Source organism: Chionomys nivalis, chromosome 21, assembly GCF_950005125.1.
Source record: "Chionomys nivalis chromosome 21, mChiNiv1.1, whole genome shotgun sequence".
In the NCBI taxonomy this organism is placed as follows: domain Eukaryota; kingdom Metazoa; phylum Chordata; class Mammalia; order Rodentia; family Cricetidae; genus Chionomys; species Chionomys nivalis.
In genome coordinates this window covers 4,795,379-4,937,139 of record NC_080106.1, presented here as the reverse complement: position 1 = coordinate 4,937,139, position 141,761 = coordinate 4,795,379, and the positions used below count along the sequence as shown (strand labels likewise).

Genomic DNA, 141,761 nt, shown 5'->3' with positions numbered 1-141,761 from the left:
TAAGTATATGAGGGAATATCTAAACTGGGGTAACTGAGGTGGGAAGACACTCCCTAAAATGCAGGCAGCACCATCCTATGGTCCGTGGTCTCAGACTGGATGAGGGGGGAGCGAGCTGAGCAGAGCGCTCATCTCTCTGCAACCTGACTATGGATGTCATGTGACCAGCTGCCTCATGCTCCTGAGGTCACGCCTTCCTTACCAGGATGGGTTGCACCCACAACGGGTGAGCCCAAATATGTGCTCCGCCCCTTAAGCTGCTTTTGTTAGGTATTTAGTTATAGCAGCAAGGAAAGTTACCACTACAAATACCTGTGTGGGAGAACCACAAAGATCTGATGAGCAAAACCAGAGAATTCAGCAAGTGCCAAACATCACATGTTCATGGATGGGGAGGTCTTCCTATTGAGCTGTAGCTTTGGGGAAGTCTCCATCAAAACCTCAGCAAGTAGCTCCGCCCCTCCACCCTGCCCCACTCCCACCAGTGAATCTATACAAAACTCCCTAAATCTCACCCTCTGTGGTTCAGGAATTTTATTCTTTGAATATATAAGACAAGCTCTTCGAGGTGGCTGGCTCGGTGTAGTTTTACGAGGATTTGTCATCTTAACTCCAGAGGTGAAGCCTGTCAGAGGCTCTTAGTTTGGGCTTCTATTGCTGTGAAGAGACACCATGACCACGGCAACTCTCATAAAGGAAAACATGGAACTGGCTTACAGGTCAGAGGTTTAGGCCTTGGATGGAAGCATGGTGGTGTGAGGCAGACACAGTGCTGGAGAAGAAGCTCAGAGTTCTCCACCTGAATTTGCAGGCAGCAGAAAAAGAACACCACACTAGTCCTGGTTTGAGCATCCGAGACCTCAAAGCCCACCTCCAGTGATACACTGTCCCTAACAAGGCCACATCTACTCCATACCTCCTAACAACGCCACTCCCTGTGGGCCTGTGGGGGGCCATTTTTATTCAAACTACCACAGTGACTTCCATCAAACTAAAACAACACATCTTTTCCAAATTATCCAGACTATTTGAGACACCCATCTCAAAAACATAAGAATTAAAAACTTGCTCTGCAAAGACATTTCATTGTTGTTTGAGCCAGGGTCTCTCCATAGCCCTGACTGTCCTAGAACTCACTATATAGACCATGCTGGCTTTAAACTTATGGAGCTCCACCTGCCCTCTGCTTGCCCCTTTTCTCCCCCTGCCACCCCTCTCCCAAGTCCTGGGATTAAAGGCGTGCACCACCATGCCTTGCTACAAATGACATTGTTAATCAAACTAATTTGGATGCTTTGCTCATCTCTTTAGAGGCGTTCTTTTTATAATATTAGGACTTAAGTTAATAGACATCTGCTCGAATTCTCCCACAAGTCCTGTGTATATTATTTTGATCATTTTGTATGTCTAAATATTTTCCCATTCCCGCTGTCATTTTGCGATGGGACAATGAATAGCTTAGATGTTTAATTTTTGCAACCAAACATCATGCTGTACCCCTCCTCCAAAGACCTGAGGATCATTGCGGAAGAGGGGGTGGGAAGAGGGTAAGAGCCGAAGTGGCAAGTGACGGCAAGGGAACAGTGTCTTCTGGACACATCAGAGTGCCTGCCCATACGAACCCCCAGGGATCGTGACAGCATGCACAGGCCCCAGTCATACCAAATCTCAGCATGGAGAGAGGACATGAACTCCCACCCCTAGCGGAGGAGCTATGGGCAACTGTTAACTGCTGGGAAGGGCCAGATTTCTCCAAGTCAGTTATGCTCTAGTAAAAGGCCACACAATCTAAAGTATGTAGGCAAGGAGACAGAGGCAGGCAAATCTCTCTGGTAGGAGGCCAGCCTGGTCTACACTGTCAATTCCAGGCCAGCCAGGGTTACATAGTGAGACCCTGTCTCAAAAAACAAAACCAACAAATGGAAAAATTTTTAAAAAGAATATACGGGCAGCACAAATTGACTTAGATTTGGGGGGGAAAAGATGACACAAATTTGGGGGAAAGGGAGAGGGTTAATTCTGGGAAGAGTTGGGGGAGGGGATATTTCATTGCATCAAATACTCAAAGAACTAATAAAAAAAAAATACTCTGTAGCATGAATAATATAAACCCAGAGACAGATACTGGGGTTCAAGCTGAAGATCAGAAAAGCAAGGCAGCCAAGTCACTAGAGAGTTCTCACCTCTACCAATGCTCAGACCGAAAGGATGATCCACCAAACCTCAGACAGAGACTGAGACCCTGAGCTCCTGCCTCCTCCCACGGTATATTCCTCTCTAGGGCTGGGATTAAAGGCGTGCACCACCAACGCCCAGCCTCGATGGCTGGCTAATGTGGCTAGCTTTGCACTCTGATCTTTAGGCAAGCTTTATTAAAACACAAATAAAATATCACTATAGTATTCAATATGCCATGAACAAACATTGTTTTTATTCGTTAAATTAAAATAAATCTTTTTGAAAATAAGTCAATTTTAAAACCTTTTCTATTATTGCATTGATTTCTTCCCTTCTGTAAGGGATCTGGGCAATGACGTGGGACAACTTGCAGCTGGTTCCTTCCCTCTTCCACGGGGTCTGGGAGATGGAACTCAGGTCATGAGCTGACAAGAGCCTTTACCAATGAGCTGTCTCAGCAACCCACGGAGTCTACTTGTGACACCGAGGTGTGTAATTCCCTCCAGGTTCATCTACTGCTCTCCCATCCCTCACACAGTCATGCATTGTCTCCGGAGCTGTTCTTAGCTCCCACAGGGTGAGAGGGGCTCTCTAATCTAAAGGTGGCTCATTTTCGTGGACACCAAATGCATGCTTGTACTTTCTCTGAGCCTGAGAGTACATGCCCCTCCTCCTCCTCCTTCTCCTCCATCTCTACAGCAAGGCTGTCAAGATGAGTTCACGCTTCATGCCTACTGATCTTCTGTCTACTTGGTAGCTCACAGCGTACCCACTACAGTCAACTATGGAGAGGTACTTTTAGATCTCTCACTATTAAGGTAAATTTTATGCCTCTCTTTTTAGACAAATATATTTTAGTCAAATATACGTAGAATGTTTTAAAGTTAAATATCGCATTCCTACCAGTTCATTCTCTCAAATTGGGCCTTTAATTACCTGTCCTGGAACTAGTTCTGCAGACCAGGCTGGCCTCGAACTCAGAGATCCGCCTGCCTCTGCCTTCCGAGTGCTGGGATTAAAGGCATGTGCCACCTGGCTAATTACTTTATCTCTGGTATAATTTCTAGCACATCTTTTTAAAAGCCTTTTTGTCATCTTTTGGGTGCTAATAGATGCTTTTCTTTTTTTTATTATTTTTATTCTTTTTTAATTAAAATTTCCACCTGTCCCCGTTTCCCATTTCCCTCCCCCTCCTCCCAAATATTGCCCTCTGAACATGGCGGACAATGAAGGCTGATGAGAAGCCAAGGACAATGGCACTAGGTTTCGATCCTAATACAAGAACTGGCTATGTGGGAGCTTAGCCTGTTTGGACAATCATCTTCCTGGACCTAGATAGAAGTGGGAGGACCTTGGTCTTCCCGCAGGGCAGGGAATTTGTACTGCTCTTCAGTATCGAGAGGGAGGGGGAATGGAGTGGGGGGAGGAGAAGAGGAGTGGGGATAGGGAAAGGGGAGTGGGGGGAGGGGCAATAGATGCTTTTCTAGGATCTTTATGTGTTAGGTACATCTTGTCATAAGAATATGCATAGAATTCTTTTTGCTTTTTTTTTATGTTTTTGAGACAAGATGTCACATTTTCACCCAGGTTGACCTCAAACTTATAGTAATCCACCTTCCTCAGCCTCCCAAGTGCTGAAGTCATAGCCAGGAACCACCACAGCCAACTTAGAATTCTTTTCAATTCTACGCATTCACCTGTAAGCACAGTGTGTCCACCTGGTCACTGGTGTAAGTAACCATGTCCTGGTGTCACTTGTTTTCTTGTCTCTGTCCTCGTGTTCTCTTGTGGTGTGTGTGTGTGTGTGTGTGTGTGTGTGTGTGTGTGTGTGTGTGTGTGTGTGTGTGTGTGGCCTTCCTTTGTACTGATCAAGTTCCCCCCTGCCCCCCGCCTCCACCGTTCAGTTTTTCTCTCTCTTCTCTGTTGGGAAATCACATCTCAGTTCCTTTTAAAGACCTCCATTGTGTGGATGCTTGGTTTGTTTGGCCAGCTTCCTGCCTCCTGATGAACACAAGGCTTGTTTTCAACATCTGCTGATATACACACTCTTGTGGTGAAAGGACTTTTGCTGTTTTGATCCCATTGGGGCTCTTTTCAGCCTCATGACTCATCCGAGCTCTTCCAAGTCCCACAGTAGCCTATAGGGACTGAAGCTGGCCAGCGTCCTGCTCGGCACCAAGACCTCTGGGAACCACGCTGTCCTCTGTTTATAATGGTCCTTCTATCTGCTTATTACTTTGGAATTCGCTGGGTTACACAGATCTAAATTTGGTGTCTTTCACAGTTCTGTGAAACATGTCTCCCTAAACTTTCAGCTTTTGGAGAATGGGTCTCACATTAGCCAGACTGGCCTCAACTGCTGTGTAGCAGAGGTTGACCTTGAGCCCTGATCATCTTGCTCCAGCCCCTGGGGTTTCAAATGGGCACAGCAGTACTCAGTCTGTGCAGTGTTGAAGGCTTGAACCCAGGGCTTTATGCATACAAGGCAAGCACTCTACCGAGTGAGCTACACCCCAGCTCCTCTTATCTTTTAAACTATGGCCTACTCTTCCATTCGAGGGCTTACACTTAAGACAAATGCTAACACGCTGTTTTAATCTCTATTACTATCTCCCTCTTCCTTCCTTCCTTCCTTCCTTCCTTCCTTCCTTCCTTCCTTCCTTCTTCCCTCCCTCCTTTCTTTCCTACTTCCTTTCTTTTCCTCCCTTCTTTCTCTTAACTTTTCCTGACAGAACATCACTCTGTAGCCCAAACTGCCCTTGAACTCCTGATCCTCTGCCTTAGTCTCCTAAGAATTGTGGGTATGCACCGTGTCTCACTAAAGAATATTCTTGACCTATCTTTAATTTTACTAAGTGTCTCTTTGACCATATCGAATCTTCTGTTTAGTTCACCCATTATTTTATCTCATTTATTTTGTGTTAGGTTTGTTAGTCAATCCCATTTAGTTTTTGTTTGTTCTTTGTTTTTTTTATGTGTATGAGTGTTTGCCTCTACGCTACATATATGTAACAGACACATGCCTGATACCCTTGGAGGCCAGAAGAGGGCCTCAGATCCTCTGGAACTCAAGCTAGAGACTGTTGGAAGCTGTGTGGGCTCTGGGAACCGAGCTCAGGTCTTCTGCAGGAGCAGCGAGTGCTCTTAGCTGCAGAGCGACCTCTGCAGCCCCTGGATTGTTTTTATCTTCACAGTCATACTGTCGGCAGGCCCTCCAGTTCCCTGTGATCTGCTCTGACAGCGGTTGACTCTCCTAATTCTCACATGCAGTACCCTTCCCTTTTCTGATTTTGCGACTTGTAAGTGGCTTATAGCCTTGGGCCATTTTCTAAGGAAGAGCCCTGTGGTCCAGCTGGTATTCATAGAGAGGGTTGGTTTTTCATTTTCCTAAAGATGCCAACAACCTGGGACCACTTTGAATGAAACATCACAGCAATATTTGGTGCTGCAGAGAGGTTCTGTGAATTTAGACCAAAAACTTGTATCACGTGTTATTATCGTTGTGTATTCCCAGGGAAAGGTTTTCTTTTCTCTAATACAAAACCAGATAAGTGAGCATGCTTGCTTCGTCTCCCCGACAAGGCTCACTCAGTTCACTCCGAGCCCAAAGCTGTAGTCCTTCGGTGTCTTTCTTGTGCAAGTGTTTGCCTCAGATTCCTCTCTGGAGCAACTGGAGTTCTAGTGCAGACTCCCACACCGATGTACTCAGCACAGCAGAGGCTTGGGTGAGACCTGCCCTCACATGCCTGTCTCTCATGCTCCTATATCCACTACTTTCCCTGTTACTATGACAGATGCCTGACAGAAGCAACATGGTGTGTGTATGTGGGGGCGGGAGGGTTTCGAGTCACTATACCACTCTGTCATGCTGGGGAAGGCACGAAGGCAGGAGCTTACAGCTGATGCCTCTCACACAAGAGCAGGAAGCAGAGAGATTGGGCTATAATCCCAAAGGCCTAGCCCAGCTAGTGAGGCCTCACCACCACCCTTAACAGCTGGAGACATATACCAAAGCACAGGCGCCTGTGGGAGAAATCCCACGTCTTGATAGTCCCTGGCTCTGCTTCAGTTCTGCTTTCTCTGAGAGAAAAGGAAGGCATTTAATCATTCGTGTGGTTTTTTCCATGATTATGGTTGTTCAGGGTGCTTCAGCTTCCTAACAGAGAAACAAGAGCAGCTCTGCCGTTATTGATGGTGTGTGCCTCTATGCAATCCCAGCACGAGGAAGGCTGAAGCAGGGGAACCACAGGTTCCTTGACCTTCACAGGGGGACCTTGTCGATTTGGGCAGAAGGGTTTTGGGGACTCAGTGACAAAACTCAGCCTGAGAGAACTCTGCATACCAGGACCTTCCTCTGTGATAGGCTTATGATATCAAACCAAACCAGCAAAGTGGCCAATTGTCCGAATCATGGGTGGCAGCATTTCTGGAATGGTACCTGACACAGGCATAGAGGGAATTTTTTTTTTAAGTTGCCAATATTGTGTGTGTGTGTACGCACACGTGTGCTTGTGCAAGCTGTGAATCAACATTGATGTCAAGTGTCTTCCTCAATCAATTCTCTGTCTTATTTTTTGAGACAGGGTCTGGAGTCTGGAGCTCACCTATTAGGCTAAACTGGCCAGCCAGGGAACCCCAGGCACCCCAGAGGAGGAATTTTTCTAAGTGCTTCTCTAAGGTCAGATGGGATGGCTCTCACATGGAGGTAGGAGGGCCGGATGAAACCCCTCCGGCTGCCAGAGGAGCTTTGCAGGGCCATTGTCAGATGTCCCAGAGGGAATAGCATCCAGGGTTATAATGAGCCTTCAGCAGCACGGAGACTGCCAAGAACAGCTCCAGGCATCTGAAGGGAGCATCCTCCTGCCTCCTGGGGCTCTGTGCTGCAGCTATTCATGCCTCACGGAGCATACTTCAGACTGAGAACACGCAGACTGAGCTCATGGGGAGTGCTTGTGATGATACCAAGTCACACTCGACGTGTGTGTGAATCAGGCTGTGAGGCCCCAGCAGCTCAGCAAGACCTGGGTCACAACAGTCGTGAGATATCACAGTCTTAGGCTGAGGTGAGTTTGGACACCCACATGTCTGAGAGAGAGAGATGGAAGGGGGCAGTCAGACAGACTGACAGAGACAGAGAGACACCTGGTAAATTTGCCTGACATCACATTTGCTTTCTCCTCTTTGAGATATGCCAAGGTCTGTCCATCACTCCTGCAGGTGGCGTCGGTGAGAGGAGTTGAAAGACTAAAGGAGCTTGCTGATTGTTTCCGAAGGGCGTGCAAAAGGCATTTACCCGGCGATACAGCCACACCTCGTGACTGGAAAATAGAATCTATTTATATTGGGGGCACCCAGAGTGTGATGTGGCGATATCTCGCCCCTCATTCCTCTATAAACACAGTTGGCCCTACTGCATACTTATCTGAGGTCCTTTGTCGTTCATCCCCAAAACAGCTATGGACAAGACATGGAAAGAGGACACGAGAGCCCGTTTCCCCTGGACCTCTGACGGCACAAGAGAAAGGCTCAGCCCCAAACTGTCAGGTTTAAATCCTGTTTCTTTTCTTATTGGTTTGTTCATTCTGTAATAGTATGCTACTCGTGGGAATGGTGCTGGGTGAACGCTGTTGGCCATCTATCCCCGATCTTTACATTGCCTATCTATATCTGTCATCTGTTACCTATCTGTAGCTGTTTTATGCCTACATAGCTGTCATTTATTGATCAGCTATTATTTGTCTATATTTCTCTATCATCTCTCACTTATTTATATAGCCAGTCATCTGTCTATATCAATTATTACCTATATATAATATCTATATATCATCTGTATATATTCTATTCTATTGTCTTTCTATATTTATCATCTATCTAATCAATTATCTGTCTATAGCTATCAGTCTACTATCTATATATATCTATCCAACTATTATCTATCATATACATAGTATTCTATCTATCCTTCCATCCATCCATCAGCCATCTATCATGATTAAGTGAATTTTATAAATGGAAAGTAGGATTGCAGAAATCCCACACCTGGAACGTATCAACCACATGGATAGTCTCTTTCCCCTCCTCCTCTCCCTCTTTCATTTTTTATCCTACTGGGAAGCCCCCCTGAATTATACCCATGCTCAACTATGGCAAAACAGCATGGGATGTTTGCCCTGTTGGAATTGGGAGCCCTGGAGTGGGTGATGACATTTAAGGCAGGAACAAGCTCTCAGATGGTTACATAGATTTAGAAGATCTTCAATTCTCTATTCAGTCACTAGTGTGCTGCTGTGGGATATTTATGAGTAGGGTGACGGTGGAGGAGAACCTTGCTAAAGAGAAACCCAAGCTGGCCCGTTTGGTGCCACACCCACCATGAGCCAGAGAGCACATGTACCTATTGTCTCCGCGGCCAGTTTATGGAGACCCTGGACCCTGGGTCAGCTGTGTTATTAGCTGCTTTGTGAATTCAGGGGTCTCCAACACCTCAGTCCAGCTTGGCTGATGGTGACCACCAGAGCCATCACATCCTCTCTTGAGGTTTTGAGACACAAGACAGACCTGAGAAAAGCCCAGTGATGGGCATCAGAAGGAAGCCTGAAGCACCCCCAGCCCTGCTGGCTGCTATGGAGGCCACTGCAGACACAGAGCCATAGAGCACCCTTCAGGGTGTCACATGACCTCCACTTCACTGTTGATTTAGATAGAATTCTTTCTTTTAGAGAGAACAGTTCTGTTCCTGGCTCCTTTCTTATTTCACTTCACTGTCTACCCCTTTCCACACTATGGCCATGGCAATCCAGTTTTTCTAGCAGCTTTGTTAATGTCCTGTGAAAGACTGAAGTTTGGAATACAAAAGATATGTGATATTAGTATATGAATTATTGCCACCAATGGCAAAACAGCTCGTGGATCCAGGAAGATACTGACTTGACATATTCAGGAAGATTTGCCTGAAGTTCCATGCTGGAAAGTCACAAGATTGCAGAGAAAAGAATGAGAAACTAAAAAGAATGAGAAACTATAAAGCTTTCTTGTATTCAGAACTGTAGGCAGGCTGGCAATGCAGCTCAGAGGTGCTGGGTCAGCATGTGTGGGGCCCTGACTTCAATCCCCAGCACTGGAAATAAATAGCGGTAAACACGCCCACTAATCAAAACCATTGTGCACAATGATTTTTGACATCACGCACAATGTATCTTGACATCCACATATTGATCCTCAGCACAGCTGAAAAATCTGGATACCTCATTATTGTGAGGTCCTTGAGGCTGGGCGCTTCAGCAGTTCCAAACTTGTGCAAGAATCTCAGTTTTCTGGAGCTGCCGGTCCCTAGTCTGCCCAGAAAGCTTGGAAGCACTTGCTGTGATGTCAGCAAAGGAATCAGCAATGGCAACAGGGCAAATGAACTCTTTGGCAAAGAGAAGGCCGAGGAGCAAAAGCCAGATAAATAATCTCCCTTGCCATCAGGACTGCTACCAGAAGGTATCACCCACATTCAGGGTGAGTTGTCCCACTCAGTCAAGGCAATTGGGGATCTTCTCCAGGTGATTCTTCGTGGTCAAGTGATTCTAATTTGTGGCAAGTTAACATTAAAAACAATCACAAGTGCTGGAGAGATGGCTCAGCAACTGAGAGTACTGACTGCTCTTCTAGAGAACCTGGGTTTGATTCCCAGCACCCATGAGGTGGCTCACAACAATCTGATTACAATCCCAGCTCCAAGGGATCCGATGCCTTCTTCTGGCTTCCATGGGCACTGGGCACAAACATGGTGCATAGATATACATGTAGGCAAAACACCCATATACATAAAATTAAATAAATCTCAAAATAAAATAAAACCAACCATGATACAAAGGAATATCTCATGACAGTAGAAATAAGTGACCATCAGCAACATGACAACAGGAGGCATTGTGGGGTAACGGGGGTCCCAAGACATTTAAAGGACCTTAGGAAGAAATTGAGAAAAATCAAGATAAATTATAGACTTTAGCCCATAATAATATATTGGTATTGGTTGATCCACTATAGCAAATTACTCTACTAATTTAATAAATTAGCAACCATATAGTGTGTTTTAAGATTCATTACCCCAAACATGGCACTGTAGCATCTGAGAAGACAGCAGAAGCAGGAAGGCCATGGCCACTTTGACTTTCACCCTAAACCACAGCATCAGGACCTTGAAGGGCATGGTGGTTAATCTTCATTGTCAGGTTAATCAAATCTGGAAGAAACCAAGAGACATGCTTCTGGGTGGGTCTGTTAGGAGGATTTCCAGACAGGAGAAATCCCTCCCCCAGAGTGAGCAGCTCCCTCAGTCCCGGAAAAGCTTGCCTGCTTTTTTTCTTGCTTGAATACATCCACACTGTTGAGGGCCATTGCTCCTGCATTCTTCTGCCATCAGAACCCAGTTCCCTCGACCCTCTAATGTGGACTGTAGACATTGGCTCTCCAGGAATCCTCCAGTCCTCCACGGGAAGACTGGGGCACTAAGGCACCCAGCACTAAGTAGAAAACCCACTCCTCAGCCTCTCTAGCATTCAGCCAACCATTGTTGGACTACCCCCCCCCCCAATATTGTGTAAACCAACCTGCCGCGCACCGCGCCCTAGTGCCTGCGCTCTGTGTGCTGGCACCCAGTTCGCGAGCTTCGGGCAAGGGGGGCTGGAGGTTAAAATACACAGACACACACAGACAGAGAGACAGCGACATGGGTCATCCTTGAATTCCCCAAGAATGCCCCCTTTATTGTGTTCAGGGGCAGATTATATAGAGATAGCCACGCCCCAGCCAAACCCACCAGAAACCACTCTCCTGCCATCAGGAACTCCTGAAGGTCTCGTGCTCAGAGCAGCTGTAGGCACTCAGATCAGGGGATTACAAGAAATTCAGGGTCTGGGGTCTCACTGCTCCCAACACCAACCTAAAAAAATGCCCCTTATAACATAGGTTCATCCCACCACTTCTAGAGAACCCTGAGTAATAAAGTGAGGTTCTCTGAGACTCCCCTTAAAGAGATACCTTCCCTGTACCCCAGAGAGGGACAAGCTTCATCTAAACACACACAGAGAGTCAGAAACGTCTACACCGGCCTCTTTAAGTTCCCTGGTTTATTACTGCTAGAACTAACTTCCACTTTCTAGGGGGTAGGGAGCAGGGTCTCACACTGTTTCCCCGATCTGATCTGGAACTCAGGGGAACTGTCATGTCTTGGTCTTCCTGGTGCTGGGGTCACAAGCATGAGCCCAGCTTCTCCTCCTCATCACATCTGAAACACACAGGTTTAGCTGTGACAATACGTTTTTTCCCCAGGGGAAGCATAATTGACTCCTTTGCCACCACAAAAAGAGCCAGTTTCTCATTTATTAAGCGGTTCGTGCTGACATTGCTGGTTGCCTCTCTCTGTGTCTACTCTGGGGAGTTTTCCTTTTAATTAGTTGTAACCTGTTATTGTTTCTCAGATTAAAGAGTAGCAAAATAAACCCTTCGGTATGTGTTTGTTTTTTTATGAGTAAAAGAGCTTTAATGTCACCATTTAAGGATGCAGTCTTTAACATATTAAAATAGAGAATAACATACTGAATAAGAGGCTTGCCATAACTGAAAAACAAAATTTATTTATTAAGGTCTTTTAAAAAAATATTTATTTTATTTTATGTGTATGCGTGTTTTGCCTGCCTGTATGTCTGTATACCACATGTGTTCCTGGTGCCCAAAAAGGTCAGAAGAGGGCATCAGATCCCCTGAAACAGGGGTTACAGATGGTTGTGAGTACCATGTGGGTGCTGAGAGTGGAAGCCAGGTCCTCTGCAAGAGCAGCAAGCACTCTTACCCATCAACCAGCGCCAAGCCATCTCTCTCCTTCCATAAACATCTTTGTTGTGGTTGTTGTTGTGGTTGTTACTTTTGACACTGTACCCTGGCTGGTCAGGAACTCCCCATCTTCCGCCTCAGCTTCATAGATTCTGGGATTACAGACATGCGCCACCATCCCCATCTCTTGTTTCTCACTCTTGATTTCCCCCACAAGAAGCTTGAGCTCTTTCTTCAGGTTTGAGGGTACCATGTTGAATGTATCTACCTCATGTTCTTCCATGAAAGGTGGGACATGCATGAGAGCATGTTCTAGAGAGAAGGGGGCGTGTTCTGTTTATACAGATGTCACAGCTCACTGAGCTCTTTAAAATCTTTTTGTGTTTATGTTAATCTTATTGGAAGAAAGAAAGGCAGATGGGACAGGACAGAGGGAGGGACGGGGCAGAGTGGGGAGAGGAAGAAGAGGGCAATCTCATCAGAGAATTCTGAAAGCTGTTAGTGATTAAAGATCGGTGTTCCACAGGGAAGGGCTGAGAGGGACCTGAGCGTGGCTGGCAAGAGCACTTGCTTTGCATGTGAGTGGCCATGGGTTCCATTTCCAGTTTGCACATGAATGATCCGATAAACCATGAACGTGCTGTTTGGGAAACTGAGATCTTCACCATGGATGAAAGCTTCTGATTGGAAATGGGGGAAAGGCAAGAAAGATTCCTACACACTAGATTTGAAGCCAGGGATGATATATAAACTCAAGAAGCACTCGCACATGCTCCACACACACACACACACACACACACACACACACACACACTCACACATATGCTAGCCCCTCTGCTAACCACCAAACTCCAGCCTTTTTCCTGCAGGCAGCGAGGAGGCATAAGCAAGGGAATGCAGGTGAGTTACCCCACATCCTGACAGGGCTGCCTCGGTGATATATGAAACCAGGGAGCTGGGTGTGTGCGGCAGCCAAGGGAGAGTGCAGAAGGTAATTGGAGCTGTGGGTAACTGTGGCCTGAGTGTGTGTTATTTTTAACATGCCCTCAGCAGGAACGAGCTTTGCTCCAGTTGCCAGGGAAATGGGGTTCTGAGTGGTTTGAAAGTCTTGGGAGAAACCAGGCAACATTACGAGCCAATCTGGCTTATGTGCTTGGACTATGCACCTGAGGACATGCAGTCATTCTCTCTGGACACACTTAATGCCTTTGCAGTGCCCTGGGGGATGCTGACCAGATTGGGGGGATGCTGACCGGCCTGGGGGATGCTGACCAATGCTGACCGGCAGGTGGAAGATCCTGCTGCCTTAGCAGGTGGGACTGTAGGAGAGCATTGGAACAGGTAGGACACCCTGGAGCCAATGGAAGTGCCAGGGCCCAGGGGGTGGTATGAAAAGATCTAGGACCCTGGTTTCCAAAAGCACATCAAAGTCTTCATCAAGGCCCAGCAAATCCCCGTGTCCCCGAGCTCAGGTGGCTCTGTGTACTTTTTCTGGGGCCACTAAGGAAAAAGTCCCAAATTGCCCTCAGCTTTGGACACAGGCCTGGGTACAGCCGGCCAAGCTGAGGTGTAGCTAAGGCTGTGGCTCCCCACCCCCCGACTTCCAATAGCACCTTCTCTATTCAGTGACCTTGACCTAAATCTGATGTCGAATACCAACAAATATGGTTTCACACTCTGTTTCCAGTACGGTGCAGGGATGTACCTCTGCCTTCTGATCTACTTTGTTGACTGAGGTTTCTGTCCTGCCCGGTTCCCACAGTCATTAAGTCCCAGAGAAATCACACAGAGGTCTACATTAATTATAAACTGATTGGCCCAGTATTCTCAGGGTTCTTATTAACTCATAATTTATATTAGCCCATAATTCTTATCTGTGTTAGCCACGTCACTTGGTACCTTTTTTGGCGAGTCAGTCACATCTTGCTTGCTCTGTGCCTGGCTTCCTTTGTGTCTGGGTGACGAATGCAGACAGAAACTTCCCTCTTTCCAGAATTCTCATTGCCCCGCCTCTACTTCCTGCCTGGTCACCCTGCCCATACTTCCTGCTCAACTATTGGCCAATCAGTGTTTATTTAAAATACAAATGACAGGGTACGGACCATTGTCCCACAGCACAACTTCAGTTCCAAATCCAAGACGCCACCTCACGACCAGAAAGCCACTTTTGTTTGCTTCTCAGTGATTTCTAGAAGTAATAGGCGTGGGAAAGATGAGGCCTCCCTTTCCTTCTATACTGCTCCCTTTCTCTGACTGAGATCCCACCAGAGCCCTAGAGTCGCTGGCCCTTCTAGTCTCTCATTCTGTCCCTGTGGTTCTTTAAAGCCCTTATTCTACCTCTGTGGCCTCACCCTCCATGAAACCACCATTCACTGTTCATGAAGGTGGGTACCGGCAATGCCTCTCTCCACAGCTAGCGCAAACATCTCCTACTATAGAATAGAAGGGCCAATAGGAGCTCCAGTTTCCTACTCTGACCCCTGTGTATGTCCCGGGGCCAAAGCTAGTCTAACCTAGTAAAGCTAGGAAGTCCCCTTGCGTTTTGCTTTGCTTTCCTCTTCTTTCTAGGTTGCCTTTTCCTGGGGTAAGGAGCAAGAACTGGAAAGGATGAAGCGGAGATACCTGTGGACTCAGCCTGCCTCCAAGTTCTTCCTTGCATTTGGTCTGGATGTGAGCAGAGAGGAGCCTCGTGGTGCCTGCTCAGTAGGGGAATAAACCAATGAAATGGTAAGTCAGGCAGCTATCAAACAGAATGGGCTACAAACCTGGGTATTAGTGAAGCTTTCATCCCAGAATACATTTAATCAAGATGCTGGTGGTAGAGGAATTTACTGTGACTGGGTGGAACTCCTGCCCCAAAGAGGTTTGTCTGTTATCTTGACAAATGGGAGTAGTCAGAAACCATGGAGCCCAGAGACAGCAGTGAGGGACACCACAGAGTGGCAGGTGACTGACCCAGGTCCTCCCGCTGAGTAGCAGCTCAGGACTAGGACTTTAGAAAAACCTTTGCATCTCCAGATACAGGAGAGCAGGGTGACACAGAGGGAGGGAGAGGAGAAGGAGAGCAATGAGGATGACCAGGACTCCTGTCCCACGAGGAGGGGACAACACAGAGTCACTCATCTACCCTATTCATGATCAAGATGCTGAGGGAGGGAGGGGTGGGCAATGGGGAGAGAAGGGGTGAAGTACTGTCTGCTGCTAAGCTGTATACATGTCACATGCGCGATGCCTGTGACATCTGGCAAGACCACTTCCGTGAGGAACCATTTTTGTGGAATTTCCTTCTCGAAATAAGCGTGCCAGATTGTTGTGTTCGTGCTCTGTCAATCACCAGAAGGCTATGAACTTGTGTGTTCTAGCTCACCAGCAATGGGGGAGAAACCAAGTTTCCATGTGTCTTTAACATGCACCCTGACTGCCTTCCTTCTCTCCTAGGGGTGGTACCTGACACTTGTCACCATAAAGGGCCACCAGGAGAGGAAGGCATAGGACTGCAGGGCTGAAACCTGCCATTCACTCTTCCCTGCCTCGCACCAGCTCCCAGTAGACTTCTGGAAAGCTTTTGAGGAAGTCCGTAACTCAGTGACTTTTAGAACGCTTGCAGAGTTGAGGAATTGTCAGCGAATCCGGTCCAAGAATGCTTTCATCAGCTCCGAGAAATCCTCACCTTCCAGCAATGCCCTATACCTTCTCAGCGTGGTCTCCTCCACCCTGCTCAGCCCCCAGCAGTGTTCATCTGTTTCTGTCTGTTTATTTGCCTGCTTTGGATGCCGTGCACAGATGGGATCGCATCCTGGGCTCTCTTTTCTGTCTTTCATTTTGCATTGTGTTTTTATTTGCTGTTTCTCTCCCTTCCCTCACAAGGTGCTGGAGAGGGAACTCATGTGCTAGGCCAGTGGCCTACACCCTAGCTACACCTCCAGGCTGAGCAAGGACCAAATAGTGCAAAGTGGGTGGCGTGAGGGTTGGCGTTATAGAGCAGACTCTGCCAACCATGAGCTGAAGGTCATTCTCTCCTGCGACGTGGCTTCTGAAGCAAGTCTCCTAAGGTATGTATGAATCATTTGTTTATTTGATTTCAAATTCTGGAGTCCAATTCTGCTGCCCTCTGACCTGTTCTGCAGTCCACATGGGCACCCATGTCCTTCTCTGGCTCCTGCAGCCTGCTGTGACTCTGGCCTGCTGAGCCCACGTAGACATCTCCCTTCTCTCCGGTTCTCTTCCCTCTCTCTGGTCCTCCAGGAGCTGCAGTCCCGCCTTGAGTAGCCTGGTCCAGGAGCTGCAGTCCTGCCTTGGGCGGCCTGGTCCAGGAGCTGCAGTCCCGCCTTGGGCGGCCTGGTACTCTTTCTTTCTTTCCTTGCTTCTTCCTACTTGGAGCTACCTACTCTAGCCCTCTTAGTCCTTCCTGGGCCCGTACTTTGCTAATTTCCTTGCCTCCCCCTTAGCTGTTCACCTGCTTCTCAGTTCCTGTTTGTTTCTCCTTGTCCCTTACCTATTTCTCTCCTTGTCCTATGCCATCAGTGTCTCTCTGGATACCGGGGCTAGCTTCTACAGCCTTAGGGCTTCCACCACACGGGCAACATTTTCCCTCAGCTCTGGCCTTTTACACCCATATGGGTCTCTCTGCAAAAGACCCTTTCCGGCTTCCTTTTCTCCTGCACTCTTCTGGCTGTCTCTGACCCCAGCCTGCAGGCCCGCAGCTTCAGCTCTCACCTCCCTCTTGGAGCTTCTAGGAACACATCCTCAGGGTGTTCCATTTGCAACCGTCTCTCTTCCTCCACAAGTCAAAATGACGGCTACAGCTCAGAGAGATGATCCCCAAGTATCCCCAAGTATCGTACAGCTAACGTACAGCTAAACTTGCTCCGCTCTACATGGTCTCTGCTCTCCAACCTTTTTTTTTTTTTTTTTTTTTTTTTGGTTTTTGCTTTTTTTGTTTTTTCGAGACAGAGTTTCTCTAACAGTTCTAGCTCTTGTAGACCAGGCTAGAACTAGCTCTTATAGTATTGTAGCAATTGAACTCCCAGAGATCCACCTGCCTCTGCCTCCCAAGTGTTGGGATTAATGGCGCACACCACCACCGCCTGACTTCTACTTTAAAAATCTTTATCTCTATGATTTCTCTGTGCTCTGCTCTCAAAAAAAGTCTCTTAAGATTATGCTGTAAACTCTTACCTCAGGATTTGTAAGTTGCGTATTAGGTATAGTTCTAGAAACGTGATAGTCTAGAAGCTGAGCCAAAATGTTCCCAGCAATACTTAGTACTGTCTTGTGGTGTATTGCTGTATGTAGGTGCATAGTACGCATGTGTGTTCAGAGGAGGGCTACAGTGAAGGCCTGTGTCAGGGCACAGCAAGCACCCCAGAAAAGCACTTCTCTGAAAAGGATGTGGATTGTGTTTGGTTTTGAACTAGTTTTAACTTGTCACACTTTTAGAATTTTTTTCATTGTTGCCAAAATTTCTGTGATGCCCATGTTCAGTTACATGACCCCATACAAGTATGAAGCACAGTTTTTAAGAAGTTGGAATTCAAGTCGGGTGGTGGTGGCACAGGCCTTTAATCCCAGCACTGAGGAGACAGAGGCAGGTGGATCTTTGTGAGTTCGAGGCCAGCCTGATCTACAAAGTGAGTTCCAGGACAGCCAGAGCTGTTAACCAAGAAACAAAACAGCTGGAATCCAGAAAGATTCTTCCCCAAGTACAAGGTCCAGCACCTGACGGTGTCTTAAATTTGTAAAGTCAAATGGACTTTAAAAATTGTCTCAACGGCTCGATTTACAGGAAGTGATCTTGAGCCCGGGATGGTGAGGGTGTCTGACCATATTTGTAAGAAATAGAGATCTAATGATAGATTATTCAGTTCCCAATCTATCAAAGCAAAACTCACTCATGACTTGGTGTTTTCCCTGTAGCCTCCCGAAGTGGGGGAACATCTGTATGATATGTGTAGTATTATAGGGTTAGAATTGTTTCGGGGACTAATCCTCAAACCTCCAGCTTTTAGTGACCCCCCAGCCTTCCTACCCAGGGACTCATGAGTCTTTTGAGTCTGTAGGAGGAACTTAACTGCTAAGAAATCAGAGGCCTCGGGGTTCAACCCTAACAGGCTTTGGAAAATAATTCCAGGAAGACTGTTTGCTGTGACAAGTCCTTTGTAGAACTTCTGAAAATCTGTAGCACACAGGCGTGAAATTTTGTCTCTATTTTAGGGTGCCTCTGTTCCCAAATGCTCAGCTGCTCTCCCTGAGCTGGGGTGGGGCCATCTTCCCACAGCCCTGACTGCTGCGTCCCTTCCTTTTCCTCGCCTCCCCATGACCTCTTTATGCGTGATGCAGTAACTCGGGACTGCTCCCTTAGCACGGTGCTGTCCTGCAAGCGTGAGGACTGGAGATCAATCCCTAGAGGCCATGTAAAAGTCCAGCCAAGTCATCCCAGCGCTAGGAAAGCGGAGGCAGAAAGACCCCTGGGGCCCACTGGCCAGCCAGTCTAGCCTACCTGGTGAGCTCCAGGCCCATGAGAGATGTATCAAAGGAGGTGGGTAGTGTTCTTGAGGATGACATTTGATATCCTCTGGTGCAGAGACACACACACACACACATACACACTCACATACACACACATACATATGCACACTCACATACACACATACACACTCACACACGTATTCACACATACAAACTCACACACACATAAACACATACAAACTCACACACATACATATATACACACATAAGCACACTCACATACACATACATACACACTCATATACACACATACACGCATATACACACACATACACACACACACACTTAAAAACCACTTAAAACCTCCTTCTCCCCACGGGTCTATGACACTCCCACTCCTTCTTACCCTGCTTTCTAGACTGGGGCTTAGGTTCCGAAAGCTCCCGTTTCCTGTGTGACCCTGGTACAAAGGTGATGAAGCAGTAGCCGTGCTGAGGACCTCCTCCCACCCTCTCTACCTCACAGTGAAACCACAAGAGGACATCTGTTCAAAACTCTGAGAAGGAACAGCTACCAGACTCCCGGAAGTGGCTGCACCCCTGCCCACATGTTCTCCAGATTCTGTCTGGTCACTTCCTGTCCAACTCAGACACAGTGACTTTCCTCTGCAGGCTGCACTGTGGGTGCCTGGACTCTCACTTACTAAGACCCCTGGGGAGAAGTGGTTCCCACAGCCTGAGCACAGTGTGTATCCACTGGTATCCGGTGGTGTCCACTGACTCAGTGAGAAAGGGAGTCAAGGGTGGGTCACTCTAAACCCTGACCTCCATGTCAGGTGGGCCAGTCAAAAGTTCTATCCTCCGTAAGACCGTCTCCACTTCAGGTACAGTCTCAGTACTGACCACCAGCTGTAAATCTGGGAGCTCCTAGCACCTCCTCAGATTCAAGACTTAATTTACTGGCCTGACCCACAGATTCACCAAGAGCTGTACTTATAGACCAGCGAGAGTTTGACCATCTAGTCCCACGCCAGGGAGGGACCAACTGCTGACCACGCAGTTCAGGACAGCTTCCGAGGAGGTTTAAGGTAACAATGCATGGGACACTTAGTGGAATCTCCGCCTTGGAGTCGGCGATCCGGGCAAGGGAACTGTCTCTGGTAACTGGAGGCAGATGGAAGCAGCAAGTCCTCCTGGTGGGGGGGGTAGGAGTGCTCTCCCAAAGTTGCATGTTATGTCTGCATGTTATGTCTGCATGTTATGTCTGCATGTTATGTCTGCATGTTATGTCTACATGTTATGTCTACATGTTATGTCTACATGTTATGTCTGCATGTTATGTCTACATGTTATGTCTGCATGTTATGTCTACATGTTATGTCTGCCGGCCTGGTCATGTTGGAACTTGGGCAATATTTACTAGGGTTGAGCTTGCATTTACAGGTGGGGGATCAGCAGAAACACAAACCAAGTGCACCAAGCTGTGTGTGTGTGTGTGTGTGTGTGTGTGTGAGAGAGAGAGAGAGAGAGAGAGAGAGAGAGAGAGAGAGAGCGCCTAGAGAGATGTGCCCACCGTGCCCCAGACCTGGAAGGGGGCGGGGGCGGGGAGAACAAAGCCATAGACTTCTACTGCCTGGGACTTGCCTGCACCCCCAGATCCTGAGAGGAAGGAATGCTTATATTAGTGCAGAGATTCAATTCTCACAGCAGCCCTGTAAAACAAGACAAGCCATCATGGGATTTCCTCAAATGTAAGATGTCAGTAATTAAAAACATACATTATCCCCACATGTCATGGAGAAAGCAAACAGTTGATGGGGAACTCCACTGCCACTCTGCTTATCTAACACTCTGCAGTGAGCTGCCCGACAGTGGCTCAGAGCCACCATTTCACGGCACCTCCAAGTTCCATTGTCGACTGACGCACCTGGCTCTCTCTTAGGGAGCCCCCTTCATCAGGGTCACAGTTAGGTGTCAGTGGGGACTCTCACATGCATGAGGAAAGAACTATGCCCACATAAACATGATGCTGGGTGAAGAAGCCTCACAGAAGAGTCATCTGCAAGAGAGGCAGCAAGCCCTCAGGTGAGGTACTTGCATGGTAGAGGGGACCCCAGCAGACAGAAGCTGGTCAGCAGACATTTATGCCCCATCCCTAGTCTGGGCTTCCTCATACATTGTGGGATAATGAGGCCTCTGAACATTCCAGGACAATGGTCTTCTGTTGGTCATGCCAACGTTCAAGAGCAGTTGGACTCTTCTCTTGACTCAAGGAGCCGTGTGAGCACATGAAGGAAGGGCTGGAAGCATCTGCCACCGCCATCTTTTCTATTTTGTTTTCTGCTTTTTTGAGACGCAGTCTATGGTGTCTAATCTTGGTGCTCAGTTGCACAAAGTTGCGAAGAAGGAACCTCAGTTGAGGAATTGCTTCCATCGGGTTGACCTGTGAGCACGTGTGACCATGCACTGAGGTTTACCCAGTGACATTCTCTATCTCTGAGATACCTCCCCACCCTTGGAGATATTTTTTTCTTTAGTTATTCTGGGGATAGAACCCAGGGCCTTGCACATGCCTAAATCAATAGATAGAACTGTGTCCAACAGCAAAATGGGAGTGGCCCAGCTACCAGGGCTTCTTGGCTCACTCTGCAAGCCTTGGCTTCTTGTCTCCAGGGCTTCAGGCTCTATGGGTACTCCAGTTGGATGTAGCTTGTCACAGGGGTTCAGGTGGCAGCTAGAGGGACTGGAACCTTGAGAGGCAGAGCCCGGCAGAAGGTCTTTAGATAACTGGGAGCATGCCGTTATACAGGATGAAGGAAGCTGCCTGAGACTCCTGAGCTCTGGCCAGAATGAGTTGTTCTAAGAGTAAGGCTGACCCCTGAGTCTCCCTGGCTTCCTATTTCCAAGTGTGATCTCTTCTTCCTGTACTCCCTCCCTGTGTCACCATCTGCCAAGAGATTCTTACCAGAGCCCTGCCACATCGTGTCATGGCTTTAAACCCTCAGAACCAAGAGCCCCACAAACCTCATCTTTGTATAGAACTATACAAATGCCTTAACCCTTTTATTATTATGACAAAACACAGGACTGATACGGCAGGCATAGAAAAGACTTGTGGCCTAAATGGGGACCATGGAGCCTGGCCCTCAGGACGAGATGAGGTAGAGGTTGGGTCCAACCATCATCTGGTGGGCTGCGGAGACACCTCTTGGTACTGCAGCACCCACGCTGTGCTGAATGAGCAGTCGGTAGCCATGACTGGGGAAGGGAGTAGGAGCTAGCACTGCAGACCCCTAGAGGGAAAGAGTCTCACTTCCTGTCTCTGCAGTCCTGCACACTGGACCCCGAAGTCTGCATGTGCCCACTGCACTCCTTGGCTCTGACCACATGCCCAGTGCATTCAGCGTGTTCTGCTAGAGAGTTCTGTCAGATTCCATGTCTGGATAAGGCGAGGGACGTAAGACAAGCTGTGCTGCTGCCTAGAATATCCAGGGATACTAACTACGGGTGCTTGAGTGCTCTGATTGTTTTTCATCGAGCTACCCCCCTCGGCTCTGTCTGCTTCAATCAGAAGCACAGTTTCCAGTGAATGATATTGGGGCTTTCGTGGACTGGAGAATTAGGACTGACCTTGCTGTGTCTCTGACAGTGGCATGCGGCTCTCCACTCTCTCTCTTCAGCCTGGCAGGTGGCAGATAGGCAGAGGCAGAATGGGCTTCTCAGAGGAGGTAGGAAGCTTATTTTGGGCTGACCCCTGGGAAGGAATTGACCTCATGATCCTGTGAGAGGACCTTTCTCTTTGAAAATGTTCTTTAATGTTTCTGTGTTCCACTTTCCCAGGAACGGGGTGGTGGCGGCCTTTCAGCACGACTATGAACAGCCCAAGACTGAACACTGAATGCCGCAGAGCAAGGGCAGGAAAGGCTCAGGCCGAGAGCCTGGGTGGCCGACAAAAGATGGACAAAAATGCTGGGGCCTCCACTTGCTGGTGGGGGGAAGAGAGGGCCTCAGCCCCGGCTTCTGAAAGCTAAGGGGCATGGATGAGAAAGCGGGCTCTGCTGGGATCCAAGACTCATGGACCCCAGCAGCTTCCCTGCCCCAGGAAACAGTCTCTGTTTAAAGGAGGACCAGCAGAGGCTCACAAGCTAGAGTTGGGGGGCAGAGATGAGCCATGGGCCAAGTACCCTGGATTTGACATTTTCACGGGTTTGATTCAGCAAGTCCCTTGGTTCTCAGTCAAGGGTGCAGAGTTTGTCCCTGGCTCCACATCAAGTTTTATTACAGTATTGTTCATGCTTGCCCAAAGGCTGGGGGATGGGAGAGATACAGGTGGTCACTTTACTGAAGGGACTTGAGCACCTGCGGTGGTTTGGATAAGAATGGCCCCCATAGGCACCTATATCTGAATGTTTAGTCAACAAGGAGTGGAGCTATTTAAAAGAATTTTAAATAGTTGGAGGTGGCCTTGTTGGAGGAAGTGTGTCACTAGGGGATGGACTTTGAACATTCAAAAGCCCAAGTCAGGTACCAGTGTCTCTCTTCCTGCTGCCTGTGTCTCCAGATGTAGAACTCCCAACTACTTCTCCAGCACCATGTCTGCCTGGTGCTGCCATGCTTTCTAAAACTGTAATCCAGCCCCCAATTAAATGCTTTCTTTTGTAAAGGTTGCTATGGTAGTGGCGTCTCTTTGCAGCAACAGATCACTGAGGAGCACAGCATCCCTGGGTTTGGCATCACTAGAATCTTTAGCCCCACCGCCAAAGGGACTACTGCATTTGTTGGGTCAGAAGACAGGATGAATATAGGATTTTCTTCTACCCATTCTGACATCTGCTCCTGAGCACCTACTATCAGTGTTGGGAAGAGTCCCACCAAGGATTCAGGCTCAGTCTTACCTGCTCTTCAGCTGGGGAACATGGTCCTCTCCATGTCGCAGATTAAACAGCAATGAGGGTGGGCTGTGGTAATACACAGGGGTAGGGAGCTTGCCTGCTTGCAGGATGTCCTGGATTTCATTTCTAGCACCACAGAATAAAAGGGGAAATGAGGGTTTGTGAGAGAATGGGAGGGGAGAGAGGAATGGCGGGGGGGGGGGGGGGGGTAAGAGGCCAGTCACAGATCCTGCTGGGCCTCTGCTCTCTGAGCTAGGAGCATCGGGACCCTACTATTTCCTCCATCACTCCTTGGTTCAGCAAGCATCGGCAGAATGCCTTCTTTGAATAAAACAGGCATTTCGGACCCTGCTGACAAACACAGGTTTGCTACCAGCTTTTGTGTGGTCCCATCCCAGACCCCACTGTCCCACCCCAGATGTTGTTAGAGACCAGGACCCCAGACTATGGCAATGCTTGAAGTCTGTGACTTCACTTAGAGTGAGTCACAGCACTGGACAGGGTAGCAGTATGAACTCCCACCACGTGCCACCCGGTGATGTTTCTGTGAATGATGATGGAGCTGAAAAATTCCTATAATCTAAGTTTTTACTGTCTTTTGTCTGCTTAGATCTGCAAATACCATGGTAGTAGAGTTGCTGCAGAATTCTGTACAATGTTAGGCTGTCCAGATTGTAGCCAAGGAACTCCCAGCTGCACCGTGGGGCTGAGGGACCTGATAGGCTGCAGCAAGGAGCCAAGGAGCCCGGAAGGCTGTACCATGTGTCCAAGGTGCTGCAACAGTCTGCAGGATGGAGCCAAAGGGCTACAGCAGACTGCACTGCCTAGGTTTGGGTCAGTGTTCTTCATTAAAACATACAGAAACAGCCTAAGGACACATTCCCCAGAGTATAACTCCACCATTAAGTGAGAGCTGAGTGCATTTGCTTCTGAGCCCATGGAAGGCAGTCACCACACACTGTCCTTTCTGTCTCAGTCACTGGAATTGATCAAGTAGCCATTGAGCAGCTAATCAATGCCCCTGCGCATCTGTGGTTCAAGAAGTTGTGAGTAGCCTTGAGCATGCCTTACACACACTTTATCTCCAGCATAGCAGAAGGAACAAAGACTGTGCATTTTCCAAGTTTTATAAAGACATCCCAAAGACTGCATAGTTTCAGTGACTTCCCAATAAAGAAAATGCCAAAATAAATACTTAATAAAAGCATTAAAATATTTATGAAGAAAAGGCTCCAATTTTGCTTCAAAGTTTGGAGGGGTAATACTTAACGCATCTGTTTCAGAGTAGAGTTCATAAAAGTGTGGTGGCTGTTTATGGACAAATGGATCCCAAAAACTACTTCTGGGAAAGGAACATGTTCACAGAGCTGCTCCTAATGTTGCCTCCTTCCTGCTCTTTGTGTGAGTGTGTGTGTGCATGTGCAGGTACATTTATGTGTGTGTGCATTTATGTGTGTGTGTGTGTGTGCATGTGCAGTGTGAATTTGTGTGGGGGCAGTATACCTGTGTAGTATGGATTTGCACAGGGTCTATGTGCAGTTTGCATTTGTGGGAGGGTACATGTACAGTGTGCATTTGTGCGTGTGGGAGTGCATGTGCAGTGTGCATTTGGGTGGGGGGCACATCTATACCCATGCAGAGGCAGGAAGATGTAAAGTGCCCTCCCCTGTCACTCAGCACCTTATTTCCGTGAGATAAAGTCTCTCAATGACCCAGACCTCAGTATTTTTCAGTTAGTGCCAGGCCAGTGAGTCTCTGGGATGCACGCCCCTAGGATCTGCCTGTCACTACCCTGCTCCAGTTACAGGAGAGGACAACCATACCTAGCTTCTTAATATGTGTGCTGGGGACTGAACTTAGGTCCTCGGACTTTCTAGCCATCTCCCCAGACCCTTGTTCCTGCTGTTGGGGCTCTAATGAGGAGGGATTAAGAGACTGTTTCAAGACTATTGCCTCCTGTAACATGGATGATGCTCAGAGCTTGTTAACAGCAGAAGCCAGAGCCACCATCTCAGGGGCACGAGTGCCTTGTGTGAAGTTGAGAACCCACTGGTCTGTGATGTTGACCTCCCACATGCAGAAGTCTTAGTTGGGAAGTGCAGCAGGATGGTTTCTGGGACAACAGATGTTTCCATGTCTTGATGCCTTTCTAAGATAGGTCACACCAAGGATGAAGTAGTAGATTTTATAGCATAGATCATGCATTAATAATGGCAGTGAAGGGCAGGACCAGGAGCTGGATCTCTCTCTCTCTTTCACACACACACACACACACACCCCATACACAAATATACTACATACACACTGCCTTCCTCCTGCCACATCACTCACATACCTTACATACCACACACATACTACATGCATATATCTCACGCACACACAAACACCATATACCATTCCACATATACACATACCACACAACACAGGAACTGTATTTTCAGGTCAGTTGAACTGTCCTGCATATCATTGTTCTCTGGCACAATTACAAGAAGCATTAGCTTTTCCAGGTTCTGGAAAGCCTGCCTCACGAGTTCTGTTGACCCATCACATCCAAGAGGCGTGGGTGTGGTTCTCCTATGCCCTGTGCTCCATGCTGTACAGTGTGAACTGGAAGGTTGCCATGGGGCCATTGCCCTCTCCGGAGTACAGGTCCCTCTGACTTTTGTCTTTCCAAATATAAAACCCTGGTGAGAAAAAAAATCTTAGAAGAGACTGGCAAGCTCGGCAGGCAGTGCACGACTCAATTTGCCTGCTGGCCCTACTGGGATCTAGGGTACCCTATCTTTCTGTGCAGTAAACACAGACTCAAAGAAAGCTTCTGTTGTGGAGTAGATTGCCAAGAATGAGGAACACTGCAGGAATCACTGAATATGGCCGTCTCTGGGAGTCTGAACGCACCCCAGTTAAAGCCTTCCACTCTGTTGTCTTGGAGTCTAGAATCTAGCATCAGTCCACCGAGCACAGAATGACTGAGGGCCTCCCAAGGAAGCTCTTATTACTGGGAACTCTGCGTGACTTTTAAAGCTCTTAGTGATAAGTCAGCACAGGATGTGCCGAAAAGGTGTTAAATAGTTCACTGCACCACTATGAGCCGTGGAACATGAGCACAGGACGTTGTGGCTTTGCGGAAGGCTGCAAAGGAGACGTGATCTGATAGAGACTAAAAGGCCCTCGCCAACAGAAGCTGTTTTCAGAACGCATGCTCCATCTCGCTGAATGAGGATGAAGGGAAGTGACTGTAAACGATCTCCTCCCAAAGTGGAGCCCACAATAGGAAAGGCATGGTTGGACGATTCATTACTGTGGGAATTGGAAATTGTATTTGATTCTGTCTAACTCTATTGATTGACATTGGATATGATAGCATATGCCTGTGGTCCCAGCACTTGGACAGTGGAGGCTGGAGGATCAGGAATCAAGGTCATCCTTGGCAAAATAACAAGTTCGAGCCCTTCTCTGAGTCATTTCATGTTAGACTCAAATCAGCCAAGTGGAGAGCTTTACCTGGGGAGCCCTAAGAGCCCCAGAGAGAGCCAGCTCCAGAGGCTGCTACAGTTCAAGGCCAGACTTAGGTACTTGAGGCCCAGTTGCAAACAAGGAAACAGACAGATATTTGTTTTATTCAAATGTATCTAAAACATTCACAGGGAAAGTACTCAGCCTCTCTGCCAGGTTGTCTTTTTTTTTCTTTTAAGATTTATTTTGTTCTCAATTACGTGTGTGTGTGTGTGCATGAGCCTGTCATGAGTGCTCAAGCCTGAAAACACCAGAAGTATTGAATCTCCCAGTTACTGGAACCTGATAGCCAAACTCAGGCTCTCTGCCAGAGTGGATTGAGGTGTTTAATTGCTTGGCCATAGGGAGTGGCTATTAGGAGATGTGGCCTTGTTAGAGGAAGTGTGTCACTGTGGAGGTGGGGTTTAAGGTCTGATACGTGATCAAGCCACGCCCAGTGGTACAAACTCCGGTTGTCTGCAGATCATGACGTATAATTCTCAACTTCTTTTCCAACATGTCTGCCTGCACACCTCCATACCCTGCCATAATGGACTAATCCTCTGAAACTGTAAACCAACCCCAATTAAATGTTTTCCTTTCTAAGATTTGCTGTAATATGGTATCTCATCACAGCAATAGAATCCCTGATTAAGAGAGCACTGAACCATCTCTTCAGCCCCCTGCCTGAGTGTGTTTAGGATGTTGCACAGAGAAGCGGTTGGAGCCCATAAGCTAATCAAGAAACCCTAGACATTGCTAGGATAAGCATTGTTTGATGGTGGTGGGAATTCTGGGAAGGGAGAGGAAACCATGGGACAGGGAGAGAGCAGCCTCGTTCTTCAGCAACTGCAAGGCAGGAGGGGGAAATATCTGGAGCACCATCTGTGCACTAAACAGCCAGTGCCGAGCTGAACCCCGGAGGCGGCCCACAGATCTCCATATGCGTCCTTTTGGAGCTCGCCCAGCCCCCAATAACATCACAATGCACGGGAAGGCAGAATAACGGATGGAAGAGGCTGGATTCCTGCCTTCCCTTTGACAGCAAAGGTGAGAAATTCACTCGCTGCTCCTGCCTCACCAACTGGGGTGGGGCTTCCAGAGGCTGCAAGAAGCCAGGCCTGAAGAGTTAGGCAGAGCAGAATCTTGGAAAGGATGCTAATGAAAACCCCCATTTTCCTCAAACAGCTCTGGGGAGATGGGCTCCAAAGCCTTGGAATAGCCACCCAGATGGCAGACGCTTTCTATTTTGGAGTTCAGGCCTCACCAGGGAGTTTATGATAACAATGTGTGTTTTGGTGGTACCTTTGGCCATGCCATCCAAGTGGGACCTTTGAGGGGACTGGAGACTGAAGGGCTGAGACCAGTCACATAGGCCCTTGCAAATGGCCAGTGGGTGAAGAAGCCCCGCTGGGCTGTGCTCCATAGGGTACCATTCCCACGACCCACAGGGAGACGATGCCCTGCAGCAGGACTGGTCTGCATGTCACCCGCTCCCCATACACACCCACACACCCTTTCCTGTGCTGGTTTTGACCCGTTTCCTGAGTGTAGCAGCTTTTCTGGGTCTGTGAGTCCCTCCAGTGATCACTGACTAAATGATTCTCGAAAAGGTAACCTCTAAATCGAAGGTGGTTTCAAGGCCCTCTCACCTCTTCCCTCCTGCCCGACAGCCTGGCCACAAAAAGCCCATCCTTGTTCCCTTTCCCCAACTCCACTCCAACCTGACTCCGGCCTCTGCCTCCTGGAGACTCAGGAATAAACCTCCCCAAGCCAGGGTCTGTCTTTACCAAGACTCCAGAGTGGAACACAGCCACTGCTGCCCCTGCCTGTCAGTCAAAAGGTGCAGGACCTCACCTTGCCCACGCATGCTCTCATGAGACCCAGTTGGTGTTACCCAACGGTGTCTGTCTGTGGGCACTGGCTTCCATGATTCTCTGCTAAACAGAAGTTCCTGCCCCTACCTGGAAAGCAGAGTCTTGCCTGACCACTAGCTGTTGGCTGATGCCCATGGTACCGTCTACTTGGAGCTGAACTCCCTCACATTCCCCTGTGCCCCTGGCTAGGCTCACACATCTAAGTCTGGCCTCCTGGTCCAGGTGCTCCCTGTCTACTGACCCAGCTGCAAGCTACTGACTGACTGGTTGATTCCAGCTTCAGTCCCTCCTCTGAACCATGGTTCCCTTGCCTTCTGTTTTGGTCATCTCATCAAACTTAAAGAGAAATTAGAGAAGCAATTAACTGCCAAGGCAACCATCTCTTGCGGGAAAATTAGGGACCTGGGTCTCGTGAGGTGGAGGATGAACAAAGAACAGAGGACAATGCACAGAACAATGTAAAATGTATTAAAAGCATAGACTTGCCTCGGTGGGGCCTGCTGCATGCAATATCCTCCACCCTGCTTCCTACACCAAAGAATGCATCCAATATAAGACCTTGCCAGCGGGTTTAACCCGATGCTTTTCTTAAACAGCCAGGCAGTATCGGGTTCCACTACTGATTCAGCTATTTCTCATTTCATAGAGATGTTAATTGTCTCCCATCCGACCACACCTTGTGCCACCTCTGCCAGTGAGAAGCCACCAGATGCAGCCCCTCGACCTTGAGCTCCAGACACAAGCAAGAAAATAAATATAAAGAAAACCTGTTTTCTTTATAGGTCACCCAGGCTGAACTGAATGTAACCACAGTTACATAGGCCCCTGGTCCTCCTGTTTCAAAAGATCAAAAGGTGTTCAGTATCTCCCGCCATCCCGACACCTTCAATGGCTTCCCATGGCCCTTACGACAGAATTCAGCTTCTTCCCGTCATTCCTGCAGTCCTGTAGAGCAGGCTCCATCTCGAGCCACTCCCAACCATAACCCCGATACACTCACTAATTCCTGCTATGCTGAGGTTTTCTCAATCAAGACTGTGCATCCCTTCCCCTCACACCAGCTCACACTCCTTCAGACCCTGCACAGATGCTGTGTGTTCCCGCAGACCCCACCAGTCCTCCTTGATCACTCAGCTGTGACTCGTAACTCTCCCTGCATCCCGTCAGTGGGAAAGATTTCCTGCCCTGTAGAACTTACATGGAATAAATTATTATACAAAGATCTTAATGATTTGTGCTTTATCAGCTGAATTCTCGGGCTCCGGAGAGCAGAAGGAGAAGGAAAAAGAATTTTGAATTCCAGGGTAAATCACGGGTATCCACACAGAAGTGGGAAGGAGCATGTATGTTCTGCTTTGATGCTGAATCTTAAGTAAAAGCAGCCACCCAGAGTTAGACCAGAACTCAGGTAAACCTACATGTGTTTTCTGATCTTTAAAGCCATAAAGAGAAAAGTACTTCAAACTTTGGTAATGGGAGGAGCCTGCTCACGTCAGAAGACCAAGTAGACAGTGTCTTTGGAAGTTTTCATTGCCAGCAACTGTGGACGTGACCGGCTGCTTCAAACTCCTGTATTGACTTCTCTGCAGTGATGGATGGTAACCAGGAACTATAAACTGACCTAGACCTGCAGGTTGTTCTTCATTGGTAGGGTCCTGAGGAGGATGATCGACAGGGGATAAGGAAATAAAGAAGATAAAAAAGTTAGAACCAGGAGGACTCAGATAAGCATCTTATACAGTGCGCAGGGGAGATGGGACAGAATCAGCAGGAAACTGTCACACAATGGGACACCATCAGCAGGGAGTTAATCCTGCAATGTTGCATGAAGGGAACATAGGATATCTCAGATGCATCGCAGATTGAGTGCTTAGCCTTGGGGTTGGTAACCACAGGCCTTGGAGGGGGGGAGTTAAGTCTTCAGGATCCTAAACTGCAGCTCCCCCAAGATCCTGGCCTTGCCCAGTATGTTCCAGGTAGACAAGGAACTACATTCCTTCTCCATATATCCTGGTCCCAGGGAAAAGCTCCAGGCCAGTCTGGTCCTCAACAATAAGCCAATAAACTCTTTCTCGTTTAAAGTTACATGGGTCTGGGTGTTCGATCACAGTAATAGAAACAAAACTAGACACTTGGCATGCTGGGAGCTCAGCGTAGACGCCAGTGACCACCGACAGCCCTACCAGTTGTCCGCTTTATGGTAACCAAGACCTCGGCCAGAGACATAAGAAACCCAGGACCACTCAGCTTGGACCGTGGGTGTTCTGGCTCTGACAGGCCTATTTTCAGTGCCTACACTGAGACCCTGATACGAAGACGTCACCAGGTTCCAAGTTGCCGTCAGGATTTGGCTGTGAAGTTCTTCCTGCTGTGTGGATTGGACTTGTGTTGTCCCTGTTGTCTCCACCCATTCCTTTCTAGCGCCATGTTGTCACTGAGGTCCTGGATACTGGAAGAGGACACAGGTCACCTTGAAAGGCCACCTGAAAGCCCACTCGACTCTGGCCGTTCTCTCTGCGAAGGATGCCAGCAATTCTCTTTCCCACCTAAGTTCTTTCCAAACCAGGGCTGTACGCTGAGCATGAAACAGTTGCCTACAAAGCTCTGGACACCTTCCCAGCCACTCAATCAATACCCTTTGGGCATTGATTAAACCAGTGGCCATTCCACTTAATTGTAAACAGGATCTAATACTCATTTTATTATTCAGCCTATTCAGCCTGTGCATGGGTCGTGAGGAATTGTCAGATCCCTCGTGAGTTTCCCAGACCTACTCACCCAGAAACCCTATTCCAAGTAAGAGAGAGCCAAGCCAGAGAGTTTCTGGGTCTTAGAATTGGCCAGTTCTCACTTCTGACACAACCATGGGGTCTCTGAACAACCCTCTCACTTTCTCCTTAATAGAGAGTCTTTGTAAAGATTCCCTGGAGGTCAGAAGCTCCCTCTGGATCCTCCTGTCATAGCGGGGAGATAAAAGGGATTGTCAGCTCAGGGCTCTGGCAGGCCCACTTCTGCAGCCCTACAAAGCGGCAGGCTCAGTGGAGATGTATGCTGTTCCTTGCCTGCCCCAGCCAAATCATTGTGTTGTGTTTGTTTGTTTTTAATGGTGGGTTGTGTGGCACAAATAGCAAAAGCTACAGTGACTTGGACACCTGCCACTCAAAGAGCTACAGCCCATTTCATCAGCTCTGCCAAAACTGTCAGAAATTCAGCATTTCACTCCCTTGCAGATTTACTAGGTCCAAAACCATACAATAACAAGACCCCAGATTGCTGTTAGCTTTAACTATCAGTTTGACACAGCCTAGAATTACCTAGGAAGACATACTTAACTGAGGAATTACCTAGATTGTGTTGGCCTTCAGGCATGTCTATGGGCAACTGTCTTGATTGATAATTGAGACAAGAAGACCCACCCTTGCATCATGAATGTGGAAGGCACGGTTTCTTGACTAGGCTCTAAAGCGTCTAAGAATGAAGAAAGCTAGCTGCACATAGGCAGTAAGTAAGCAAATGAGGATGGATTTGTGCACCTCTGCTCTTGACTGTGGACGTGCTGGGACTAGATGCTAGAGTTCTTGCCTTGACGTCCCCCAAAGATGGATGGTCTGCTCTTCCAAGACGCTTTTGCTCAGGGCGTCTTTACACAGCAGCGAAAATGAAGGGAGAGCATCTCTTGAGTTCCTTGGCCTCTGCTTTGAGGACTACAGAGCCACACTGTGTGAGATGGCATTTGGCACCGCCTTTCTCAGAGGCCATCTGGCAAGGCCAGTATTGCACCTAGAAGGTCGAGAAGCCAAAAGGAAAAGCAGCAAGAAGCTGAGATGTGGAAAGCGTTACATTGTTCCTCAGAGAGGGGGAGATGCTAAGACCCTCCAAGGAGAGAAGGCCCAATGGGTCCCCAGGTTTGGGACCCAAAGACTGTTTGACAGAAGGGCAGACAAACTGATCGTATAAGCCTTCCCACACAGGGCTGAAAATGCTTGGCTTCCAATCAACTCTGCCCCCACAACAGCACCATCTGCTCCAGCCACTGTGGGAAGTGAGACTTCACCCTGAGCTGGGGGTGGCTCAGTGGCAGAGCACAGTACAAGTGAGGCTGGGGGTCCAACCTTCAGTGCCCCAAACAAATATATAAATAAAGAATAAATGTTGGTTGTTTTTGGAAGGCCACTAACAATATTCAGAACCTTGAATTGTCTTTTCTACAAAAGATATTTGAAGTTGCTTTATTTTATGGGTGTGGGTTTCTGCCTGCATGCATGTCTGTGCTCCATGTGCATGTCTAGTGCCCACAGAGGCCAGAAGATGTTGAATACCCAGAACTGGGTATTCCACCATGTGGGAGCTGGAAATAGAGCTTGGGTTTTCTGGAAGAGCAGCCAGTGCTCTTAATGGATGAACCATTTCTCCAGCCCTGTCTCTCAGATGTGTGTGTGTGTGTGTGTGTGTGTGTGTGTGTAGCACAGCTTCTTTGTAGCCAGCAATTTTTTTGTTTGTTTTTTCGGATGGACTCTGCTGGCAGCTAGTTTAAGAGAGGTCTTCCTGACTCAGCGTTGGCAGCAAAAACTGCATGGCTCCTTTAAGAAGACCCCTGGTTTGTGTTAACTACACAAACATCTCTGGCTCTTTCAGGAGGTCTAGTACTTAAATGGGGCTTGTGAACAGCGTGCTACAAACTGCTTAATGGTGTGACATAGACCTGCTGCATACCTGGAACTGGGGTGGTGTGCACAGCTCGCAGAGGCGGTGAACATGCCTCTGCCATGTTGGACTGGGTGGAGCCAATAGGTAAAGCAGCCTTAGACCTAGCTTAGCATTTTAAGAAGCAGTCCTGGTCAAAAAAGGATTACAGATAAGCAATAAAGACAGCAAACAGTCTTGACACTGACCCATCTCTCCAGCACGCCTCCCCCACCCGTTTTGGCAGTGCTGTGGGTGGGACATGGGGTCTTACAAATACTACCCACCTGCTCTACTATTGTTCCACACCCCAGTCTCTCGCTGGCGGATTCTAGGCCTGTACTATGCCATGTCCCCTGCCCCCAGCATCCTTGCCCGCTTCTTTATAATACAACTCCTGTACTCCTGTAGATTCAATTACTAATAAAATTGTCGGCTAAGATCATTTTGTTTCAACATTTTTAGACCTCATTACAATTCCTGAGTCTGAAATTGGCACAGGGCAATAAAAGTATTGTCCTAGAGAGGCTTTCAGTTCCTGGACAGACGGATAAACAGGTTCATGGCCCAGGTACCTCCCTTCTAGGCAGACCTCGAGACCTCACTGGCCCCCAGGCACAGGGTTGTGTAACAGTACTCCTCATTCTGAAACCGCCCACTAGTCATTTACATATTGTGCCAATTACACAATTTGCCTATGTAATGAAGCTATTTATAACTCGCCTTTCACCCAAGGGCAAGCAGATGACTTAAAAACTTCACTTCCAGAGCCGCAGGAGTTTTGGCTTGACCCATGAAGGCTGCCTGGAGTCTGCCGGGGAAGAGACGAGGGAGCAGTTCCCTCTCACTACCCTTCACGGTCATAAGCAACTCTCGAGACACACTAAATACAGCTTAACGCCCTTCGGATCTATGTGACCTTAGAAACTTCAGAAATGATGCCAGAATGTGGCATCTGGAACACGTTTAGTGGACCCTGGGGAGACGCCTCAACAGTTAGGAGTATGGGTTGCTCTTTTAGAAAACCTGGATTGGGTTCCTAACACTCACACAGGGAGGCTCACAATCACCGGCAAATCCCGCTTCCGGAGATATGCTGCCCTCGTCTGGCCTCCACTGGCAACTACACACACAGCATGTACTCACAGAGACACAGATAATATATACACATGCAAATAAAAATTTAAAAAATGAATCTTTTAAAAAATCTTCAGTTGTTAATAACAGAGGGTCTCTCCTGGAGCTGAAGGTGGGCAAGGCAGTGAATTAATCTGCTTTGTGTTACTGTAACGTAAGACCTGAAGCTGGAGATTTTAAAGTAAAGATAAATGTGGAGGCTAACCTCACTGTTAGGAAGATAATACGGCTGCTATCTAATGTTCAAGATGGGGCAGCCCCATCTGCTCAGCCCCTGGAGAGGGCACCTTGACAAGGTCACAGCTGAGGTGTCATAGTAGGAGCTTATTTCTGAAAGAGACAACACATGCAAAACGAAGAGAGGTCGGAGAGACTCAGGGGCCAGACCCACGCCTTCACATGCAAACACGAGAGGTCAGAGAGACTCAGGGACCAGACCCACGCCTTCACAGCCCCCTGCTCACGTTGCAACACCAGCACGAGTCCCTCTGAGAACAGTGTCCCCGCCACTCAATCACCTTTGGCTAGGTTCTGCCTAGTAATGGTTCCCACCACCTCCACATGTTTTGAGTAGACGTCCTTCTGTGGGAGGTAAACCACATCCTACCCACAGCAGTTATGGGGCTAAAAGACTTTTGGGTATATTTCAAATTTCTCAATGATTTTTTTAAAAAATCAACTTCTGCTAGCAGATACCATTTTTTTAGTACTGTGGGAGTCTGAGTGAGAACGGCCCCCACAGACTCACACATTGAGTATTTGGTCCCCCGCCCGTGGAACTGTCTGAGAAGATGAGGAGGTATGGCGTTGTCAGAGTAGGTGTCCATGCCTGTCTGACTATTGCCCTGCTCCTGCCCTGATGTTCGTGGACTCTAACTCTGTGGAACTGCAAGTACCCAAATTAACTGCTTTCTTTTATAAGTTGCCTTGGGGGCTGGAGAGATGGCTCAGTGGTTAAGAGCATTGCCTGCTCTTCCAAAGGTCCTGAGTTCAATTCCCAGCAACCACATGGTGGCTCACAACCATCTGTAATGAGGTCTGGTGCCCTCTTCTGGCCTGCAGACATACATGCAAACAGAATATTGTATACATAATAAATAAATATTAAAAAAAAATAAGTTGCCTTGGTCACAGTGTCTCTTCACAGCAATAGAAAAGAAACTAAGACAAGTACTACTTCCAAATCTATGAAATTAATAATTTACATGATTCACAATTTTAATTTGTTTGGAGAGAGGGTCTCAAGTAGCCCAGGGTAGATTCAAACTCGCCAGTAGCCTAGGATGACTTTGAACTCCTGATCCTCCTGCCTCTGCTTCCTAAGGGCTGGGATTACAGATGTGGGCTCCAAACCCAGATGACAGAGTTAATCTTAGAAATTTGTATATAGGCTCCTTTGTACTCTAACACATCCTGTCCGTGTTTCCCAATCACAGCATCGTAGGCTTGTGTACATCTGTGCTTTGCAGACACCCATCATTCCACACTATGATTTGGAGAAGGCCGGTAAGTGGAAGTGAGAGCTGTAATAGACATAGCAGGGATACCCAGCTTCCAGGGACTTCCTGAGTTTAAGATCTAATGTGGTGTCCTCTGTCTGAAGGGTGAGGGCAGGGAATGGGATGCATATAAACAGAAAGTGGAGCTGCTGAAAACTTCTTATTAAAGATACTGAGTAGTGTTAAATGCAACATTTTCATACCAAAAGGTGCTGGAGAGTGTTAGCTGCATCAGTCCAGTGGAGAACCTAGGAGAGTGGCCCAGAAGGCCAGTCTCACCCACAATGTGTTCTGTATCATGATTTGCCTCCACTCACCTATAGTTTTGTTGTGCCTGGCCCCCTTCCCAGGACCAAGTACAAGGACAAAGGATACTCCTGGCACCCTGATAGCTCAAAGAATTACAAAGATTTTAGAAGTATTGTTCCAGGATCTGGTGACAAAGACCAAAATACCTGTTTCTTATTATGAATCACAATGTCACACTTTTTAAAAAGCCCAGGTGGGGTTTTAAATGAGTCATTTTTTTCTTAGCTCATCTCAAAGTATTTTGTTATGCATAGCTGCTATTGTCGTTACTGAAAAATCTGTCTTCACTGCTGGGGTGCCAACACCAGCACTTGCCCAGGTTAGGCGAGCCCGGAGGCATGTGCCCTCAGCCCTGCCAAGACGTAACCTTGCTCCTTTGAAGCCCTAACACTCTTCTCTTTCACTCCTTTTGAGGTCTTTGCTCATCTGTATTTGGGTCTATTTGGGGGACTTTGCATATGTAGATTTGCATCTTGAAAGTTCTAGAATGCCGGCCATTGTCTCCTCAACTGTGTCGCTGCCTCTCATCTCTCTCCTAAAAGTCTTGTTTAACCCATGTTACATGCTCTTTCTTTGGGGGAAGGTGCAGAAAACTGGGTCTCACACATGCTGATAAGCAGGGACTCTTCCACCAAATCCTGCCCTTTGCTCCGACGTTAGCTGCTCTTTATGCTTTCCTTACCGCGTACCTTTGCTTTCAAGGTGCTACCTTTTTCTTTTGTGCAAGGCTTTATATAAGAGCCATCTTCCTCTTCATCAATTCTCTCTTTAGCCATGTCTAAAACAGGCCGCGAAACCAGCCATTCCATTTGTGAGATGCATTACTTTATTTTTACATGTTCAACTTCATCTTTTTCAGATCTCTTTGGTCAGTCAAGTTCCTCAACCTTCTAACATAAAATAGTTCCTATATGTCTAATTCCAACATCAAAGACCCTCTCAAGACCTTCTCTGCTGTTCGCTGTTTCTGTCATCTCTCACTCATGATATCAAAAATGTTTCTGAAGCCAGGCCATGGTGGCGCACACATTTAATCCCAGCACTCGGGAGGCAGAGGCAGACAGATCTCAGTGACTTTAAGGCCAGCCCGGTCTACAGAGTGAGTTCCAGGACTATTACACAGAGAAAACCTGTCTCAAAAAAAAAAAAAAAAAAAAAAAAAAGTTTTCGATAACTTGTATTATATCAGTCTGTGAGCGAATTGTCTGCCTAGGAAGTTTACTGGAGGAAACTAATGTCTAAAGTCAAGGCATATTCTTTCCTAGAGGGATCTATCCTTACTTTGGCTGGTGGGGGGGGGCACAGATTCTGGCATCTTTAGTCTAGTCTAGTGTCATTAAGATTAACTGTTCACCCTTATCTCACCCATGTGAGTCTGTATATAAGGATTGGTCTATGGTTCCGGTTTGATGCAGGTGGGTTTGCCTTTTGGTGCATGCCGAGGAGCTGTGCTATTTTCCCTGCCGTCCTGGGGTGCGGGGGTGAGCATTGGGTATATCTCCAGGCCATACTTGCTCTGGGGCAGGTTCCCTAGCGTGCCTAGAGTCTTCCAGCCAGTTAACTTGACTGCCCCATGCCTTACCTCTCGGGACGTCCCTCAGAGCTATCCCACACACACCTACAATCCACACCCGGGATGTATCATTACTGGATAAGCTTTGTTTTATAGCCAGAGCTCTAGGGTAGCGAGAACCAGGGCTCAGTGACTTGGCCTGTTCCCCAGGCTGTAAGCTGACTGCTCACTTACCCCAGTCCCACTTGTCCTTGACTTTCCCCTGTGTGTTTCTTGGTGTCTTGCCGGCTCCCTGAAGCATTTTCAGCAGGAAGAATGACCTGGGTCACTGAGTTGCCATATTGCCAGGAAGAGAACCCTGCAGGGCCTCTTTTTGTGAGACATAAAGGGGAGACAATGAGATCCATAAAACGCGCATGTTGGTAAATAGCACTCAGCTATTCATCTTGAAAGCAGGCATGTCAATCATGTTATGGCCATACGCCCCAAAGAGGCTTGGCTTTCTTCTCCAGTGGTGTGAAATGCTGCAGGCCATTTGTGTAGCTCTCTCAAGTCCTGGGGAGAGGGATGTGGACGGCAGATTCACTGGGAGTGGGAGGTCTCTTCCACCTAAAACTGGGAGGGTCCAGGTAAAGGTGACTCATCTCAGTCGATCACACAGCTCACATCCTTCACACCCCACCTTCAGCCTCATAAAAATAGAGCGCTCGCCTGCCAACTCCCAGCAATATACTTAAAACATGAACTAAACCGAGCAGGGATTCCTTTCTCTCTAACTCAGGTATAAATATAAATATATATATTTTTTGAAGCTGGCTCAGTGGGGTTTACTTCATATGCATGAGGTCCTGAGTTTGGAAACCCAGGACCCACACGGAAGAGCTGGGCACAGTAGTGCTGGCAGCCTGGGGAGACAGAGGCACAAGGATCCCTGGGGCTTGCTAGTCAGACAGTCTAGCCTATTGGGTGAGATTCAAGGTAGGTGGCGCCTGAGGAACAACCCCCAGGCCGACCTCTGCTCTCCACACGCACACACATCCACGAGATAGTTTAGTTCAGGTGAAAACACAAATCCCTTTCTCAAAAGGGGAACAAAGGTACCCCCAGGAGAATCTTTTCCGACAAGCCAAGTGGTAATTCACACTTCCTCCACTCCAGATGGGTGGCTCCACCCCAGCAGGAGGACCTGGAGCTCCTTCCTTCCTTCAAGAAAAACCGAGAAGTAAACGCCAGCACCACTATAGCCGGGCCTGGGTAGTGGAGACCGGAAACCAGGCCTTTTCCACAGGCTGCCCAGTTAGGAGCCTAGGTCCAATGTGTCGTTAGCAAAACCATACACTGTACTAGACCATGTTGAGGCCCTGACACCTCAGACAGAGGGCAAAGGCTTTGCTTGCCCAGCTGGAGGGTAGGATCTGAAGCTGCTCGGTGCTCTGGCAGAGGCTCAGACTCCTTCCTCACGTCCTCACCCGTCCTTCCCTCCATCTCTCCTAACTCATCTCAGGCGCCATCGCACAAACCCAGACAGACTCTAGAATGCTCCCGTAGACACTCCTATAGGAGACCAGTGCTGATGGGAAGAAATGAGATGGAGCAGACCCTAGGTGTGAGGTTAGCGTCTGCTGACCCGAGCTAGAGCAGCCAGAAGACAGGACACGTTCTGCTTTCTCAAATGATATCCGTACCTGGGAAGTGAGCCACGTCTTTCATGATTCTACTCAAGCTTGCATTACAGGCCATGGTGAGGCTAAGGATAGAGGTGTTTCCAATCTGTGCCAATTGGCTGCCATCAACGCAAACAACACATTTGTGGACAACAACGCCATGTCACGATCAGAAGATTGGATATCCCTGGTTCCTCAACACTATTATGGCTTCCTAACCCCTGGGCTCCAAATCATTATAGCCACCTGCTGTTTGTCCATAGCGCTAACTGATCTTGGTGTCTGCTTAGAACTGCCCTCATCCTGGAAGTGCATGCTGGCCCACACCCTTGAGAGTCTAGCTCTGTCACATACCCTACTGTCTTTGTCCTGGGCAGCATAGGGACTGTGTAGACAGACGCTGCTCAGCTGCTGATGTCACATTTGGCCTCCTGTGCCCTAATTCCTGTAAACCATCTCCATCCCCAACCACGCTGCCCACACCAAGTCCCAGTGTGATGTCCTACGCTCATTTCCAAAGCACTGGGTCTCCAAGGAGGCTCTAACTTACATGTATTTGTTTCTGAGTCCTTGGTTGACATTTACCCAGCTAAGATACCCACATGTGGGTCACAAGGGCATGGGTTATCTACAGCTGTGCAACAAGTTACCTCAGAACTTACTTAGAACCGTGAATTATTCTGTTTTTTAAATAATTTATTTATTTGTACTTTATGTACACTGCTGTTTTGCCTGCATGTATATATGTTTGTGTGAGGGTTATTTAGATCCCCTGGAACAGGGCTTTACAGAAGTTGTGAGCTGCCCTGTGGGTGCTGGGAATTGAACCTGTGACCTCTGGAAGAGCAGCCAGTGCTCTTCACCCGTGAGCCATCTCTCCAGCCCTATTCTCACTGTTTTTAAGGACTAGACACCAGCAATCAGCTGAGAGGTCTCCTATGTGATACTGTCAAATGCCAGTGGGCCTGGAATCAGGTGGAAGCTGGTTAACCTGCTCACTGTGTGATTGTCAGCAAGCCTCAGTTCTCTGCAGCCTGGGGGGGCCTCTGCTGCTCACCACAGAAGGCTTGCAACAGGACTGGCAGCATCTTCAGAGGTAAGACATGAGTGAGTGCCTATCTATCTGTTTCTCTTGCCTCCCTTCTCCCATGCAAGCTTGCACACGTGTGTACACTCACACACACAGCAGGGGGGCGGGGTAGAGAGGGAGAGAGAACATGAGAGACTGAGAAGGCAGCAACTCAGCGTCCTTTAAGCACAACCTCAGACTGGAAGTGGCTTATTTTTCTGCCACACCCAGGGTGGGCAGCATCCTGCCATGGCACTGGAACAAGGACACAAGAGCCAGGTTCTCCTGGATGCCACCCATGCATCTTCTTTCCACATTCCATGATCTCTGAAATGAGGATACTGCCTGTGACCAATGGCAGGCCACAGTGAAGATACTGAGTGCGTCACCATGGTCCTCTCCAGGGAGACATGGCCCATGCGCCTCCAGGCCTCTCAGTATTTCCAGTCTCCCAGCTGCTTCTACTGTCACACCTACCCAGGGTCCCTGACACTGCTTTGTTCCTGAGGCTAGTCACCATCCTTTCCATTACCCATCATTCCATCTGAATCACCCTCCTGGGAACATACCCGTGTAAGATCTAACTCCCCTGGGTACAGCCCTCTGGTCTCTGTCTCAGGCTCCGTGGCTCTGGTCTGTTCATTTGGTGCTTACAGCCTTTTGATGGCTTGTGGCAACAGACAGGTTCTCAGATAAACAAATGTCTTATGCTCATACCAGCCTCACATTCAGCCTGTATAGCACATATTGCGATGTGTTCTTACAGCTTTGAATTTTTATTTTGGCTTAGTTTTTATTTGCTTTTAAAAACAAACAAACAAAACAAAACAAAACAGGGTCTTATAGAGCCTAAGCTGGCCTTGAAGTCTCTCTGTAGCTGAAAATGACTTTGAACTTTCGATCCTCCTCCGCCCACTCCCAGATGGAGGGTTACAGGGTGCACCATCGTGCCTGGATTATGTGGTGCTAGGGATCAAACCCAGAGCCTCGTGCATGAGAGGCATGCTGCCATCTGAGCTACGTCCCATTTCTGAACTCTGAATTTTTTAAAAGAAATTGACTCTTCATATGATAATGGCCATCATCCATGGCTTCTCAGAGAGTTTTATAAATAATCTGATGTACGAAATTGTAACCATCAGCAAGACATAGCCATGCACAAATTCATCTATTAACAATCATAAGTCAAGGAGGCAAAGGAAGGTCCTGAACGGCCTCACTTCCCACAGCTCACCAAGCTCATGGTGGTCCTGCTGTCTGTAACGTCTACATTCTAAGGCTTATTTGAACATGACTTCTGGAATACTCCATTGTACCCCAGAATAGAAAGAGGGGTGACTAACTTTTGTTAAAAAAAAAAAAAAACTGAGATTTTTGTCTAGCAGCATAGTTTGAAATAAAAACTCTTGTAAGTGGTTTAATGTGTTCTGATATCTTAAGGTTTAATTTGAACAAGTAAATTGATTTAATCTGCAGAAGGCAATTGAAAAACAAAGGAGGGTGCAGAATGCATTAACTTCAATTAAGACTAAGTAGGAATCTAGTTAAGAATAACGCTAATTTGGGGATTTTTCTCTCAGCTTCTTAGACTACTCATCACAGGCCTCATCAGAAGACAAATGGTGCTGGGCATTGCAGGGGTGCATGGGCCTGGCAGGGGTGCATGGGCATTGCAGGGGTGCATGGGTATTGTAGAGGTGCATGGGCATTACAGGCATGCAATGGCTTGGCAGGGGTGCATGAGCATTGCAGGGATGCATGGATATCACAGGCATGCAAGGGCCTGGCAGGGGTGCATGGGCATTGCAGGGATGCATGGGTATCACAGGCATGCAAGGGCCTGGCAGGGGTGCATGAGCATTGCAGAGATGCATGGGTATCACAGGAATGCAAGAGCCTGGCAGGGGTGCATGGGCATTGCAGGGATGCATGGGTATCACAGGCATGCAAGGGCCTGGCAGGGATGCATGGGTATCACAGGCATGCAAGGGCCTGGCAGGGATGCATGGGTATCACAGGCATGCATGGGTATCACTGGCATGCAAGGGCCTGGCAGGAATGCATGGGCATTGCAGGGATGCATGGGTATCACAGGCATGCAAGGGCCTGGCAGGGATGCATGGGTATCACAGGCATGCATGGGCATGGCAGGGATGCATGGGCATTGCAGGGATGCATGGGTATCACAGGCATGCAAGGGCATGGCAGAGATGCATGGGCATTGCAGGGGTGCATGGGCATCACAGGCATGCATGGGCATTGCATGGGGTTCATGGATATTGCATAACTGCATGGGCATTGCAGGGATTCATGGGAATCACAGGCATGCATGGGCATGGCATGAATGCATGGGCATTGCAGGGATGATGAATATTGCAGAGGTGCATGGGCATTGCAGTGATAAATGGGCACAGACATCCTGGCACCCTCTGAGCTGGCTAGTAACATCTCTGTCCTTGGGTAAACACAGAGGAATGAATCCTCAAATACACCTGCAACCACTCAAAAAGGTTATGGAAAATGGATCACAGATCCATGTAGTCAGTCTTTGAACAGCCAGCTCTCAAATAATAACACAGAGATGGTGTGGGAAGCCCTTCTGTATACATACTGCTTTTATTGGTTAATGAATAAAGAAGCTGCTCTCAGCCAATGGCATAACAGAATATAGCCAGGCTGGAAGAGAATTATAGAGAGAGTAGGCAGAGTCAAGGAGACACCATGTAGCCCCACTGGAGACAGACATACTGGAACCTTGCCGGTAAGTCACAGCCATGTGGCAAAACACAGATTAATAGAAATGGGTTAACCAAAGATATAAGAGCTAGCTAGCAATAAGCTTAAGTGATTGGTCAAGCAGTGATTTAAATAATACAGTTTCTGTGTGATTATTTCGGGAGTCTGGGTGGCCAGCAAATGAATGAGCAGCCTCCCCCAACACAGAGACTTTTTATTAAGCATGAAAGCTTGGCCTTAGCTTAGGCTTGTTCCCAACTAGCTCTTATAGCTTCAACTAACCCATTTATAATAATAATCTATAGCTCGTTGCCACATGTCAGAATGTATATATAGTTTCTATGTCTCCCTGGAAGTCCTGCCTATTTTCTCGTACCTAGCTATTGGCTGTTTGGCTCATTATTAAACCAATCAGATGGTGCCTTGGTAGAGACTCATCTTTACAGTGAAGAAGAAAGATTATCCCACAACAGATCCAACCTAAAATCTGGAACTTTATGATTTCCAACCACATTTGGAAGTAAATCGTTCGACTTTGCGCAGCAGAGGGGCTGAGCGGTGAGGTGTGCATTGGGGACATAGCATCTGCATACAAACATGCACAGGTTCTTTGTGACCTGGAGTTTGGGGTGTTTGGCAGTGTCACACCCACTCCCCCCACCCCAGCTCCTCTCCTCTGCTGTCCTGGAGTGTGATGAGGGGGGGGGATGCCTTGAACGAAGCCATCAAAGGACTCCTGCTAGTTAGCTCCCTGGGGGTCAGAAGAAACAGGGAAGCCTGGGAAGCCTGAGGAGACCCCCAGCTTGGGGATGCCTGGGGACCACCCCTGTGCACCGTGGGAAGCACTTATCAAAGTCCTTGGGGGCCTGGTGGCAGAGCATATATCAGAGGAGGAGAGCAGGAGTGAGGGGAGCAATGACGATTAACAAAGGTGCTAAAGCAATCGTGCAGCCACCCGCTGAGAGCAGGGTGCAGCAGGATGGGGCCTCAGAAGATGCCAGAAGTCTTAGCACAGATGAGCAGGCTGACATCGTTTGCAAGCAGAGCCTAGCAGGGCCTGGTAGCAGGCCTCCTTAAATATTCCTGAGATTCCACCCCATAAACTATGTAGGGCTCAAAATCCTGCAGCAACATCCAGAAGAAGACTAGGAAAGGAGATGGAAATCATTCCAGAACTCTCTAAAAGTCACGGCCCTGCACAGCGTAGGCCACGGACGCCGCTGTCCTTCCAGGATGAAGTCTCCCTATCACTTTCCAGAAGGTCATTCAGTCGACGGATGTCTTTGCGGATGGTTTCCAGGGAACCCATAGTATTTAAATTATTGAGAAGTTTTAAATATTAAGCAGTTTTAGGGGGCCGGGCAGTGGTGACACATACCTTTAATCCTACCACTTAGGAGGCAGAGGCAGGTGGATTGCTGTGAGTTTGAGGCCAGCATGGTGTACAGAGCTAGATCCAGGACAGCCAGGGCTGCACAGAGAAATCCTGTCTTGAAAATTAATTAATTCATTAAATTATTTTAATTATATTAAATTTTAAAAAATAATTAGGGCCGGGCGGTGGTGGCGCACGCTTTTAATCCCAGCACTTGGGAAGCAGAGGCAGGTGGATCTCTGTGAGTTCGAGACCAGCCTGGTCTACAAAAGCTAGTTCCAGGACAGGCTCCAAAACCACAGAGAAACCCTGTCTCGAAAAAACCAATAAATAAATAAATAAAAAATAATTAAATTTAAAAAGTTTTAGGGTTTTGGAGAGATGGCCGAGCCGGTAAGTGTACATCCTGCTCTCTCACAGGACCTGGGTTCCATTTCTAGCATCCATGTGGGAGCTCAGGACACCTGTAACTCCAGCTCCAAGAGGTCCCACGCCCTCTGCTGGCCTATGTAGGCATTGCACTCACATGCACAGACCCACACATATATACATAATTTTTAAAAGAAAAATGTCAGGAGGGGTGTAGCTACCAATCTGCCACTCACACTCCACCATTCACATCTGCCAGAGACATCAGGAAAATCATCACGAGCTCAGAAGGGCAGGTGTCTCTTTCTGTCACTGTTTATCTCAGTCACCATGGCCATGGCGACTCTTATAACAGAAAGTATTTAACTGTGGCCGGCTGACAGTTTCAGAGGTTTGGTCCATTATCATCATGGCAGGAAGCATGGTGGCATGCAGGCAGACATGGTGCTGGAGAAGTAGCTGAGAGTTCTATATCCAGATCTGAAGGAAGCAGGAAAAGAGAGACATTAGCCTGACCTGACCTTCTGAAACCTCAAAGTCGACCCCCAGTGACACACTTCCTCCAATAAGGCCACACCTACCCCAACAAAGCCACACCTCCTAATCCCTCTCAAGTAGTGCCAGTCGGACCCCATAAAAAGGATACAATATTGCAGTGGTGTGGTGGTTTGAAAGAAGATGGGCCCCCATAGGCTCATAGGGAGAAAAGCAGCCACATTCTTTGCCAAAATATCACAGGAAAGGTCTCCAGGCCACTTACTGCCATTCTTCCCCTCTGAAGCCTCTTGAACCAGGCCACCACAATCTACTTGCTCTCAGCACCACTGTTTGTCACACTCTTACTAGCAAGGCCCACTAAGCCTCACTTAAAGAATTTGACTGGTTTCCTAATCCAAAATCTCAAAGTCCACATACATTCTGTCAACAAGAATCATGGTCAGTCTGGTCACAGGAATACCCCACTCCTGATACTAACTTCTGTCTTAGCCTATGTCCTATTGCCGTGAAGAGACACCATGACCACAGCAAGTCCTATAAAGAAAAGCACTTAACTGGGGTCAGCTTGTAGTTTTAGAGGTTTAGTCCATATTGTCATGGCAGGAAGCATGCTAGCACACGAGCAGACGTGATGCTGGAGAATCCTAAAGTAGCAGGAAAAGAAAGACACTGGCCAGGATTGAGCCTTTGAAACCCCAAAGTCCACCCCCAGTGACATACAGCCTCCAACAAGGCCACACCTACTTCCATAAGGCCACACCTCCTAATCCCTCTTAATTCACCAGACAACACACCTGAGGGTGTCAGTTTTCCACTTTAATAGCAAAGAGTATATTTTTGAGACACTTGAAGGTACATTCATGTGTTGTGTGATAGACTATGAATATAAAATAAATCCCCACGTCCACTCAATGTAAACAAAATGCCTTCTAGTTCTTACCCACTTCCCAGAGGAGATTAACGCTCTCTAATTCCTGAGCTGTTGTTAGCAGACAGTGTGGCTGGCCCCGTCACCTCTGAAATGATGAAGAACGCACATGGATTGTGGAATCCCGGGACAGATGGCTAAACCCGATTAAAGGAGAGAGAAGGAAGCTACCAGGAAAGACTATGGTAAGCAGCCACTTAGGGCATTCTGCTGCTTTCATGGGGACCGGGAAGGTGCAAACAAACACCTGCTCTCCCCAGAGTGGGTACCACCACGGACCAAGGGAGCAATTCACCCAAGCCTAGCTTGGTGGACCAGTAATTTGCTGGGGTTACTTACAGGGCAATGCAAAGCCAGCTGTGTCACCAAAAGGCACACCCCAGCATGGTGACATCATGCAGAAGCTGCACTCCTGAAGCTCCCTGTACAACTAACAGGGAGTCTCCTCTCTGCAGCAATTGTTATGACTTTTATAACCTATTAGTATAAAGCTATCATTTAATATTAACGTCGACTGGGAGCATATGCAGACATGGGTGTGTTTATGTCATAAAGGAAAAAAGCTTGAGAGTTTACCAAGCCATCTGACAAAGGGTGCCACACCCCCACTCGGACCCCATAAAAAGGATACAATATTGCGGTGGTGTGGTGGGTTGAAAGAAGATGGCCCCCATAGGCTCATAGGGAGTGGTGCTATTAGGAGGTGTGGCCTTGTTGGAGTAGGTGTGGCATGGTTGGAGGAAGTGTGTCTCAAGATGCTCAAGTCAGGACCAGCGTGGCACTTTCTTCCAGCTGTCTGCCAATTCAGACATAAAACTCTTAGTCTGTCTTTATCCTGCCATGCTTTCTACCACAATAACTATGGATCAAATCTCTGAACTGTAATCCAGCCCCAAATAAATGCTTTCCTTTATTAGAATTGCTATGGTCACCGTGTCTCTCTTTACAGCAAAGAACACTGATTAAAACAAGTGGCAACAATCCCACTGACCTGGCATTGGACTACCTGGTGTGTGTGTCACGGGACCGAAAATTTCCAACTATCCTGGGACTCCAGCTCAGCACAGCTGCCATTGCTTTATGCAGTCCACGGAATTACCATCCTCCTGCCCACCCCGTCCTGCACCTCACAGTCTTGTCTCCTGTATTAGGATACCCAGGGGCTTAAGCTTGAAGCTTAAGTTGAAATGGGTAGAACTCATGATGTCAGAGATGCCAGAAATATGGGACATTCTCTGAAAGAAACTACGAGCCTTGAGAAGATTCGCCACAGGCAATGGAGCAGGAGAGGAAGCTAACAGGGCTGCAGATGATGTCATTAGGGGCTCCGGATGCCAGGCGTAGAGCTGTGCCCTTTGGGGTCTGCCCTGCTGGGCTGCAACTTCCTTTTTGTCTGCTCTTGCTAGCCTGTGCTTTCTCCTTGTTGGAAAGAGGATGCTTGCCCTGCACCACTGGGTATTGGAAGGATGCACCTTTCCTTGTTTTAAAGATTCATTTTTTTAAATGATGTGAGTATCTCTGTGTCTCTGTTTGGGGTATGTACACATGTGAACGCAGACCCCTCAGATATCGGAACAGAGCGTTAAACCCTGCAGAGCTGGAGTCACAGGTAGTTGCAGGCTGCCAGGAACTGAAGGCAGGTTCTCTGCTAGGGTCATCTGAACTTCTAACCACCAAGCCATCTCTCCAGTGCCTGAAAGCATGGACCACAATTAAGCATTTGCCTTGAATCAGAGGAGACTTTGGAATTTTGAATGGTGTCAGCCCAATGAAAGCCTGGGGGACTTTTAAAGTTTGGCTCAATGGCATTGTAAACTAGGAAAGGAAAATGAGACCTTAGGGGTGGGATACCATCACTCAGAGAGATATGTCTGAATGACAAGTTGATAAGGGGCAAAGTTTGGGGTGATCACTTGTCATTGTCAACTTGATTGGATTAAGACATTCCTAAAGCCAGGGAGACTTCCCATGGAAAACTGCCAGCCACAAAAACAAGAGGATCTGAGTTTGGATCCCCAACACCCATGTAGGTGCGGTAGGACACACCTGTGACACGGAAGGGGTGCAGAGACAAGAAGAGCCTGGGGCTCGTTGCCCAGCCAGTCTAGCCAATCAGTGATCTCCAAGTTCAAAAAACAATATGGCGAGTGAGAGGAAAACACCCAGCACCCACCTCTGGCTTCCATATGCACACACACACATACACACACACGCATGTGCACCCAAACACATGTCTGCACAAATACACACACGTGCATGCATGTGCACTTGAACACGTCTGAACAAATACATGCACGCACAGAGAGACATGCACATACACACATGCACACACATGTACATACATGCATACACATGCATGCACACACACATAACATGCACTTCACACAAATACGCTACAAGAAGAAATACCTATGACATCAATGAGGCCCATGTTTGGGTGTACCTATGAGGGTATCTGTAGGGGTTAACTGAGGGGGAAGTGGTACTATCCCATAGGGTTCCAGACTAAAGGAAACAGGGCTTAGGAGATTTTCCCTCAGCTCGCTGACCCACTCCCATCCTCAGGAACTATTTCTGTTCTGTTCTGAGGGGTGGCGGCGGGAGGGAGGAGTGTGCGGAGTGGCACCACTCACGACTCTGTCTCCTGACTACCCACATGTGAGCAAGCAGCCTCTCACGTCTCTAGTCAAAGATGAGAGCTGCTCCTACTGCCACCGTCCCAGCCAGTACCGACTGGATCCTCAAAGTGCTAACCAAAATAAACTCTCCCTCCCTTCAGTTGCTCTACATCAGGGCTTTCTTCGGCTGCAGCAACAAGAAAAATAACCAGTGCATGACTACAGTGAGCCATGATGGTCTCTCTGTTTGTTTGGGTTTTTAAAGATCCTTCCTAAGGAGATATGGACATCTTCAGGTGGGGTTAAGTGATGTTAGGCAGAAGGACAGTGAAGGACGTATATTTTAGGATCACCATTTTGGAGTCTGTGTGGAGAATGAATTGATGTGGGGAGAGGCAGAAGGAGGCAGATGGCTGGAGGTGGGAGGCAAATTGGAAGCGCGGAGTCATTTTGGCAGAGATGGTGCGGGCCTGAGCAGAAGGGGAAAATGAGCGGTTAGAAACCATTAGGCTAATGGTTAGACTTCTTGTGCATTTATTTTAGGATTTAACATTTTAAAACATGTTTAAAAATTAAAAACAAGCTGGGCGGTGGTAGTGCACGCCTTTAATTCCAGCACTTGGGAGGCAGAGGCAGGTGGATCTCTGTGAGTTCGAGACCAGCCCGGTCTACAAGAGCTAGTTCCAGGACAGGCTCCAAAACCACGGAGAAACCCTGTCTCGAAAAACCAAAAAAAAAAAAACAAAAAAAAAAAAAAACAAAAAACCAATTATGTGTGGTGGTGGTGACGACAGCACCATGTTGGGGGGCTCTGGAATGGAATCTAGTGGGGTCTGGCTAGCAAACAGGCAACCAAAGAGCAAGATGAGGACATCAAAGCCATTTTCACTGGGGAGAAGGAGGGGCCTCTTTCCTGTGCTTTTTGGTTAGTTTGGCTGCTTTGTGGGGAGTGATGGGGTGGAGGCTGGACACTGTTCAACTTTCCTGGGCACCTCCTGGGCACCAGCTGCCTGCAAACCACAGAGAAGGGCAAGTCAGCAGAGGGTCAAAGTGCTGTCTGGTGAAACTTCCATTTTATGGAGGTGTCAGACAATTGGTAGACAAATAGCTATCTTTCTACCTGTCAATCATCTATCTATAAATCTGTGTATCTATCCACGCATCTATCACCTATCTATCTACCTATTATCAGTCTATCATACTTTCTGCTTTGTTTGGCAATATTGGGGATTGAATGCAAGGTCTTAAGAATGTACTTCTGAATGATGAATTCAGCCCTATCTGTTATCTATATATCATGTATGTAGCTATGTGTGTATGTATGTATGTTTGCATTATGTATGTATGCATATATCTATCTACTTATCCATTTCCTATCTATCGTATATCTCAGGAATTGAAAGTAAAGCAGAACTCAGAGGCAGAGAGGGTGGATGGAGCACAAGGGGACAAGTAGAATTGAGTCGGAAGTCTCTGCCACTAGCTTAAGGTCCTGGGGAGATAAGGCTAAGCTTTGATGACATGTGGAGAAGCACATCCCAGGGAAGGCCAGGGAAGGCCTGTGCATTTGATAAAAGCCACAGAGGCCGGTGAGGTAGAGACAAGTACACCAGGGAAGCACCACTGGGAGCAGGGAAGAGAGAAGAAATGCCGCTGTGGTGGCCATAGCACTGATTAACCCTCAGGGGTGATGGTTGAATCAAGCCAAGGCTGCTGCGTGGGATTAGAGTATCCTGCAGGCTTTTGTGGAGTGCAGAGGGCGGGAACCATGAAGAGGTCACTCACCTGCTATGCCATGGGGATCATGGATCAGGCAATCTTCTCTAGGTGGCCTGAGCCAGCATCCCTGGTCTCTGACCTCCAAAGGGTAGGAGCACCCATTTTCCCAACCGTGCAGATTCTAAACGTCTCCAGTCTTTGCCAGAACTCTGAGGTGGGGCAGGGGCCCAACGACGTCACTGTCTCCACCCTTCGCTGCTGATCTGGATGGCATGAGGCACCTGTAGGGGCCAGAGTAAGCTGGGTAGACAGGTCGGCTGGGAGGGGTTGGGAGAGTCTGGCTGAATGCCAGAGGAACAACACAGAACCTGTGGGAAGAGGAGCACGCAGGTGAGCGGGACTGCGATGGCTCTAAGGTTTGAGTCCTGAGACACTAGAGCAATGCAGTTTGTTTACCCAGATGGGCAGGCAGCTGCCTCGGGAAGCCAGGGTCTGGCTTCTAATGTCCTAAACTTGAGAAACCTTTTGAAGACACATGGAGATGACTGGTGGGTAGCTAAATGTGCTGGTCTAAGTTCAGGGGATATCCAGGCGAGACATAAACCACATTTAAAACCGAGATGAGAGCCAAGAGCTCTGAGACACTGCAGGTAAGAGAGCTGTGCTGGTGACATTTTCAGGTGACCTTTTAAATTTCATTATTATTATTCTTTTAAACTGTATGTCTATATGGGTGTATGTGCACACAAGTGCAGTATCTGCAGAGGTCAGAGGAGGGTGTCTGATCCCTGGGAGCTGGAGTTGTAGACATTTGCGAACCACACAAGAACTCTTTCTTAGTTACTAAGCCGTCTTTCCAGCCACTAAGTTGTCTCAGCTACAACTTTTGATTGTGGAGCTTCTGAGTGGAGAGGTCAATTAAGGTATGGAAAGACTCACGGCAAGCAGAAACTGGCACAAGAAGTGAGTGCCTGCCTCTGCCATCACCACAAACAGAGGCAGAGGCAGGCAGAGCTCTGTGAGTTCAAAGCCAGCCTGGTCTACAAGAGCTAGTTCCAGGGCAGGCTCCAAAGCTACACAGAGAAGCCCAGTCTCGAAACCACCCGCCCCCCCCAAAAAAAAAGAAAATGAAAGAAGGAAGGAGAGAGAGAGAGAGAGAGAGAGAGAGAGTTAAGGCTGCTTGATGTGTGGCCATTTCTTACAGAGCCATAGAGCAAAGGAACCTGCCGCACACGGCGCCCCCGTGTCTGCGTTAGGAGCGCTTGAACCCAGTTTGCGAGCTGCGGGCAAGGGGCTGGAGGTTGAGAACACATACGCAGACACAGACCGACACGCAGACCTTTTAGCACTGATACCAAAGCCCCAAGAATGCCCCCTTTATTGTGTTCAGGGGCAGATTATAGAGAGATAGCCACGCCCCAGCCAAACCCACCAGAAACCACTCTCCTGCCATCAGGAACTCCTGAAGGTCTCGTGCTCAGAGCAGCTGTAGGCACTCAGATCAGGGGATTACAAGAATAGGAACCAGAGGTCTGACTATCCCAGGGCCGAAGGGGGATTTCAGGAAAATCCCACAGGCAGGACCCAAGGAGGCTTCTAGTCCCCAGGGTACAGCCAGAAGCTAGGAGACTGTCAGAAAAATGGAGTTATTGCTGAGTCAATGAGAGTGAACAGAACACTGGCATTCACTCTGCCATCACCACAAACACCAATCAGAGGTGGGAATTGGATCTTTAAGTAGTATTTCAGAGTCAGAGATCCCAGAAGGCAGTGTACCAACACCTTAAAAACTGCCCTCCTTCTCAACTCCAGCCAGCAGGCTTTGTAGGGAGGGTGAACAAAGGCTGTCAATCATTCCAAAGTGTAGTCTCACCCCCTGGTCAAGTGATCAGTCACAGCTCTGAGGTTCCTGTGCTGGAGCTTCTCTCACTGTGTCTCCTGCACTTTGCCCTAAGTATTGCTTCTTACTTTGTGTACACGGATTTACACACTTCCAAGGCGGTTTGGGACAGACAGAAGTGTGCACAGGCTGCACTATTCACGTTGTCTGTGTGCAGCTCCCCTCCTGCAACAGGAAGAACAAATGCGCTCCAGTGGCACAGAATATCAAAGCATCCTTGTCCGTGAGTCTTGTCCCCTATCCTCAGGACGGATGATTTGGGGTTGGACTCAAGCCTGGATTTGGCCACATCATGCTCATCGGTGATGTTAGACAACACTGTTGTAGTCCAACACCAGACAGAAGCCTGGGTTTTAAAAAAAAGTCAAGTTTTGGGGGAGGCGAAAGCTCAATGGTAAAGCATTCACCCGCCATGCTCAGGCCCTGGGTTCAGTCCTCAGCGGCAACTACGAAGCTGGATCCTGCTGGGTAGTAAAATAAACAAGATTCACTGACAGTCCAGGCATAGGGACAAAGGAAGGAAGAAGCCATTCCAAGGGTGCGCCTTTCACTACAAGGTGGGTGAGCGGCCACTTATTAAAAGAAGTGTGGGCCGGGCGGTGGTGGCGCATGCCTTTAATCCCAGCACTCGGGAGGCAGAGGCAGGCGGATCTCTGTGAGTTCGAGACCAGCCTGGTCTACAAGAGCTAGTTCCAGGACAGGAACCAAAAGCTACGGAGAAACCCTGTCTCGAAAATCCAATAAATAAATAAATAAATAAATAAATAAAAATAATAATAATAATAATAATAAAAAAGATAAAAGAAGTGTGTTAGCTGCTTGTCCTGTTGTTGTAACAAAACACCTGCTAAAAGCAACCTAAGAGAGGAAGAGTTTCTATTCCGAGGCGTAGTAGAGCATCGTGGGGGTAGCCATGGCAACAGGAACGCGCGGCAGCTGGTCACATGGTATCCACAGTCAGGACACAGAGAGAGGATGCTTGGTGCCCACCTCGCTTTCTATTTTTTATTCAGTCTAGGGTTCAGCCCACGGGATGGTGTCACCACATTCGGGGTGGGCTTTCCCACTCCAGTTAACCCAATCTAGAAACTCCCTCCATGCCCAGGGCTTTGTCTCTTAGGTGATTCTAGATCCTGTCAAGTTGACAGTCAGTATTAACACAAGAGTGAAAATATTATTTTAGCAAGATGATATAAGAAAAAATTAACTTCACTGGAATAAAACGCTCCTAATATAATTTGATTTTTAAAAGACACTAACAATCTGTATTTCAATTATTTCGTTTACTACACCACACTGACTCTGAAAAACATAAATCAAAATTCCTATTTCTGAGTTTTCTCTATTGTATCTGAAAATACAATAACTTGGTAATCCTAAAAAACAAAACAGAACAAAAAACCCAAAATTTATTTTAACTTAAAAGGCTATCACTGCCTCTGACTCAAATCGGAGCATTTCAACATTTGCCCCCAAACTTCTTTTTCTTCTTCCCCAAAATGATTAGTAACTTTCAACTTGAACAAATCAGAGCTGCAGAATTAAGGGCTGCCGGTACCGACATCGTCCTCTAGGGGCGCTTACCTGAAATGCAGCCTCAATTCATCCTTTGGTATCAGCCCAGGCAGGAGCAGCGAAGCTGGTGATTCTGGTAAGTGGGAGAAGTGCATGGTCGCTCTTGTTATCTGGCAAATCACCTTGTGTTTCTGATTTCTTCTTCATTCCTTCCTCCCTCCCTCCCTCCCTCCCTCCCTCCCTCCCTCCCTTCCTTCCTTCCTTTCTTTCTGAGACAAGATCTTCCTCTGCAGTCAGCACTGACTATCCACTGTGTAACTGAAGTCAATCTAGACCTCCTTGTTTTCCTGCCTTATTCTCCGAGTACCGGAGTGACAGGCGTGGACCACCACACGCCCAGCCTCATTCCCATCCGTTTTCCTGACAGCCATACACAGAATCAGAAGCTCTGAAACAGGACTCACTTAAATTTATCTAAGCACAGGGCTCTTCAGGGAGCTTGCAGGGATAGCCCAGCTTAGCAGCCACAGCCTGGATATGCATTTTAGCAGCTACCCTGGGAGTAAAGGAGGGCAGAGAGAAATGCAGGAGTTGCTGGAGAATCATACAGGGTCAACTACGTCTAATGACAAGAGCCTGTAACCCCGGCTTACTTGGGAGCCTGGGCCAGGAAGATCACAAGTTCAAGGTCTGCCGAGTTCAAGGTCAGTCTTGGGAACTTAGTGAAACTTTATCTCAAAACAAAAAGTAAAAGGGGGTTGGAGGAGTTGGAGGGACCAATCAGTAGTCAGAAGGCATATGACTCTTTTTTTTTTTTTTTTTTTGGTTTTTCGAGACAGGTTTTCTCCGTGGTTTTGGAGCCTGTCCTGGAACTAGCTCTTGTAGACCAGGCTGGTCTCGAACTCACAGAGATCCGCCTGCCTCTGCCTCCCAAGTGCTGGGATTAAAGGCGTGCGCCACCACTGCCCAGCGGCATATGACTCTTGCGGAGGACCTGAGTTCAGTTCCTAATGCCCGTGTCAGACAGCTCACAACTACCTGCAACTCCAGCTCCAAAAGAAACCGATGCCTCTAGCCTCCCTGTAGCCGCAGCGGGTACCTGTACTCATGTACACCCACATACATATGCACACACACACACACACACACACACACACACATACACACACATATACATGCACACACACACACGAATAATTCAAAATTAAGTTCTGTTTTAAAAAGTAAAGATAAGATAGAGGCTATCGATACAGTTTAGTGACAGGGCACACAAATTCATGAGGGCCTGAGTTCACTTCCCAGTGCCGTAATGGGGGGAGACCTGGTAGGACCAAAGAAAGACTTTTAAAATATTTATCAATGCATCCCCATGAGCTTCATGAGCTTCCCTAGTCTTCGTAGACCTGGGAGCTGAGGGTGATCCTTCCTCCCCCCAGGGATCCCATTTGGCCTGTTTTCCTCTAGGGACATTGAGGTCAGAGCTATACACTCGGTCTTCGGGGTAGGTGTACAATCCCTAGAAAACTGGAAACTCCTGATCACCAGCAATAGCCAGGCCTCTTGTGCCGGGCGGCAATGCCTAAAGAAAATGCCCACATGAGTTTCCCGAGTGTGCTATTTCTCCCTGCAATTTTTGAGTGTTCAGTTGCAAACCTGCCAAAAACAGGAAACCTATAAATAGGGCAGAGTGGGAAGAGAGAAATAGGGGCTTGTCACCATGCCGCTGGAAGTGGGAACGAAGAATCTTCCAGAGATGGCAAGTCGAAGCAGGGTGACTGCTTACTTAGAGACGAGGCAGCAGGTGTGTGAGGTCAAAGAACAGGCGAGACTTAACAAGACAGAACAATCGTCGGCCAAAGTCTCCCGAGGAAAGATGCAGCTCAGAGATGCGACAGCAAACTAGGCATGCTGACCCCTTTCGGAGTCGGGCAATGCTCCGTTTCACAGTCACGTCCTAATTACTCTTCCTTAAATACCGTGGCAGGGGCATAATTACCAGAGATGGTACTCGTAGTCATTAATTTCCTTGCTGTGATACTAAGTAACTAAAGAAGGAAGCTTGAGCATCCAGATCACCTTGGCAGGGTCCACATGGAGGCTGGAGCACAGGCAGCTGGTCGCATGGCATCCACCGTCGGGAAGCAGAGAGAGATAAATGCCCTTGCCTTCTCCCTTCTAGTCAGTTTGGGACCCTAGCCTGAGGAACGTGCTGCTCACACTTAGGGTGGGTCTTCCTTCCTCAGTTAAACGTCTCTGGGAACACCGTCACAAACATGGCTGGAGTGTTTCTGGTCAGAGATTCCAAATCCAGTCAAGTTGACAGTGGAGAATTAACCATGTGCTTGAATGTGAAGCAGGAAATAAGAGTTTCTCTAAAGCACAGACCCCAGACAGTAAGAAGCTGGCATGACCCCCAAACGGCTGCACACAAGCGAGGGGAATACGGACAAACAGTAAGTCTGTCTCCAGTGCAGCCTGCTCTAGAGAGAGGCTGCTCACTGACCCCTGGGGAGCTGTCATTTGCACTGTGTAACACAGAAGAAAACGGCCATGCCAGTTGGTGTCGCCCCCTGGGCAGGTCTGGTCTCCACCCTCCCCCACTGCCTGGGGTGTGTTGGGAGAGAACGGCATCCATACGACAGACTCCAGGCTGCTCCTTACCAAATCCTGGGAAAGCGAACAGACACGGGGACCCTGGGATCTTCTTCCGTACCAGTGAATCCCTCAGCAGCCCTACGATTAACACACGAGGCCGTACATGTTCAGTTTCCTTTCTTTCATCAAGGCTGGAGAACAGCTTCGGAAGGGAATGGTAAATTCTAGCTCAAAGCTTCTAGGGACCAGTCAGGTTTCCCAGGTATCTGTGTTTCTTTCTCTGCCAGAACCTGGGCCCCTCATTCAGTGCTTTCAAGTTGCCACTCTGGAATTCTAGCCAGGGGCTGAAGACCAAATCTCTCAATCCAATGTTAGCAGAGAACCGCTCATATTATTGGGTACGAGAATGATGTTTTGAGTAGGCAAGAACGGTTTTGTTTGTTTGCTCTTTCACCCGAGGAATTGATAAATAGGATGCCTGGGGAGTGTTCTAGCAAATTCTCCCAATGACAGTTACGGTGGTTGTGTCCCAGGTAAAGAGAACCCGGGGAAAGGCTGGAGCTACTGGAGAGTGGTCAATTCACGTTGCTTAGACTTGTGTGGGTGGAAGACTTCCTGGAAAGAGAAAGATGGTAAAAAGAAAACAAAAATTTGTCATACACACACGCACGCACACACAGGCACGCACACACGCGCACGCGCACGCGCGCATGTTAAGGACATAGGGTGCAGTCTACTTGTTGTATCTTTTCCCACTCACGTCTTCTCTAGACACTTCGCAGAGTCACTTTAAGAAGGCCTTACCTATTCAGGGCAGGCTCCGGCAATAGGGTCTCTAAATTTTACCCCCACATTCAGTCAGAGGGATGGTTTCATGTTTGGGGTAACCTGAAATGCATAGGAATAGCATTACCCCCGCCCCCCAAGACAGGGTTTTTTATGTATCCCTGGCTGTCCTGGAATTAGTTCTGTAGACCAGAAGGTCTCAAACTCACTGAGATCCACCGGCCTCTGCCTTCGTCCTCTGACCGTTTTTTGTTTGTTTTTTGTTTTTTCGAGACAGGGTTTCTCTGTAGCTTTGGACCTCTGACCGGTTTTTAAGGACCGTATTTAAGGGCGGTGGCGTTTTCTCTCGGAGGACGCAGCTCTGGACTCTCTCCCCTCTTGGGGAAAAAGAACTAGGCTGCTCTGATCTCTCCAGCTTGCGGCGTGGGCGTGACGCTGCAGTACCGCGCTAGGCTACCGGAGGCAGTAGCGCCCGGCTGCGAGCGCCTCCCCTCCGGTTCACTGTGCGCAGCCGCCCGCGCCGCCCGCCTATTGGTTGTAGCGCGTCGCCGCTGGCGGAAGCGGGGTCAGCGCCGTGCCGGGGCTGGACTGCCGCGTCCCCAGTGGTGTCTGTCGCCTGCGTCCTTAGTGCCATCGGAGCCTGGGAGCTGAGGCCGGCGTGATGGAGAGACGCGGGATGAACCTGCCCACCGGGCCGGACACGCTGTGCTTCGATAAGGACGAGTTCATGAAGGTGAGGGACACCCGGCGGGGCGGCAGCCGCCGGGGAGGCCCTGCGGTTCCCAGGCGCTCCGGCGAGTCGCAGGGAACGGGGCCGATCGGGCTGAACTTCACTCCGACGTGAAGGAGTCACCCTACCAGTCCAAACGGAAGACACTTCGCTGATGGAATTTCAGCCGGGACGGAAGGAGTTTGCCTATTAGTTGTATCCCTCCGCCGCTGTCAGTTAAACGACCCCAAAACATGTTTATACGCAATTTCTTTCTGGAGGCAGGGTTTTGAGTTGTAGCCCAGGCAGGTCTTGATTCTCCTGTCTCCAGCCCCCCCCCCCCATCCCCACCTCGAGGACGGAGAGCCGACAGGTTGTGCCGTTTAATGTGTCAAAGTTGAGATTTGAGGGACCACTGTTTCCATGGTGAGGGATTTAGAAATTTTGTCTCTTTGGCACCTGAAATATTGAGCAAATGAGTTTAAGTCTTACAGGATAGTGTGTGTGCGCGCGCGTGTGCTCGTGACTCTCCTTACGTGGAAATTTTTCCCTCTGACTTAATTGGCCTAGCTCTGTTTTGGTATTTGCATTCAGTTAACATGGCCAAATCTCCGAGTTTTTGGTTTGAATTTATATGTGTCTTTTCCATGTGTGATGTTGCTGAACCACTGCAGGAAGTGTAATTTGGAGATGTATTATTTTATGTCTGTATGTGCTTGCCTTCCCGAGTTTATGTGCACAGTGTGTGCAGAAGTCTCAGAGACCAGAAGACCATTGGATTCCCTGGAGTTAAGAGTTACAGGTGCTTGTGAGCTGCCATGTGGGTGCTGGGTGCAGGGAGGCAAACTCTGGTGTGCCATCTCACCCGCCCCGGTAAATGAGTTCAAATAGGATGCTGGAGAGAACGCTTCAGAAAGCCCCTGTCCCATCCCATGACCAAGAGTGACCCCAAAAAGGTGATAGAAAGAGCCAGAGGTACATGGTGGGGATAGGTGTCTGGAGGAAGAAAGCTCAACAGGGCATCATGGCCTATTTTGACCTTAGGTGAGAAAACTTAGATATGTTCACTTCTTAACTCAGGCCTCCTGCATGCCTGGTGCCAGCAGCCTTTCCGCCGCATTACCTGCCATGTCTTTCTCACGCTGACCTGAGACCTCTGTTAAATGCAGCATCAGAAAGAAGATGGTACCAAATGCAGGTTGTGAAACACATCCAGCAGACCGGGGAATGAACGGCTGGGCTGCTGGCACCTCCATGCTGTTTCATGCTATCAAACCTCTGAGTGTGCCAAGCAATTTGTAGTTCTGTTAATGTGACCAGTTCAGGCCAAGCGGTGGTGGCCTTTAATCTCAGCGAGGCAGAAGCAGATGAATCTCTGTGAGTTCGAGACCAGCCTGGTCAACAAGAGCTAGTTCCAGGACAGGCTGTAAAGCTACAAAGAAGCCCCATCTTGAAAAAGAAAAGAGAAAAGAAAAAAAAAATTGTGACCAGTTCAGTCGTAGAGGAAACTACATAGAAGAGCTGTTCTGTGCACCGTGAGTTTTTCTAGGTGGAGCCAGAAGCTAAGGTCCTGGGTTATTTGTGTTTCCTTTAAAGAAACATTTTATGGGTTGGTTTGGTGGCACAAGGGTGCCTGCTATAGATTATATGTATGCATGAGTATCTTACACAGCGTATTTTGCAGAGGCGTAGGTCTTTTACAAGGTTAGGATGTCAGGTACACGTTGGAGTTGAGACTCCATGAACTACAGTCATTTGTTTGCAAACTGGTTAGATTGCCCTGGTGGCAGCCTGCTAGATAATGCAATGGTAGCCATTGACTACTCACCCATAGGCACCCATTGACCACCTGCTGTGTGCCAGCTTCAGCTCTGGACTTGAAGGAGAGGTGTGGTTTGGCTATTGAGCGTGGTCAGAGGAAGAATGTGTGGGCTCAGAAACTGTGCTTGTTCCATGGTGGCTTTCAGACTTACCTGGTGTCCTTCCCCTCCTCCTCTTCCTGGATTTATTTATTTACTTATTTATTTTACATCCTGACCACTGTTTTCCCACCCTCCTCTCCTCCCAGTCCCTTCTCCGACCTCCCTTTTACCTCCCTTGCCCCATCTACTCCTTCATTTCTATTCAAAGAAGTACAGGCCTCCCATGGGTGATAAAACATGACATATCAAGTTGCAGAAAGACTAAGTGACTTGATATTAAGACTGGTCAAGGCAACACAGCATGGGAAATAGGGTCCTAAAAACCAGTAAAAGGATCAGAGTAACCCCTGCATCCACTCTTAGAAAACCCACAAGAAGACAAGCTATACTAGTGTAGCGCATGTGCAGAGGGCCTGTTCAGTCTCATGCAGCTCCCTGGCTGTCGGTTAAGTCTCTGAGCTCTGTGAGCCCAGGTTAGTTAATTCTGTGGATTTTTCTTGTGATGTCCTTGACCACTTTGGCTCCTACAATTCTTCTTCCTTCTCTTCAGCAGGGTCCCCTGAGCTCTGTCTGCTGCATGGCTGTGGCTCTCTGCATCGGTTTCCACTTGCTTAGTGAAGTCTCTCTGATGACAGTTCTTATCTGGTGTCTTAGTTAGGGTTCCTGTTGCTGTGAAGAGACACCGTGACCACAGCAACTCTTATAAAGGAAAACATTTAATTTGGGGTCACTTACAGTTTCAGAGGTTTATTTAGTTCATTATCATGGTGGAACATGGCATGCAGGCAGACATGGTGCTGGAAAAGCTGCTGAGAGTCCTGCATCTTGATCCACAGGCAGCAAAAGGAGTGTGTACTAGGCCTAGCACAAGCATCTGAGATCTCACTTCCTCCAACAAGGTCACACCTGTTGCAACAAGACCACACCCCCAAATAGTGCCACTCCCTATGGACCTATGGGGCCATTTTCTTTCTTTTTTTCTTCTTTCTTTCTTTTTGTTTTTTTTTTTTTCCAGACAGGGTTTCTCAGTAGTTTTGGAGCCTGGCCTGGAACTAACTCCTGTAGACCAGACTGGCCTCAAACTCACAGAGATCCGCCTGTCTCTGCCTCCTGAGTGTTGGGATTAAAGACGTGTGCCACAATTGCCCAGCCATATGGGGCCATTTTCATTCGAACCAGTACACCAGGTTCTAGTTTTTTGCTGTCTTCTCTACCTTAGCTATCCCCATCACACACAGCTTCTGGCTGGAGAGTTGTCATTGGCGGCTGTCTGTATTTTCACATTGCTATGACCAAATACCTGACCAAAAGCAACTTGAGGAAGGGTCTATTCCAGCTTACAGTGTGAGGAGTTACAGTCAGTTCGTCATAGCAGAAGGAAATGGTGGCAGAACTTAAGGTAGCTGCTTGGTCACTTTATGCCTGTGGTTAGAAGGGAGAGATGAATACCATTGTTGAGCTCGAAACTGCTCCCAGACATTCCCAGTCTTTGTCTCCAATTGACAGCATCAGCCATTATACTCATCTTTCCCTCTCAAAATCACAGCAGCTGTCATAGGTCCCATCACACACGCACACACACACACCCGCATGAAGATTTCATGGTTTTTCTTTCTTTGCTGTCTTTCATAGTCTATTGAAAATTTTATACTGGACATTTAATGCTTAGAAAGTTAAGCAAGGAAAGCTTTTCTGTTTTTAGAAGAGCCTTAAGTGAATCGTGTCATTTTCGAAACTTAAGTTCCCTGTAGACTGAGACCATGAGGAGACTGCCCTTAGCCCTTCTGGGCGCCTCTGTGAGTGGACAGGACCTCTGTCACAGCATGTGAGCAGAAGGAGCTCTGGGCAGACTGGCTTTGTGGGTCTTCATGTATCGTGACTTGACTTTCCTGCTCTCCAGGAGGATTTCGACGTGGATCATTTCGTGTCTGACTGCAGGAAGCGTGTGCAGCTGGAGGAGTTGAGAGACGACCTGGAGCTGTATTACAAGCTGCTGAAGACGGCCATGGTAGAGCTCATCAACAAGGACTATGCGGACTTTGTCAACCTCTCAACAAACCTGGTGAGCTTCCCTCCATAGTCCCCACCACTGGTGGACACGTAGGTCCTCTTTGTCTGGGTTGGTTCTTAAAAGTTCAGCTTTTGGCTGGGCGGTGGTGGCGCATGCCTTTAATCCCAGCACTCTGTGAGGCAGAGGCAGGTGGATCTCTGTGAGTTCGAGGCCAGCCTGCTCTACAAGAGCTAGTTCTAGGACAGGCTCCAAAGCTACGGAGAAACCCTGTCTCGAAAAACCAAAAAAAAGTGCAGCATTTGAGAAGTCATATTGTTTCAGGCATTCATTAATGTCAGTCACAAAAGAACTGAATTTTCTTTTCTTTTTCTTTCCTTTTTTCTTTTTTTTTTTAAGTTCTTGCTCACTATTGTGAGCTTATTATTCACTTTGTATTTTTGATTTTCCTGAGACAGTCTTGTGTTTTTGAGGCAGAGTCTCTCCAGCTGTGCTGGTATTGGCACTCTGTAGACTAAGATGGCCCGAAACCCAGAGATCCACCTGCCTCTACCTCCCAAGTGCTGCCTTAAAGGTGTGTGCTATCATGCCTGACTTTTGAATCAGGGTCTTAATCTGTCGTCCTCGCTGCCTGGAATTTAGCTGTGTAGCCTAGGCTGCTCACAGACTTGCAGTAGTCCTCTGTCTCTGGGGTGCTGGATTATAGGTGTGCATCACCATGCCCAATGTGGCTTGATTACTCTTGAGTAGGTCTAGGGTGTTAGCTGACTGGAGTGAAGGGAGGGGCAGTAAGAAGCCATTATTGTGAGTGCTGACAGGTTCCCAAGAAGCTCCATGGTTAGGCTCTTTTGCCAGCGCACGTGGCAGCCACTCGGTGGGAGCCTACTCACTGGCATGACACACACGCACATGCTAGCAGGAAGTGGAGACAGCACTGGTCTCCAGGAGGCCAGCCTTCAGGAATGGTGAGGACCCTGCCGGCTACTTCTCAGAGCAGCATAGGAATGTTTGATTTAATACCCTAAGACAAATCTTTTCGTTTGTTGCTTTTCAATCTTGCTCATATGTTATTTTGCTTTTAAATGTTTGTCCAAAGCAACATAGAAAGTGCAACCTCTGGAAATTTTAAGAAACATGGAAATGAATGAACTGTGTTTTACTGTGAATGTGCTGTAGTTACTAAGAGGGCTGTTCTAGTAGAATCAGAAACTTAGAAAGTTTTATTTCCGTTGTTTTTAAGTTTGCTTTTTCCCATGAGGTAGAGTCAGGTGGGATGTCCTTCATCATACCCTGGCTTTCCCCCGTGAGTTAGAATCAGGTGGGATGTCCTTCATCAGACCCTGGCACCAGCCAGTTGAAAACCATCATTTCCAGGTAACAGTCACTTCTGATTCCAATCTTTAGTTGTTCAACTCGCCCTGGGGCTCAGGGTTCAGTGGGAAGCACTTGTGCTACCCTAGCGCCAAAAAAAAAAAAAAACCCCAAATCATCCCAAGGTAATTTGTGCGTAAGGAGACTTATGTGCTCTCATTTCGTATTCTCAAGGTCTCCATGTATAGCCGCAATCGTTTCTGTACTCTGCCAACAGTGATCATGGACACTTGGATGTTACGTAGACCCTTACACTGGATAGGACTGATGATTCTGAGCTGTCATGATTTTGCCTCTAGGTCGGCATGGACAGATCCCTCAACCAGCTATCTGTGCCTTTGGGACAATTACGAGAAGAGGTTCTGGTAAGTCGCCCCACTCTTAGTAAAAAGTTTAGCATAAGCATGATACACCTGTCTGCTAGGGATCCAGGAATTCCTAGTCTGTCGGTTTGTTGTTTTGAATGGTCAGTAGTTAGAGTTCACATCTCTGAAAGAGTCGGAGATAAAGGATTCTCTGTGTTTAGCATGAGCTATTACAGTCTACACATGACTGGTGTAAAGACAACAGAGTTGGAATAGATGACTTTAAAGTGACTGGATGAGGGGACGGTGGAGTCAGCTTGTTAGTGATCAGTCACTGGGTCAGAGCTGGCGTACATCCTGAGCATTTGCTACTTTATAAGTATTTTCCCAGCTGTATGATGATGTGTGGTTAGGTTCCTAGCCTGCCCACAGAGCTCTTTACACCCTGAAGCAACTGAAGGACAATACCAGTTAGACAGAAAACCCTCACACAAAGACATGTAATGTTTCTCTGATGTGCTGTGCAGTGTAAGGGAGCCACTGGGGATGGACTTCTGGCTGACTCTTACAAGGGAGTTTGGTGTCATGTCAGTAGGTCACTGTGCCACTCCGTCCTTTGCCTCCTGGTCCATCCCTCAACTGTCTCAGGGCCCCTGACTGCCAGGCTCTTTGGCACGTGGAGCTGTCATGTATGTACTTGATGTTCATCCCAAGGTGACCTGTGTGTGTCACCATGGGCTTGAAAAACAGACCTTGTTTGAACATGTGACAGGTGGGCTTTGTTGCACGTGTGGTGTTGGGGAATGGTGTCCTTAAGTAAGGAGGCCTATGGCGTTACCTCCTGAGCTGGGCTTTGACCTCACAAGCAGTGTGGATGCTGATGTCTTGGTTGTTTTTCTGAAGGTCTTCTGAGTCACTCTCCACAGAATGAAGGGGAATGATTCTGTGTCCACTGCTGGGTTCCACATCCCTGTGACTTTACCTGGAGCTCCTGGAGCTGCGACTTCAGCTTTCTGTGCAGATGAATAGCAGCTAACTGTTCTCTGCCTGCAGCAGCTCTCACGCCAGCTTGTTCTTCCTTCCTTCGTCACCTCCCACCTCCCTCTGTTCCGCTGCCTACCTTGCTGCCATACGCTACTACTCACTTTAGGCAGACTCTGCTGGTTTTCCATCCTCAGCCCTGCAGTGGGCCTTTGAGATCCTGAGGTCGGGGATTGAAGCATGCCATTGTTTGGCTTGTCGGTAGCCAGTGTTACAATATTTTGTAGCATTTACTGAATGAGTGAGTTTACTTTTCTGTAGCATTTTTGTGATTTACCCACCTTACTCTAGTTTTCATTGCCTTCATCCCTGATTATCTCCTAGTTGGCCTAATAGAGTAGTTTCTGGTGTGTCTGGTGTTCCTCTGCTCTTCTGGCCTCCTGCTCCTGGCTTCTTGTTTCCTGAGTTTCTCCATTCTTAAGATGCTTTATCCATATTTCTTGTGTAGATTCTAGGCTCCTCAAAAAGAAGCTAACACCCACCCCCATCTTTCCTTCTCTTGAAAGGGAAGCCTGCAGGTACCAGGATGTGCCTTGCCTACCCTGAGCAGGGCTGACCTCATTCCTGTGGCCTTCTAAGACTTCCCTGTGCTTGTGTACAGATTTTCAGGGTCTGTACCATAGCTTTACATCCCAGATGCTCACATACACAGGCTTTGTTGTCTTTTCTTCACGTCAGCTGTGCTGTCCTGTGCTACCTTTTTTGGCCCTTAATCTGCCATGACCTTGGCTTTGTATATCACTGTGTCTGCATATCTTGGTTGCCTCACAGTGATTCTGTCTCACGCTTTGTAATCTTGGTTGATGTCTGAATATTGACCTGGGTACTGAGTCTTATAAAATAGAATTGAATGTGTCACTTTTATAATGTCACACTTCATTCCTTTATTATTTTCAAGAGTCTCAGGTCGTCTGTCAGTGAAGGGATCCTTGCAGTAGAGGAACAGATGTGTAAGCAGGAAGACATCAGGAAGAAGAAGGTATGCTGCGGTGTCTGCTCCTGAACCTCGGCTCAGTCTAATGCCTTTTCAGCACTGCGGGGCACGTGGTTTCTCTCTGGGTACTCTGCTGAGCTGAGCACGATGACATTGGTATCTCTGTGCCTAGGCATTCCTCTGCCTGTCTGTGAACAAGGAGAGAGGAGCAACAGTAATATTTTAAAGTGATAAGTTACATGCCACAAGCACTCCTTCCAGGCTTCTCATGTTTGTCAACCAGGACTTCCTGACGGAAGACGAAATTGGACAAAAGTGCCTGAGTGGTCACTAGATTAAATAGATTAAATAGTAGCACCCCACAGTGAAGCTTAGCAAGCAAGCCACCAGGGGTGTTCTTTTGCACTTTGAAAGACGGGAGCTCAGTATCTGCCAACAGCCCAGTGTTCTGGGGAGCCTGGGCGTCATCCTGCCGTACCACGTGTCTCTCTTTGTCCGTGTGTGGACTTTTGCAATAAGTGTCTTTAATGAACTGACACTTGGGTATGTAGGTGTGCTGTGCTCATACATTTAAAGAAGATGAGTATATTGGAGACGAAAAACATGAAAATGTATCTTAAGAAAATAAGTATAGCCAGGCGGTGGTGGCGCACGCCTTTAATCCCAGCACTCGGGAGGCAGAGGCAGGCGGATCTCTGTGAGTTCGAGGCCAGCCTGGTCTACAAAGGGAGTTCCAGGACAGGCTCCAAAGCTACAGAGAAACCCTGTCTCGAAAAACCAAAAAAGAAAATAAGTATAAGGGCTGGCAAGATAGCTGCCATCTTATTTTGTGTTGTTTACTGTATTCTTAGGGTAGGATTTTGAAATCTCACTGTAGGAAAGCCAGAATTGAGTTTATGTCCTTGGGAATTCAGGATTATGTAAGGATATTTAAGATGGCCTCTCACCATCCTGATAACTGCTTTTCTCTTTGTTTTTATTTGATGTCCTCTTTATAGATGAATGTGTTGAGACTTATACAGGTTATTCGATCAGTTGAGAAAATTGAAAAAATCCTGAACTCCCAGAGTTGCAAAGATGCACCATCCCTAGAAGCGAGCAGGTGAGTATTTTCACTAAGTACTTCACATCCAGGCTAAAACTTTTTTGAGTGAGATTCATTTTTGGAAAAGAAAGAAAGAATATCTGCGTCTGGTTTGCTGTTTTTTTAAAGTGACTCAGCCAGGTGTGGTGACACCTGCCTCTCATCCCAGCATTTGGGAGACAGACGCTAAAGGGCCAGTCCTTCCAGCTGTCCTCAGCCAGCACCTGACGCCTCCTGCCAGCTTCTTTCCGGGATGACTGCTCCACTGCCCCTCCTCTCATCCCAGCTCAGTGCAGGGCGCAGTCTCGGAACCCTAGCGCACACCCTGAAAAGCTGTCATGTAGTATCCAGGGGTACTGCTCTGTCAGCCGCACTCGAGCTTTTCCACCAAAGCCTCGCCAGCCATTCTTCGGACATGCACCCATAGAGTGAGAAACTGACTCTCTTGTTTTTTCCTCACTCTCTCCAAGGCAGAAGAGACCCACTCTTTGCTCTTTCCCGTCTCCCTTCTCCTCTCTGGAACCCACGCCTCCGTTACCCTGGTGCCTCCTTGGACTCTTGGCAGAGCAGTTCTCAGTGTTTGCTGCTCTCCCCCTCTCCCCGCTGTGCGCTCCTGGAGCTGCAGGCTGGTGCTGTGTCATGGCCGCATCTGCTTCCTCTCGCTTTCTCCTCTGCCAAATTTAGGCCTGGCCTCCCACCCTTTCAGCGCATGACTCTGCCATATGGTTCCCATTCTGGGAATTCAAATCCCCAAGCCTCCCTTTCTCACTTCTACATTCTCCAGAGCTGTGGCTTCCACAACTGCAGGATCCAGGCTTGAGCTCGGTGTCCAGACCCCTGTCCATCTTACTGACGGCCTTTCTTTCCTTGTCACCTCCCTTTGACTGTCCAGTTCACTTAACATGTTTCAGATCTACTCAAGACATGCATAAGGTGTGGAAAGGGGGTGACCCTGCTAAATGGAAGCAGAAGCTGGGGGGGGCTCGTTTGTGACATTCACTCTGTCATCTTGGATACCTCTGATCTCTCCTGCCCTTGAGAGTTTCGTGCAGTTCTGCATCAAAATGTGCAGACAAGACACATAGAAGTCACCATAGGAAGCGCCCCCCGACCTCCACCTCCCTTCTGCTGTCAGGCTTGCAGACACCTACCAGGAACAGAAGCTATGGAATCCTTTTCCTGTCAGATTGTAAGGTCGCTGGCATCAGGGTCAGTCCTCACTACCTTGTCAGCTCCTGGGTGGGCGTGGTGCCCTCGGGAAGAGTGGGCCTCCAGCTGCCCCGGTGATGAGCACATCTGTGACACTGTGCCTGCTTTGCTCAGGATCACCGCTGGGAGCTTCGCTCAGTTTAGATCAATACTGTTGCTCTAGCAAAGGGAAGGCAAGGGCAAATTAGTGAGTAGTTAGGCTGAGGGGTGTTGAGACACTAGACATAAACAACCCCAGGCTTCAGGAGAAGAGCTGTAGACACTAAAGACAGGAGCATCTTCAGGGCAGCCTTTCACCTCCACTCTGAACTAATTTTGATTGGACAATCCAGGGCCGGGCATTCCAATGACCTCATTATGATGCTTTCCTGTATCCTTATACTAGGGACATTTTTTTTTTTTTTAAGATTTATTTATGTATTATCTACCCAGTACACCTGCATGCCATAAGAGGGCACTATACCTCATTATGGATAGTTCTGAGCTACTGTGTGGTTGCTGGGAATTGAACTCATGACCTCTGGACGTGGAGCCAGTGCTCTTAAACTCTGAGCCATCTCTCCGGCCCTTGCTAGGGTCATTTTTCCTAGCTCACCATTCTGCCAGTAAAATAACATATTTCTCCTTTGCTGTTTTCCTCCTTGAGTGGCAGTGGTATTCTATAGCATGTTTTAGGGAACAGGTGCTTGCATTGTATTTTATGCAAGCATATAGAGAGTGCTCTTTCAGCCATTGGTAACATAACTTTAAACTACTATTTAAATAGGAAGGTATTTAAGAAATTTATTTATTACTACTAGAAGGCCAACTTTATTAAAATTGACAAAGGTATTTGCTGTTCAAGAATTATCAGGTGTTTCAGAAGGAGAGAGGGAGATGAGCAAGTAAAGAAGAGAAGGTTCAGGGATCGCAGGAGGAGAGAGACAAACAGGCAAAGCAGGGACAGTGAGGGCAGTTGGGAGTGGGCCTTAGAGAAGGTGGGGGCACGTGGCACCCCATGAGCCTGTGGTCCTGAGGGATGCAACCCAGCAGCACCAGTCACATACACTTTACCAGTGGTCCAGTGCAGCTGCAGAGGTCTGGGAATGCCATTTGGAGGAGACAGACAGATGGCACAAAGATAGATTTTGACCTTGTGACAAGGTAGCCATGTCTCAGCCCGAGCACTACAGTTTGGACCGACATGACCAGTCAGGTGCCATGCTCTCTGGGGAGTCAACAGCCTCGCAATTAAACTCTCTGTTTGTTGTCTTTCCCAGCCCTCTCTTAACTGGGCAGGTTTTGGAGAGAATTGCTACAGAATTTAACCAGCTTCAGTTTCATGCTGTGCAAAGCAAAGGCATGCCCCTTTTGGACAAAGTGAGACCCGTAAGTGTGGGTTGGAGCTGGGCTTTGGGTTGCAGAGAACCTCAGTCAGTGGTTAGCAACATGCCTGGCACTGACTGTGAACTATAGGGTGCTGACCCTAGGTTGGGGTTTTAGTTTGGGACTCCTATTTTCCAAGTGTCATTCACTACAGATTTTGTGGAAAGTGTAAGTTGTAAGAGTGACACTCTAAATCTGACACCATATGGCACAGATAACATTGAATTTTCCCAGATCCCTAGACTGAGCTTTTTTTCCCTTTCTTTCTTTTTTTTCCTTTTAAAACAACCATTTAGTCTCTATGTGCATGCCTAAATGTCTGTGCGTTTGCAGATGTCCATAGAGGCCGGAAGAGGGTGTCAGGTCTCCTGGAACTGGAATTAGAGGTGACTGTAAGTCATTCACTGTGGGTGCTAGGAACTGAACTCAGAGCAGCAAGTGCTCTTAACGGCTGAGCCATTTCACCAGCTTTAGATCTATAATGTCTATCAGAAACCAGTTCACCTTGTAGCTTCAGAGGAAAGTGACATTTTCTCATACTGACTGTCTCTTTGTAAATTCTTCTTTGCTGAGCCAGTGGTCTACTTGGAGAAAGGTCATGAGAGGAGATAGGCTATTGCCCCAGGCAGGGTCCCCCTTTTAAATGTGCACACACTGCCTATAGTGGGGTCAGGCACCAGCGTGTGTACAGCCGTTTGAAGTTGGAAAGCATTGTGATGGGAACTTTCTGACGGCTTCCCACAGCGCATAGCTGGCATTACAGCAATGTTGCAGCGGTCTCTAGAAGGCCTTCTGCTGGAAGGTTTGCAGACCTCAAATGTGGACATCATCCGGCACTGCCTGCGTACCTATGCCATGATTGACAAGACACGGGATGCAGAAGCTCTGGTTGGCCAAGTCCTGGTAAAGCCGTATGTTGATGAGGTATGTGCTTCTGGTGTGGGGAGCTTCTCCAGAACCATGCTGTGCTGCCTTCGCTTTGTGTCAGGTAGAGATGGATACACTGGAGATGCTAGAAGAGGGCCCTGCTGCACAGTTGGTAACTGGAACTAAGTGCATTCTGGTGGGCGCTCATGATACAGTTTGAATATGCCTTCTTATCTAGGTCAAAACATTTTAGCTCTGTTAAAGTGACGAATCAGCCGCAGTTAAGTCACTAGAAGACAACCACTGGACTTATAGGTGGAATAGGCAAGCAGACAACTGGTCCAGCACCTGCGGAGTCCAGAGCAGTGAAGCGTGTGGAAGGGAAGGCTGACTGTGTGTCCACAGCTCTTCAGGGAAGACATTGGCCAAGGCTTAAGGAAGGAGGAGGAATTGTCAGGGCTCAGAGGGTGGGAATCAGAGATGCAGGACTTTCATATCAAGCTCTGACTGTGGGACACTTAGACAAATGTCCTCCACCCGTTGGATTAGCTGTCAGGTAGGAGCAGTGTGCTCTGTTGGGAACTGCCAGCATTTGTGATGGCAGGTGTTTGTCCGATCTGGGGGCGGGGGGCTGTTCTGCAGCCTGCTACTGTACATCTTTGACATTAACTATAGAGATTAATTTTAATCCTGGATAAGCTTAGATTTGTTAAAGTAGGTTTTCAGTTACACTCTGTGACTGTCTGTGGAGGAAGAGAACAAACTGTCCTGGCATTTACCAGTAAATGGATATTTCAGTTACAGGTACCAGCCTGTGCCTTTCACTGAGCTGAGTCTGCAGTGCTGAAGTAAAGAAACAGTTGAAGTTTGTGGGTGCATCGAGTGTATTAGTTTGCTTTCTATTGCTGTGGTAAAACACCACGATCAAAATTAACTTGGGAAGAATGGGTCTATTTTAGCTTGCAGTTCTAGAGGGATAGAGCTTATGATGGCAGAGAGGACCTAGCATGTTGGCAAAAGCAGAAAGCTGGGTGGTCACATTTTTATCCACATACAGGAAGCAGCAAGCAGGAACAGGAAGTATGGTAAGTCCATCCATAGTGAAGTACTTCCTCACAAGGCTCTACCTCTGGGAACCAAGTATTCAACCATGAGTCTAAAGACATTTCTCATTTAAAGATAGCATTAAGTGAATTATGGCCCCCTGACCTTTAAAACTTATAGTTTCTGTTATATTTTGAATTTCAACCTTACAACCAAAAATAAAATATTAAAATTAAATAAATTTTCATTTGTCTGCCTTATACCTACCCTAACTAAGCCTACTAGTGATAGAAGAGTCCAGGGTCAGGCTGTGAGGAACTGCAATGGACCCCTTGCTCTAGACCTATTCTGGAGGAAGCAGGTTCTTCAGTCTCAGGCCAGTCTCTGCCACCTAGCCTCCTTCCTACCCACATCAAATCAGGGCTTTGTAGCTGAACATAGCAACTGATTCTGAATGTGACCAGTTTGGCTTTACTATTTAGAAAAAATACAGCTAACCTGAGCGTGTTGAGAACGCCTTTAATCCCAGCACTGTGGAGGTAAAGGCAGGCAAATCTCTGTGAGTTTGAGGCCAGCTGATTTCTTGGTAAGTTCAAGTCAAGCTGTACAGTAAGACTGTCTCAAAAAAAAAAAAAACAGAGCCGGGCGATGGTGGCGCACGCCTTTAATCCCAGCACTCGGGAGGCAGAGGCAGGCGGATCTCTGTGAGTTTGAGACCAGCCTGGTCTACAGAGCTACTTCCAGGACAGGCTCCAAAGCCACAGAGAAACCCTGTCTCGAAAAACCAAAAAAAAAAAAAAACAGCTGAACAGAAGAGTGGCCCAAGTTTAACCCTCCTACTTTTGTAGTATCTAGTTCATGGTTTTCTTTTAAATGACATTCTAAAACAGTTTCCATTATTGTAGGTGATCGTTGAACAGCTTGTTAAGTCTCATCCCAATGGCCTTCAGCTCATGTATAACAAGCTCCTGGAATTCGTTCCCCACCACTGCCGCCTTCTCCGGGAGGTCACAGGAGGAGCTGTGTCGAGGTGAGTTCAAGGGTTCAGCCTGAACTGCTCCCCAGGGCTGGCTTAGTAAGCAGGTCCATTGTGAGCCTAGTGTGCTGCTGCTCCTCCCTGCTGCTGGAAGACAGGGCCTGGATGCACACGCTACTGTGAAGCCAGCTCTCAGGCTGCTTCTCTGTTGGAGCCCTCCATTTCCTTTCTGAGCTCCTCCCCAACTCCAGTTTAAACTGAAAGCGGTCATGGTCCAACTCTCATTCCTTGTACAAAACAAGCCATTTCTGGTTTTATGGTGCTGGTCTTAAACCCTGAGACAGATATTGGGGTTCACCCTGAAGATGAGAAAAGCAAAGCAGCCAGCCACTGGCTCTTACCTCTTCCTCAGACCAGAATGGAGATCCTGCCTCCAGGAATCCTCAGAATGAGATTGAGCTGCGAGCTGTCGCCTCCTGTCATATATTCCTCTCTAGGGCTGGGATTAAAGGTGTGCACCACCACTGCCTGGCCTCTATAGCTAACTAGTGTGGCTACTGGTATTAAAGGTGTGTGCCACCACTGCCTGCTCTGTATGACTGACCAGTGTGGCTGTTTTACTCTCTGATCTTCAGGCAAGCCTTATTTATTAAAATATAAATGAAATATCAATATACCCTATACAAGCAAAGTGTACATTCTTCCATTTAGCTACTCCCCAGTGTCCAGCGTTCAAGTTGGCAAGTTTTATACTGACCCTAAGGCTGTCCTTAGTTCTCCTCCTTTCGGTCAGTTTTCGTCCTTCGACAAATATCCGTGTGCTCTCGCCATCGCCACCTGACCGTTCTTCTGTCGTCTAACTCAACAGGGCCTGAGCAGGTTTCCAGCTCTCAGATCTGCATGCTGAACCTTCTCCCCTGTTCTCAGGACTTCTCAGTGCTTGTAGGGAGGGTGCAGCCCCCTGGCACAATGGAGACTCTTAACTGTCTGGTTCTGCAGTGCTAGCTGACCTCTTTCATACAGAAACCTCTTTGTAAGCTTAAGAGTGTGGTCTTATCTCAGTGCTAAATTTGCAGATTAGAAATCTAGTACCTAGTTCAGGCAATACAAAATAAAGCACACACACATTAACTAAGCATCCTCTTATCTCAAGATCTGTGACCACGATCTTGCATGAAATGTCATAGAATTTTAGAACTGAATACATTCTTTAAGAGTGTGGAAGCAAAGTGCTTTAGGAACAGATAGGATAGTAAACCTGCATGCCCACAATAAGTGTCTTTCCTATGATATGAAACTGCTGGTTTTGAGACCATGTATTTTTATGTGGCCTGGAATTTGTAATTCTTCTGTCTCAACCGCATGAATGCTGAAAAGGCAGATCGGTGCCACTATGCCTGCCTTTAGGCTGCTTTTTTCCAAGTGGCCAGTGAGTGGGAGAGTTGTATCGACTTTATGCCGTGGCTTTGCCTCCTCCCTGACAGGATCATGGAGGAGGTGGTGGGAGTCAAGGTCAGTGTAACACTGAGACCCAGAAGTGATGTTGAAATAATCTAGACACAAAGTATAATCTTTACAACAATTAAAATGAGATTTAGGCTGAAGGCCTTTATTTAAACAGCGCAGTGAGTAGAGGGCAGGGTAAGCTGACTGATCTTGGCTCTTCCCCACAGTGAGAAAGGCACTGTCGTTCCTGGCTATGATTTCTTGGTGAATTCTGTGTGGCCAGAAATAGTTGGAGGACTAGAGGAAAAGCTACCCTCGCTCTTCAATCCAGGGAATCCTGACGTCTTTCATGAGGTAATTAATGCCTTGTCATCTTGGTTCTTAAAAAATGTTCTCTAGCCTAGGGAAAGTCACACTGTCATTGTCATAGTTTTGGGCTTTGGGTCAATGAAAAACCTGTGATAGTTGAACAAGTTTTTGTTGAACTCAAACTGCTTCTTTCAAGTGTGGATATGATTGATACTTAGAGGAATAAGAATGCTCTCATTTCATTTTAAGATTTTATTTCTATTTGTGTGTGTGCAGAGGGGATGGGCATTTGAGTGCAGTGTCCAGAAGAAGGCATCAGAGTTGGAGTTAGAGGTGATTGTAAGACTCATGATGTAGTACTAGGAATCAACAGTACACATTTGACTGGAGGGATGGCTCAATGGTTAAGAGCACTGGCTGCTCTTCCAGAGGATGTGGATTAGGTTCCCAGCACCCACACAGTGACTTACAACTCCAGTTCCAGAACCCCAAAGCCTCTTCTGACCTCCATAGGCACCAAGTATGCAAGTGACACAGACAGACACTAAGGCAAATCATCCATACCCGATTTTAAAAAGAGAGAGAGAGAAAAGGAAGAAAAGAAAAAAAAAAACCAGTATGCTCATTTAAGTGCTGAGCTGTCTGTCCAGAGCACACTCTCCTCTTAGATTGTGCTCATAATTCAGCCCAGAGGATACATACAACAATTTCAACATTCCTTTAAAAAACCCCAAGACCCTCAGAAAGCCAGTATCAACGCAGTTGCTTTCCATGAAAAGTCAAGTGTGAGCTAGATAAGAGCTCGTGGTGGGAACATGAGAACCTGGGTTCTGACTCCCAGCACTTCCCACACGTGTGCCACACACATGTCCCTTTCTGGTGTGTGATGTTGAGGAAAAGTAGCAAGCCTTGAAGATGGCACTCCTGGCGGGGCCTACTGTTGTCTTTGATGGCACTGAACATGAAGGTGGCCGTCCTTCCCCAGCTCCTGCTTCTGGAGCTTGCTTTGGTGCTCTGTCCATAATAACAGCACTTAGTTATGTGGCTTTCGGGGTGTGGTGGCCTTACTTTGTTCTACTCTGCCCTGGTTTACTTCCTTTTTCCTTCTTTCCCCTCCCCTTTCCCCTACTTTCCTGCCCTTTTGTAGTTTAGGCTTTGGAGGGTTTTCTCCTTTGGGCTGTTTTTCCTTCCACTCTTTTGTTTCTGTGCTGTTGAAGTCACAAGAAGCATGTGTGTTCTCCCCTTTTCACTTAACAGAATTCTAGGTGAATTCATGCTCTGTGGCCTCTTCCCCAATTGGACATGCTGCTTCCTGGCTCTTCCAGTTTGATATGTTTAAAATTCGGTGTTTCCTGGTGTTCACAGTCATCATTCCATGAACGACTCCAGGTGTATCCTCTCCTCCATCAACTGTTGCTTACCGAAGATGGTAGCACGTTCCTTCTTCCTGCATCTTGTCCCTTGGCAGGCTTTATAGTAAGCCTCATTGATTGCACACTTTTTGTCTTTACAATAAGCGCTCAGTTTACATTTGTCTGCAGATGATGACCCAGCTTTTCTTTGGGGAAGGTAGTTTGCTAGAGATGGAGCTCTTTGGCCTAGAAACAGTCAGTTTACCTGTCTTCTCCGGTTGCTGTTAGGGTCTGACTCTGGTGCCTTGTGAACATCTTGGGATACTGGACTTCGTGGTTTCCTGCACTGAGGAAAAGCATTTCCGTTCACTCTGCAGTGTAATGTGTGCCGTCTCTTGAGCTGTCATCTTTCCTTCCCCAGGGTCTCTGTGAGAACTGCCTGAGTTCAGTGCTCAGTGTTAATCACCATCATCGTCATTTCTAGTCCTGCTTGCTTTTCTTGACCTCCTGTTTAATCCGTTAGTACTCTCAGCTGTCTAGAGGCTTCCGTTCAGACGAGTCTGGAGCTTCCTGTGCCAGAGCAGCCTACTGTGCTGCTGTCCTGCACTTGGAGTGTTGGGTAATGTGGTAACTTGTGTTTTCATCAGGCTGTAACCAGGTTTTATGATTTTAAAAGCTATTGTGTTTTTTAGATTAGATACCATGCGTGGGGTGAAAGAGCCATATGGACTCTCTAGCTTATTGGGGGGCTTTCTATTTTGCTGTGTTCTTTCAAGACTCATATGGACCGTAGGTGACTTGGCAGAGGTTTAGGCTTAGAAGGGAGCCTTTCTGAGAGAACCTGAACTCCAGAATTCTAGACCAGGACCGAGCAGGCCCTCAGGCCCAGTATTGGTGGCCGCAGTTTCTGTGGGTCTCTTGCTTCTTTCAAGAAATGCCTCCAGCTTGAAGCCTGTGCCACACTTCTGAGCGGGTGGGCCTTTGTACCCTTTCAGTCTGCCCTGTTTTCAGAGATGGTGCAATCCCCTTTGTCTTGGCTCCTTACACCTAGACTACCCCAGAGGGTAAGAGTTGCCCCAAACTAGCGAAAGAAATGTAAGACCTGTGGCTTTGACTACAGTGAGATCCTTATCTGCATGAACTTTTAAGTTTAGGGATTTAGTGACAGAGCGTTGAGCCATTTCTAACTGAGAAAGAGCTCAAAGTCCAGCAAGATTTTCAGGGAGCCTGGGGCTTAAGGGAAGGAGACCCCACATAAGGCAAGTGTCTTTCTGTGTTCCTAGCTGTGTCTGTGGGAGGAGGAATGGTTGTCATGATTCCCTTGTTAGACAGTTGTGAGCTTAAGCCATTGCTGATGGCCCACGTCATTCAGTGTTGTCCGTCAGCGCTCTGTCACCGTGCATCCACGGGCTGATACCATGTCTCGTCTGATGGAGGCTCTTCCTCATTTCCTTTTAAATGACTTCAGCCTGTGGAGTGCGGAGAGGTGCTGCTTAATCTCCTGTCTGTGATCCCATGCGGAGGTCAGGGCTGCCCTGGAAGCGGAGTGCGTCATTTAAAAAGCCCTCGGCTTGTAGTGTGACACCTGGGCTTCATGCGGGCTTTTCCCTACGAGTCCTGGGGACTATCACAGAGCCACGCTGGGCATGGCTGAACTCTCATGGGGTGGGAAGTTAGGAGGCAAGCTGCCTAAGGTCAGTAGCGCTAGCCTGATTCGTGTTGAGCTTTACTGTCTTGCTTGTGGTTGTAAGCATATGCTGCTGACTCTGTCTAGCGTGCTGACAGAGAAAATCCCACCATTTCTTCTTGTTCTAGAAATACACTGTGAGCATGGATTTTGTACAGAGGTTTGAACGGCAGTGTGGATCCCAGGCCAGTGTGAAGCGACTCCGAGCACACCCTGCCTATCACAGCTTCAGCAATAAGTGGAACCTACCTGTTTACTTTCAGCTGAGGTCGGTCGCTGCGCCACACCCTGCCCTTGGAAATAGTCTTTTTTTTTTTTTTTTTTTTTTCATGTTTGAGGCATAGACTTGCTATGTGGCTTGGGCTGGCCTTAAAATCATGATCCTCTAGCCTCAGCCTCCCAATTCCTGGGGTTATAGGTGCCTATCACACTCAGCTGACTAGCATTTGCTAGTTAACTAATATTTTAAAATTATTATTAAGGCTTTTAAGTGTTTTGGGAGGGGATAGTACTCCAGTCAGTAGTTCTCTGAGGTGGGAGAATTAAAGTGAAGATGTCCATATGTCATTGATGCTCAGCTACCAAGAAAGCATGCTTTTCTGGTTGTAGAAGAGAAACTGGACTTGGGGGAAGCTGGACTCCAGGCCTGGCTTTGTTGCCACAGTCCCTCTGGTTTTGTGATGAAGAGCGCTGAAGGTGCTGGATGGCGGTCACTCTGTCCTTTCCAGTCACCATCTGCCCCAGTCCTGGGCCTATGCTTGGCTCAGTGTCTGAATAGCAGGTGGTTATTTTCTCTCCTCTCTGACCTTTGTGGCCTTTGTTCCCTGACCTGGAAGACAGTGAGACTTTCCTTCCAGATCTCATGATCTGTCTTCTGTATCAATAAGCAAGTCTGTAGAATGCTGAGAAATTCAGACAAGTCCTCAGCAGCTTGTTGCCCCAAGAAGCAAACAGAAGGGCTGCCATTTCTGCGTCTCCTGAGGCAGGTGGGGCAGGTCCTGCCCAGACTAGCATTGCTGGAGCTTGTGAGTGGAGTGTTCGGTGAAGCGCATAGGCTTTCTTGTTCGGGTGGCCAGGTGCTTCACAGACTGTGCTGTCGAGCTCTGAAGAGAATTGCTGACTAGAAACAAGAATCAGCTCCCCTAATTGTGAGAGCCGCGCACCTGGTTATTGTTGAACAGCAAAATTACGATGCCCTGAGCCAGGTGTTCCTTGTCACCCAGGCCCTGAGCTTGCTCTTCATTTCCCACAGTCTCTTCCTCAGAAAGAAATGCAGGGTTGCTAAAGTGAGACGCAGGGTCTGTGCTGATGCAGTTGTTCCATGAGCTTCAGTAGAGCAGGTAAGGCACCCGTGACCCAGACAGCTCAGATGTATAGAAGAGTGCTGGAACGTGCTCCCAGAACATTCTTGTGAGTGTATGATTTGTAGTTCCTTCTATGACGTGGAATCATGATATAAAGGCTTAGGTATCTTCACCCTGTCTCCCTATTCCCTGTTCTCAGAGCTGCATGTCCACGGGTTTTCTATGCCTCATGCTGTGATCCTTTGAGCAGAGAGAAGACATCACCCTCCACTCCAGGCTGCCCCAGGTGTCATGTTGTAAGAATGCTCTTCCTGTAGATTATGATGCTCAGGGAGGAGTGGAGGCGGAGTCTCCCCCAAACCCAAATGTTAGAGTCTAGATATCTTTCCTCTCCTACTGAGATCCCTTGGGCAGTGACATTCGAGTGCATCTAAAGGCCGTACATGGCTGCTCAGGGTTCACCATGGACCACGGCAGTCAGCAGCTTTGCAAGGCACTGGCCTCCCTCAGGCAGTTATGCCTGCTGTCTTGGGCCTTTCTTTCAGAGCTGTGTTTCTTGGCTGACCAGCAGATGTACCGCTGCCCTGTGGAGTGCTCGCTGTCAGGGGGCACTTTCCATCGCTCCTGTGAATTCTCATAAGTGTTCACATAACTTGGGGCCCCATACCTTTACCCAGGTTGTTAAACAGCCTGTTTTCCTGTCTAATACCATGCTGTGTTTGGTGCTGTCTTCTATCCCACTGGCTACCCCAGCCATGCACATCCTTACCTTGGCCTCTTAGATAGATTCAGCTTTCCATGTGGACAGTGGAGGCAGGCCCTAGACCTGGCTCCTTTCCTGTGTTTTATGTAGATTTTGAAAGATGCTGTGGGGCTCTGGCAGAGTTCTAGGGCTGGTGTATACTGCTACCACCCGCAGCCCTTTCTCTGGGCCTTGCCTTGGGGGCCGCTTCTCCACTTCTCTCTCTGCTCTGTGACTTTTCTCTGTGTTGCCAAGGCCGGCCTGTTGTAGGCACCTGCACAGCTCGTTTCCACGGAGTGACTCTAAAAGTGTCACTTGGATGAGCCCGTCTTGAGCATAAGTCAGAGTTCCCTGTCAGTAGGGAGTTAGCAAGAACATGAATGTGCAGAGGAAATGTGTGTTGGGAAACCGTGTCCATGGAAGCAGGCAGTTGTCAAAGCCGTAGGACAGCTTCATTCCGCAGTCAGGAAAACACCGTCTCCGTCAGTGAAATCCAGAACTGATGGGTGTTTGGACGCTAGAGACTGACTGTCATCAGGATGTAGGGAACAGCGGGAAGGTCACCGGAGCCAGAAGGGCATGTTCAGTGAGCCCAGGGTTGACTGGGACCTTGGAAATCTCCCTTAAGTGATGAACATGGGTGCAAAGCCAGCTTTCCTGTGTCTTACTTTGGGACGTTTCTTCACAGTGGTGTTGCTGATAGAGGGGTTTAGAAATAGCACTGTGTGGCCTTGAAGTGTTACTACAAAGTGGAACTTAAGGGATCCTCTTAGTAAGGCTTGGATGATGTGTATTTGAGACTAGCTGCAAATAGCAGAGAACCGACAGAATAGTGGCTTAGTCGAGGAGTTTGTTTCTTACACAGTAAAAAGAAAAAAGGTGTCTTGGACATCCTTGAGAATATCGGGTGTCAGTGGGCAAGAAAGGAGGCTAGGTAAGGGAAGCATTTGCAGAACCGGCAACACTAATCCGTGTTCTTCTTTCCCAGGTTTAGAGAAGTGGCAGGATCCTTAGAAGCATCTTTCACAGATGGGCTGGAAGACGCCCCAGGTAACCTTAGAATGGAAACAACAGGTGTCCCTAAAGGGGTTAGCTGAGCTCACGAGCCAGCTCAACCCTGGTCCTGGGAGTGCTCCTGCCTTTTCTTGCCATACAGTAAGTTGTGCTGTAAGGACACTGGCTTAACATCTTTATTATTATTATTATTAAATAAAATAAGACTTTTTTTCTATGCTGTTGAACTCACGGCCCCATAGCATGCTGGGCAAGGGCTCTGCTCACAGGCTGAATTCTCAGAAACTTCTTTCTTTGTGCAACAGAAAGAAAAGAACCTTTTGGTTCATTGAATTTCTTGCTTTAGAGATATGATGAAAAGGGATGCTTTACAAAGTTCCAAATTGACCTTTTCTATCCTGGATGTGGCATGTCAGAGCTGTACTCCTGTGTGTGATCACTGTCCACAACAGACTCTGTGACTAGCACCCTTGAGGTTGGACACATCCACTGTGGAATGCTGTGGATTCAGTCAGCTGTCTGTAGACTTTGGCATTTCACCTTCCTTCCAGGCCCAGCCCAGCCATGTGAAGAGTGCACGTGGGTTGCATGCTCCTGTCCCTTCCTGAGAAGGACTCAGTTGTAGCACAACCTAGGCCTCCTGGGATTATGGGCAGATGGCAGACTCATGACACCCCATTCTTGAGAGCCATTGAGATACATAGTAATTCTGTGTCATACGGGGTCCTGGTTCTGCTGTTGAAGTGCCTGCTCCAACACCCAGGTCTATCCTGAAACCTCTTGTTGGGTTGTGGAGTTGTTTCTGTTCATCTCTGGGGAAATAGTCATAAGGGATTGACCTCCTCTGTGAGGATAGTAGCCATGTTGAGGTAGGGGAAGACAGGGTAAAAACTGAAATTTAAGCCTGCAAGCTGCCACATACCATTGTGTGTGTGCTGCTGTGGTATAAAGTACCCACTAAAAGATAGTTCGGTGCAGTGTTTGATGCTGACTGACTCCATGCCTGGGAAACAGTGTCAGGTGAGTTACCAAACACATCACACCAAAGACACGTGATCTTGTGCTGTTCTAGCATCTCTGGCCAGGAGGCCACAGCATGGCCTGTGCTTTACTTTTGAGTTGTATGTGATGGCAGCTCTAACCTAATGATATACCCTGGGGCGTGATTTTTCTTCAGATGGAAGTCCGTATTGCCTGTTGGCTTCTCACAGAACCTGGAGCAGCCTGGAGAAATGCTGGTCGGATGAGATGTTCCTGCCTTTGTTAGCGCACCGTCTGTGGAGGCTCACCCTGCAGATTCTGGCCCGGTTCTCTGTGTTCGTCAGTGAGGTTAGCAACATGCAGCCCCTCTGCAGTCAGCACTGGTGGAGCTTAGAGTGGCATGTGCCTAACACCCATCCGTAGGACATTCAAGGTGTCCCGTGGTGTCAGGTCCAGCTGTGGGTACCTGGCCACATGATTGTGAGTAGTTCCTGGGAAGTTCCACCTAATAAGTGTGTTTCTCAAAATCAGACTAAAGCACCTTGGAAATAAAATTTAAAATATTCAAAATAAAAGTAAATAGGTTTAAATTTTAAATAGTCGTATGATCACCAAAATAAAAGTAGTTACCCTCCATTTTAGGATCTCCCTATCGTCTTCTGCCAGTCAAACATATTAACTTTTCACACACAGTGAAGGCCAGAGCTTTGTCCCTAGGAGGTCGGTACTACTAAGAACTGAGCACCAGCTTTAGGTCCTTGCAGACCTCAGTTTTCAGAGCCATCTCAGGGACACACTCAGTGACAGAACACAAGCCAGGCCTCGTGGTGCAGGATCTATAAATGGGGATAGTCTTTGAGAAGCACACCACAAAGAAGGCAGTACCGTGCCAGGCACACCCCACTGTCTAGAGCTGCAGACCTTTGCCCTGTGTACCTGGAATGTCAAGCACCTTGAGTCTCTGTTCTTCTGTAATTTGACAAAATGGCTTTTGTTTGTGGCTGTGGTGAGGGTTTATTTCTGAGCTGAGGTGCTAGGTGGGATGGGAGCTCTGTGAAAGTCAGGGCCTCTCTCTCTCCTCCCTCCCGTCTGCTCACAGACTTCCTCAGACTGTCCTGCCCACTGGCTGTCTTCTGAGACAGCCAAGAACAGCAGTTCTAAGGAGAGCAGGGCCAACCCCTGTCTGGGACAGATATGTTCTCCTTCTCTTGATGATGGGCACCACTCTCTGCAGATAGCTAGTGTGTGTGCAGATCCTGAGCACGCACACATGCCTGGGTCTCAGTCAGCGAGTGAGCCTTGAAATCTCTTCCCAGCTTTCTGGCAGGCCCATTTCTAATGAAAGCACCAAGGAGACTAGAAAACCTTTGGCTGGCAGCAGAGACCCTTCTGAAGACCAAGGAAACCATCCTTCAGAAGCTCAGACAGCGTCCATTTCCAGCACTCAGCTGCTGTATGTGGTCTCAGACCTGGACAGGCTTCAGGAATGGGTGAGCTTCACTACACTGGCAGATGCATGGGTCTGTAAGCTGTGGGATCACGGGCACCCAGCAAGGGCACCTGCCCTAGTGGACATTTCCCTACTTGTCCTCTCCACAGTCAGCCTCTGAATGTCTTATCTTTGCTTCCTGGTGAGTAGCCTGACCACTCAGCACCGTCAGGCTCCACTTTTCTGTCTTCAGCTCAGCTCTGCTGGGTCATGGCCTGTGGTGAACTGGCTTTAGTTTGTAGTTTACTGCCCCAAATATTTGAGAGTTGATACATTGAAAGGTCCCCGTCTGTTTTCTTTGTCGACTGCATGTTTAGCTCTCAGCATTCAGAGAATTTTATGGGACACACGTAGAGATTTTGCCCTCAGGTAGATTTTACTTTCTACAGTTTATATTCTGAGTGATTGAATAAGTGTGTTGTCTTTTCTGAGGACACATGGTCTATTTATTATGAGCAGTTTTGGTGTCGTGGAGAGCTGTAGAATGAGAAATGAGTTTCTGGTTTGCCTTTGCCTTCAGTGGCCCCGTGCTGTGCGCTCCTGTACTCAGAGCGCGACTCCCCCTGGATGGGAGCTTTGACCTACAAGTTCTGGCTTAGGTTTCAGCACTGGTTAATCACATCAGAGTTTGTGGGTGAAAAGCTGCTTGTTCTGCTTGAAAGAAGAATCTAGGGTCCAAAATGTGTGTTTCAGCTTCCAGAACTCCTGAAGATAGTCAAGCCAAAACTTGAAATGATCGGCTTTAAGAATTTTTCATCTATCTCAGGTAAAAAAAATTAATTCAGACTCAGATTCTTTGAGTAAGAAATAACAAAGTAAAATGCTATATAGACTGCAGAGAATGTTTAAACTAACATCTGGACTCCATTCGTAAATTCTTAGTTCTTGAGCTTCTGTAAATGAAGTCCTTGTTTTATACATCGACATGATTTATTAGTGCACTCTAAATGCCATGGTCACATTTTAATGGAGCTTACCCTAGGCTGGACCAGTGACTCAATCCAGCTGCCCTGTGTCCACAGCGGCCTTGGAAGACTCTCAGAGTTCCTTGTCTGCCCACGTGCCAGCTCTGAGCAGCAGGATTGTCCAGGACCTGAGTGAGTCTTGCTTCAGTTATCTGAAGAGTGCCCTGGAGGTCCCCAGACTTTACCGCAGAACTAACAAGGTCAGTGTCACTTCTGGAGAGAGCTTTGTGCTGTGGGGCCAGGGAGATGTGGGCCACAGGCAGGTCTTAGGGTGGCCTGAGTTAAGGGACTCGGAAGGATCAGGAGCCAGCTGCCAGCACAACCCACACTGTGCACTTTGGGTCTTAAGGAAAAGTCCTTTTGTGTGTGTGAGTCTTGACTGGCTTGTAACTCACTGCATAAACCAGGGTGGCCTCAGCTCCACGGAGATCGGTTTGCCTCTGCATTTTAGTCCTGGCGTTAAAGGCCTGCAGTATCACAGCTGGCTGGAAAAGTATTTTCTTTAAAAAAGAAAGCAATTAAAATGTTTATTTTAGATTTATTTTACTTGATATGTATGTGTGCTGTGTGCCTGCCTATTGGGTCCCCTGGAACTGGGGTTACAGATGGTTGTGAGTCATCACATGGGCGCTAAGAGTCAAGCCTGGGTCCTCTACAAGAGCAACAAGTGTTCTTAACTGCTGATTCTTCTTTCCAGTCCCAGGAAACCATTTAACATTTCTAAGTCCTATTTACATAAAAATTTATTTTTGTCTTCATATAGTCACAAAAATTTTTAATTTATCTTACTCGTGCAAATTGTTATTGGAAATACCTGATTTTCCTTGTTCTTTCAGTGAAAACAATAGAAAGAATGACATTAAGAATATGTTAGGGGCCATTGAGATAGATAGCTCAGGGGGTAAGGGGGCTTGCTGCCAAACTGACAGTCCTGAATTCCATCCCTGGGTCCTCCCTGCTGGAAGAAGACACCTGACTCATACAAGCTGTCCTCTGACCTCCACATGTGTGCCCTGACACAAACACTTCCACCTATAATAAATTAAGAACTCAATAGAAAAAGATTATTTTAGTGTATCCTCGGGGCTAGGTGGAGTTCAGTGGTATATAGTATTTACTAGCATGCGCAAGATCCTGGGTCCACCCCAGCACCAAGAAGGAAAAGGCAAGTGGTGTTTATCAGACAGAAGAGAGGCGCATGCTGGCTGGTGTCAGAGACTTTTCTTAGGTGCTGCCGAAGAGCCATCTGAGGGAAGGTCCTTTTCCCACCTGAACCTCGTCTTCATGCGTTCTCACTCGTTCTTGCTCTCACATGACTGGTGTTCCCTCTGGTTGTCTTCCATAGTTGTGGTTAAGGTTTAGACTTAGTGCCTTTCAGTTTATTTAATGCCCCAAACTCGGGAATTATAACAGTGGCCTGCGGCCTTCCTTTTGTTTACATGCTAGGCAGGGGCCTGTCTCCTGTTAGCATTACTCTTCCCATTTGTTGCAAGAATTTTTGGGTGCAAGAAATGATTCCTGTTGCTGGACTTGCATTGACCACAATTTGTCTGACTGGGTTCCTTTCTCCTGTTATCATTGCTGTCGTCATTGTCATCGTCATTATTGTCATGGTTATTGTCGTCACCGATGCCGTCGTGTAAGAACAGGACCTAAGTCTGTAGCAGACTAGCTTGGAATTCATTCTGTAGCTGAGGTCACCCCAGACTCATGGATGCTTGTGATCACACCCGTGAGCCACCGTGTCCAGCTTCCCTTTTCATGCTAACATTGGGACTGAAAAAGCCCTGCAATTTGCACCCTGTAATCCCAGTCCTTGGGAGGCTGAGAGGAGGATCACAAGTTTGATTCCATCCTGAACTGCAAAGTCAGACTCTGGCTCAAAAAACAACAAAGTAGATTTAGTTGTGCAGTAGAATTATCACTTGGAACAAAAGTATCTTGTTGTATTGTTTGTTGTTGGACCTGAAGCCCCCACTTGCCTGGGGGAGGGCTTGAGCACATTGCTAGGGGTCTTCCGTTTCCTTCTGTTCTATGGGCATCATGGTGTGTGTTTAAGTGTGCACAGCACATCAGTCGTCACCTGTAGAGCAAGGAACCGAGTCCCCTGGGCCTCTCCTAGTGGGAGGAGTCAGGACTCGGCCCTGTGCATCCTGCCTCAGAAGCAAGCCTGACCCCGGAGAAGAGGGAAAATCTGGGGAGGGGAGCTTCCTCTTGACACACTGCTGTCCCCAGGTGATTTCTGTGGTCCTCTGGTTACTTTCTGTGAGGGATGAACTGAACACTGATGATAATGACTTTGTTTCCTTCTGTCCTTAACCCCTATTGACAATGGCGCTGCAGGAGGTCCCCAGCACAGCCTCTTCTTATGTGGAGAGCGCACTGAAGCCATTCTACCAGCTACAGCACGGACATGGGCACAAGGTGAAGCCAGCAATGATGAAGCACTGGGTGCAGGAAGCTCTGTCTGAGAGCACACACAGGTAAGCTGCTGGCTGCTGGAGAGGTGCCTATCTGCACCCTGGGCATGGCCATGGCATGCCTTCCTCACCCACATAGCAGCAAGCAATCACGGACCTGTCAGTGGGCAAGGTGTAACAGTCACTTGGTCCAGTCTCTCCCTCACCCACCCTCTCCCACCAGCAGTACAGTCAGGCTGACCTCGGTTCTGTGAGTCCCCAACCCTGAACTCCAAGGGCACCACTTCTGTCCTCCATGCTCAGCTGTCCCTCCTGATGGTTCCACTAGATGGGGATGGCTCTGGTGAGAAGAGGAAGTGTGTGTAGCCTGTGATCACAGCAGAGGGCCCCAGGCAGGACCAGTTAACTGAATCTCTGTCTAGCTACCTCGGGGCTAGTGGAACCACTTCTTGGTCCTTTGGTGGAGTATTTGCCTAGCATTCTTACGGCCCTGAGGTCTATCCCAGCACCACAAAAGAGGGAGGAAGTATATCGCTTTATTTTACTATTGATTTAATTATTAATCAACATTTTACAGTAAAGGCTTGGTTTTTTCTTTTTTCAAGTTCAGGCTCCGACCCCCACCTTGTGGGTCAGTTTAGAGCCAACAGTGCCTAATCCTGTGGTTTTGTAGGCAAATAAAGTCCCCGTGCCAGACAGCCAGTTTGGTAACCAGGCGAGAAAGAGACTGATGTTAATGTTATAGTGAGAGCGTGAGGGTAAGTGAGCCTCATTGAAAGTCCCGAGCTGCGTTTGTACTTTAAGAGGCAGATGGACTGATTGGTGTTGGGATGTGCTGCAGAGGATCCTCCACCTGGGAAGGACCTCCCTCCATTGCTTGTGTTTAGAACTAGTGTTTTTATTTATCTGTACACGGGAGGTCAGGGTTCGTTACTGTCTTGTGCCCGAGGTACTTTGAGACTGTGTCTGATGTGCTGAACTCAGTGAAGAAGATGGAGGAGAGCCTGAAGCGCCTCAAACAAGCCAGGAGAGCCCCAGCCACCAGCCCTGTCAGCTCTAGCGGTGGCATGAGTGATGACGACAAGATCCGACTGCAGCTGGCTCTCGATGTGGAATTCCTGGGAGAACAGGTACCAGCAACTTAAGCCTGGCTCTGAGGGCCTGACTGTGGCCAAGGCTGGGTGTCACCTCCCTAGGGCTAATGATAGAAAAAGGCAGGCCCAGCTTGCTGAGAAGGAGGATGCGTGCCAGGAAGTGGAAGAGAGAAAAGGTAGAGGGACCCAGAGTATCCCCTCCAGCTGTCAGCGTACCTGCCCTTGCTGCCCAGAGTCCCGAGCCAGTGGCTGGGGGCCTGCAGCCTCTTGCCATGTGATCGTCAAGTCATGGTGGATGGCTGATGGCAGCGTGTAGACCTCCCACGAGGGTGTGCAGTGATAGCCTTCTGCCACCAAATTTACACATGTAGGAAACTGCTATCTTTCCAGTTTGGTTTACACATAGCTTGTTATCCCAGCATTCAGGATGCTTAGGCAGGAGGATTGCCATGAGTTGGATTGGGAGACTATCTCAAAAAAGAGAGACAGACAGCCTGAAAACAGCAGCTGTCTTGTTTATTTCATAAGGAACCTACAGTCTTCTCACAGGCAGGAGAGCTTGCTACAGATGTGGGCAGAGTGGGAAGCAGACGGAAGGGAGGCTGTGGGTCTCTGCTGCTGTTGCAGTGCTGCGTGCCGTCCTCCCAGCACACCCTGAGAAGGGTGCTGAGAAACAGGAGAGCAAAACTCTCCAGTAAAGAATCATTTTCTTTTTTATTCTCTGCACAAGGGCTTTTTTCCGCTAGCATTTTCTATAAGCCCACAGAAGAGACTGTCACCCCAGCCAGAGACTAGTGTGGTGGGCTGAGATTCAGACATGTTAGCTTCTTAGAATGAGAAGCACTTGACCCAAAACATACAGTTCTGCAATGAGCCAGTCCTTTGTTCTAACAGAAGATGTGCCCTCCTTCCTTTGGGGACTCTTTCTACCTTAATGAGGGCAGGGCAAATCGGGTTGTCCTGGTTTTACTGGGGACCTCTTTTCCCAGTCAGATCTCGTCACGGTGACAGTTGATTCTTATGACCTTTGCAGATACAGAAGATGGGCTTGCAGACCAATGACATCAAGAGCTTCCCAGCCCTCGCAGAGCTTGTGTTTGCTGCCAGGGACCAGGCGACTACAGAACAGCCCTAGGCATCCTGGCAGGACCTGGAGCGGGGAAGAAAGCGACCCTTGTCCCCTGAGTCACCCAGCCACAGCCTGCACCCCTGCCCAGTATATGTGGGCCATCTTTCACCCAGAAAGAACCAACCTTTCCATTGTATGGAAGATAGTTTTTATGACATTTCAAGCTTTTTACTATAGTTTACTGAACAAATTGTTTTATTTTTATTGTAAATCTTAATGTAGACAAGCTGGTTTCTATAGTAGGATTGAAGTAAATATCCAAGTGTGGCTGTACTGCCCTGCAGATGAGGCACTGGGCAGCAGGGCAGCAGCACAGTGTAGAAACACCGTCTCCAGCTCAGGAGACACTGCCAGTCCTGCGCCTCCTCAGAGGCTACACGATGGCCATCTCACCTTAGCACTTAAGAATAGCACTTCTGATCTTGCCGTCTGCTCCTCTGCCAGGAGCCAGAGCTGACTGCAAAGATTCATTTCCTAAATAAAGGAAGTGTCTTCTGCAAATGTGTAAGTTATGAATTCAGTCCAGGTGGCCCCTTCATCATGCCAGTCTTCAGAGACACAATTCCCTTCGGCAGTTAGAAGGGTCCTGTCTGTGAGATCTTCTAGCACGGAATTCTGTCCCACACAGAGACCAGTCAGCCCTGTCTGCTTGGTGGCTGTTGTAGGTGCATGGAATGGACTTCTACTGAGGAGCTGTGCTGTCTCTAGGTAGTCACTAGAGGTCATAGCTGTGCCTCGAACTCACATTCTTCCATACCCAAAGGACCCCTGCCTACCCTCGTTCCCTGAAGGCTGTCCCTTGATCCTAGAAAGGAGAGAACACTGTCCCCAACCCAACTCCAGTATTGCTATTTCCCTTCTACAGAAAGGTAGCCCACGCCTGTCACTGAGATGACTGACAGGTGGGATTTGGAAGCAGAATAAATACTCCAAACTCAATAGCCAGTCCGTGTGGTCACACATGCACACCGGCCTCAGCCCAGCCAGGCAGAGGTCCATAGTGGGCCCTGGGGCCTAATCTCTTACCCTATTGGCTGACTCCAGACCATTGCATTCCAGCCCCCCTGCCATGTTTCTGCACTTGAGAGCAGGAGGATCAGACCACAGCTAACACTTTTAGACTTGTGTCTGGCTCCTCCAAAACAGCCCCCGTGTTATTTTTCCTTAGTTTCCCTGTTGAGACTCAGTTTCAATTCAGTCAGGTTTAAAGTTAAAGTGATCCATTTTTCTAGCTCCCAACATATGCACTAAAATCCCATCCCCGATGTAGTTCACTGCTTCCCGGTATAAAAGCGGCCTGTAAGGACGAGGCCTGTCTATCATTCAGGGGCCTACCTGCAGCCCACCGTCTCCTTCATGTGCAACCAAAGAGCATGCATTCATGTCTCAGCCTGTGTAGAAATGATTCTGCTCTGCAGCAGTTCAAAGTCAGTGTTGTTGCCTCCGCTCTGAGGGCCTGTGGCTCCAACTGGAGGACCCCATGCTGTACGTCCCATGCTGCAACCCACAAGGCACTGGGGTGGGATTGGAGGTAGCTGGCAAAGCTGGGAGAACTGCTCGTGCTGAGGGCTACAGGTCTGTGAGCAGCTCCTCTGCAGCTTCATAGCCTGTCACAAGGCAGAGCTCAGTTGTGCTGTCCCCCACCAGGCACTGGTACCAGGTCAACTAGCAGAATGTCGTCAGGCTCCTCCGCTAAAGCGAATAGCTGTGGGGTGTCGTCTACTGTGCCAGCCCACAGTCCTGGTGTGGTGCACTGACCAGGAGGAGGAGGAGGTGACGTGGGGACCCCAGTCACATGGGACAGCCTGAACATCTGAGGCAGTCTCCGTGGCCCTGGCACCTTTGAGCCTTGTGCGAGCTCCATGATGGCCTCGTCAGGGATTCCCATGATGGAGTGGGGCACTAGATACACTCTGGAAGAGCCCACGCTGCTGTAGGGGAGGGTGGCCTTCGTGAACTCCTGATTTCTGCTCCCTGAGGGACACTCTCAGCCTGGGTATCAGTTCACCTCTGTTGTCATCTACTCCTGTGAGCTTCATCTTGTCAGTCTGATGGGATTTAGCATCAGCCAAGCAACCTGTGAGGAAAGCCTCTGGGTTGGGTAAATAGATGTGGGAAGACCCACCTAAAAGTGGGCAGCAGCGTCCCGTGGGCTGAGAAAGTGAGCTGAACTCCAGACTCGGTCCCTGTGTGTCCTAACTGGAAGGGACCAGCTGAACTCCAGACCCGGTCCCTGTGTGTCCTAACTGGAAGGGACCAGCTGTCCTTGCTCCTCCTGCCTCACTGCCCCACCTCTCAGTTGTGTTTGTCCGGTGTCTGTCACAGTGATGAGACTCCACCTCCCTCTGGGAGCAGGGCCTTTTGGACTGGGAGTTAATCTTCTTACCTTAGCATTTCCTGTTCTGCGCAGAGGCCAGGGACTCCCTCCCCATGCGGCCTGGCACAAGCATTGGATGGTCTGACTGGACTGGCCACATCCACAGGGTAAAACAGACAAGCTGCCATGGTGGTGTCGGAAGAGGGAGAGGAAAACCGAGACTTGAGGGACACAGTAGCTCTTCTGCCAGGATGGACCTTGGTCACAGGAACACACTCCACCTGTCCTTTTGGGACCATGTAGTCCCAACTCCAAACTCAGGAGCAGTTCTGTCTGAGAACTTAGGCTACACCCATCTATACCCGTGCAGAGTCCCGAACTGCAGCGTAGGCCAGAGAGGACATGCCAGACGCTAACACACGATTTCTCACGGTGTGCACCATGGGTTCTACAGCCGTCCTAAGGTGCTCTCTGGACTTTTCCTGTGGCTAACACGCCGCATTGTTCACCTGCTTCCCTGTTTGTTCAGGGAGGAGGGAGTCGGCTACACACACACCTGCAAGCTGTGGGTATAATCTGAAGGAGACAGGCAGAGAAGCCAGTAGCCTGTATCTATGGGGTAAATAAAGTACCCTCTGCCTAGGTCCTCTCTTAGTGCTGCTCGGGGACAGGGCTCTCCTCTGTACCTAGCTGTCACACCTCGGCCTCTCCGTCAAGAGCTTCAGGAACGCTTTGCTTAGCCTGTCGTAAACTGACCATGTGTGTTTCTCAGCAAAGTCATGTGGGGTTACACTAGTATGAATTCAGTTTTTCAAAACATGGTGCCAAGGGTAAGAAAACATAGGGTGGTGTAGGGACTCTGAAGGTCATGGTCTCACACTCAGTGAGCTAAATACAAGCCCAAAGCAAGGGAACAATTACATTTTAATGTTAAAACCCAATTTTTGTTCTTGAGTAAAAAGAGGATGCTTTTTGGTTTCACAAACAGTTGTTTGGTCCAAATTCTTCCCAGAATGGTAGTCCTGTGAGGAGCAGTGGTCTGTGCTCAGTACCAGCTCCTGGCTTCCACCCCACTCTCCAAACAAAGCCGCAGTCCAGGAGGCCAGCTCTGATGCTCATTGTTTATTCTCGGGCAGTGCAGTCTCCATGGAGATGGCCTCTGCCTCGCTGGGAGCAGTGATTGAAAGCCAGGGATGACAGCACTGGTTTTTGCCCAGGATAGCTCTCTGAAGCTAGCCTTGTTTCCATGGCTGCACATGAGACCTTGAAGGGCCCCTATGGCACCAGACCTCACAGTACGCTCTGAGGGTTACCCACTCTACCCAGAAAGTGCAGGGCGCCTGAGTTCCGCTCGTAGATGGTGAACAGGAACGGGCTGCTCAGGGTCACATCCAGTGCCTCAGGAGAGTCAGGCTGCTGGGCAGACTCAGCTGGCTGTGCCTCCTCGCCCGCTTTGAGTTCAAAGAGAATGCTGTTGAGAACCTGCAAAGCAGAGATAGCTCTCCTTCAGGAGGGCTTGCAGGCCAGAGACTGCTGACCTGCCCCGAGGGAGGACACTGTCCAGCCTGTCAGGAGGAAGTGGGTACTGGGCACCAGCACCCAGCTCCCACAGGAGCTCCTGCTCAGCATGCCCCATATCCACATCTCCACCTACCATCTTGATGTTGCTCTCCAATGTTTGGCCAGATGGCACCGTGGGATCGTGCTTTCTACAGTAATCCCTGTTTCCCAGCAGCTAGACAATGCCAACAGTAGCGAAGCACACCCTCTGTTTTACATAGTTCTCTGTCTACTGAGCTGCTCCCCACAGGCACGATCAGGGCTTGGGGTCATTCCTCCCACCCTAATCTACTACAGTTTCTGGAGGATGCAAGGCTGGACTGAGTAGGGACAGAGATGGACCTGGAGCTAGATAGAGGTAGCAAGAGAGCTGAGTGAGAGAGGGCTGTTCGGCACGTCTCTGGAATGCCAACGGGCACCGGCAAGGCCTCCAGGCCTTGTTCTTCCTTCCAGTCCTGCTGGTCTTGCCCACAGCTTCCTCCACGTCGCCCTCCACTCTCCCTCCCCAGGACCCAGCCAGAGCAGCGCTCACCTCTCCCACCCTGGGGTTGGTATCACTGATCTTGCCCAGATTTGCCTCAGCACCCAACAGGGTTGACAGCTTGGCCTGGCCCAGCAGGTCCTGCAGGTTGTAGGATCCTCGGATTTCCAGCTGGGGTAGGGTCAGGCGGATGGCCCTGCGGAGATATTGCTGTTAGGGTGTGGGGAGCTCCCATCCACTTAGGAAAGAGGCCCTGAGCCCTCCCCCAGTTAGTGTTGTGTAGCTCTGTCCTGAGTTAAAGCGGTCCCTTCTGGAAGGAGGCACATTAAGCCTCAGAAAGCCCCTCCTCAGTGTTGTGTAAACAGGAAACAGCTGCTGGGGAGAGACTGGAGAGCTGCCTCCTCCAGCTGTGCAGGAAGCTCCAGGGACGCAGCTTTCCTGCGCGGTCATCCATGCTGTAGTGGGCTCTTTAGTGATGCACCCACACTCATGAATGGACTGAATGACCAAATTCAGCTTGGAGGGACTTTTTCCTTTGGTCTGTAGTCAGTGCCCTATCTGGGGTGAACAAGTGTTTGCTTGTGTCTCCTCAGGGAAGGTCACATAATACAGGGCATCCTTGCCCCAAGGAAATTCTCAAAATCAGCAGAAACCTTCACATGGCCGGAAACAGGAGAAGGACCTGAGACATCTGTACTACAGAAAACTTGCTGATGGTGGGCAGCTGTCTGCCCTTTGTTCTCACTCTAGCTGTACAGCTGAGGCAGGGGCATTACCACAAATTCCAGACCCTCTCTTAAAACCAAAATACTAGTAAGATAATGGCCCTAGTGTTGGCTAGTTTAATGGCAACTTGACACAAGCTATTGTCGTCTGAGAGGAAGGAACCTCAATTGAGAAAATGCCTCCCCCAGATTAGGCTGTAGGAAAGGCTGTAGAGTTTTCTCTATCAGTGTGTGTGATGTGGAAGGGCCCAGCCCACTGTGGGCGGGTTCATCCCTGGGCTGGTGGCCCTGGGTTCTATAGGAAAAGCAGGCTGAGCAAGCAGCATCCCCCAGGGCCTCTGCATCAGCTCCTACCCCTAGGCTCCTGCCATGCTTGAGCTCCTGCCTTGGCTCCCCTCAGTGGACTGTGATTCAGGATACAGAAGTCAAGTAAACCCTTTCCTCCCTAAGTTGCTTCTGGGCACTGTTTCCTCACAGCAATAGTAAGCCTCAGACAGCCCTGGTCGGCTCATCGCCTCCCTGTGGAGGGAGGTAGTATCTGTTGATAACAAGCTGTACCCACAGCTCCACAGCTCATGAGAGCAGGATGGGGAGGGGGCGGACAGACAGACAAGGGTCCCACCCTGCCTACCGAGGAGGCGGGTTCTTTATCCGAGTCAGGAAGTCATGCTGGAAGACGAGGGCCTCCACCCTGTCCAGATCGGAGATGCAGTGGGGTTGGATCAGCAACAGGGTGGCACTCTCACCCAGGGGTGCGCGCGTCATCGAGAAGTTGTTCTGGGAGTCGCTCCAGTGCTGGAACACACCAGTACCCGAGAGCATGGGGACAGACACTGAGGTGCTGTTGTCCACCCAGAACTCATGGAGGCCAGCCAGCTTGGAGAAGCCTTTCATCTTCCCTGAAAGCCAGAGACCAGGGGGACAGCTCAGTGAGGGTGGATGGGGAATCTGAGGCGGGACTCTCCCACCCCAGCTCCTGCCTCAACTTCCCCACCTGCTCTCCCTGCCCTGAGGCTGCACTGGCCTGGCCTGGAGACTTCATGCCCAGGTGCTCTCTGACACCCTTTTGCAAATTCCAGCCACTTGAGCACCCCAGAGTGGCCCTGATGGTGGCAGAAAACACAGCGCACGCTAGTGTGGAGTCTGAGGTGTCACACCTGTCACCTGCAGGGACTCAGTCTGCCCCTGCCTGGACAGGCAAGCTCAGTCCAGATCCATTCTGGCTTGCTGACTCACTTTTTACAAACTCGGAGATTGTAGGCTGGGGAGGTGGCTACTTGTCCTACACACATGATGACCTGGGCCTAGAGCCCCGAGCCCTGTAATAGCCAGGCTAGGCAGTGCAGGTCTAGAATGCCAGCACTGGGAACGCGGAGATATGAGGGCCCCTGGAGCTCACTGGTCAGTCTAGCTGAAATGGTAAGCTCCAGGTTCGGGAAGAAACTGTCTCAAAAACTAAGCCACAGCTGACGCCTTTGCCCTTCGGGAGTGCTCCTTTTTCAGTGGCAATCTTCCCAGGGCTCCTCACAGGGACTGTGCTCAGCTCCAGGGTCCCTTCTGACTTATAGAGTGTAGCCACCCTTCAGCAGCCTCGGGGCTGCCTCCTTCTCCTAACATTCTGACCCTCCTCCTTTCCCAGTCTCAAAGGCAGGCCAAGGTCTTTCCCATGTGAACTTATAGACTACAAACATATTGTCACAGTGTCCAAGTCAGCAGGGCACTGATCCCTCTGCCTCCACTCCACGTCCAGGCAGTGATGCCTCGGGCATTTGCCCTCGGGGCCTCCATACTTGCTGATGTTCGATAAGAAGCCTAGGGTCAGAATCTCCTGTCCCCCTGAGACTCCTGTCCAGTCTCGCAAGTAGGAAGGGTTCACAGAATGAATAAACAACTTCCCAGACAGGGATCTATGGGTAACTTCCTATGTGAGCGAGTAAGTTGGGTGTTTCTGCGTGGGCTAGCCACCCGAGTCCTAGGCTTCTCAAGACACAGGAACATGACCCAGCACAGAAGGGCTGCGGAGTAGGGAGGTGGGGCTGTGCCATCCTGAGTCAGGTTTGCTTCCTGAGCCTTCAGGGCTTCACCAGTAACACAGAGACAGGAACCCGCCAACCCTGCCTATCTCACACGTGGACCGTGGGGATGCCATGGAAACCCAGATGCTACCTCTGGCACAAGGGACTGACTGACCCAAGGGTTTGTCTCACCTTGGAAGCGAACATAGGTGTTGAAAAGCAGGGTACTGTCTTTGCTGCCTCCCTCCAGTGGCAAGTTCATCTTCCACCCAGTCACAGCCTTTATGAACCTGTTGATTTTCTCAGTGGCAAGACCTGGGTCGGTGGCTAAATCCAGCGAGCGTGGGAAGATGGCAGGGGTGAAGGGGGCCAGGCCCTGAACAAATGGCTGCTTTAGGCGTAGGCCTGGGGCCATAAAGAGGCCCACCACAGTGGACAGTAGCAGAGGTGCCTGGCTGCTAGTTCCACCCTGGGTGACCAGCAGGCCCTGAATGGTCTGCAGAGCAGCGAGGACCTTGTGTCCATCCAGCCGGGAAGTACAGTCTCTATCCTTCACGGGGACACCCAACAGTGCCTGCAGCTGGCTGGCTGTGGGGTCCAAAGACCCAAGGTAGAAAGAGACCAGGGTGCCAAAGAGAGCTGGAGGGGAGAGAATGGCCCCACTAGCCACGCCTCCTGCCTCGCTCAGCATCTTGTACATGCGGAAGCCCATGAAATTGGCTATCATTGCAACCTGGGCAGCCCGCTGCTGATCCTCGGCCCCTAGCTTCTCAGTGGCCAGCACGAGCTGGTCATGCAGGGTCTTCTCATCCACAGGGGAGGTCTTGGCCTGAATGGGCACAGGCGCAAATGTGGGATCTGGGGGTGTCTCTGCATCGGAGCTCTCCAGCTGGGCACAGCTGCTCTTGCTATAGAAGAGCAGATGGAAGGGGTGGATGTATACCCGGTCCCCAGCTGCCAGGCTGACCCAGGTCAGGATGCAGAAGCTGATGGCTTTCAGGCCCAGTCCTGTGGGAGTCATCGTTGATACGAGCGCTCGCTTCTGTGTGTCCTAGAATGACATTATGTGAAAGTGGTAAGTGGTTATTTGGAGCCCTGAAGCCAAACCTTTAGTTGCTCTGGTATTTCCAGTGACCGTGTGTAACGTACATTCTCTGAGTACATGGCCACGGCTGTTTTAGTTCACGGGACTATTGCTCTAGAAATGGGGCTTCCTCCTCATCCCCATGTCAGGTCCAACTGCGTCTGCATCGCTTACTTCCGCTGGGTACTTTGAGAGCATGACCTGAAGTTTTACCATCTCTCTGTTCCTTCTATCTACCACTTGCTATTAAGTTTTACTTGTGTTTGCTATGTACTTAATAATTCACTCAAAACCAAAAGCATGGCTCTTGTAGATGACTCAGGAGAACCCACCCACAGCTGGGATGGGGAGAAGAAGGAATTTTAGTCAAAGATCCACGGAAAACTCAGGACGGTCCACGTGGAAAACACAGTCATTCATAGAATTGCTCCCCAGGTTACATGCTAATACTCTCTCCTCCAGGGCCTTGAAAAGTGACTGGGGATGGAATCGAGGGCCCCTTGCCTGCCAGCTAAGTGCTGTACATCACATTCCATCCCCAGATGGTTTACTTTTTTAGTTAGACAGGGTTTTCTGTAGCCCCAGCTGGTCTTGAACTCGCTATGTGTAGATTAGGATTGACTGAAGTTCTGATCCTCCTGCCTCCACCTCCGAGTTCTTGCATTGCAGGCATACTCCACCACCCAGTTTCTAAGAGGCCTAGGAACCCACTCCAGGCTCTCATGAATACTGAGGGAGCATTCTACCGAATGAGCTACATCTCCAACCTTCTTCTGTCCGTTCTTAAGTTGCCTGGATGAACCTTGAAATCGTTCTGTATTCTGGGCAGCCTTGAACTTCTGATCCTCCTGCTTCAGCCTCCCTAGTAGCTGGAATTACAGGCATGCACCACCACCACCTGACATCTGGAGTACCTTTTGTTAGCATACTAGACTGTGACACAGCCCTGGTGACACAGTAGAACCAGTCATGCAGGTGACAATGGCTATGAGTCCATCCCTGGAGAGCTGTCTGTGGACTGCCAGCTTTCTTTGTGTCACCCTCGTACCCACACGGGTGTACCCTACGACTGGTCTTAGTGTCCGTGAGGCCCTAGCATATAGCCAGAATTGGGTGCCAAAGCCCTTTCCCCAGTCCAGGTCTGTCTTCCACACTTGTCATAGGCAGGCTGGATCCCACAGTGACCGAAGAAGATCCACAGTTGGCCTGCTCACCCAGGCTTGGCTTTAGTGGTCCACGGTGCGCCAGGAATTGATTTGTCAGCTGCCCAGATAGCTGTGGGGCATGGACAGTACTTGGGGCCCTGCCCAATGATGGACCAGGGGGTAGAGGTACCCAGTGAGCTGGATACCCTTTTCCCTTGAACCTCAGCCCTTATCCAACCTCAGCTATCATAGACAGTATATAGAGTTAGCCTGTGCTCCCAGAGGGAGGCTCCTGAGCTGGCTGAAAAGCCAACATCACATTCCTCTGCTCCTAGGGGGTGAATTTTGTCCATCACCCAGTTCTGACCATATGGATCATGTGTGTTTGTTTCTATAGAAACATCCTGCTGTGTGACCTTCTATCTCTTACCGTACTTGTCCATGGGCACTGCTGCTGGTCCTTGGGCCTCAGCCCCGACTAGAGGTCACCTTGAAGCCTTTGTTTCCCCTACTTCACCTTCACACATACGACTTTCCACCTTCCATCCCCAGGGTGCTCAACAAACCACCCCCGAGGTCCCTAGGTGAAAATCTTAAGCCACAGCATTGTTCTGTGGAAGGTTCTGTAGACGTTTAGGGTGTAGGGCCCCTGGGAGGACCTGAGGTCAGAGGCAGTGTGCCATTAAGAGGGGCTGCAGGACCTCAGTATTTGTTTTTCCCTCTTCATTGGTTTTTCTTCTCAGCTACATGAGGAGCACCTTGTTTGGCCAAATGTTCCTGCCATTGCTACCTGATACCCCCAGCAGGTCCAGACCACCAGGAGCCAAAGCAAAGCTTTCCCTTTATGAGTTAATGATCTCAGAAAGCCACTATGGTGTTGCAAAGCTACGAGGTCACCCCTGCCTCCCATGCTTGGGTCAGGGCACCTGCCTGGGCTGCACAGAAAAAAAAAATCTGCCTGGGCTGCACAGACAGGCAAGTTCTCTTTGCTCTGCTCAGGTCATCCTGCTGGTCAGATGACCTTTGGCTTCTGACCCTCCAGTACCTTCTCCTCCTGGCACACACATCTGGTTCCACCCACCATCCTCAAAGTCTTGTGGTTTAGAAAAGCAGAGTGGAAAACTCTACCTGTGTGCCTCAGACCTTCCTATGCAGAAGAGCGTCTGCCCAGCTGTGCTATCATAAACACAGGGTCGGAACCGGCCTCAGACACCCATGTGGTAGTATGGGCCATGTAGGTGGGTGTAGCCCTTCTCATATTGCTGTTCCTGTGAGTGGGAGCTTTCTAGGGAGCTGTGTCATAGCTGGTGTCCCAGGAAGGACATCACTGCCGTTCTCAAGCAAAGCTGGCTATTGGTCTCAGCTGTAACCTGCTGCCATCCAAGTTCATCTGAAACCAGGTTGCATCAGGTCCTGAGATCAGAGGAGTTCTAGACCCCTTTCTATTCCTTCCCAAACAGGCATGTCCTTGTGTCCCTGTCCTGTGGCTTCTCAGGGCTGTTTTGCCTGTCCTGTCATTGACAGGATACATGTTCAGTGCTGTCTTATGTCACCAGCTCATCTTCACCACTCTCTGCCTGCCCCACGTCCCCTAGACTCCTCCCTCAGTTCCTCCTTACCTAGACACCAGAAGCATCCTGTATCCTGCCGCTGTATTCACTGTATGCCCCAGTGATCTGCCTTCCCCATGACCCTTGTAAAAAAATCAATCATGATCACTTACACCAGGGTTGTGGCAGGCAGAGACAGGATGATCTCTGGGGCTACCAGCCTATCTCGCCTTCAGTGGGGGACCTTGACTCAAGAAACAGGGAGGAGAGTAGCAGTCAGGACACCCAAAGTCCTCCTCTGGTCTCCATCTGTGTTTATGGGCTCCTGAACCCATTTCTCCACCAAACACATATACACTCATTCACAAATACACAGACATAATACATACACCACACACGCATACATACGCATATACCACATACACATAACTACACACATACATGGGGCTGGACATGGTGATGCACTCAGGAAGCAGAGGCAGACAGAATTCTGTGAGTTCCAGGACAGTTAGAGCTACAGAGTGAGACCGGGTCTCAAAAAACAAAACACAACACACATATACTACACAGTATACACACACACACCACATAAGTACATGCATACCACACATACATCTCTCACACACACATATACATATAAATACACACACGCACACATGCACCACACGCTAAAAAGGAAGGAGCTGCCTTTTTGCTTAGCCTGACATTATCAAAGGACTTCCACATTACTGAGCCCTCTTAACATACCCGGCCTCAGGGAACCTTAGAGCCATGAGCAGGCCTGCTTACAGGGGACAAGTTGAGGCTCCACAGGACATGATAAGGAGCCGATGACATGTGCCCTAGCACTGAGCCTGGATAGGGGTGATATTTGAGATAACCATGCAACTTGCCTCTCCTTGCTGCTTGCAGCTTGAACAATGAAGTCTTGTTCTCCCTTCAAGCTGGAATAGGTCCCATGGACTTGGCCACCCTGGTTCTGTGCAAATCCCTCTGCCTTTGAGGACCCAGCTGGGCACACAGGAGGCAGAAGGTCTGGCTGTACTGCCTGGCTGGAAACAAGCTATTTCCAGTGAACCCAGAGCAAATGGTGAGAAGCAGAGACCAGCCTGCCTGCATATCTAGCCTTTTGGGAGAGGGGACGCGGTCGGTGGTCATGTCTCCTGAAGCACCCGCCACCACAGACTTCTGGCTTCTCGCTCCAGAACAAATGCCGGCCAACCCTTTTCAGTGTCTCTGGCCACATCCTCCCTCCTCTTCCCACCCACAGCTCAGCTACTGCCCAGCAGGACCCCGTGAAGGACCACAAAGGAACCGAGAGGGCCCTGCTTACCTTTAACTTCAGCCCAGACAAGCACAGCTTTCCCTGGTTGGGCTGACCCAGCTTATTTATGCTGCAAAGGGTGGAGGTGGATCTATTCCCGGGCTACTCCGTACAGAGGCAGGGGGAGGATCCAGGTCGGGAGGCCATGGGAATCCAGGCTTAGCCAAGATGGTCCAAGGCCAGGGCGATGTTCCTTTGGTTCCCTTCCAGGAAGCCCTGGTGACAGATGAGCGCCATGCAGAATGGACTGGCGTTGTGTCCAGTTACACATTTACCCCAGTTCCAGGGTCGGGGCCACAGTCACGGGACTGACTGGGTTGTGACTGCCTGAAGTCAGCCATACAGGCCTTGGGACTCAAGCCCCTCCTGATGCATTTGTAACCTCTTAGGACCTGCCAGGAAGGGGCCCTCCTGCAAGGGAATGAGCCTCACGTCCCCAGCTGCTCCCGGGATGTATGGCTTTGAACAGCTATCATTGCGTTAGTTGCCTGTTCTGCACAGGAGCTTCTAACGTGCTGTTGGTCCACACCACCAGTAGAAAGTGCCTTCCCGAAACTTCTAACACATCTGGGGAGGCTGGGAAATTTCATCTGTGGTGCAGCCATATTGAAACAAAATGTTCTGGGCCTGTGGACCGGAGCTGCCTGTTTTGGAGGGTGGAGGTTTTGGAGTGTCGCTGTGGACGAGGGTTGAAAAGGGCTGTGAAGATGAGGTTTTAGAGGTTGAGGCTGGTGGGACACCAAGGAAGGGTGACAAAATGGGGACAGACCCGGGGGAGAAGGCCTGCTGGAGGGTTCCTTCAAGCTGTCCACCATAGAGGGTGACAGGCTCGCACTGTCACCACCACCCAGAACCTTAGTTATCTCTTAGCCTTGGAGTGGACACAGGCACAACCTACCTCCACCCAGACGGGGCCTGGGGGAGAAGGAAGAAGGGACGGGCAAGCACTGGGGTTACAGAAACGCATCACTCTGCCTGGTCTACGGGCCACTGAGGATTGAACTCGGGACTTCATGCGTGCAAGGCAAACACTCTACCCATTGAGCTGCTCTCAGGCAGACTCCAATAGTCAACCTCAGAAGCTATTTATCAGTAAAAATTCCTCAGCAGTCACACACATCTAAACCGAATCTTCAGAGTTAAAGTGACAGATACTGGGGATGTCCTCAGAGTGGCCCACAGAGCGCTATTTCCATCCCAGTAGAATGAGGTAACAGCAGCAGAGAGAAAGTACTGTTTCCTAACCCTCTCTACTCTGGCTCATTAGCACCCATGCGCCCACAGCCACAGCCACACATTGCAGTCCGAACTCCATGTTTGCCTTGGCACGGGTGCTGGGAAAATCTATGGGAGGGAGCTTCTGTCCCAGCTCAGTGAGTGTCGATAAGGCATGGCCCTTCCTACGGAAAAATGTCATCACCCTCTTTCCAACAGAGCTTCAAGCAATGGTAGAAGATCTGTCCTATGGGCCTGGCTGTCTCTTGCGAAAACTGAGCTCTGGAAATAATATTTACTCAATGGTCAGCTCTTCTATGGAAAACACAGCAAAGACATTTGGAAACACAAATACTAGTGTCTTTCCACTGCAGACGAGGAAGAGGGGGGCAAAGCGGCGTGGATGCAGTGCATGGAGGTGCAAGCCTACAATTCCAATCTAGGGAGGTAGAGCCAGGAGGACCACCTCCGGTTCAAGGCCAGCCTGAGCTAAGAGTAAGATTCTGTACCAAACAAACAAGCCAAGAAGGTGGATCAAGGGCCTCAGCGGAGGACTGCCAGGAAACTCTGTGGTTGCTGGGGCTCCTTAGCTGCCACTAAGTCATAACGCCAGTCACTGTATAGAGCTTGACAGCCCCCACTGCCTGGACATGCGTGTGAGAAGTAACCACAATGGCTGCTGTGCTCATCTGAGTGATGAGAAGTAGCCGTGGCCTTATACACAGTCCGAGGCACGTGGTCCAGCTGTGTGGCTACGGTTGCTGCACTGGTGTTCCAGGTGGGAGAGATTGGCACCTGGTTAACACACACGGTGTTTAAAACAAAGGTGTGTGCCTCACAGGCAGAAGGACCAGAGTGAGAGAGACACAGAGAGAGACACAGAGAGAGAGACAGAGAGAGAGACTGGGGAGGTAGAGACAGTTGCACTCTGGCGCTCACCGAATGGCTACTCTTGTCTGTTGCAAGCCAGTGAGAGACATCATCTCCAAAAAAAAAGGTGCGATCCCTAAGAAACAACACCAATAGTTCCTAGTTCCCTTCTGACTTCAAATATGCACATACTCCACCTTACACACATACACCCACTCCCACACGCAAAGAACTGGAAGAAAAGAAGAGGAGATAGGGAGGAGAGTCCGGAGCAAGGTGGCTGCAGGTGGGCTCGCCTTGCTCACAGATGTACCTCTCGTGTGTCCACATAGTCTGTGACCGCGAGGATCGCCACGTAGGAGGACAAAGGTGGCAAGACAGTTCAGCAGGCAACTTATAACCTGGCTTCAGTCCCTGGGATCCACATGGTAGAGAGAGCTGACACCTTACATTGTCCTATGAAACTCATAATCACACACACACACGCACACACACACACACACACACAAAGTAAATGTGTGTGTGTGTGTTTTAAAGAGCAAAGGTGACCTGACCCTGTGCCTGATGTAACCTCCCCACCACCTCCCGCACTGTGCCCTTTGCTACTCCACCCTTCTGCTTTCATCCATACTCAGCCAGGCCAGAGCCTGGGGACCGCAGCCTCCTGTCGCCCTCCCTGGGCTCCAGGCAGTGATATCAACCTGAATGCTGTCAGGTCAAGGCAAGTACCAGATATAAATAAGAGGTGTGATCCTTCCTGTCGAAGATGGAAGAACTCACTTCCCCCTTTCATGAGGAGTCGCTGTGTGCAGCCTGTCATCATGGGGACTTTCTCCTGTAGCTATGCAAAATCTCTTCAAGGACTAGGCAGGCTTAGCCAGTTGCAGCAACCGGGAACGTTCATCACGGTCCTGGACCATCTCTGGAGACACAGGCCACAGTTCTGGGTCTCTGTGGGAGGCAAGACTCGACTTTGCGAGCATCTGCTCCAAGGCACCAAATCCTCTAGCAGGAGGAAGGAAAGCCTGCCCTGCCTCCGGGTGAAGTCTTGTGATTGATGGGCTCCTTTCTGCCTGGGTGGTTCTTTGCAGCCAGGCTCCTGCATCATCTGGTTCCTTGGTAACCAGAGCCATACCTGCAAGCTGTGGAAGGTGACTTCAGGTCTAGCTCCAACAGCGCTCCCTGTCGGTGGGCGGCTCTCATGACTCCCGACATTACCCCCTCACTACCTGTCTCAACTACACCACCAGAAGGGAAGGGCCTTCTTTTCCTCTGTTCAAACTTCTGATGGAGCCCCCTCAGAGAGCTGCTTTCCCAAGGCTGCCTTCCCAGTCAGTGTGCAATCCCATGCCCGCCACTGCCACCCCTTTACAGGCATAGCACCTGCCTCCTGATCCCCGATCCAACACAGTGAGCTCACTTTCGTTGTCCCCCACACAGTGGGGTGCTGGTCATTCCCACCATGCAGCATCGTCACACATATCTGGGCTCCAGCAGAGGCCTGTGGCCGCCCCATCCTACTGGGCACCCTGTCTCAAGGTGATGGTATCAGCACATGGCATGAAACTGTCCTCCCACAGAAGGAAATCCCACTGACGACCCTTGGCTAGGAGACAGACCTTCGTCCTCAGCTATGGATCGTCACCTCCTTGCACCCTGAAGGCTGTCTCAGTTGCTGCGAGTCAGTAAGGCACATCCAAATGACACCCTTGGTGTGCGAGGACAGAAAGCCTCTGAGGGACTGGCCTGTTCTGGAGAACTTGACCGTGAAGTTCAGATGGGAAGAAATTAGACAATTTCTTTTTCCTCTTTCCTTCCTCCCCTCCACACTTTCCATAGGGTCTCTAGCCCAGGCTAGCCCAGGCTGTGGAACTTGAGATTTCCGCGGCTCCTGCCCACCACCCAGTGCTGGCTTTGCAGTCTTGGACCAACATGCCTGTTTCGGAGGCGCTGACCACCCAGCCCAGGGCCTGCTGCGCGCTAGACGTGTGCTCTGTCAGTGGGGCAATAGTCTCAGCACAGTTTCTCACAAGTCAGTTTGACGGGGCACTATAAAGGTGGGGATCGTCTTCATCTCAGCCAGACAGCCAGTCGGCATTTCCCAGTGGCTCCCTTAGACCTGGAGACCCTGCCGCAGGCCCTGCTAACTGCTCAGGCACCATTGTCCTGGCTCCAGGAAGAGAGTCTGTGCTGGACAGCGCCTGGGTCTACCTCTGAGATGCCTAGACGCTTTGCTCAGGATCCTGACGGAGGGTTTGATGTGATGAGGGACGTGGATAGCACAGGGTCTGGAGAGGAGATTTATAGCTGAGTTCACTTGTCTCGGGGGCCAAACCACCAGGACCTCATGCTTTTGTAGGGAGTGTATGAGTGTGTCTGTGTGTGTGTGTGTGTCTGTATGTTTGTGAGAGAGAAGAGAGAGAGAGAGAGAGAGAGAGAGAGAGAGAGAGAGAGAGAGAGAGAGATGATATTCCTCTGCTGCCAAACTCCTTGTTGCTGTTATTATTTCTTTATCTGTACAGGTGTTTTGCCTGCATTATGTGTATGCGCCAAATGTATGCAGTGTTTGTAGAAGCCAGAAGAAGTGATTGAGTTACCTAGAACTGGAGTTACAGATGGTTGTGAGCTAATACGTGGGTGCTGGGAATCGAACTAGGGTCTTCTGGAAGAGCAGTCAGTGCTCCTAGCTGCTGAGCCATCTCTCCAGCCCTCATACCTTGCTCTTTTGTTTGTTTGTTGTTTTTGTTTTTGTTTTTTTTCTTTTTGGAGACAGGATTTCTCTGTGTAATAACTAGCTTTGGCTATCCTGAAACTCACTTTGGAGACCAGGCTGGCCTGGAACTCACAGAGATTCACCTGCCTCTGCCTCCTGAGTGCTAGAATTAAAGATGTGTGCCACCCCTGCTGGAGTGCCTTGTTCTTTTGAGACAGCATTTCTCATTGGCCTGAGCTAGCCCCAAGAGACCTACCCATCTCCACTTTCTCAGTGCTTGGATCACAAGTGGATGCTACTATGCCCAGCTTTTTCCAATGTAGATCCTGGAGGCTAAATCTCGGCTCCTCGTTGAGTAGACAGTAAGAACTTGCCCAAGCTGAGTCAATTCCCCAGCCTTGTAGGGAAGGCTCAGTACGGCTATAACCTCATCTTTGTGGCAACACACTTGCTTCGGCTACTGTGACCATCAGGCGAGTGAGTGGCTGGATCACAGATGGCGCTCCGTGCACTTGGCCTCCCGCAGAAGAGGCTGCTGAGCCCTGATGGAAGTCAGGCTGGGATTGTGCTCACAAGAACCCAGGGAGCTCTGCTGGCAGTGTGGCATTGTCGTTCACCCAGGTCCCTCCACCCACAAAGCTCTGCCGCTCTGCTCTGACTCTGGGCCCCACACTCCTGGACCCCTTTGGTTGCTTGCTATCCTTTCATATGAAGCTGCCCTGCCTGTCCTTCAGGGACTCCCCCTGCCTCGAACAGAGGTACCGCCTCCCTCTGCTCAGACTTTGCCATGCTCTAGAGATGCCTGTGCCTCCTAAGAGCCTGAGTGGGCAGAGGTCTCACTCGGTATTTGCCATTTGGGAGGGGCCCTATCTCATTTCACAGGGAGGTGCCCAGCAAGCTGGTGGAGGCCAGGGTGAGGGCCTCTGGTTGTTCCTCTTTGTTGGCCACTCTCCCCTCGTCTCTCACATCTTCTGCCTCTACCAGGCTGTGGAGAAGCAGTCATGCCTCACCTGCATCGGTCTCTGAGGCCCCAGCCACACCCAGTCCCTGGGGATGCCAGGACTATCCACTCTTCGGGTCAAAGCTTTGAACAGTTGAGGCAGGGTTGCCTACAGTCGAGAACCTTGTTTGAGGATGCTGACTTCCCTGCCAGCAACAGTTCCCTGTTCTACAGCGAGAGGCCCCAGGTCCCCTTTGTGTGGAAACGACCAGGGGTGAGTAGGGTGAGAGGGAGGAGAGACAGGACCGGGGATAGGGATAAGGGGAGAGAGGGGGGCAGACTGAAGGGGATGGAGAAGAGCCGGTCACTTGTAAGACCACTTTCTGTCCTTTGTGGGAGGTTTTCTGGTAGTGTGCTGGCTGGAGACACCTTCAGCTGTTCCCCAGCCACAACATTTGGCCTCCAGCTCTGAGTCCCACTGCATCTGGAGACAGAGAGAGAAAAAGTCTCATCTAGAACTGTGAGCAGGATCAGAGCTGTAGCCCAAGGACAGTGCTCTGGTAACTTGGTCAATTGGAACACAAAGGCAAACTATCCAGGATGGCAGGTGCGGGGGTGGGGCCGGGGGTGGGGGGGCAGTTGAGATGTGTGTGATGTGTTAGGAGACAGCCAGCCCTGCTCTGAAGTTTTTGGTCCAGAGCTGAGGATGAACCAGGGGGTTAGGTGGATGTTGCTACAGGTTCTCAGCAAGTCTTCGATACCTGGATCCCAGGTAAAGCAGGGCTCCTTTTCCAAAGCAACACACACCGCTCCCAGAGAGACAAAGCCAGTGGGTGCCACCCCACCCCCAATGTGGTGCCTAGGAGGCCCCAGCTGGTGCTCAGGACACACGGTCAATATTTGCAGCCCTGATTAGTCAGGGCCCTCCCTGTGACCCAGGGCCATGAAGCTGCACCCTCTGGGTGGGAACAGATGTTGTGTGCAGGGAAGGGCAGTGGACCGGCTACTGCCTCACCTAGAGATGACTGAGGTGGGTCCTGGCGGGCACACAAGCGTGCTTAGTAAACAACACATTTTCACTGTGCTTCTCCGTCATCGGCCACTCAGAGTTTCATCTTGATATTTTATCTGTTTGTTCGTTTATTTGTGTGTGTGTGTGTGTGTGTGTGTGCGTGCATGCGCGTGCACACATGGGTGCCACAATGGTCATGTGATGGTCAGATGACAACGTACAGGAACAGGTTCTCTCCTTCCACTATGTGAGTCTTAGGGATCAAATTCAGGCCATTGGCCTTGGCATAAATCACCTTTACCTGCTGAGCCTCTTACCAGCCCTTATTTATTCTGCCTGAAGGCATGAATAAATAAACAAGCATGCCATAGCCCATGTATGGAAGTCAGGGACCAACTCATGGGAGTCTCTTTTCCTTGTGGGATCTGGGGGTCAAATTCAGGTCCTTGGGCCCATATGCAAGGGCTCTACCTACCGCGCCATCTTGCCAGCCTTCAGCCCTCATCCTCCTTACCGTAACCACTGCTTCCTCTTGCACATTGTTTCAGTGATGTCAATGTGCTCAATACACGCCATGTCTAGGTTTTAGAAAACACACAAGAAAGACATCAGGGCTCCTGGGGGCATTAGCTATAAACCAGTGGGGTTGCCCCAGTTTGCTTTCTTCTGCTCTTCTAAGCACCATGACCAGAAGCAGCCTGGAGAGGAAAGGGCTTCTTCACCTGACAGCTTACAGTCCATCATAAATGGACATCAGAGCAGGAACTCGGGGCAGGAACCTGGAGACAGGACCTGAAACAGAGATCATAGAGGGAACACTGCCTACTTATTTGGTCCCCATGGCTTGCTCAGTTACCTTTCCCACACAACCCCAGACCACCTGCCCAGGGGGACACCTACCACAATGTCCTTGAACCCCCCACATCAATTTTTAATCAATAAAATGCCCCCACAGACTTGCCTACAGTTCAGATTGATGGCGGCAACTCCTCAATTGAAGTTTCCACTTCCACAGTGACTCTAGCTTGTATCAAGATGATCAAAATTAACCAATACTCACTGCTAGTTCCTGTCCTGGGCAATGTGCACTTTATAAGTGTATGTACACACATGTATGTTTGTTTTAGATTGTGTGTGTATTGTGTATTTGGTGTGCCATCTCCATGTACATATATATCCATCATGGGTATTTGTGTACCCATCTGCATGTTCATATATATACACATGTATGCATATGTGTCTCTGCACACAGATGGTCCTGGCCTCCATCAGCGAGGCAATTGTCCTCATGGGAAGGTGCAGTATTGAGTCCTATTTTGGTGTCTTATGTGTGGGGAACAGCAGAGAGCATTCAGTGGTCCTGGTAGGACACAGTAAAGGCTCCCAGGATCTCTGTCTGGGCACTTGAAAGACACTTAGTTTGGTTTTCTGCATGTGGCCATTGGCGGTAAAAGTAGATACCTGGGCCATGAGGGTGAATAAGTAGACTGTTCTGTGCCATGAAAGAAAATGGACATCCAATGTGAAAAAGCACAGGTCCTAAGACACAGAGAAGTGACCTCCGATGGCACTTTGGTAACCTTCAGGTCTTCTTGGGCTGGCTTCCAGCCCTCGGGACAAGGATAAATGGGTGCATGGCTGCTGGCCAGGATGAGTGTGCATTTTACCCAGTGGTGGGCAGCTGCCTGGGCTACTGCTTTTCATGCAGTGTTGAGCAGCTTCTCAGGCGGCGGGTGCATTCCATCCAGAGGTGAACAGCTGCCCGGGCCATGGGCTACAGGCACAGTTCATTCAATCCTGGGAACTGCTGGGAATCAAGATCTTGGGAAATTGCTCTTGGAAAGTTGATGCCTCCTCCCAGGATAGTCGTGCTTGGCCTGGTCACTTTGGTCCTAGCCAGCTTCCCTTCCATCTTAGGATGCCACAGACACTCGCGTTTCTTGTTCACGTGATGAGAAAAGTTTGGAAGTACTTGCTCTAGAAGCTCCTGGGAGCAGACTTACTGGGGCACCCACCTCAATAGCCACACTCCTGACACATGGGTGTATATATGTGAACATTTTGTACACACAAAAGTACATTTGCAAGTGTGTTGTGCATGCCTATGTGCACATATGCACATGTGAATTTGTGTGTCTTATGCATGTGTAGTTCTGTGTTCATGCATGTGTATGTGTCTCTGCACTGGTGTCTGTGTGCACGCATGTGCATTTGCATGTGTCCTGTGCATGTGAATCCCTCTGTGTGTATCTACATGTACAAATGTACTGATCTCTGCAATACGTGGGAATCTGGCCTGGGGACTTCTGGGTGTAGCAAAGATTTGGTATGTGGGTTCGGCCAGCCATCAAGACTCCAGGATATTCCCAGATGCTGGCCCCTCTGTTCCCCCATTCTCAGTTTGCCCTGGCCCTTCTTCCTTCCACAGTCTTCTCTCCTCTCTCAGCCTTCCTGCTGAGGTCATACTGTTCTTGCAGGACAGCCAGCAAAGTCCTTAACAGTCCACTGTGACTCTGCTTGGCTCATTCAGGAGGCCCAGCCTTGCACCTACACTAATATCCAGGTAGTTGGGAGTCCCAGCTTTGTACCTACACTACCATTGTTCCACTAGAACGGCTGTTCTCAACCTGTGTGTCACAACAATCCCTTAGGGTCAAACAACCCTTTCACTGGAGTCTCATATCAGATATCCTGCCTGTCAGATATTTACATTACAATTCACAACAACACTTAGGAAGTAGCAATGAAAATAATTGTATTGTTGGGGTCACTACAACATGAGGAGCAAATTAAAGGGTCACGGCATTAGAAGGTTGAGAACCACTGGCCTGGAGTCTAAAGGCCTTTGTTCCCCTACTGGAGTGGGAGACTACTAAGGCCATGGGGACTCTGAGTCAGCCCGCAGCCCTGAAGGCTGCTGTCGTCTGCACGGCTGCTACCCATCCAGAGTTTCCCGACACTGGGAAGCTTTGATCCGGAGGGCAGGGCCCTGAAGCACAGCCTCCAAGGTACCTACCACATACCCTTTGCAAAGATATCCCAAATTTGGGTCCTTCTGTCCTTTCCTGACTGAGGCTGGGGCCAAGCCACGCCTGTAATCTTTACATTCCGTTTTCAGTCCCTGTTTCCACAGCCCATCCTGTGGACTCTTTCAGGACTGGATCTGCCTCCCCTGTGAGTGTGACCCAAACTGTTCCCTATCTACATATGTCCCCAAAACACTCATCTGTTTCCTAGTCGGGAAGCCTGTTCTCTGCATTCAGCCCTAAAGCCATGGCGAACCCCAAGAGTCTTCTTGTCTTGCCAAGGTGGACGTGTAGGGCCTGATGCAGGGCAGGCCTACAGAGAGGCCCTAAGCTACCTCAGCCTCCAGAAAGCCTGTGGCTAAGTGCATACCTCATACAGGGTCCGTTTCAATAGCTTGTGTCAAGCCCCTTTATGGGCTGTGGGCAGAGTGGCCCTCCTTCTTGTCAAACACAGCTGTGCGTGACAAAAGGAAACACAAAACCAGTAGGACAGCAGAGGTGGTGGGTTCTTAGCTTCACCTTCAGCCTGGGTGGAGGAGAGTGGGGGAGGGGAGGAGAAGAAAGGAACTTGGTGTCCCCAGGAGTAAGAGGGGACAGACCAGGCTGGGTATGTCCTGGGAGAGGACAGCAGAAGAGGACAGCAGTGTGCCGTGCTGCACAGAGAAGGCCACACAGCCACCCTGAGACACAAGGATGAAGGAGGAGCTGTTCTGCCGCCTCGTTGTCTGCCCTGGGCATGGCGGATGGGGTCAGTTAATGGACGGACTCCAAGGTTTCTGGGGCCGCGGGCCGGTACAAAAGGTTGTGCAGGGTCTCGGGGAGAAGCTGGCCTCCCATGTAGGTCTTCTGCCAGGCCTGGGCTTCTGGCACAGCCAACAGCACAGTCTGTCCCCAGAACCCTCCCCCTAAGGTCACATGAACACTTTAGAAACAAATAAAGGCGCAGAGCCCTTCTTCGGCAGGTGACCTAGGACACTACACTCCCCAAAACTGCCCCATCCTGAGGGCCTCATGGAGAGCTCCCAGCGTTCACTTCAGCCCCTGGCCTTAGTAGACTCCCCACTCCCACCATCTCTCTGGGAACAAAGCCCAGGGAGGAAACACAATTTGAACTGCTAGGAGGAGGAGGAGCTGCAGCTGGAGCTACCCCAGGATCCTCTCAGAGACTCCTGGGGTAATGGAAAAATTAAAAATGCTGCAGGATCCCCAGTGGTGGCAGGCCGCAGGCCATGTGGTGGCAGTCAGTGGGCAGGGGGTCCCGAGAGCAGACAGTCCCAGGCAGGGGTGACTGCAGGTCCCTGAGTGGTGGCTGGTCCAGCGCAGGGAGACACGTGGCAGTGGGCAAGAGACAGAGACATGGATAGGCACGCCATGCAGAGATGCAGAACGAGGTCAGATATTTATTAAGTGGGTTATGGAAGCATGGAAGGGAAGGGGGGAGGAGAGAAGAGCAGAGAGAGAGAGAGAGAGAGGAGAGAGGAGAGAGGAGAGAAGGGAGAGAAGAGAGAGACTGAAGCTCCCTCTCAGGGAGGGAGATGGAAAAGAGAAAGAACTCAGGCTGGAAGCTGAAGATCAGCCTGCCTCAGGAGATAGGGAGAGAGTGGGTGTGGCTTGTCTCTTAAAGAGACAGAACAAATCATTATATTCCCATCTCTTTTTTATATAGTGACTGCTATGATGATCCTAGCAACCAGCAGGCTCAGGCAGAAGGAACCCAAGTTCAAGGCTGGCTTGGACTAGACTGGGGAGTACAAGGCCAGCTGGGGCAACTTCGTGAAACATGTCTCAAAATAAAATAAACCTGGGGATGGAGATGGGTGGTAGGGCAGTTGCCGAGCATGCTGAGGCCTGGGAGCCGTGCTCAGCACAGGCAGAAGGGCAGAAACAAGGTTCCCCCTGGAGCTGTTACCTTTGCCGTGTCAGGGGTCCCGAGACCCCTGCTGTTCTGTTAACAGGTGACTGCCATCTCGTGCTTCATGTGTCATGACTTCATTCTTACGAGATTTTAAATACCTTTTCATATATACACATCTTAGAGGATGTGGTGGCATCTGGAGGCAGAGGTAGGAGGATCTCTGTGAGTTCAAGGTCAGCCTGGTCTTCATAGCCAGTTCTAGGACAGCTAAAGTTACATAGTGAAACCCTGTCTCAATAAACCCCACATGTTCCATATAATTGCTTTTACTTTTTATTTATTTTTTTTTTTCGAGACAGGGTTTCTCTGTAGCTTTGGTGCCCGTCCCGGAACTAGCTCTTGTAGACCAGGCTGGCCTCGAACTCCCAGAGATCTGCCTGCCTTTGCCTCCCGAGTGCTGGGATTAAAGGCGTGCGCCACCACCGCCCAGCTCTCCGTAGCTTTTGATTCCTGTCCTGGAACTAGCTCTTGTAGACCAGGCTGGCCTCGAACTCACAGAGATCCGCCTGCCTCTGCCTCCCAAGTGCTGGGATTAAAGGCATGCACCACCACCGCCCGGCATAATTGCTTTTACTTTTTAATGTTCTTTATAGAACTTTCCATATTAGGTTTCTATGTTAATGTTTATAGTAATATACATAAAATACACACACTTACTCTAAATTCCTAATAGAGTAATGTGTAATAAAGCGTTCCTAGTATATGTGGACTAAATTACGTGTGACATAAAGACATCCCTCCAGATGTGGTGCAGATACAGACAATCTATTGGGAAAGGAAAGCAGCTGGGTAGGGTGTGGGGATGCTGGCCTGAGGAGCTGATCATGTGCTCATTCCACGGAGAAGAGTTCAAAGGCCCGCAGCTGGTAATTCTCATGGTAAGGGGCTACCTAAAACCAGCTTGTGCCGGGCCCCGCACCGAGGCTTGGTATGTGGCTGGAACTTCCTGGTGAGATACCGTGTGAGTTTCTATAGAGGAAGGTGCCCGTGCCAGGCTCTCCCATGAGCTGAGCTATGGATGGACTAAACTGAGTTCAGGAAGGTCAAAGTGTACATCCCTGGCAGTTTTTCCTCCTCCTGCCCTTCCAGGAGAATCTTCTTCCCCCAAGGGGCAGGGCTGCCTTTCTTTTTGCGATGGGTGCTATGCTTTGGGCCTTTCCCTAAGGTACTCTCCCCCTCCAGGAAATTGTGGAAAACCCAGAATTCGTTCTTGGAGGAGCCACCAGGACTGACATCTGCCAAGGGGAGCTGGGTAAGTAGAGAGGAGAGGGGACAACAGGGGATGACACTTAAGTGCCCCAGAGTGAGAGCAGCACAGGCCCCTTGGGATCTGGGCACAGGGCTGGGCAGAACAAGGTTGCCACCCTGTCCCCTCCCTCCCTAGTGTTCAGCTTCCTTCCCCGCAGGGAGTCCAGTGGCCTCCCCACCCCTGCCACTCCCGCTTTTCTGGTACATAGAGCTTGGGCTCTGGGCCTGTTCAGAAGTTTCCAGAGAGTTGAGTCTCCCCTTAAAGCAGCACCTGATTCAGAGGCTCCCAGCCCTTCAGCTCCTCACGGTCACCTCATGGTTTCGTAGCTCACTGATGCCTATACCGTGAACTTATGCACCTGCAGATACACTCCCTAAGACTGAACACTGTTGTTCCTATTCCCAGACACCTCCCAAGACTGCACATCAGGAAACTGAGGCAAGGGAACCAAGCGATATGTCCAAGGTCATGAATGACAGCCAGCAGTCAGATTGCAAGGCCATTTGTCTACAGAAGCCTCACTTCTAGCTATTACATCACAGTGGCTTTCAGGCTCACAGCGGGAAATCAGTTCAGTGCATCAAGAGTTAGGGCAAAACTTACCCTTGCTGGATATGTGAAAAACAAACACGTCATAGAATCTGCTAAAGAAGGAAGCATGGCTTGTGTAGATTGAGCTACTCAGAGCCCAGGCTGTCACCGTGATCCTTGTGGTAAGAACACTGGACTCTCAATGTCTTCACTGAGTTTCTTCACATAGAATCCCAAAGCCAGATGCTCAAACTGGTGACATTAGACTAGATTGAGAAAGATAGATAGATAGATAGATAGATAGATAGATAGATAGATAGATAGATAGAATATGGATAAGGATATGTAGATGATAGATTGAAGACAGATAATAGACAATAGATGATAAATTGAAGACATAATATATATAGGTAGACTATAAAAGATAGTCAATATATAACAAGTAGATAGATGATAAATGATAGCTAACAATAGATGGTAGATAATAGATATACAAGATTGATAATACAGATAGATGATAGAAAAATAGATAATGATATACCATACAAAATCGACAAATCATTCATAAATGTACAGATATGCTATATGATTGACAGATGATAGATAGTACAATTGATAGATGATGGATGGTCAATGAATGGATGGATAGAAGAACGGTGGATAGGTAAATGTTGCATGGGTAGATTAGTGATGAAGGACAGTGATGGATGGACAGGCAGGTGAATGGTGAGTGGATGGATGATGGCTAGAGCTGGATGAGTGAGAGATGAGTAGATGATGTATAAATGATACATAGATGGATGGGTGATAGATGGATAGATGGATGGAGAGAGCAGTCTAGGCTACATACGGGGTCCAGGTCAGCCTGGTATATAGAATGAGAAAAGAGCAAAAAGGAAAAAGAGAAGGAAAAAATGAAAGGAGAAGGAAGAAAGGAAGGGAGAAAGGAAAGCTAAGGAGCCTCCCTGGAGCTGTTGCTGCTCAGAGCTGAACCAAGCCTGGTCTAGCAGAGGCAGTAGCCCAGGACTGCAGCAGACAGCACTCGGTTGTTTCCGAGACCCCTTCCCCACCCTGACTCCAGAGCCACTGAGACATCGTGCAGCTCTGGTCCTCTGGGACCTTATGAAGATGAGAGGCGACCACTCAGCAAATGCTGCCCCAGTGTCTAGGAGGCACACAGAGCGCGACAGAAGAGCAGGCTGGACAGGGGGAGGGGACCGAGGGATTCGCTGTCACTCTGTCGTCTTTAGAAAAGCGGAAATGTGTCTCCATACCCCTCGGGAACTGACTCCTGAGAATCAGCAGCAGAAAGTTTGATGCCTGTGTGACCTTCTCTCTGCAGGAGACTGCTGGCTCCTGGCGGCCATTGCCTCCCTAACCCTCAACCAGAAAGCACTGGCCAGGGTGGTTCCCCAGGACCAAGGCTTTGGCTCTGGCTATGCTGGGATATTTCACTTCCAGGTAAGGAAAGCCTGAGCCTTTAGGTTTGTTTCGGGGGGAGGGGGGAGGAGGCCCAGGAGAAAGTGTGTGCAGCTTTGTACTGTTGACAGCTCTGGGAGCTGTGTGGTAGTGTGTATGAGTCCTAGTGTGAACCGTGGGGATCTTCTGCGGGGATTTCTAGAGGCAGCAAGCATCAGGAAAGGAGGCACACACAGTGTCCTCAAGGAAATACGGCTGCTCCTCTGAGGAGCCAGGGCATGTCTCATAAGCAGAGCGGCTCCCTTCACTGAGGAAATGCAGTTGGGGAGCTGTTAGAGGCTTTCAAACAGAAAACACGGTCACACAAGCCACGACCTTATGTGACAGCTGATGGTGAGGCTTGTCCCAGGAGTCTGATTTCTATTGTTATCTTGCTTCCTCTGCCCATCTCTTTCCACCTAGGTAAATACACGTGTAATACACAAATGAGCACAATGTACAAACACATGTTCATAGGTGTATAGACTCACATATGTATGTATACCTACCTGATTTCATAAACACACCCATGCACTAACATGCCTGTGCAAAGACACACATGCTTCTATACATGCAGGCAACACACGTTTTTGCATTATCATACCTGCGGACTCACACACAGTACACCCACATAGATGGGCTAGCTCACATATATGCACACTCACACATGCGTGCACACACGCACACACACACATACACATTCACCCACACATTCACATATACACATTCTGTCCCGCACACAATCACGCATGTGCTCACTCTCTGTACTGGTTTCTTTCCGTCTCTGTGATAGAGCCCTTTGATGGAAAAGTAACCTAGAGGAGGACAGGGTTTATTCAGCTTATACTTTCAGGTCACGGTTCTTCACTGAGCGGAAGTCAGGGTAGGAACTCAAGCAGACACCGTGGAGCAATGGTTTGATCACTAGCGCGTGCTAGCGGTCTTACATAGGGCGGGACTGTCTGCTGAGGGTGGGGCCCCCACAGTGAGCTGAGCTCTCCCACATCAGTTTTCAGTCAAGACAAACTCTCAGGGGGCCAGAGAGATGGCTCAGAGGTTAAGAGCATTGTCTGCTCTTCCAAAGATCCTGAGTTCAATTCCCAGCAACCACATGGTGGCTCACAGCCATCTGTAATGGTGTCTGGTGCCCTCTTCTGGCCTGCAGGCGTACATGCAGACAGAATATTGTATACATAATAAATAAATAAATAAATATTTTTTTTAAAAAAAAAGACAAGCTCTCAGACACGCCACAGGTCAACCCAGTCTGGGCAATTCCTCAACTGCCATGCTGAGATGACTCCAGGCTGTCAGGCTGACAGTTGATGCCATCTAGGACACCCATACAGTGCATATTTAAGGGTATACACACATGGATTAACTCACAAGTGCATGTACATGAACACACACCTCATGCATGCACATGAACACTCACAGACATGTTCACAAACATAAGTATGTATATAGATACTCAAGCCCATAAATGCTTATGTTCACACATGCATACACCCAAACAGACTCTCAGGTGCATTACCCATATGACCCTCATTTCTACATACATGGCACATAGGGAAACCAAGTTCATACACATTCATGTTGGAGCTCTATCTATGAACCAAGGGGGACTATGCGGGTTGGAAAATGTGGGATAATGAACGGCCAGGACAAGATAGAAGTATACACAGAGACTGGGCTGTGTGGGAACAGAGCTGAGCCCATACACCACCCTCCCCTGCCACCTAACCTGGTTCCCTATGGAGAAGATGTGTTAGCTCAGAACACAGACATGTCTACTGTGACTGATTCCTCACCCACTTCCACTGGTGACACAGTTCTGAAATTGAATTTTATGATGGATGAAAGCCCAGTATATGGCTGAGTGGACAAATCCAAGTAGCCTTGCTGTGACACCTGGGTTACCTGCTATGACGCCCAGATGACTCTGCCACGACGTTCATGTGGCCCTGCATGACACCAGATAAGATTCTCCTTGGAGGACAAGGGAAGTTTGCTCAGAGGGAGGACCCAAGGGGTGAGCATTTACCACTGAGGCCACATCTTGGGACTCACCCTTGTCTCCTCATCTTGCCCTGGCACCAGTTCTGGCAGCACAGCGAGTGGCTGGATGTTGTGATCGATGACCGCCTGCCCACCTTCAGGGACCGCCTGGTCTTCCTCCATTCCGCTGACCACAATGAGTTCTGGAGCGCACTGCTGGAGAAAGCCTACGCTAAGTGAGTGAGGCTCCCACCTCCCGCTCCCGGAGGCCCAGGCTCATCCCCTCACAGGGATGCTTGGAGAAACTATGATGTGGTTAGTAGGGAAGAGTGCTCACATCTCCTAGGACACAGGCAGACAAGCCTGATGCAGCGGTCCACAGTGAACAAATGATGAGACGTACGTCAGGTTAGAGATAAGCCGGAAGCTAGCCGTGGGAGGGCAAGGTTACCCACCGGTGCGGAAGGACATATAGCATATGTGGACGGAGGGAGCTGGAGCACAGGGTTGATGCTCCCATTGGAGGCAGCGGTGAGAAGTGTGTGTGTATAAACATAAGTTATACACACAAATACAAAATGCTAGGTTGGCCCTGAATGGCTGTAACCCCAGTGCTGTAGGGAACAGGGGCAGGAAGGTTTCTGGAATTTGCTGGCCATTGTCCTAGCCCCAGACTCAGTGAAAGACCCTGTAAGGGAACAAGAAGGAGGGTGATAGACATGATACTCACAACTCTCCCCTGGCCTGTGTGTGCACAGGCATGTGCATCCATACACAAATGTGCACATACACAACACCTGCTCACATACATTCACACACACACACACACACACACTTCAAGAAGAAGCTGGGGCCGGGCGGTGGTGGCGCACGCCTTTAATCCCAGCACTCGGGAGACAGAGGCAGGCGGATCTCTGGGAGTTCGAGGCCAGCCTGGTCTACAAGAGCTAGGTCCGGGACGGGCACCAAAGCTAAAAAAAGAAGAAGAAGCTGGGCATGGTGATGAATGTCTTTAACTTCAGCTTGGGGGAAACTGAGGTAAGAGGATCAACATAAGTTTGAGCCCAATCTGGCCTGCATAGCAAGTTTCAGGCTAGCCAGGGCTATATAGCAATATTGTGTCTTAAGTGTTTTTTTTTTTTCAGTTAGAAGCTGAAAGTGGTAACTTACTCCTACAGTCTTAGAAATGGGTAATCTGAGATAGAAGGATGGCTATGAGTTTGAGGCCCACTTAGTCTATGGAATCAGAGCCTATCTCAACAAGGAACAATAAAAAACAATCCCCATTGTGGAATATTTAACTATATAACAATGTGCTACATTTTTTAACTGTGTAAAGGTGTGTTGCTGTTTTATCTTGCCTGCCTAAAGGCACCTGATTAATCTAATAAAAAATTGAATGATCAATACAGAGGGAGGAGATATAGGTGAAACTTCCAGGCTAGGCAAGTAAGTAGGAGGAGGAATTTAGGCTTGGGGAAGAAAGAAAAGAAATGCCAGGGAGACTCCAGGGGCCAGGCAGACAGAGAGGAAGCAGGAAAGTGGGAATACAGAATGAAAGAATGGAAAAAAACCCGAGGCAAAATGTAGATAAATAGAAACAGAATAAATTAAATTAAAAAAAGCTAGTGGGACAAGCCTAAGCTAAGTTTGAGCATTCATAATTAATACATCTCTGTGTCTTTACTGGGGAGCTAGTTGGCAGTCCAAAGAAAATTCCAGCTACAAATCTCAGCACTTAGGAGGCTGAGGCAGGAGAACAAACAAAAAAGCGAGCAGTTTAAACACACAAAGCATGTTCAGCAGGAAGACTGTGGGAGCGCTCCACAGACTCCTCCCCTTACCAGTCTCAGTTGCTTAGCTGGCTGGTGCCCAGGGCTTGCCCCACTACCAACCACTGCCTTTCCTCATAGAGTCTGGTTTGCACTCTACGGACTGAGCAAACCCTCCCTGTCCCTCCACCCCCTCAAACAAGCCACTCTTCCATCGTCATAGGCTTAACGGGAGTTATGAGGCACTGAAGGGCGGCAGCACCATGGAGGCCATGGAAGACTTCACTGGGGGTGTGGCCGAGACCTTCCAAATGCGAGAAGCACCGGAGGACTTCTATGATATTCTGGAGAAGGCCTTGAAGCGTGGTTCCCTGCTGGGCTGCTCCATAGACGTAAGTGGTTGGCCGGCCATCTAAGCACCAACAGGCAGAAGTGGCAACCCAGAAGGGACTTGAGTATGGCCATCTTTAATTACCACACAAGGTGGTAGAACACTTGCTGGCTTGCAGGCGGCCCTGGGACCCATCCCCAACACTGTATAAAGGGACTGGGAGACACAGCTGTGACTCCCAGCACTCAGGAGAAGGTGTCAGGAGGGTCAGAAGTTCAAAGTCATCTTCCACTCCATAACCGGAGGACAGGTTGGAATACGCCAGATTGTCTCAAACAAACAAGCAAATGCAAGCTTTTATTTAATGCTTTTTGGGTTGCAAAAGGCAAATATCCCTGCAGCCAAGTGAGGCACCCGTGAGGTCTGGAAGCGCAGGGTCTGTCTGTCCTATCAAACCCAGGACTGCTTCCCCAGCAGCCCAGCGGCCAGGGCGCTGGCTGTGCTCAATGCCAGTACTGTCACACTGCTGTACCTCAACGCAGACGTCATCCCACCCAAGGGACCTTCCGGTGTGCTTTTCTGAAATGTGTTCCTTTTACTTTCTATGCCATGAAAAAAAAGCCACCAGATTGAAAGCCAACTGCATTTTTCTAATTCCTCTATGCAGTAGGATACATATGCAGGTATAATTTCATACCCTCTGCTTTTGAAAGCTACTCAAGTTCCCCTTTCTTTTTAGATTAACTATAAAAATCTGGTTTTTGTAAACACTTCTCCTGCCGATTCATGTTTTGTGACCAAATCACGTCACCAGGGTATGCTTCTTCTCTGTGGGTGCCATTTACCCATCTATAATCAGGGTGGCTAGTTTCCATTTGGAGATAGAAAAGCAAACTCATTTCAATCTATGGGGTCGTCATTCCCCCTCGCCGACACCCTTAGAAGAGATTGGTATTGCTGTCTATCACTGATGAACCTATTAGGGCATCCTGCACTTGCATACATGGTTGCCCTAGCGGAACTGAGGACTGGGATGTGCGAGCTGGGCACAGAGCTGGGGCTAGGGCTGGTCTGGGGAGTCCTGCTCAGAGGATGGGTATGACCCTTGGTCTTCCTTTGTTCTAGATCCTGGATGCCTCTGAATCTGAAGCCCGCACACATTTTGGTCTCATTAAGGGCCACGCCTACACTGTGACAGGGTTGGACCAGGTAGGGGTGGGGCCCACTTCAGGAGACTGAGGTCAGGAAACAGGACAACACCCGTCTTCAGATTTGCTATGAGCAGAGAACTACCTAACACAGGTGGGCTGGGGTGAGAGGCAGGAACCAGAGAGCAGGCAGGTGATCTCACTCCGAACTCAGCATTTGGAAATTGCAGTTGGTCTGAGTTTATTCTTTGTTTGGTTCGTGGCTTGATTGGTTTTTGGAGACAGGGTTTCTCTGTGTAGCCCTGACTGTCCTAGAACTCGCTCTGTAGACCAAACTGGCCTCAAACTCACAGAGATCCACCTGCTTCTGCATTCTGTCCACAGACAAGGTGCTTGCTCGTTTCTGAACATGAGATTTCTGACAAGAGTTGGCTTGTATGATTACAGAACCATAAGCTCCTGAACTCTGAGGCTTGAATTGTTTCCTTTTTCTTGTCTGAGATAGAATCTCACATACTTTAGGCTGGCCTTGGACTTGTTATATTGTCAAAGATGGTCTTGAAGTTTTGGTTCTCGGGCTTCTACCACCCAAGTGCCTCAAATGGATGGGCCATCTGGGATAGCGTTGCACATCTGGGGTAGCGTTGCACATCTGTAGCCCCAGTATCCTGTTACTCCAGCAACGGGAGGCTGATGCCAGCCTGGGTTACACAGCAAGCTCGAGATGAGCCTGGGTGCTTAGTGGGACTCTGTCTCAAAAGAAAATGGATTTCTCACCAGGCCTGGTGGTGCAGGCTTATAATCCTAGTACTTAGGAAGCTGGGACGGGAGTGTGGGAAATTGGAGGCCAGGATATAGAGAAACCTGTCTCAGAAAAGCAAGGAGTGGGCCTGAAAGAAGACAGGCGTTTGGGCAGCACATCTCCAGTGTGTTTTACCCACGAGCCTGAATAATGTCGCCATACATAGAAACGGACCCGGGCCTCATAGATGACTAAAGCCAATGTCAGGCTCATCACACTGTTTCCTTGACGCTTTTTCCTTTGAGGTAAACTTCCAAGGCCGGAGAATCAAGCTCATCAGAGTTCGAAACCCTTGGGGCCAGGTGGAGTGGACCGGGCGCTGGAGCGACAGGTGAGAGGCTCCATTCCTTCTCCGTGGCCAGCTCCACGTGTCTGGAGACCTGTGCAGAACTCCCTGGTTCTTCCCTTCAGGCCTCACTTAGAATACCTATGTCAAACTTGATCCTGGATAAACAACTCTCAGAATAGATCTTTCACCGCCACGCAGTCACATTTGCAGATAGTTACTGCCACTGGGGTATCAAGAAGGACTTTGACTCCAGTTACGGGAATCCATGTATACATGTGTTTGTGGGTGAGTGTGCATGGGTGTTTGAGGCTGGGAATCCCTGAAACACTGCCAACCGGGTCACTCTACGGCTCTTTCTGGTAGCCATTGATCTCTGGTGAAAGCCAACAGAGAAACAGAAGAAGAACAGGAAATTGGCCCATTACTAGACTCTGGTAATTTGGGAAGGCTGGCTTTCCAGGCTGTCCCCACCAGTCCCAGGGACAGTGATCAGGTGACTGGGAACTGAGAAGATGCGGCCTCTCCACAGCCCTGCAAGACTCTTGTGCTGCTGGTCCACATTTGCCCTTCTCAGATATCAAGGAGACTGGCTAGGAAGGATTTGGACCAGGACGGCAAAGGAAGGGCAAGATGGGCTTCCCTCTGCCAGTGGAAATGGGGAGAACTGAGACAGAGTGAGGCCTGAATTAACAAGACTGACGCTGAAACAAGAATTAACATGAGTTGCAGAATCAGTCTATAAAAGGAAGTTGCCATTTTCTCCTTCTGAAACTCTAGCTGAAGGAGAGACAGAGGCTGCAGTTGGAGAAGGACAGAGGCTGTCTGCCCACAGAGCAGGTGGCATGACCATTCTAGTGCCTTGGGGTCCTATGCTGCCACGTCAAAGGCCTTGCTCAGCTGCCCATCATTGAATGCGACCCACTTTGAAGAAGATGACTCAGCGAGTCAACAGAGACCCTTAGTTCTCTCTTCTGTCCTGTTGGGGCCCTCCCTGGATGCCATGAGCCCTGCCTAGACCTGCCACACAGTCACCAAACCACAGCAGAAGTGACAAGATTTAAATGACAGCTACCCCCTTCACCTGAGGTCTCACCATTCAGAGTATCAATTAAATATGGTCAACTGAGGTCTGAAAACACAGTATCATATGGAAAATTCTAGAAATAAATATCGACCACCACTGTGTTGTGGTCTATTGCAGTGTGTGTTCAAGTAACCTTATTCTACTTGATGACAGCCCCAAGTGTAAGAGTAGTGACACTGGCCACTTAGACAGGCCAGAGGAATCAGAAAATGCAAACTTCGTGTGAAAATATAAAAGTGCTTACCTTAATTAGGAAAGAAAAACAGTATATATTGGGATTTCTAAGATCTACAGGATAATTAGAGCAATAGATGATAAATACTAGATAGATAGATAGATAGATAGATAGATAGATAGATAGATAGATAGATAGATGATATTATATGTTTGATCGATAGGTGGTGAATGTATTGATGGATGATGGATAAAATGATTGTTGGGTTAGATAATGATAGAATGATAGATGAATGAATGCACTGATGATGGATAATGGACAAAGATATTAATGTATGGATGCATAGATGATTGATGGATGTATAGATGATGGACAGGTTGGTACATGATGGGTTAAAATGAGTGTATAGATGACCGATGGCTGTGTGTGTGGATGAATGGGTAGCTGGATGGTGATTGGCAGGTAGGGAGATGACGGACTGATGGATGTGGAAGGTAAGAAGTGCATGGGTAGATAATTGATGGCTGGGTAGACAGATGGAGGTTGAAGAATGAGTGTACAGATGATCGATGAATAGAGCAAAGGAAGATGGGTAGATAGATGATGGATGGGTGGGTTATGTGTGAATGCACGGAGAGAAAGAGGATAATTAAATAATATAGGTGAATCCCACAGAAGGCTAGGGGGCCTGCTGGTTAGAAGACAATGAGGGAATCCAACACACAGAGCACTGAGACCGGAATGCCAAGCTTGAGCAAGGTGTCCGCGTTTCTCCTTGGCAGCTCTTCTGAGAGTGAGTTCTAGGTCTACTTGAGCCTTCCAGTTGGGGCCTGAAGTTGGATTCAGCCACAGAAGACCCTTCCTGAGTTCCTGGTAACATAAAGGAGGCACTTGGTATTTCAAATGGCAATCAAAGGAGTTAGAAGCACTATCCGCTGACAGTTTATAGACAAGGAGGCTTTGGCTTGTTCCAGGCCACAGGCAGGCTGTGAGTTAGCGGCATGCATGAACCATGACCTCCAGCTGGGCTACTGTATCAGTTCCTTGGGACTGTCCCACAATGGCCTATGAAGGGACTGTCTACCAGCAACACCTTCTAACCATCGTCACGCTGGAGCCAGCGGTGAGCTGGCCTCATGTCCCTGAGCCCAGTGAGCCTCACTAAGCAGGATATGATCCCTACATTATGTATGTCTGGTTTGGTGTGACTCCAGGGTGGTGGCCCTGAACCCAGGCTCTGATCTTTCAGCTCCCTCGAGTGGCGCTCTGTGGACCTTGAGGAGCAGAAGCGCCTGGGTCACTCTGCTCTTGACGACGGGGAGTTTTGGTAATGGCTTCCTTTCCATTTTTGTGTGCGATCAGGGTCATGTATCCAACAACCGCCCTCTTTCTCCCTTTCCTTCCCCATCACCTTCCCTCTTCCCTCTGTCTTTCTCCCTGTCTCCTTCCTCCTGGGAGGGACCTCAGGAGTGTCCCCCTCCCCAGGAAGAGAGTTAGGTGGTTGACTGTACGGACAGCTGCTGCCATTGTCATGACGCCCGATTATGTGTCCTGGCCTCTATCTCAGGATGGCATTCGAGGACTTCAAGGCCCATTTTGACAAAGTGGAGATCTGCAACCTCACACCTGATGCCCTGGAAGACAATGCCCTCCACAAATGGGAAGTGACCATCCACCAAGGAAGCTGGGTTCGTGGCTCCACGGCTGGTGGCTGCCGCAACTTCCTGGGTAGGTGGCCTCTCTGTCCTTCTGTCTCCTATTCCCATATCCAGTCTATCTGGGGACATGGAAGGGGCATGCTGTAGAGCTGGACAGCAAGCCCAGAAGATGACAGCCGAGTCTTAGGCAGGAAGCTGGCAAGAGACACCCAGGGAAATGCCCTGTTGTAAGGTTCAGGGGACACAGCCACAAGTCACACCAGATTAGTGGGGGGAAAGGATCTACTGCCCCACAGAGAAGTGGGGGCAGGCATCAGAGCCTTAAAGGGCTGTGTGGGTAATGGCTGAAGAGGTGGAGGAAGCAGAAGACAGGAGTCTGAGTATTGCTGAGGGTAAAGAAAGTAGGACGAGAGGACCAACGGAAACAGAGAGGAAAGAGATCACCTCTCCAGGATTGGAAGCAAGCAGCGGGGGTGCAGTAGAGAGCGTATGTGTCCTTCGGAGTGTGGGTCTTGTCATTTTGGTCTTTGTGTTAGTGTTATGAGTGCTCACATGTATGAACCCATGTGTTGGGTTTTTATTTTGATTTGTAATTTTTTTTCTGCGTGCTCATGTGAGTTGAGAGACAAAAGACAGCCTTGACTATGACTCCTCAAAGTCACCGCCTTGTTTTTAAGGCAGGGTCTCTCACTGGCCAGAAGCTCATCAAGGAGACTAGGCTGGCTGGTCAGTGAGTGCCAGGAATCTGCCTGGTTCCACATCCCCAGCTCTAACTGCATGTGCAATACCCACCTCATGTTTTCATTTATCACCTTTATTTAGTGTGTATATATACACACGTGTGCATATGTGTGCAAACATGCATGCGCCTTCCATGGTGCACCAGCGGAGGCTGGAGGACAGCTTCTGGGAGTGGACCTTCTCCCTCTGTCAAGTGGGTCCGAGGTCATCAGCTTTGACAGAAAAATGCCTTTATCCCCTGAGCCGTCCTGCTGAGCATTTTGTTTATTGTTTATTTTGTTTTCATTTTTCGGTGGGAGTAGGTTCTGGGAAATTGAACTCATGTGCCCACACAGCAAGTATCTTGTTATCTGAGCTATGATTTTGCATTTTTAAGGAATGCATAGTAATTCACCCCCTTTCAAATGCAGACACCTTCTGGACCAACCCACAGATAAAGCTGTCCCTGACGGAGAGGGATGAGGGCCAGGAGGGCTGCACCTTCCTAGCTGCCTTGATGCAGAAAGACCGCAGGAAGCTCAAGAGGTTTGGTGCCAACATGCTGACCATCGGCTATGCCATTTACCAGGTAGGGACCAGCTGCTCTCAGTGTCCCTGCAAGGACTTTGAGTTCCCTGTTGCTTCTGAACTCTGGGCCACAATAAACAGCCAGTTCTGCAGCTGAGTTGAGTATGGAGACCAGAGTCATGTCTCCCTGATGATGACCTCTGCTTTCCCTTGCAGTGCCCAGACACGAACCAGGACCAGGATGGACACCTGAGTAGGGACTTTTTCAGGTACCACGCCTCCCTGGCCCGAAGCAAGACATTCATCAACTTAAGAGAAGTGTCGGGTCGCTTCCAGCTGCCCCCGGGAGACTATGTCCTCATCCCCAGCACCTTTGAGCCACACCAGGAGGCTGACTTCTGCCTGAGAATCTTCTCTGAGAAGAGAGCAGTTACTCGGTGAGGAGTGGGAGCTGCAGAGCCCACAACGCTTGGAGCGTTCCCCGTGAGTGGGGGAGCCAAGGCAGCAGGAGGGAGCCTGAAGCAGCTCACATCGTCTGTGCTGTCAAGAAGCAGAGAGAGATGAATGCCGCTGCTTAGGAGGCTTTGTCCTTTCTGTGAAATTCAGGGTCCAACCCCAGAGGAATAGTGGTGAGCAGGCCAAGCGGCTGGTCTCTGACAATGCCTGTCTCCTCTGGAGGCAGAGCTTATGATTTTCAGAGGAGCCCTGTTCTGAAGATCACCCCAAGAGCCCTTTTGGGGTGCGTCTGAAAAGTTGGTGCTGTCATAGTCTCTTGCTTTCACGTGCTCAGGATGGCAGGCTGCCCTTGGGATAATGCCAGTCTCCTCTCCGGCACTCTGGGCGGGGTTGAAAGGCTGGGGATGGGGTCTTGGTGCAGGGAGGAGTTGCCAACCCCATGAGACACAAGTGCCACCGAACAAGAGGGCTCTGACAGGCCAGAACCCTTCCATAGCTCTGGTCCCATGAGATGCATGCCCGCAACTAAAATTCTGTGCTTTCTACCACGGCAGGGACCTGGATGAGAATGTAGACATTGATCTTCCTGAGGTGAGTCCTCTGGTGTGGCTGGGGAGGGAGGGGTTCAGCTGAAGGTTCTAGAACTCTTCTTTAAAACCACAGTAGCTGGCTGCTTGCAGCGAGGTAAGAGATGTAAGCGCCCTGACTGGTTCTAACCCAGAGGTCAGGGCTTTTGTGACACCTGTAGGGCCAGGCAGGGGCCAGGCAGGGGCCAGGCAGGGGCCAGGCAGGGGCCAGGCAGGGGCCAGGCAGGGGCCAGGCAGGGGCCAGGCAGGGGCCAGGAAGGTGCTTGGGGTAAAGTCCTCTCGGGTACCAGCTTTCTTTGGGCTTCCCCTTCTCCTGAGAGGCCTCTGCTAATTGTTAAAGAAGTGAAATGACTTCAGATTTACTCATTTAAGAAGATAGCTGAGATGGGGCACACTTGTGATTCCAGCACTTATGAGGTGGAAACAAGAGGCTCAGGAATTCAAGACCAGTCTTGGCTACTGGGTAAAGACCTGCTTGGGATATATAAGGCTCCATCTCAAAACATACACACACACACACACACACACACACACACACACACACACAGAAAGATAAAGAAGGAAGGAAGGGGAGGAAGGAAAAGAAGGAGGGGGAGGGAAGAATAGAAGAAGTAGGGAGGGAGGATAGAAAGAAGGAAGATCAGAGGGAGGAAGGGAAGAGAACAAGAAGAAGGAAGGAAAGAAGAAAGAAGGGAGGGAGAGAAGGAGAGGGGAAGAAGAGAAGAAAAGAAAAGAAAAAAGAAAAGAAAATAAAAATGAGGCCGGTTGAGTTGGAGAACACAGGACTCACTGTGGGGGCTGTGAGAGCTCTGAGCTATGCTTACGACCTATCTATCCATGTGCACATGTCTGTGTCATATATGTGTCATAAAAGTAGAAGGGGGCTAACCAAAAAGAGGAAGGGATCTTGCAGGGAGAGCAGCAGAGGCTAATGGAGGAATTAATAAGGTCAAAGTACATAATATGCTTGAATCAACATGTCATTGTGAAATCCAAAGCTGCATAATAAATGTTGGCTATGTGAGGGGTGAGGGAAGACTCCAAAATGTTCTGAAAAGGTCCGCATGTCCACAGACAGCAGAACCCGCTTCGGGGAAAGCCTGCTGCTCTCTGCTGTCCCCTAGGACTGCAGTTTATTTATTATTTTTTAAATATACATGGGCAGCCGGTATATGGCGGTTCTGTTGAAATTGTCTGTATGGGTTTCATGATCTAAGTTGATGAGGACAACTGACCAGGTCTCTTCCTCAAGAGGGCACCAGAACTCATTACAGATGGTTGTGAGCCATCATGTGGTTGCTGGGACTTGAACTCAGGACCTTTGGGCCAAAATCTACAGCAGAGCAAAACACCTAAAGTTTACTGAGCCATCTGCCTGCTCTGGGTGCTGGTGACAGATTTGGAAGGTGACTATCAAGAGAGATATTCGATCAGGAGATGAGGCTGAAGCCTGGCAGCCCTGTGCCAAGCTGCCAGGCAGGCCCAGACATCCTTAGCCTTCTTATTCATGTTAAGGGAGACTTAGGGAGTACAGATTTCCCACTCTGGACAACTGCAATGAGTTCTCTCAAGCTAAGCTTCATGTTCCTGATGAAACCAAGTTGTTCATCTAGCTTTGAGAGATCAGGAGATGCCGGATGAACCCGCAGGACAGCTCTGGCCACGTGACTGAAAAGGCCCTCTTCTCTAGCCCCATGTGAAACTCTCTGGAGCAGCTTGATGCTGGCCAGCGTGTTCTGTGCTGGGCACTTCCCGTTCCTTCCTTTTGTTGTGTGGGGATTGAACTAAGGACCTCCCACATGCTAGGGAGAGCTCTGCTGGCTTTTCCTTCAGGGACAGCCTATAGTGTTCAGTGTGGGCTCCTCTTTTCTGCTGTTAATGCGGGAAAGCACGTGTCTGGCTTCTCTTCTGTGAGTTTCTCTCTGACCTTTACACAACCTCATTTGGTTCTTTCAGCCCCCAAAGCCAACTCTACAGGAGGAGGAAACAGAGGAGGAGCAGCAGTTCCAGGCCCTGTTCCAGCGAATTGCTGGTGAGGTAGGATACAACTGTCTTGGTCCCCTCTACACTCTGACCCTGGCTAAGGGCCTGCTCTGGGTTCCCAGCAGGGGACTGTGCTCATGAGCTTGTCAACAGCATTTCCCCAAGCCCTTCTGGGCTTGTTACAAAATAAAGCCAGCTCAGTCCCTGGGGTTGCTGACAGTGTCAATCAATGCACCTCTGTTGCCCAGCGATAGGTTAGGAGTAGGAAGAAGGTTAGGGTTAGGGCTAGGGCCCATTGCTTGTCCTTGGTCTTCTGTCTCGTTCTCATCTCTGCTCAGCTTCCTTTTGGGGAGCCCTAGCAGTTCTTAGGAATGAGATAAAAGCTCACCTAGCTTTGGGCCTCCTTAGAGACCATAATAGGAAGAGCCTGATGGATGACGGATTAGCTCGTCAGACACTAGTGACTGTATTACCTTGCTCCTTTCTCCTGCCTGGGGCTCCTGGATTGAAAGGGCCAGCCTGGGGGCATGATCTCATGCTCAGAGGACCATATCAGCTGGTTGCTTCTCAGATACTTAGAAAGTGGGGCAGGGGACTCGGGTGGAGAAACGGGGCCATATGCAGCCACCCATCTCCAGATCCAGGCAGAGGACGATAGGGGTGAGAGGGGCAAATGATCTCCCTAGGATTTTAGAGGTGATGGGCTGGTCCCACCCACATCACCATAGCCGTGAGTCCTTGAGCAGGTGCATGAGGCAGGGACAGAAGTCCCTGAGGGAGCAGTGCATGCAGCATTTGAAAGGAAGTGGGGAACCGTGCAGGAACATTCACTCAGCCTTAATTCGCAACAACCAATAAGAGCCCCTCGAGAGTGAAGTTCTACCTGCTCAGCTTCTGTCCTGCTCCACATCCAACTGGGGGGCTGGGTGTGTGGCCCCATGCCTGTTTCCCCTGGTCGGAGGAGCCGTGTTCTGCAATATACTTTCTTACCAGCGCTGAACATCCCAAAGACCCACTCCCCGGGCCAGGAAGCTTCAGTGGCAGAGCCGACTGGCATATGTATAAATGAGGTCAACAGTGACTATCTACACACACGGGGTTAGTTCAGCACCTGGGTGTCTTGAGGAGCTACCAGACCTCCAAGGGCATAAAAACCACATAGGTAGCTGGATGTGGTGACTCGTGCCTGTCATGTAAGCACAAGAAAAGCTGAGTAGGAAGATTTCCAGACTAGACGGGCTACCTTGTCTCAAAAAAACTAAACAGCATCTGGTAAGATAGTTTAGCAAGTATAAGCACTTGCCATGAAAGCCTATTGATCAGCATTGGATCCCTAGGACCCAGGTAAAGGTGACAGAAGGGGGTCAGCCCCAGAAAGTTGTTCTCTGACCTCCATACATGTGTAGCTATACCTCTCTCTCTCTCTTTTTCTCATGCGTGCGTGCACGCACACACACACCACAATCTACTTTGAAGTGCCTGGACCTCCTAGAACTGCAGGCTTCCTTCTGTGGCTCCGGTAACACCAGCTTCTGCTTTGTAGATGGTGGAGCTAGCTGCTCTCTTTAATGACAATTCCAAAATTGACCCCTAGAGGTTTTATATTAACCAATGAACTGTGCCCTAGGTCTTGACTAGCAGGTGACACGCCCATACATGAAGTGTTTCCAGTTCTCTGCCTACTCCTGTGAGGAGGTACCAGGACCTGCTGGCTCTCCGAATGCCTTCTGACCCTTTAAAGTATCTGGAGGCTTTTTGAAGCCTTCTCGGGGAATCTTGCATCCTCTGGGGAATGAGCAGCACGCCTTTCCCTTCCCTGAGTTTCTCCAGGCTGCTGTCTCCCCCCCCCCACCCGAGAAAGCACTGGGCTGCAGCTACCATGGAGGTGAACTCAGCTCCCAGCACAGTGTCCTCGGTGCCTTTCTCTCCAAGGAGCCAGGTCCAATTTAGGATTGATAAGAATCATGAAGAACAATTGTCTCTACTCCACAGGACATGGAAGTGTCTGCTGAGGAGCTTGAGTATGTTTTAAATGCTGTTCTGCAAAAGAGTAAGTGTTATTCCCACAGGGGACAGGGACTGGAGAGGAAGAATGGCCTCACTAGCAGGGCTCACTCAGGCCCTGCTCCTTAGAGCCTCGGACCTGCTCGCCATGGCTGACCTGTATGCAGGCTGTAGAAACTGTTCTCATTGCTGGTTTCCCAACTGCAGAAGTGATGCAGGCTTGATAGAGTGTTCTGTAGACTTTTCTACAGAAAAGTTAATGGCAAAGATAAAATCCATCTCATATCTTGACCCCAAGTAACCACTGTCACTCTGTGTGTGCTCTGTGAATGTGTGTGCATTTGTGTCTGTGTGCCTTGTCTGTGCTGGGCATATGTGCATGTGTGTTATCTGTGTTGTATGTCCACTTGTGTGTACATGTACGTGTGTACATGTGTATATGTGTCTATGTTTGTATATGTGTGTTAGCAAAGTCCATTCCGGGACATTTTTGCCACAGCAGTCACTCCCTATTCTGTCCTCCCATAGCTCTGGCAAACTCTCAGCTACCTTCTGTCTTAGACCTGACATTCTGGGCATTACATACAAAAGAATCATGCAATTTGTGGTTGTTACTGGATTCTTACACGTGGAATACTGATGCGTGTGTGTGTATGTGTCTGTGTGTCTGTGTATGTATGTGTGTGGTGTGTTCACATGGACAGGTGTGCACCTGCATGTAGAGCCAGAGAGCACCCTCAGATATGGCTCTTCCTGTCTTTGTTTGTTTGGACACAGTCTGTCATTGACCTGGGACTCACCAAGTAAACTAGTCTGGCCAGCCAGGGAACCCCTAGGATGCCACCTTCCCAGTGCTGGGATTACAGATTCATGCCAGTGCTTCTGATTTTTTTGTTTTTGTGTGGGTTCTGGAGAATTGAACTTAGATCTTCGTGCTTATAAGGCAATAACTCCACTGCCTGAACCCTCTCCCTAGCCCTTGTTTTTATTTTATTTTATTTTTTTAATTTTTTTCCTTGTTTTTATTTTTTGAGACAGGGTCTGGCTAAATGCCTAGACTGGCCTCAAATTTGCATTCCTCCAGTCCAGGATCTTGAATGCTGGGATTAAAGACATATTGTACACCCAACTACCTCTACCAGCTGTGTATCAATATCAAATTTCTTCAGCACTTTTGGGGGTTTATTTTTTGTTTATTTGATTGTTTTTTGTTTAAAACCAGATCTCTCTTGGGCCGTGACTGACCTGGAACTTGCTGTGATTCCCCCTGCCTCTGCCTCCCTAGTGTGGGGATTATAGGCATACACCACTGCATTCAGCTCCTCTGCTATTTTAAATCCTGCCCTTTGAACGTGTGTGAGCTGGCCATTAAAGAGCACTTGGGGAACAGCGGGCTACTGTGTGCTTGCCGTTAACTCACGTTACTGTTCCTCGCTAGCCATTTCTAAAATTTCTAAATACCCTTTGCAGTTATAGACAGGATGCTGATTGGGCTAGAGGGATGGCCCAGTGGTTAGGAGCTGCCCTTGCAGAGAACCAGAGCTGGGTTTCCAGCACTAGAGTTAGGCTGCTCATAATCTCCTGTAATTCGACTCCGAGGCACCTCATGCCCTCTTCTGGCCTCCACAGGCACTGGTGCATACACATGCACAGACAAACCCACATACACACAAATTAAAAGGAAGCACATCTTTTTTTTTTTTTTTTTTTTTTTTTTTGAATTTTCGAGACAGGGTTTCTCCGTAGCTTTTGGTTCCTGTCCTGGAACTAGCTCTTGTAGACCAGGCTGGCCTCAAACTCACAGAGATCTGCCTGCCTCTGCCTCCTGAGTGCTGGGATTAAAGGCGTGCGCCACCACCGCCCGGCTAAGGAAGCACATCTTTAATAAACAGGCAGATGATACAAATCTTAGGATCCCTTGTGCTAAAGTATATGCGTGAGAGCAGTCCCATCTCTAAGGCTTTCCGCACAGATTGTCAGCCTTTCTTCCAGAAGTCCAGTCCCTGCTCTCAGCATCCTCAGACGGTGTCCACAGGATGGTCCCAGAGAGCCTGATCTAAATACACCATGGACTCTCAGAAGAATAGGGGATAAATTTGCCTTGTCAGGGTCATTGATGGCACAGCTTCCCCTGTGATTGCAGAAACAGCCCTCAAGTTCAAGAAGCTGAGCCTGCTGTCCTGCAGAAACATCATCTCTCTGATGGACGTATCCTTTCCATGGACAGATACCCCTGAGCAGGGGTGTCCTAGGTGCTCACTGTCCCGGGGTCCCCCTGAGCAGGGGTGTCCTAGGTGCTCACTGTCCCGGGGTCCCCCTGAGCAGGGGTGTCCTAGGTGCTCACTGTCCTGGGGCAGGCACCGCAGCTCTAGAAATAGAGGACTTTCCCAACCTAACTAGGGTTGGGTAAAAATTAAAAGGGTCAGAACCACACAGTGGGAAGAGGGTTTTTGAGGGGATCTGAGGTCTCCCCCAAGGGGATAATGGGCCTGCTTTCCTGTATTATAAATATTCAGGTGACCCCCCATCTTATCTGCCATTCCCTCTCTTCAGAGCTGCCTGTTTCCATCACTAAGGTCCCTCCCCTAGAGCCCCAACTCTGTTACCACACAACCCTGGCCTCCTCCTGTGAGCCCAGAGCCAGGCTACCACGAGGATCCTAAGTTGAAGGACCCTTAGCCCACATGGCCAGACCAGTGGCAATGGGAAGCTGGAGTTTGAAGAGTTCCGGGTGTTCTGGGACAAGCTGAAGCACTGGATGGTATGTGATCTGGTCCAAACCCCCAGCAGAGTGGGGCAAAGGCCTAGGCTACAGGTTAAGCAGTGTTGGGAGGGGGGTCAAGGAGCCGCAGTGCGTCCTGATGTTGGCAGAGGTGCCATGGTGCTTCTGCATGAAAGGAAAGGAGGCTGGGAGTAGAACCTGCCCTGTGAGACCTTCACTGAAGACAAGAGGGCCCGGCTGGGCAAGGGTGACACACACCTTTAATCCCAGCACTCAGGAGGCAGAGGTTGGGCAGATCTCTCCGAGTTTGAGGCCAGCCTGGTCTACAAAATAAGTTCCGGGACAGTCAGGGCTACTCAAAGAAACCCTGTCTCCAAAAAATAAGTAACTAAAAATAACGATAACAAAAAGGAGGAGGAAAGACAGAAAAGAAAAGTAAAAAGGGGTCCACGGGCTGGGGGGTCTGCTAAACTGATAATGTGTTTGCTTGACATGCATGAAACCCTGGGTGTGATCTACAGCAAGAAACTGGGCATGTTGCTGCACATCTATAATCCCAGCACTTAGGCAGCAGAGACACAAAGATCAGAAGTTTAAGTTCATCGTCTGCTACATAGAGATTTGGAGTCTAGCCTGGGCTAGATGAGACTCTGTCAAAGAAAAAGAGAAAAAAAGGAAAGAAAATGAAAGAGAGAGGAAGGGAGGAAGGACGGAAGGAAGAAAGGAAGAAAGGGAGGGAGGGAGGAGGGGGAAGGTCCTGGTCCAACCTTGCCTAGAAGGCAGCTGTTATTCCGGGGCTGCTACCAGCTGTCACTGGTCACTGGACTCTGACTTCTCAATGCTCCACTCCCTGGCCCAGAACCTGTTTCTCCAGTTCGATGTGGACAAGTCTGGCACCATGTCTTCCTATGAGCTGCGGACCGCGCTGAAAGCTGCAGGTAAAGAAACCGAGTCAGGGGTGTGTTCTAGCTGATTTTTCACCTGTTGTTTTAAGTGGAGAAAGAACCTGAGAGAGGGTGGATGGGGCAGTCAATTGGACACGTGACAGGAATGAGAAAGGGGGCTGGGTGGAACAGGGGAGGGGCAACGAGGAAAGGGGGAGGGGAGAAAACGTGGGGAAAAGAATCAACAACAAAAGATCAGGGCTGTCTGTGATTGGCCAGCCTTGCCGTGCGCTAAACAGGCATTTACAGCGGCAGCACAGTGTGACCCCTCGGGTCCTCTGTGAAGAACAGACTGTGTCATAAACGAGAGTGCGACCCCATTTCCTGAGCAGAACAGACTGAGCAGGGAACTACGGGATTTCACCAGGTCTTTGTCATCCTAAGTTGATATGGGGGAGAGCGGCTTATCCTGCTCCTCTGTGCCTATGGATACAGATGCCAGGGTTTAGGAATGACGGGACTGTGTGTGCCGCAGAGACCATGCTCTGAGCCCGACCAGCCTCCACCTCTGGTGGAAGGGGGAGCATAAGCAAGAAGACCCCCGTGGGCTTCCAAATGCTCCTGTGCACATGCGGACAGGCACACACCCGGAGTCACAGCGGGGAATGAATTCCACTCCCGAAAACATGCGTTAAGAAGCAGAGCAATGAAGTCAGACCCAGATGGAATTCCACCTCATCCAGAATCTCTGATGAATGAGAAAAACGAAGGCCAGAGAAGAGGAGCCATGTCCTGTGGTCGCCAGGGCATCTCCAGGGCCGCGCTGGCCTCCAGTGTGCATGGCACCTCTCTCTAGTATGATGTGAGGAGTGAGTCCCTACACAGCACCCCTCCTTGAGGGTGGCATCCCCCTCAGGAGATAACTACAACACCCTGGATCCCCCTCAGGATCCCCCTCAGGAGATAGCTACAACACCCTGGATCTTAAGGGTCTTGAGAATACCAGTGGACTGGGGAGATGGCTCAGCCATCAAGGTACTAACCACACTACACAAGGCCCGGGTTCCGCCCGTACTCTCACACATGAACATCCACATGAACACATACACACAGGCTATGTAGGCTGAATAACTAACTCACTTCTGTGACTCTGGAGACCCCAAAGCTGTGGGTTCACTATGGGACTCGGTCATCACAGGTCCTGGGTCTCCTGTCCCTCTGCAGGCTTTCAGCTGAGCGGCCATCTCCTGCAGCTGGTCATCCTCAGGTACACAGACGAGAGCCTCCAGCTGGACTTTGATGGCTACCTCAACTGCCTGGTGCGGCTGGAGAACGCAAGCCGTGAGTGTGGGTAGTTAGTGTGCAGGGGAGTAGTGAGTGTGCAGGGGAATAGTGAGTGTGCAGAGGAGCCATGAGTATGTGGGGGAGTAGTGAGTGTGCAGGGGAACCATGAGTGTGCAGGGGAGTAGTGAGTGTGCAGGGGAACTATGAGTGTGCAGGGGACCATGTTTGTGCAGGGGAGTAGTGAGTGTACAGGGGACCATGTCTGTGCAGGGGAATAGTGAGTGTGCAGGGGAACCATGAATGTGCGAGGGAGCCAAAAGTGGACAGGAGAGCTGAGAGTGTCCTTGGACCCCTGGGGGCATGGAGTGCCAGCTCCGGGTCTCCAGCCCCCATCTATGGGTATATAAGAAAGAACCGGGTCTCCAGCCTTCATCTATGAGTATATAAAAAAGAACCCGGGGAAAACATGGTAGACCCAGGACACAGAGGGCACCGTGGGTCTGTGAAGATGACTGTGCCCTGTCCTCAGCCGAGAGATGGAATATGAGTGGCTGCAGACGTCCTGTGGCTGCCATTTGTCACACACCTACAGGTTGCAGAGGGCTGTGAGCGGGCAGGTCTCATGCCACTTACTGAGGAAAGGCCCCATTTCAGATCGAGTCTCCTCATAGAACGTTGCCCCTCACCTGCTGCTGTCCCTCTGAAAGCCTAGACACAGATTCAATCATTTTAAGCAGGGTCTACTATGCCAGAAAGTGGGAAGGCCTGTGTATATGTACTCTAAAGAGGTGGTTCATTGTCATACTCTCCCCCTACAAATAGCCCTGGAGAGTGGCCAGTGTGTCCAGGGCAGTTCAGTTATCTTCTGTCCCTTCTGCTGCAGACAAACATAAAGCCAATCTTTGTGGCCTTATAATCACCACGCATTTTACACCCCTAGAAAAATTCTTAGCTAATCTTCACCACTATGGGTTGCCCAGTCCATAGTGAAATGCCCAGGGTAGTGACAGAACATCACCATTGCTTGGTAGACTCGGCATCAAACAGGTCCATACTGCATCTGTGGAGTCTCCCTTCTCTCCTTGCTGCTCTGGGACAGCCCTCCTCCTCCTTGTTAATCAAGGTTTGGCTGTATCTCTTCTGGAATGGGAGCCTGGTTCCCAGAGAAGACAGTCATTTCTCAGGTCTCTTGGACCAGGACTTGAAGCCTGTTGAAGCCCCTTGGATGGTCTCCACCTTGCCAAGCCGGGAATTTGATCTCCATTAGAGGGCGCAGCTACCCACAGACTTTCCAGCAGTCCAGGAACCCTTAAACCTGCCCAGGGTCTTGTCTTCATCCAATGTGACACTCCCTCCCTTCCACCAGGGGTGTTCCAGGCTCTCAGGATAAAGAACAAAGACATCATCCATCTCAACATAAACGAGGTATGGCTAAGCGGACCCCAGCCAGGGCCTGGCAGAGTAGGAACACTCTGTAATCCTTGCCTGAACCCTCCGGCAGGGCTAGCACTCACAGTGGGCAATTACACAGCGTAGAGGCTGGCGTTCCCGTTCGCTTGGCAGTCGGTAGGATCCGTGCTGCAATCCTTTGAGCTGCGGGTGTCTTTGTTGCACTCGTGTCTGCTTGCTCGCGCTTTGCCCAGGGAAGCACGCGTGGAGGAAACAGAACATTCCATGCAAACGTGAGCAAGCCTGGTAGGAAGAAGGGAAACGCTTCCGGCTGCTTCCGTAGCGGTGCACTTTCTCACAAAGAGCCTGCGCCATCTGCCTGCTTCTCTTTCCCTCAGCTCCACTGTGGTAGAGGATCCCCAAAAAGCAAGCTGCCCTGCCCAAGATGTCTCTGTGAGGCTGCCCCCTTCAACAGGGAGAAAATATTGTCATCTCTCTGTCCTGAAAGTTCATTTAGCCTTTAAAAAAAAGATTCACCTAAAAAAAAAAAAAAAAAAAAAGATTCACCTGGCTGGGGAGATAACTCTGTGTGCGAAGTGCCTGCTGTACAAACATGAGGCCCTGAGTTGGAGCGCCCCCTCCCGCACCCCCATAATCATGTAAAAAGTCGCCTTTGGTGGCACGGTCTGTAATCCAAGCACTGGGGTCTGAGGCAGGTGGATCTCTGGAGCTCATTGGTCCATAGTGAGCTCCAAGTTCAATGAGAGACCCTGTCTCAAAATAGAAGGTAGGAAGAATGCCCTATATCAGCTTCTGGTCTGTAGGCATGCCTACATACATAAAATAATTATATATTTTAATTTATGTAAATCAGAGCACACCTGCCAAATTTGTTTTAATTTAAATATCTAAAAAATGGTTTCATGTTGAGTCAGAAGTCCAGATTTGTAGGGAAAATGATCAGCAGAGGACATGTGACATAAACTGAGGCCACTCCTGAGGGTAAGCCCTCGTCTCTCTCTCTTTCCAGTTCATCGCCTTGACCATGAACATCTGAGTTTGCACCGGGACGCCGTCTGCCCCTCCGATACTCAGCTTCTAGACTGTGAGAGTCAGGATGTTTATTGGAAGGCCATCCTCCCCACTGCTCTCTCCCTGCCTCACACCACCCCCTCCCCTCTCCACGGTGATCTAGAAGAATCTAAAGGAATTGGCTGTGTTTTCTGATTCTGATATTTTCTGTAAAATCATTTCTTCACAAGAACCAATGGTGCCACTGTGCCTGTTAGGTTCTCCTTCTTCCCTGCCCCCCCCACTGACTGGTCATTCAATGTTCCAGTGCCTGAGTCCTGGCTTCAGCATGCTCCAGCCATGCTACTAAGACACACACACACACACACACACACACACGTTTTCCTTTTTTTTCATTAAGTGAGAGATTAGTGAAGATGTTTATCTCAGGTGGAAGAAATGGAGCCTGCTGATGCTGAGAATCTGAAATATTATGGAGCAAACTGGAAATTATTCTGATAGTACTATAGGTGACTATTGGCACTACTGTGTTGTGCATGTGTGTTGTATGTTTGTGTGTGTGTATGTGTGTGCCTGTGTGTGCGTTGCTCATGCACAGAGATTGGAGGACAACCTCAGGTGTCCATTCCTCAAGCACTATTTGCCTTGCTTTTTAAATAATTTTACTTATTTTATTTTAAATTCCATGCACACACGTATATCTATGTGTAGGTGCGCATGCATGCAGCTGCCCTCAGGAGCCAGAAGAGGGTGCCAGATCCTCTCAAGCTGAAGTCGCAGGCGGCAGGGGTGCTAGCCACCTGGGTCCCCCGCAAGAGCAGCAGGGGCTCTTGCCTGCCAAGCCCTCTCTTCAGCCATCCCACCCTGGGTTTTGGCTTGTTTCCGGTTGTGTTTGGTTTTTGTTTGTGAGGCAGGGTCTTTCATCTGAAACCCACCAGATGGGCTAAGCTGGCTGGCCAGCGAGTCCTAGGGACCTCTCTGTCTCACACCACCAACTTTGCCTTTTTAAAAGGAGGCTTCTGCGGATTAAAGGTAGATGCTCTGGCTTGAGAGGCAAGCACTTTACCCGATAAGCCGTCTCCCGGCCTTTTCATTCTAACTTTTAAGAGCATTTGTTATTTACTTATTAAATGAGATGTATATTTGTAACAATGTGCAGGTGAGTGCAGGTGCCTGAACAGTCCAGAAGAGGGCGCTGGATTCCCTGCAGCTGGAATGGATTACAGGCATCTGGGAACTGCCTGAGGTGCATGCTGGGAACTGCTCTCTTTTAAAGACAAAGTCTCACCTATGCAGCTCTGGCTGATCTCAAACTCAGAGATCCAACTACTGCCTCTGCCTCTGCAGTGCTGGAATTAAAGGTGTGCCCCCAGACCTGGCCAGCCCTTTTAATTGTTCTTAACCCATGAGCCATCTTTCCAGCCATCACTACCTAAACATTTTTTTCTCTCCATTTGGAGAAATGACTTGGTGATTAAGAGCAAGAACTGCTCATGTCAAAGACTGAAGTCGAAGTCTCCATGCTCACAAGGGGGCTTCACAGTCACCCGCCATCAATGTCCGCTCCTCAGAGTGGTCTCTAGGCTTGACCCCATCACAGCCCTGTCGTCAGACCAAAAAACACGAGGCATAGAAACTGTCTCTAAAGGTCCTTAGACTTTTTTCCTCTGGCCTCTGCCTGGCGCAATATATAGAACCAACCCTTGGTATTTGAAATTTGAAGTTGGCTCTAAACTCCCCCAAATCCTATCCCCTTAGAGCCTTGTGGTCCACTGAGAGGCCAGGGCTTGAGAAAAACAGGGCATGTGACTTGGGCAATAGTACCAAGTCCACTGGTGCCAGCCCAATTCTGGGCCTTGGATCTTTGGTGAGAACAAGGCGCCATTCTATCGAGAGCCAAGAATGCCTGCCAACTGCCAGGGTGAAGGCTACCCACCACCACAGCTGTGAATCGGTAGTAGGCTGTGCTGGCTACCAGTGTGATGTGGGCATGTTCCCAGCCCTTGAGCTTTTCAGAAGGGAGAAAGAGTAGGAGAGGAGAGAGCTCAAAAGACTTTCAAGGCACCTGAAGTGCATTGGAACACTCCTGGGGACAAAACCAGGTTCATTGTCTGCAGGGGAAGCTTTGTTCCTTCCAATGAGAGGGAACATCCAGACAGGCCCTGGAGCCTCTGGGAGCAAATACAAGATAGCATAACAGAAGCAGCTTTGAATTCAGTGCTCCTGTGCTCTCTGAGACCTAGGCCACGCCACTCTTCATCAGGGCAGGGCCAGCCTCTTGAAACAGGATCGTCAGTAAGATCCATGTGAGATCTACAGTCACGGCCCCCAGTCAAGTCCCCTCTGTGACACTGATTCTTTTCACGCCCTGGCTGTCGCCTGCCTCCAGCCCCTCTCTCTGGTCCCCTTGGCGCATTCACCTGCCTCTGCCCAGGTTTCCTGGGGGTTCCTCTCAGCCCCTCTGCATTTCTGGTTAAATGTCCTGTAGCTCAAGTCACCATTCTGCTGTTCTCTGGTGTGTGAGCTTCTGTATTCCTTGTCTGTACACCACAGGAGAAGAGCTGTGTCTGCATTTCCATCCCTCACCCTGTGGAGTCATACTGGACACCTCTGCCTCAGCCCCTCTCCACCTTAGTTTTTGAGACAGAGTCTCTCTCTAAATTTGGAACTTTTCATTTGAGCTAGACTACTGGCCAATGAGCTCCCAAATCCACCTGGCTCTGCCCCCAAGAGCTGGGATTAGATAGCTTAGGTCCTCAGGGTTTGCACGGCAAGTCCTTTACCACTGAGACCCTTCGTTTCTTCCTTCTTAATACTTTAGAGTAAGGATTAAATTTCAACACCAGAAATCTTGGGGCACACGTTGAAACCACAGATTCAATACAAGGTATAACTTCTAGATGGCTCTTCCTCCTTTCAATATATTAAAGACGTTGCTCCAGTTTCTCACAGCTCATAATATTTCTGATGAGAAATCTGTTATCATCCTGACTTTTGTCCCTTTGTGTGCACTTTGTTCTTGTGGTCGGGCTTCCTTGAACATCTCCACCCTATGGCAGTAGCGAGATGAGCTCCTGTGTTCTCTGTACTTGCTGTTCACTGAAGTTCCTGGATTTCTGTTTGTTTATAAGTTTATGGCTTTTATTAAAGTTTGAAATGGGTTACTTCTTTCAAACATTTTTTTTATTACCCCACTTCTGTTTTGGGCAAGTCTGGGTGTAGAGATACATGAAGGCACTTGAACTTTTCTGACAGCTTGTATGGTCTCTTATTCATTTATTTTATTTTATTGTTTGGCCTGTATTTACACTTGTGTTCATGTGAAGAATGTCTGCAGAGCTCAGAAAAGGGTGTCAGTTCCCCCTAGAACTGAAGTG

General features: G+C 49.1%; 3 protein-coding genes across 9 annotated transcripts; 2 read left to right on the top strand and 1 right to left on the bottom strand.

Moving 5' to 3' along the window:
- Nucleotides 1-58,207: 58,207 nt before the first annotated feature.
- Nucleotides 58,208-89,298, top strand: Cog2 (component of oligomeric golgi complex 2). Of its 2 annotated transcripts, XM_057754235.1 has the most exons (18): nucleotides 58,208-58,374; nucleotides 62,173-62,334; nucleotides 63,951-64,016; nucleotides 65,896-65,976; nucleotides 66,930-67,033; nucleotides 69,484-69,592; nucleotides 70,334-70,513; nucleotides 72,406-72,530; nucleotides 74,150-74,276; nucleotides 77,399-77,538; nucleotides 80,305-80,366; nucleotides 81,508-81,659; nucleotides 82,628-82,801; nucleotides 83,494-83,566; nucleotides 83,823-83,965; nucleotides 86,109-86,248; nucleotides 87,135-87,315; nucleotides 88,313-89,298. In XM_057754235.1, the coding sequence occupies exons 1-18, from the start codon at nucleotides 58,303-58,305 to the stop codon at nucleotides 88,412-88,414; spliced, it is 2,193 nt and encodes a 730-aa protein (XP_057610218.1). In that variant the 5' UTR covers nucleotides 58,208-58,302; the 3' UTR covers nucleotides 88,415-89,298. The 2 variants fall into 2 exon arrangements, with proteins under 2 accessions (XP_057610218.1, XP_057610219.1); XM_057754236.1 differs by lacking the exon at nucleotides 88,313-89,298 and having other exon boundaries at nucleotides 86,859-87,278.
- A 2,332-nt stretch (nucleotides 89,299-91,630) lies between these two features.
- Agt (angiotensinogen) lies at nucleotides 91,631-100,720 on the bottom strand. Of its 3 annotated transcripts, none has more exons than XM_057754238.1 (5): nucleotides 100,619-100,720; nucleotides 95,699-96,557; nucleotides 94,123-94,390; nucleotides 92,818-92,962; nucleotides 91,631-92,207 (listed from the first exon to the last, which is right to left on the bottom strand). In XM_057754238.1, the coding sequence occupies exons 2-5, from the start codon at nucleotides 96,525-96,527 to the stop codon at nucleotides 92,016-92,018; spliced, it is 1,434 nt and encodes a 477-aa protein (XP_057610221.1). In that variant the 5' UTR covers nucleotides 96,528-96,557; nucleotides 100,619-100,720; the 3' UTR covers nucleotides 91,631-92,015. The 3 variants fall into 3 exon arrangements, with proteins under 3 accessions (XP_057610221.1, XP_057610220.1, XP_057610222.1); XM_057754237.1 differs by lacking the exon at nucleotides 100,619-100,720 and adding an exon at nucleotides 100,399-100,495; XM_057754239.1 differs by lacking the exon at nucleotides 100,619-100,720 and adding an exon at nucleotides 100,179-100,203.
- Nucleotides 100,721-106,408: 5,688 nt separating this feature from the next.
- Capn9 (calpain 9) lies at nucleotides 106,409-141,489 on the top strand. Of its 4 annotated transcripts, none has more exons than XM_057753502.1 (20): nucleotides 106,409-106,621; nucleotides 113,483-113,552; nucleotides 115,423-115,541; nucleotides 117,639-117,772; nucleotides 119,532-119,700; nucleotides 120,765-120,848; nucleotides 121,835-121,920; nucleotides 124,387-124,464; nucleotides 124,705-124,865; nucleotides 125,947-126,104; nucleotides 126,260-126,480; nucleotides 127,054-127,090; nucleotides 129,043-129,123; nucleotides 131,062-131,119; nucleotides 133,217-133,281; nucleotides 133,766-133,834; nucleotides 134,655-134,733; nucleotides 135,904-136,020; nucleotides 137,330-137,388; nucleotides 138,383-141,489. In XM_057753502.1, exons 1-20 carry the CDS (start codon nucleotides 106,409-106,411, stop codon nucleotides 138,407-138,409), a joined length of 2,085 nt encoding a protein of 694 aa, XP_057609485.1. In that variant the 3' UTR covers nucleotides 138,410-141,489. The 4 variants fall into 4 exon arrangements, with proteins under 4 accessions (XP_057609485.1, XP_057609486.1, XP_057609487.1 ...); XM_057753503.1 differs by having other exon boundaries at nucleotides 131,062-131,125; nucleotides 133,223-133,281; XM_057753504.1 differs by lacking the exon at nucleotides 124,387-124,464 and having other exon boundaries at nucleotides 131,062-131,125; nucleotides 133,223-133,281.
- Nucleotides 141,490-141,761: the final 272 nt, after the last annotated feature.

Excerpts from the sequence above, each read along its gene's own strand:
- Cog2 (XM_057754235.1), top strand. The coding sequence starts at position 58,303 with ATGGAGAGACGCGGGATGAACCTGCCCACCGGGCCGGACACGCTGTGC. Across the intron at positions 65,977-66,929 it reads AAGACATCAGGAAGAAGAAG|ATGAATGTGTTGAGACTTAT; the intron begins GTATGCTGCGGT and ends TCCTCTTTATAG. Across the intron at positions 70,514-72,405 it reads TAAAGCCGTATGTTGATGAG|GTGATCGTTGAACAGCTTGT; the intron begins GTATGTGCTTCT and ends CCATTATTGTAG.
- Agt (XM_057754237.1), bottom strand. The coding sequence starts at position 100,443 with ATGACCACCGACCGCGTCCCCTCTCCCAAAAGGCTAGATATGCAG. Across the intron at positions 92,963-94,122 it reads ATAAAGAACCCGCCTCCTCG|GGCCATCCGCCTGACCCTAC; the intron begins GTAGGCAGGGTG and ends ATATCTCCGCAG. Across the intron at positions 92,208-92,817 it reads CCAACCCCAGGGTGGGAGAG|GTTCTCAACAGCATTCTCTT; the intron begins GTGAGCGCTGCT and ends TCTGCTTTGCAG.
- Capn9 (XM_057753502.1), top strand. The coding sequence starts at position 106,409 with ATGCCTCACCTGCATCGGTCTCTGAGGCCCCAGCCACACCCAGTCCCT. Across the intron at positions 119,701-120,764 it reads TGCTGGGCTGCTCCATAGAC|ATCCTGGATGCCTCTGAATC; the intron begins GTAAGTGGTTGG and ends CCTTTGTTCTAG. Across the intron at positions 129,124-131,061 it reads TCCAGCGAATTGCTGGTGAG|GACATGGAAGTGTCTGCTGA; the intron begins GTAGGATACAAC and ends TCTACTCCACAG.